The 144,179-nt window shown below is 41.4% G+C and overlaps 1 protein-coding gene across 1 annotated transcript; it reads right to left on the bottom strand.

The window, feature by feature from the left end:
• Nucleotides 1–13,060: 13,060 nt before the first annotated feature.
• Nucleotides 13,061–100,445, bottom strand: LOC126100687 (phenoloxidase 2-like). The gene is made up of 13 exons (XM_049911303.1): nt 100,332–100,445; nt 57,329–57,481; nt 55,458–55,653; nt 46,859–47,082; nt 39,356–39,558; nt 38,864–39,014; nt 36,939–37,040; nt 18,182–18,346; nt 17,685–17,813; nt 15,380–15,568; nt 15,169–15,304; nt 14,071–14,297; nt 13,061–13,315 (listed from the first exon to the last, which is right to left on the bottom strand). Exons 1-13 carry the CDS (start codon nt 100,392–100,394, stop codon nt 13,061–13,063), a joined length of 2,193 nt encoding a protein of 730 aa, XP_049767260.1. The 5' UTR covers nt 100,395–100,445.
• Nucleotides 100,446–144,179: the final 43,734 nt, after the last annotated feature.

Here is a 144,179-nt window from a genome sequence, read left to right on the forward strand (position 1 = left end):
ATACTATGCCTGTCTGAGCATCACATTGTTACTGATATGGATAAGGTAAATGTAAGTGGATATAAGCTCTCTGCACATGTAATGAGAGAAAATATGGAGAAAGGAGGAGTTGCCATATATGTCAAAAGTTATCATTGTGCAAAAAGTATAGAAACAAAAAAGTTTTGTGTAGAGAAACATTTAGAAGCATGTGCCTGTGAGCTTAAATTAAATAAAGGCACATTTATAATTGTAACTGTATATAGGTCCCCACCAGGAAATTTTCATCTATTTCTGAAAAATTTGGACTCCTTGTTGTGCTATCTGTCAGACAGGGGGAAGCAAATTATTATTTGTGGGGACTTCAATGTAGATTCTCTGAAAGAGGGTAATAGGAAAAATGACCTTGAAGTATTACTCGGTTCTTTCAATTTGACACCCGTTATTGATTTTCCTACTCGGGTGGTAAAGGATAGCAGCTCACTGATAGATAACTTCTTTATAGACCAAGATAAGTTTAACCAGATAAGTGCTCAGCCTGTTGAGAATGGTCTTTCTGATCATGGTGCACAGCTAGTTACAATATATGACATAGCTCCATTCAGCAATACTAAACAGTCCTCCAAAGTAGTACGTTCAGTCAACGATTTAACAATTGCAAATTTCAGGGAAAGCCTACAGCAGTTAGACTGGGATGAGGTGTACCGTGAACCTGATGCCAATTTAAAATATTATTTATTTCATGACATTTTTGTAAATGCATTTGAAAACTGCTTCCCCAAGAAAATAGTTAAATATACTCATAAGAAACCTTGTAACAAACCATGGCTTACTAAGGGTATAAAAATATCTTGTAACCGGAAAAGGGAAATGTATCTGACAGCAAGAAAGAGTAGTGACCCAGAAACTATCAAAAATTATAAAAACTACTGTGTTATATTAAGAAAAGTTATTAAAAAATCCAGGAGTATGTGTATCATGTCTGAAATCAGCAACTCTGATAATAAAATTAAAAGAATTTGGAATATTATTAAAAGAGAAACAGGTCAACCAAGAGCAGAGGAAGACAGTATTACCATCAAATTGAATGAAAACTTTACAAACAAAAAGTCAGAAGTTGAAAATATTTTTAATAACCATTTTCTAAATGTTGTGGATATAGTAGGATCCAAGTGTTCATTAGAAGATGCTAGGCTGTTAATGGAAGAGGCCATACCTATGCAATTTGATACAATTGAAATCTCACCCACTTCTCCCTCTGAAATTAGGAAAATAATAAACTTGCTTAAAAGCAAAAACTCACATGGAATTGATGGCATTTCCAGCAAAATACTAAAAGCTTGTTCTCAACAGATAAGTAAGATTCTCAGCCACCTGTGTAATAGCTCTCTGGAACAGGGCATTTTCCCTGATAGACTGAAATATGCTATTGTTATACCTTTGCATAAAAAGGGGGATAGATCTGATGTCAACAATTACCGTCCAATCTCCCTTCTAACAGCTTTATCCAAAATTTTTGAGAAAGTAATGTATTCAAGAGTAGCTTCACATATCTGTAAAAATGAAGTACTAACAAAATGTCAGTTTGGTTTCCAGAAAGGTTTTTCAACAGAAAATGCCATATATGTTTCACCAGTCAAATTTTGAATGATCTGAATAACCGAACACCACCCATTGGGGTAGTTCTCATAACATGCAAAGATCAGCACATTCTTCAAACTGGGGAACTATCAAGAATGGGGTTCCACAAGGGTCAGTCTTGGGTCCTTTGTTGTTCTTATTATATATTAATGCCTTGCCATTCTATATTCATGAAGAGGCAAAGTTAGTTCTCTTTGCTGATGATACAAGTATAGTAATCACACCTGACAAACAAGAATTAACTGATGAAATTGTTAATACTGTCTTTCAGAAAATTACTAAGTGGTTCATTGTAAACGGACTCTCACTGAATTTTGATAAGACACAGTACATACAGTTCCGTACAGGGAATGGTATGATGCCATTAATAAATATAGACCTTAATCAGAAGCATATAGCTAAGGTAGAATATTCCAAATTTTTAGGTGTGTCCATTGATGAAAGATTGAATTGGAAGAAACACATTGATGATCTGCTGAAACGTTTGAGTTCAGCTACTTATGCAATAAGGGTCATTGCAAATTTTGGTGATAAACATCTTAGTAAATTAGCTTACTACGCCTATTTTCACTCATTGCTTGCATATGGCATCATATTTTGGGGGAATTCATCACTGAGGAATAAAGTATTTATTGCACAAAAGCGTGTAATCAGAATAATAGCTGGAGTCCACCCAAGATCATCCTGCAGACATTTATTTAAGGATCTAGGGATATTCACAGTAGCTTCTCAGTATATATACTCTCTTATGAAATTTGTTATTAACAACCAAATCCAATTCAAAAGTAATAGCAGTGTGCGTAACCACAATACTAGGAGAAAGGATGATCTTCATTATTCAAGATTAAATCTAACTTTGGCACAGAAAGGGGTGAATTATACTGGCACTAAAATCTTTGGTCACTTACCAAGTAGTATCAAAAGTCTGACAGATAACCAACAAGTATTTAAGAAGAAATTAAAAGAATTTCTGAATGACAACTCCTTCTACTCCATAGAGGAATTTTTAGATATAAATTAAGAAAAAAAAGATAAAAAAATATTTAAAAAATAAAATAAAAATAAAAATAAAAATAAAAAATAAAAAATAAATAAAAACAAAAAACACAAAAAAATAAAGTTGTTATATTAACTTAAGTATGTTGTTAAATTAACCTAATTATGTCATGTATTAGAAAATTCGACTCGTTCCACATCATTACGAAATATCGTATTCATGATCCATGGAACTAGTATTAATCTAATCTAATCTAATCTAGAGGTCTGGCACTTAGTCAGCTACTGTGACTGGAAGGCTGTTTGACAGCAGGAAATTAGAAACCCACTCTATGCAAACTCTTGAAACACATTTCTTCATGATACCAACCTAACTTTTTAGAGTGAAACTGCAATAAGTGTTTCAGGATACAGGCATGAGCTGCGGCAGCAGGAATGAGAATGTTATCATGCCATCATTCTCTAATAGTGCTTTTGATGTTCTTAAACATGCATGTCTACTAACAAGTAAGTTTCTGTGAGGTTGACGTGGAAAAATTCCCAACATGCAGAAGTAGCTAGTGCAAATTAGTGGAAACAATTTATTGCATCTTTCTGCGAGTACTTGTTGAACTTACAAAGTTGCTGGAAGTTGTGTGTTTTCAATACCAGTATGAAAATGTTAAGTGTCGAAAAGGACTGGTGCAAAGACAGATGGGCCAAAACAATTGTACCACTGGAACCCCCTAAACATGCTCAGTTGGCCACCACAGCCAAGTGTGAAATTAATTTATTGATTATTTTGTTTCACCAGGAGGAAACATAAAATGGCAGTACATTTATCTCTAAATTTTAGGAGATTTTTAAAAAATATTAACTTAAATATAAATGAAATGCATTTGTGATAAAAACTGTTGGCAAAAGTTTAACAGTAATTATAAAGGCATTTCTTGGTGGTATATCTTACTTCATTTTTATATCCTATTTTTCAGATATTTGATTGCACAATGGACAATATCTGTTCAAAACTAGCATATGACCTTCTCAGGAAGTTCTGAGTGAAGTCTTTAATTGTGTACTAACTAAACATAACACTTCCTTAGCCTTGTTTCACAAACTTTATTATTACTGTATGACCTATGTTTTGGCTTACAAGCCCATTTTCTAGTACATAACTGAAGCCAAAGTTGAGAACAGGCCAAGATAACTTTTTCAATTTATTGATTCTTGACAAACTATAAAAGCTATCTCTGTTGACAATCTTGCCAAAATTACATATGGATTTGCAAGATGTAATAAAAACGCATTTATGATAACTATGACAAAACCCATATTATAGTAGAGCTATAAACAGGAAAGGAATTTTTTGTTATCTGATTGAAGGCACCAAGGTTTTATGTAGGGGTTACAGTATTGTTTAGAATGGGTGAATAGCCAAGTAGAATTTGTTCATTCAGTAATGTGGGGATACATGTATACATTTCTTAATTTCTACAATATGAAACTGAGCTTTGCACCCTTTCCCTCTATGTGTAAGACTTCTGTATCTATTATGTATAATTGTGGTTGTCATTTACACAGCATTCAGCTAAGGATGTTTCTGGCTTCTTTAATCTCCAATTTCTCTGGTGTTCTCCGAGCCTAGTGCAGACTGACCTCCCAGTCTGTCCAACATAGCTGACACTCTCAGCAGATGATCTTCAAAACCCCACTTCTTATTATGTCTGGTTGTTTATCTCTTGAATTGAAGAGACACCTACCTACTGTCTGTTGAACATAGACAAGCACATAGAAACCCTCTGCTTTTAAAATGTTGCTTATCCTACTTGGAGGTTTACCTACAAAACATAAACTGCACCGTCTCCTTTTCGATCTATTTGTATTGTTGATTGGGTACAGTAGGGGATCTGGACTGCTTCATCAGTTTTTTTATTGAGAATTTATCCTATAGTGTTGGAATCAGTTTCATTATTTGTGGTTATTGGTTTCATAGTATTGAGTTATTGGTTATAGTCTTCTTGGTACATGAGATTAGAAAGCAGGTGAAATGCTGCACATTTGTTGAGAAGAAGCTGGGGTGAATATGTCGGTAAAGGAGTCTTTTTCAGTAAATTTTAACTTTAAGATTGTTACTTTCCATCGATAAACATATTTCTAGGACATTATTGCCATGACTCCCAAATCCGTACCGACCTTTATGCTAGTTTGTCACTGATGTATGTTTTCCATGACCTAATGGACTTATCTAATGAAATATTTCTACATACAGATAATGTCATTGACATATGTACCAACAAACAATGTGTTATGCCAATGGTTCACCCTTATGAACATCAGTCTTCCACTTCTCAATGAACAATTCTGCGAGTGAGGGGGGATAAGGATGAACCCTTTGCCAGACCATCTGCTTGTTTATAATATCTCCCTTGAGAGCAGGAATAATTCTCATTAAACAGAAGTCATCTGCTCTTCTGGATTAATGTTGTGTAAATCCAATTATTTTGGCACTATCTGTAATTATAATCTTTCACAGGAATACTGAGAGCAAACTGTGCAAATCAAAAGAGACTAATTTTGCATTTGTCAGTATCTTACCATCTAGTTTTAACTTCTTAACTAAATCTCAACTGTTCTTAATGCAATATTTTGCTGGGAAGTTCAGTTTTTTCCCATTCAATAGTGTTTCTTGATAACTAATCTCTGTAACCATTTCTTCACCCATACATCTATTTGTTTCTAATGGTGACTCCTCTCTTTTTAACCATGACACACTAAACTTCCACTTGCCTATCTCACAACACAACTAATGGAAACACTTCTGTAAGTACTTGCAGCAAGTTCCTGAAATTGACTTGCAGAGGTAAACCTTTGAAACTTCTTCTAATGTAAGCACCTCACAAGTGCTTGTAGAAACTACTTTCTAGTGGACACATGCCTTTGTGCTATTCGATCCACCCAGCATTTCATCAGCATGTAACTTGCATTAATCCATATCCTGTTGATTATCACAATGTCTCAAATTCTCCTCACTAAATGTACATACTGTAATCTCCAGACACTATATCAGGTTTCTCTATGGTTAACACCCAAGACAAAAAGCTTTTAGTTAGGAAAACCAAGCTCATAACAGCCCACCTTGTACTGATAAGAGGGTCACTCCAAAAGAAATGCACACTTTTTTTAAAATCCATCTGTTATTCTACAAGTTTGAAAGTTTTACAGTGTGTAGATACAACCTTTAGGAACAATATTTTCATTTCCCCACATAATTTCCATACCTCTCAACTGCCTTACGCCATCTTGGAACCAGTGCCTGTATACCCGCACAGTAAAATTCTGGACCAATCTGTTGGAGCCACTGTTTGACAGTGTGCACAAGGGAGTCATCATCTCCAAACCTTGTTCCACAAAGAGTCTTTCAGTTTCCCAAAGAGATGATAGTCACATGGAGCCAGGTCAGGACTGTAAGGCGGGTGTTTCTGTGTTGTCCATCCATCAATGTTGTCACATATGCATCAGAATTAATTGGCATGATGTCCACAAGCAAGAGTCCTTTGGAATCAAAAAACACCGTAGCCATAACTTTTCCAACAGAAGGTGTGGTTTTGAATTTTTTTGTTGGGTGAATTTGCATGATGCCACTCCATTGATTGCCTCTTCGTCTCTGGTGAAAAATGATGGAGCCTTGTTTTATCACCTGTCACAATTCTTCCAAGAAATTCATCTCCACCATTCTCGTACTGTTCCAAAAGTTCGCTGCATACCATTTTTCTTGTTTCTTTGTAAGTCACTGTCAACATCCTGGGAGCCCACCTGGCACAAACATTTTTTAACGCCAACACTTCCAGTATTCTGCAAACACTCCCTTCCCCTATCCCAACGTAACGTAACAATTTGTTCACTGTGATGCGACTGTCTGCAGTCACCAGTTCTTTAACTCTCTGCAGTACGAGGTCTGTCGCTGCGAGGACAATCCTCAATATTGCCATACCCACTTTCAACATGTAACCTACTTGCCCACCGACTAACTGTACTGCTATCAACAGCAGAATCTCCGTACACCTTTTTCAATCTCTTGTGGATGTTTCCCACTGTCTCGTTTTCACAGCACAGGAATTCCATGACAGCACATTTCTTCTGATGAACGTCAAGTGTAGCAGCCATCTTGAAGACATGCTGTGATGGTGCCATTCACGGGAACAGGTTGAACTAAGTTTGAAAACAAGCAGGAAGGATGTATCTACACACTGTAAAACTTTCACACATGCAGAAATCAAACTGTATTTTTAGAAAAATAGTATGTATTTCTTTTGGAGTGACCCTAGCCTGTGTGTATTGTACCCCGTCAGAATGGAAGTGTTGATTGCCCACACCACCATTCTTATAACATCTGCACTTCAGTTCAAAATGCTCACACACTGAGCACACTCCTTTCCATCCTTATCCACAGATTAGAATTAGCCTTCCAGCCCTCTGTAACCAGAAAACACGTTCCCAGGTGGAGAAACTTGTTATTTAACCAACAATCAAAATTGGAGACACTGTTCTAGTGCTGTAATATGCTAGCTACCTCCCTGTTTTGATGAACTTTTCTTCAGAGGGAACTTAAATGCACAATCGGATTTACCCTGTTTTGGTTCATCTGATGTCATGCAGTAATCGATCGCACACCACTGCAAAAGAGTTCCTGTTTTTCAGTAATCACAAATTTACACTTATTATTATGCAGACTTAATAACAGTGATTTAAATAAAAGAATGTAACTGGAGATGTTCACAAGAAATAAGTGAACAACCCCATAAATAACTTTTCATGAATTGCTCATTCATTAAAAATGCAACTGTACTAGTGACTAGTAAATTTTAGCAAACAGGCAAATTCACAAAGCAGGTTCAAAAGTATCTCCAGCAGTATATAATTAAGGGTTCACTCTTATTTTATGTTAACCAACTTCCATACAAAACTTTAAAGCCTGTCAAGTTCACCCTTGTAGAAAAGTCCAAGATTTGCAAAATGTACAAAGATCCAAAACTTGACTCTTATGTGGCCTCTTGCCACCCAAAAAATCAATCACTCAGTTTACTACTTGCATCCTGAAAACAGCTGCTCACCATTAAAAGGCCCAGCACAAAGTTCCAATGGTGCTCCTCAAGTCTCAGCACAAAAGTTCCTATTTTCTCTGAGTCTAACCTAAAACTCATCTCCTGTCTTCATGTCCAAGACCTGTTTCCTATTGGCTTGCCGCCGCCGCCGCCGTGTTGTGAAAGACTTCTCCTCAGAGTCAGTGAGTCACCTGCTGCTGGGTGCCGAACAGTTTGTCGCCAATACAGCTAGAGTATTTTTTGAAACTTTTGCTTCCCATGCCAAGTGATTTCCTGTGAGGTCTGAAAATGAGTGTCATGACTAGGGTATCAGGTGGTGACATCAGAAGATGTACCCAGGGTGTCAGTAACCACTGGTGACAAGCCACTATTGGGGGAGGGACTTTTGCCCATCTCCTGGAATGAGGCAGTGTGCAGATTGCACACCATGCTGTACCCACATGAAATCTTTAGATTGGTGCCCTTGCATGAACTAAAAAAACATTCCATGTGGACCACCTAAAAAACTCAAGCTTCCAATTGCAAGTGGCAGGATTTTCTCCACACAAACTTTATAATCAAGGAGGAGGAGGAGATTAGTGTTTAACGTCCGTCGACAATGAGGTCATTAGAGATGGAGCGCAAGCTCAGGTTAGGGAAGGAAATTGGCTGTGCCCTTTCAAAGGAACCATCCCAGCATTTGCCTGAAAGGATGTAGGGAAATCACGGAAAACCTAAATTATGATGGCCGGAGACAGAACGTGGGCCACGACAAGGCTAGTCATAGAACATTTTGTTTGGCCTGGAGTGCAGCATGACTGCTGCACTTGAATTCACGCATGTGTCCATGCCAGCGTGGTGAAGTTGGTAGACACATGCAGTCTCCACTAGCCAAGTTTAATATCCCAAGGAGTCATCTTCAGCATGTCCACATTAACGTGGTCGGGCCACTCCCCACTTCCGAGGGGTACAAATACATATTACCTACCATCGACAACGTAACTCGTTGGGTTGAGGTGGTCCCTCATTGACATAACAGCAGAGACCATCACTCGCTCTTTCATACCCACATGGGTAGCGAGGTTTGGCTGCCCTCTTTCCCTCGCTGCTGATCAGGGATGCCAGTTCGAATCCGTATTTTTTCTTGACTGTGTGACTCGTGTGGTGTAGCCAAATTCCACACCACAGCTCATCACCCTCAGGTGAACATGCTGGTCAAACAGTTGCACCGAACTCTCAAAGCCGCACTCGTGTGCCATGGTGGGTCATGGTCCGAGGTCCTACCTAGAGTCTTACGCAGCATCTGCTCTGCCCATAAACAAGATCTTACTGCACCGCTGATGGAGATCCTTTATGGAGAGCTGCTCCTCCTCCTTCCAGCAGAGTTCATGGAGGACACACCACTGGCTGCCACACCATCGATCTTCTGGCCCTTATGGAATGGATACGTGTGCACATCTCTCACCTGTGCAGCCCCCTGACTCGCCCTCATTCCACACCGCCGGTGTTCGTCCACAAGGACCTCGCATCATGTGAATTCCTTATGCGGCACGATGACTCCATGGGGGTGGCCTTGCAACCACCTTATTCGGTCCTGCACGTCTTGCATCACAGATTAATTGGGAACGTATTCGTTAAGTGGATGACCTCAAATAGTTTTAGTTAACTGCTTAAAACCGGTGTGGTCCCTCTGACCTGCTTTCCAACACATCCAATCTGCCTGCCATCACTAGTGCTCTGCCTCCTGATGCTGCAGACACAGAGATGTTCAGCCGCCTACGCAGCTGTTTGATACACGAGACTGGCAGTACGGTTTCAGACATGCCCACATCTCAAGCTGGATGCACTCGAACTGCCACACTGGCACACTGGCACAATGATTATGAGGTTGAGTGAAGAAGCTTCCCTCCACTGTGGTTTGCACAGCCCTCTGTGGCACCTCTGGTGGAAAGTGCCATATCTTTGGACTCTAGTATCTTTGTACTACGTTTGTTCTATTCTCTCGGCATGCAACATTCAGACTGCCATGTTTTCGCTTATTTCAGTGCTATATTAACATATAAACAACATCTAAAATGTGTTATTACCACCCTATGATACGTGATACCCACATATCCAAGGGCAAGAAGAACACTTGCTTACCCTTTAAGGCACCTATTTAGTGGTCTTCTGTCAATTTAAGAACTTGCCCTAGCTGCCATGGCATGAACATTTCCCGAATGTCTAAATACAGCTACTTTGTCATGAATCATCCTATCTGCCCTTGTTTCCTTGTCTAATCTGAAGCAACAAACAATAGCTTTGAATCTTTTTAGGTGCATAGATGCAATGAAAATAGGCCTGTCATATTTCTCATTCCACTGTTCCCTTAAGTCCTCCCAACCTGATCTCGAAGCTCCGGAAGATATTAAAAATTTATTTCATTCCATACCACAGGTGTACTAACAGTATACCTTATCTTCATTCTGCTTTTACACTGCCAAACACTTCTGTTTCCCCAACCACAACAGATATTTCTGGGTAATTAAGTTTCGAACTAGGGGTGCCACTTTAGGAACAGGTTTATCCCAGATAAGATGTAGTTTGGTACTTAGTTGGAGGCTCTTTATACCCAAGTGTTTCATTTTTTCCTGTGAAATCTGTCATGTCATTACTTATTACCATGAATGACATCTTCCTTAGCCGCCTCTTCCATTACCACTGCTTTCCCTCTGTTCGCAACCTGAGTTCAATTATTTGTTGTCATTCAGTCAAAAATACTTTCATTGACATTGGCAGTATCCCACATATGAAGATTCTTAGCCTCTTTGCACTGCACAACTTTTCCATCAAACATAACTAATCCCGTATAGTTGGGGGTCTTTGGAGACCCCAAGTGCTCACTTTCATTCATTCTTAAGATATAAATGCAAGCTACAGTTTATGTTATTTCTGCTTATTGGTCTTTATCATAGCTGGGAAAGATGTCAGGGGCAGAATATTGCAGGATAATTAAGTAAGGAAGCACAGAAAAGGCAAGGGGGTATCAAGTTTTAAGACCCATGTGTCCAGCAGAGAGTTAAAGTCTCAAGTGCTTCATGAGGCACGTTTTACAAGTGCTTCAGCATCTCTCTACGTTTGCTCATATCCCATCCCTATATCTTAAGTTGCCATTAAAAAATATAGATTGTCCCCCTTACCTTGTACCAATCACTTCTTAACATTGCAAATGTTAAATTTCTTCTACGGACTGAATTCTGTGGCATTTAATATTTATCTACTAACTGCAAAGATTCTTATGGCCATACCATGTTCCTTCAGAGTTTTGTCAGGTTGGAAGCCCAACAAATTTAGTTTTTTTAAAGATCTGCAAAATTACAAAATGCTTCCTTTTAAGTAAAGTGTCTTAGTTTCAGGAATTTCCTCTTTCTCCTCCTCCTGTCTATGCCCACTAGTTGACTTCCACATAAGGTTTTGCAAGTGGATATTGCAGGGCTTAGGACGGTGTAAATGTCACTTTCCAACCAGATACTTCTTTCTTCTTTCACCTATCACTTAATATATGTTACATCCTTTATCGTTATCAGAAGATTTTTTAATATATATACATATATATACATATATATACATATATATACATATATATACATATATATACATATATATACATATATATACATATATATACATATATATACATATATATACATATATATACATATATATACATATATATACATATATATACATATATATACATATATATACATATATATACATATATATACATATATATACATATATATACATATATATACATATATATACATATATATACATATATATACATATATATACATATATATACATATATATACATATATATACATATATATACATATATATACATATATATACATATATATACATATATATACATATATATACATATATATAGTGAAAGCCATTGGTTTGCCATTACGTATGTGAATACGATTAGTACTAGCACCAAACCTTGCAGGAGACTCCTTTTGAGTGGAATTTTACTCTTTAGTTCCTTAATGTTTTTTACTGAATGCTGTAGCATGTGCAACCTATCAGGTCTAGAACTAGATTTTTTTTACAGCTTTAACAATGGAAAGCAATGTTACAAAATACTAATTTGTACTAAAACTTTGTGTGTAAATGTTGCTTATGCATTCTGACTAGATTACTGTTAATACAATGCTGCATACTGTTAAGGGAATCATTTTTCACAGACTACTCAGTGGGGTAATTTGTATTTTTTGTTGTTTCATGACTTCATTTACAACACCATGCATTACTTGTATAAAATCTTTTACAGAAGTGAATATGAGAAATATTTCTTCCAGTCATAAATTGCCACATAATGGCTCCAGTCAGTGAAATTGCAATAAAAATTTAATCGGATTTTAATACTCTTAGAAACTCCATTATAGCCCGAGTCACTTTTCAGCAATTTAACAATTGTTACGATTTCAGATTGTGTGCATGAAACTGAAGTATTAAATCTGTGTGTGCAAGTTGTGTTCATTTCAGTAAATGCAGATTTATCAGTGCGAGTTGAATGAACTTGTTCATCAAGTAATCTAGTAGCCAATTTGAGTATTTCATCCTGGTATTGCTTCATTAAATGGAAAACAGGTTGTTTCCAATTTCCCAAACTGGGTCATGTTCTGTGTCGTGCCATTTTGTAAATGATCTATGATGTTCATGTGAACTGTGAACTGATTTAACATCTACAGGGATTTCTATTGTTTAAATCCACATATGAACTATGACAGCTAACCTCATAGCCACATTTCAGTGGTCCATCTTTTAGATTAGATATGTCAATTTGCATACCTATTGGGTGAGGGTAGCACATTAACCTTTCTAGATGCTTTACCATATTCACGAGAATATGGAAATTTTTCTCTAGACACTCGTTAGCAGTTTTCATCCCTTGCTATTACTGATTTAATTTGTTGTGCCTGAAGACATAACCTGCAAATTCAGTAATAAATATTTGCCACTATATTTCACAAAAAGTAACCACCAAACTTCAGTTCATTTAAGGTCAAAAGTTCTCCACTGTTGTCATGCTTGCAGTGCCACTGTGCGTTTTGTACCTTATCCCCATCTTAACTTTATTTCCTGTCGCTTAGGTTAGAATTTAATGACCAGTAAAGAATTTGTGTCACTTTTCCTGCGAAAAAAAATCCTTTTAATTTTGTTGGAAGGGTGTTCATTATTAGCAACTTAATAAAAATAACAGCATAGCAATGTTGAAATTTTGTTTATTAAAATTATACAAACAGAAGTTTTTATCAAAAATTATTGTACGAGTATATAAGGCATCTGCAGTACGTCATGAATAAAATACTAATAATAAATAATAAAGCTCATAGTTGGCTCAGATTAGGAGGCAGCACAGGAACATTTCCAGGCCCAGGGCCTACAGTGGTTTCATAATGCCTTATTTTCACATCAATTAAGCCCATGTTTGGTGTCATGAACTCACGTAAAGTATTTACACCATCTCGTGGCACGCGGTCAAAGGGGTAGCCCATGCTGCGACGATCTGGGTAGAGACGCTTGTGCAATCCACAGTAACTATGAGCTGCACGACAATTTTGTTCCGGAGGCGGTTGTTCAACCTGGAAGCAGTGTCACAATTTGAACTGTATGTCCCACATGTAAGGTAGTGGTAAGTATATCCAAGATTTGTGTTAATGTAAGTAGTGCCTCACTATATCCACAGAACAATGTAGCAGCTAAAAACCATGACATTTTGTACGAAGCCATATTAAACACTTTCTAGAGCCCTTAATGCTACAGCAGACTATTTTGGTGACCTGGGTGAAAAATTTTGTGTGAGTATTACCTGTAATTAAAGTAATATATCAGTCTGCAATGTATGAACACGTTTTATGCAGCTGATACTGTTTATAATTTTAATAACCTCTAAGTGGTCCAGTACATGCATTATGAAAATTAACCACGATAGGATATTTTATGGTACTTCATGGACAAATTTGTTGAAAACCAAGCATGTACTTCATTATGAGCACTTCAAATACTCATGAGAACATCCTTAAAAGAATCTGAAGTGATAGTCACTTTAATCACAAACTGCAGTAAGTATGACGTGGATACTTTTTTCATATTACATGAGAAGAAACTAAGTCCATTCAGTGGCCAGCATATCCGAGATGTAGGCACCACACGGTTTCATCTTTCAGATAAGATGTCCATCAAATAATTATGGGGAATTACTAACCTTGAAGTACTGGTATTGTTTGACAAACTATTGTCAATGAATTTTCCACCTCATGCATAATTTACAAGAAATCTTTTATAGCAATTTTTGCTGGAAATGGGCAATTCAAACAGCTGGCAGAAGAAAACTCACCTTGTCGATACTGCCGTCAGATACCATGACAAAGAACTCAGCAGGTAGGCCCCCTTGGCGCCCCTTTGGTGTCAACATGTGTTGTGGCCATCCACAGCCACAATAAGTGTATTCCGCCACCTGTTGAGACTCTCCTACTCCAGTCAAATTGCGGAATGTTCTCTCAAATGGTATTGTTACTGATGATTCATCTGAACGGCGCTCTATGATGTTGCTACCACTCTTTACTGGAAAAAGAGAATTTACCACTGGATTTATTTGAGAAAACCTTTAGAATTGGATTTATAGATAAGGTGTAATGGAGTATTGTATACTGGAAGTAGACAATATATTATAGATTTCATTATTACATGGTGGGGAATGCGATACTGGCTTCTTTTAGTAGATGGAATTTGAAGTAAAATATCTTTAATTGTACATAAACGTAACAAATTATGGGTTATTTCCTTTGATATTGTTGAACACCTGTTAAATTGCCAAACTAGCAGAATAATTTTTGTTAAGGTGTTTCACAGCGTATCTTTATTGGAACTTCAAGAAATGATGTTTGTTACACAGCTTGTGCTTCCACAATAGATTTTCACATTCACACTAAAATCCAATCTGCAGTCACTTGGAAGTGTACCTTCATCATGTAACACTATGTTAACTTAATACCTGAAGAAGGTAGCAGGGTTAGGAAAGCATAAGCTAAAAACCAAAGTAAGATTTTAATAGTATAGCTGAAACATACTCTTTGCAGTTTTGATTTATAAACCGTAATAGCTGTGTACAGACAAAAGGTCTATTTTTGTATTTTTTTTTCTTCATTCATTCTGTAAAACTATTTTATCATGTATTTTCAATGCATGAATCAAGTGCAACTAAGTGAAGTATTTGCTGATGTAACCAATCCAGTTTTTACTCACAGACTGGGCAACCCACTGGGTGTAACTATCAAAATTTGTTTTAGAGGAATTTTGTGACAAGGGAATTGCCTCTTGATATCTTTTATTAGGATGATCAAGTATTTTCATCTAGCATCTTTGTCATAATGATGACACTTTGAAAAAGTCTTAATATAAATTATACGTGCTGCTTATAAGAGTAAATACTTACACTGCACAGAGAACTTGTCAATTTCAATGAAGAGGGATCTCTGGTCTCTTAACAACATTGGAAGACCTCTTTCATCGTACTTTGGTGCCATGAAAATTCTCACAGTTCCTGCTCTTTGAGGTCCTTTATTTTCAACCTACAAGTATCAATTATGTTAGTTTGTTTTCATTGAATAGCAAATTGTAAAGTTTAGTAGATGATTGATACATACTTTTATCTTAGTGACAAATGGTGCATGCTGCAAATGTGTGAAACGAACGAACACTGGACCTCGTGGTGCAAAGTCAAGTCCCCGTGAAAGATCTATATCATTTTGCTGCCAGTATGTGACAAATTCATTCTTTGGAGCTTTCTCTGATATGACTTCAACACCAGTGACATGAACATAATTGAAGCTTAGCTGAAAAAAATAATTCAATAAAGTAATTTAATAGTTTCACTGCAACATGTTTCCAATAAAGTTGCAAACTACAGACCTTACTCTCTATACCTTCAGACAAAATGTTTTACACACACACACACACACACACACACACACACACACACACACACACACACACACACACACACACACACGACAGGTCTAGAAAGACATTAAGCCCCACTTTATCTCTTACTTTCCGTATTGGTGTTTTTTTTTCTCTTTTATATGTTTGATACCTATAGCAGCAGACATCCCAGATTCTTTGTTTTCATGTATATGTTTCTCAGCTTCTGTTTGGCACCTCAATTTACCATCACTGAAACCACTAAGTTATTTGTGCTAACTAACTAAATAAATACAAATGTTAACATAGTGTTATTGATAAGTCTTCAAGTGAAACTAAACCAGTTTCTGGCATTCCCCAAGGTAGTTTTATAGTTTGACAGCACAGCAAGAAAAATTGTACCGATTTTAAGGATTTTCATGTTGACATTTGTGACCATTAGGGAAGGCCTTTGGGGTTTTATGAAATCTTTCAGATTCATTAATACAATGTCATGACATGTCGGTGAAGTCTGGAACTGGCCAATGTGAGTAACTGACCATTCTACTATCAAGTGACATTTGTATGCAATGAGGAAGGTATAAAAAATGTGGTGTATGTGTACCAATGAAAAACTAAAAACTCTGTGGATGGACATGTGCATCTCTGCTTGCTGCTCCTCAGTCGGCTAAATGACAGCAGCTGCAGCAGCAACCATTCCTGCCTTTATTACTGACAATGAGAAATTGTGTCTTTACACTAACATAAAAGAAGGAAAGAAATGACTGAGCCTAAATAGAACAGCAACTTCCTGTACATAAACCCGTGTGCACCCATGAAAGATAATGTTATGCATCTGGTGGAACAGCGATAGTGTCTTGTACTATAAATTGCTTTCCTGACATTTAACTACTACTGCCCACATTTATTGTTAACAATCTTTTTCTTCCAAATGCTATCAAAAAATAGTGATCAGTAGGACTGCATGAAGTGATCCTACCCCACAGTAACTCCCACCAACATTCTGCTACACTGACATGACATTGTACAGCAGACTGTATACAAAGTCATTCCACAGCCCCCTTATTTACCACATCTTTTGCCCTCACATTTTCACTGTTTTGTTCTCTATTGAACAAAGTCCAAGGAAATTCCTTTCCAGATGCAAATGTGCTCCAAACATGGCTGAAATGTTTCACCACAAAATCACACAATTTGTACCGTCATGGAATAAAAGTTCTCAGTATTGGTAGACCATTGTGAACAGTAAAGGAGACACTATTACTAATGACTGAAGTCATATGTATATCTGTTTTTATTAAGTTTATGGACAAATGCTATGAACTCGTGCACCGACCCAATACACAACATCTTTCCTGAGCATATCTGTCTGATTTTAACCTTCATATATTTCAATTGCAAATGCATTTGGTATTTTACCAATTACACAGTGACAGTAATTGTTTCTAACCAGTTCCTGATTGACATAAGAGCACCCTGTTCATAGTTGGACGTTATAGGACTCTTGAATAGATAGAGGATAATTTTTCTATTAGCGATTACTTTATGGAATTAACGTTTCTTGAGCAAAACTGCAGTTGGAGCATTAACATTTAACTGTGCACCTTGTTAAGTTTTTGTGCCTGCGACACCAAACTGTAGTTAATATAAGTTTTCTCTGACAGAGCGTCTTCATTAGGTACATGTATTTGTTCTTTTTAACCAATATGGCAGATTTTGATCTGCATCCCTTTTTAAAATACCCTCCTTAAAAATCATCTTTGTTGTAAATGTTATACTCCATGATCTCCATTTGGTAATCCTATGTATTTTGTGCATTAGCATTGCTTGTTAAGTCAACAATTTAGGGTCTCTGTTTGGTTTACTGTTCAAATTTTTTTCTTTTAAAAAATGAGAAAAACATAATTGTGGGAGTCAGAACATTATTAGATCACTTATTTGAACTGATGATTTACATTGGTCAAGACCTGTAAAAACAGTTTGTTTGTTTGTTTGTTATGTATTTCAGGCAATCAAATTATACCATACCTGCTGGACAGTGTACCTAGGAAGAACCTTCTTGTGCTCTTGGAAGATGCCATCTATGAAAGCATGCCACCTGTAGAATATAGGATCCCTCATTGTTGTCGCTGGATCAGCAATGACCCCAAATGTTTCCTGTCATGGAAAAATTACTAGTGAGAAGTGAATAAAATGACACACCCTACAGGAATTACCCTTAATGGAAATTAAATTTTTAAAGAGAATCTCACTAATTTGCTTCAGTTTATCCCCTACTGGTGAAATTCTTTTCTTGTTTGACACTGACAATATTATTAAGTGTGTACATTAGCTTCCAATTTATAATATTGTATGCATGACACTGCAAAGCTTATATTTTGTAAGATATTTTAGCCAGTTTTTTCTGATCAATATGCATTCCAGTCTATGCCACAAAATATGTTTTTTATACATACAGTTCAATTTACTTTGCATGCAGAAGAATTTACAATATAAGGTTGTTAATAAGCAGAATTTGCACTTACTAGATGTCTGGCATCAGGATCATGGCAGAATCCCATCATAACATGGCCAAGGTTGTGTAGATCACCGTACAGATTGGGGTTGATAGACAGTATGCTTGCATCTACGATGTTACCAAGAATATCTATACCATCAGTTTCTGTCAGTTCAACAATTTGCTTTTTTTCCTAAGAAAAGGGAAAGTAAAACATTACTATGAATTGAACCAATAAATCGGCATGTAAAAAATGCACGATGAAGGGATATTTAAACCCTCAGGAAAGGAACAGCCTTCCTAAAACAAGGAAACAAAAAATTTAAATGAAAAAAAGTGTGGTGTAGTGAAAACAGTGGAACAGAGGTGAAAAGTAGTCACAAAAACAGTCATATTGATATTGTTAAGCATGATTTGCAAACCAAAAAAGGTGTTATTTATGATGAAAGGAATGTAATATCGAACTCAGAATATGTCAAGACTACAAATAAATTTATGTGGACTGCAGTAAAGCCCAAAAACAGAACACTAAACTATCAAGAAAATAGAAAACCAAAATGAAGCACTAGAAACAGTGCACTAGTTACATCAAATAAGTTTGCAGCACCAGATTCATCCAGCAAAACAACGAATAGTGTAAGCTAAATTAAATATAATGAGCAAATAAACAATTTTTTCAGCCTTCAGTTGCAAGGTAATTTTACTCGTTTACCTAGGTTTCGATTCCAGTAATGGAATCTTCTTCAGAACCTATAAATTAAACCACATACGGACATATATTACTCACTAAAATGCATTATCAGTCTAATGATTGAATAATGAAGAAATTGTGATACTTACAAAAAATGAAATTATTTTGTGAGCCAAACACTGGCCATGTCACAGATTAAAAATTAAAACATTAAAGACACAATCATAAGATTATGTCAGTCAAAATTAAAACCATTAGGGCAAACGTAGACGAAGCTGCTCCGGCCATAAATCAGGACCACACGTAAGCGGCTCGAAAACTAGGCGTCGTGAGCAGTTACGCGGCGAGGCTCAGCCGCGGCCAAGCGCATGCGCAAGCGCAAGCGCAGGGGCGAGAAACAAACTGTCTCAAAATTACTTAGAGCAAATATACATATAAACAAATATGACTGAAAGCTGTCCTACAATTGGACAAACCTATCTATTGGTATAGCAACATTAAACAATTTCGAGCCGCTTACGTGTGGTCCTGATTTATGGCCGGCGCAGCTTCGTCTACGTTCGCCCTAATGGTTTTAATTTTGACTGACGTAATCTTATGATTATGCGTCTTTAATGTTTTAATTTTTAATCTGTGACATGGCCAGTGTTTGGCTCACAAAATAATTTCATTTTTTGTAAGTATCACAATTTCTTCATTATTCAATCATTAGACTGATAATGCTTTTTAGTGAGTAATATATGTCCGTATGTGGTTTAATTTATAGGTTCTGAAGAAGATTCCATTACTGGAATCGAAACCTAGGTAAACGAGTAAAATTACCTTGCAACTGAAGGCTGAAAAAATTGTTTATTTGCTGTACATTTCACAGTTGCTGACACGCTGCAATATGTTAAAGATTTGTAAATATAATGAATCCTCCGATAAAGGTCGTAACAGGAAAATTCTAACACCTTGAGGCACAAAAAAAAAATTTACTGTATGCCGACAGCCACAGAAAAAGCCTGTCAGCTCCCCTTCATGAAGCTGTACACAATGAATATTCTGTAATTGCTTAAGTTAAACCAGGAGCTACATTACATGCTGTAGCCAAGAATTTATCAGAAAGAAAAAAAAACACGTTTTTGTCATTGGTGGCACCAGTGGTGTTTACAAAAACAAGAGCAAGTAAGCACTCTTGGTTTATAGGATGTTATTGCCAAAACTGTACAACACAGATGTTAACCTACAAACCTACCAGTGCGACTGTCTCCTGCAGTGGTCTTGTGTTACTACAGAAGTTAAGTGCTATAATTTAGAACTGTAGAAACTATGTAAAAACTAAATCATGTGCACTTGCTAAACATGAACATACCTGGCACAGACTTAGACAGAAATGGAAAGCTAAGGTTAGTGAACCAGATAACCGAACTCTGTAAGGAGCTGCATAAAACCATGGACCCCGTCATTTTAGATTATAATCAACAAGTTTTTTTAGGCTCAATTTCAAGCAACACGAGTTTGCTGAACTAAACCCCTTGGATTGGAGAGAATCCTGGTCACATGCCAAAGAAACTGACTTTGAAGACAGTAAATTGTCATTACAGTGCAGTGTTAAAGACTCTTGCGATAATTCAACTGATTCAGAACACCAATTCACAGTGTCTTAAGGTATCAGTACCATTTATGATAATTCATCGAAATGTGCAGTATCTCAGAAATAAAAATCTGCAGTACTAATCTGTGGATAAGAATTCACCACACCTCTTAGTATGAGGGTCACTCCAAAAGAAATCTCACTATTTTTGTAAAAATACAGTTTTCGTTCTGTGTGTGTGAAAGTTTTACAGTGTGTAGATACATCCTTCCCACTTGTTTTGAAACTTAGTTCAACCTGTTCCCGTGAGTGGCACCGTCATAGCATGTCTTCAAGATGGCTGCTACACTTCACGTTTGTCAAAAGCAACGTGCTGTCCAAGAATTCCTGTGCTGCCAATGAGACAGTGGGAAACATCCACAAGAGGTTGAAAAGGTGTATGGAGATGCTGCTGTTGATCGCAGTACAGTTAGTCAGTGGGCAAGCAGGGTACGTGATGAAAGTTGGCATGGCAATATTGATGATTTTCCTCGCAGTGGCAGGCCTCGTACTGCACACATTCCAGTACATTAGTACTGTAGAGAGTTAATGAATTGGTGACTGCTGACAGACGCATCACAATGGACGAATTGTCACGCTCCGTTGGGATAGGGGAAGGAAGTGTTTGCAGAATACTGAAAGTGTCAGCATTAAGAAAGGTAAGTGTCAGGTGGGTTCCCAGGATGTGGACAGTGGCTCACAAAGAAACAAGAAAAACAGTATGCAGCGAACTTTTGGAACAGTACGAGAATGGTGGAGATGAATTTCTTGGAAGAATTGTGACAGGTGATGAAACAAGGCTCCATCATTTTTCACAAGAGACTAAGAGGCAGTCAATGGAGTGGCATCATGTGAATTCATCCAAGAAAAAAATTCAAAACCACACCTTCTGCTGGGAAAGTTATGGCTACGCTGTTTTTCAATTCCAAAGGACTCTTGCTTGTCGACATCATGCCAAGTGGAACCGTCAAATACTGATGCACATGTGATGACACTGAAGAAACGTCAAGCTCTACTGAGTCGTGTTCAACCAGATTGGCAAAAGCAGGATGTTTTGCTGTTGCACGACAATGCATGGCCACATGTCAGTCAAGAAATCATGGAAGTCATCACAAAACTCCGATGGACAACAGCGAAACACCCTCCTTAAAGTCCTGACCTGGCTCCATGTGACTCATGTCTGTGGAAAACAGAGACTATTTGTGGAACAAGGTTTGAAGCTAATTCCCTTGTGCCCACTACAAAACAGTGGCTCCAACAGGTTGGTCCAGAATTTTACCATGGAGGTATACAGGCGGTGGTTCCAAGATGGCGTAAGGCAGTTGAGAGGGATGGAAATTATGTGGAGAAATGAAAATGTTGTTCTTGAAGGATGTAGCTATACAAAAAACTTTTGAACATGTAGAATAAAAGATGGATTAAAAAATAGTGTGCATTTCTTTTGGAGTGACCCTCGTAATTACAGAACATTGACTAAAGGACAGTGAAATTGAGTATTACGAACTAAATGGTTGTGTGTTAGCAGATAGTTACTGTAGGCTACAACACAAAGGGGGTAGAGTGATAATATTTGTAAAGGAACATCTTCCATTTAAGAAGATCTGATTTGTTAAACAATACTGCAAAGAAGGGACAACTCAAATGGCTGGTGTTATGGTCCACATAAATACTCGTTCAAGTATGTTAGCTAAGTATAAACTAATTGGTATGTACTGCCCACCAAATACAAGTGTGTTTTACTATCTTTATAGACTCAACAGGGCAATTAGACAAACAGGCCCCACTGACCTTAGCATAGTTGGAGACAAATATTGATGCAAACTCCTGTAGTATGACCTACTTTAAAATTACATATATTAAACTCACAAATATACTGAACTCTGACACTAAAGTAACAGGGTCAAGCTCCAGCAAGATAAATTATGTAACAGTCAACAAAAATGTAAAAGACAGTATTAACTTTCAGAGTATTGATTTTCATTACTCAGATCAGTATTATCAGGTGTCAGTTGTTGTTAGTACAATAGACCTTAAATATTCTAAGGTAATTAGGAAGTGGATCGTGAATAGCACTAACTTCAGTGCCTTCAAAACTAAGTTAGCAAAGAAGAAATGGGATGCTATTTACCAAATTAAAGGGTCAGAAAACAAATGGGAAGAGTTTTGTAGGACCATTTGGTCTCATCATTCTTTAGGGCGGAAAAAAAAAAAAAAAAAAAAAAAAAACACGACCTGATGTCATACGTGCCTAAGTCAAAACTATAGAACATGAACACAGAAGAGTTAAACTATGTCTATCCCAATGGACACAATAGGAAACTGCTAAAAACAGGCACGTGAAGAAAGGGCTTATAGAACACAATACAGAATAGGAGGTCCAAAATTAAATATTAAATGGCCTTCAACATATTGCTTCGGCAGATAAAAAGTAAGACTGGGTCAACAGCCCACCTGTCATTCGCTAAAATGGGTGATAAATCAGAAGGCAAATCCAAGCTGGAACGTGTATCGTTAAAAGAGCATATTCCAGCAGGAAGTGGCAAACAATTAAAATTTGGGCACGATGTGAACAAAGTTGAGGGGTAGCCCTACTTAGCGAATGACAATGGCTAAAAAGGCAGTGCCCAATACACATTGGTGATGCCAAATGGACACCACCTCCTGACAGACAGCAACACAGGTATTGTCAGAGGGAATATAGGTACTTGAGGGCCGAGGTACAAAGACTGCAACCTTGGCAGCAGCATCAGCAGCCTCATTTCCTGGCACACCGACATGACCAGGGACTCTGAAACATTACAATGGTTCCACCAAAGGTGAGCAGCTGACAGTTTTTCTGGACTTGCTGCATTAAGGGATGAGCAGTGTACAGCGCACATGGACTTTGTAAGGTACTGAGTGAGTGAGTAGAGGACACAAATGGAAAGCTGTATTCCGGATGTACTCCGTGGCCTGATACAAGGTGAAGATCTCGGCTGTAAATTCAGAGCAGTGTGCCAGAAGCTGTTATCGAAAGAGACAGGTGCCAATGACTAAGGCACACCCAACCCCACAGTCAGTCCAAGAGCCATCAGTATGTACAAAGGTAGTATCACAAAAGTTTCATGTGAAGGTCATGAAACTTAAGGTGATAAACTGAGGTTGGAGCAGTTTCCCTAGGAAGCGTATGAAGGCCAAGGTCAACAGGAAGCCAAGGTGAAGGGTTCACAACCACTGGGAAAGTTACAGGTTGTGTGAAGTTAAGCCACTGTAGCAAATGGCGAAAGTGGACTCCAGGATGTAACAGAAGAGGGACAAGCACCATACTGACGACCAAAGGAATTGTCGAAGGAGGCGGCATAGGAGAGGTGACCAAGCATAGCAGACAAATGGCATGCATACCTGCTGAGGAGAAATTCACAGCAGTAGGACAGTAGCAGTTCAGCAGCTTCAGCATACAGACTAAACCAGGCTAGTGTAGAAGGCACCTGTGGCCGAACGGATGACATGATGGTGGATAGTGTTGAGGGAGCGTAAGAGGGATTGGCGAGCAGACACATGAACAAATCCCCCCATCATCTAGTTTCGAATGGCAAGGGACCGGTGCAAACTGAGGAGGGTAGTTCCCTCGGCACCCCACGAAGTACCAGTGATGATACGTAGGAGGTTGAGGGACTGTGTATATCGGGCTGCCACGTCAAACACATGGGAAAATCAAGAGCTTCCTATCAAGCATGAGCCCCAGAAATTATGCAGTTTCAACAAATGGAATGGCAACAGGCCCAAGGTGTACAGATGGTGGGAGAAACCATTTGCGCCACCAGAAAGCTACAGCCATTGTCAATGCTCCAGGAGTAAAGGTGATCAAGCCAGACCAAAGACGCCGCTCAGTGAGACAGGTCTGGGGAGAACTGCAATAGATGGCAAAATCATCAACAAAAAGATCTGGAGATGTCTGGTGGAAGTCAGGTCATGAATGGAGGGGGGGGGGGGGTGGGGTCTGTATGGCGATACCAAGGATGACGATGCTCAGGACAGAACTCTGAGGCACACCATTTCCCTGGATAAAGGTATCCAACAAGGCAAAACCCACATGAACCTTGAAAACTGTCTTGTAAAAATGCCTGAAGAAAACGGCAGGCACCCACGGAAGCCCCACGTGTAAAGAGTATGGAGGATACTAGTTCTCCAGCGAATGTCATAGGCCTTCTCCAAATTAAAAAAATGGCCACATTCTGTGATTTCTGCAGAAAACCATTGACGACATGGATGGACAAATTAATGAGATCGTCAACTGCAGAACACTGCACTCTAAATCCACACTGTGCATTCATTAGTAGATGTCTAGGCTCTAGCCACCATGCCAACCAGTCATAGATCATGTGTTCCATCACCTTGCAAATGCAGCTGGTAAGAGAGAAGGGGCTGAAGCAAGAAGAAAAGTTTGTCCTTACCGGGCTTAGGTATGGGTATGATAATGGCTTCATGCCAGCATCCATGAAATGTGCCCTCTGCCTAGATGCGGTTGTACATGTTAAGCAGAAAATGCTTGCCCGCAAGAGAAAGGTGCTGCAACATCTGAATGTGGATGGCGTCTGGCCCTGTGGTGGAAGATCTGGATGAACAAAGCAGGATCTAGCTTCGTCATAGTAAAGGTGACACTGTAGCACAGGTGATTTGAAAGACAGAAGGGTATCACCCGAGAGGCCTCCACTCATTTCTGATGGGGGAAGGCAGGGTGATAGTGCTAAGAACTCAAAACTTCTGCAAAATGGCGGCCCAAGGTGTTTGAGATTGCAATAGAATCCACGATGATAGTGACTGTCAGGCCAGAAATTGGGGAATGGATCTTTGTGCCAGAGGGCCATCTGAGGTTTGCCCACACAACAGAGGAAGGTGTTGAACTGTTGAAACAGCTAATTAATGAAATCTAGCTGGCTCTTGCTATCCTGAAGAACACTGACACTTTGCACTAATCTATTTATAATGAATGCAGTTTGCCAGTGTAGGGTGGCAATTAAAAATGCAGACAGCACATCTACATGTGTGAATTGCATCGTGGCATGCCTCAGTCCACCAAGGGAGTGGGTCACAACGTGGTTGAGAGGAAGTGCAGGGGATGGAACATTCTGTAGCAGTAAGGATAACTTGAGATATTCTACCTTGTCATCACAGCTGGGGAAATCTTGTTCTTCGAAGGTCACCAGGGAGGAGTAAAGCTGCCAGTCAGGCCCACAAAGCTGCCATTTAGGTGTGCACGCAGGTGGGGTAGGTGTCAGCAAATTGATAGCACACTGAAAATGATCGCTCGAGTAGGTTTCAGGAAGAACGGACCACTCAAGACAATGGGCAAGCTGGAAAGTGCAGGGGAATAGGTGTGCGAGGAGTCGGAAAGGAAAGTGGGTGCTCCAGTATTAAGGCAGAAGAGGTTAAGCTAGTTAAGAAAGTCACGTAAGAGGGTCCTGGGAGAGCCCCAAAGGGGATTATGTGCATTAACGTCACCAAGTAACAAAAATTGGGGAGGTAGCTGCCCAGTAAGTTTTAAGAAGTATGCCCTGGCAACAGCAAATGATGTAGGGACATAAATGGTACAGAGGGTAAAAGAGTCAGGCAGGGCAGGAAAAGGTGAATTGCAACAGCTTGAAGACGAGTAGTCAGCGAGATGGGCTGACAGTGTCATCCTGTATGAACAGCATGACACCCCCATATGAGGCAATGGGGACTTCACGGGGGAGATCAAGACCAATCAGTAAAAAATGTGAAAGCTCAAAGCAGTCTTAAGGACGCAATTTTGTTTCTTGAAGGCAGACTGCTACACTAAAAGCAGCCATAAATCATCCTTGTGGGACTGAAGGCCACAAATATTCCATTGGAGGAGAGTCACAATGAAGAGACGTGGGACTGTCACCTCAGCGGCTATTGGGGAAGAGGTGCTGCTACAGGGCACAGAAGCAGGATGATTCTGCTCCATGGGGTCCACAGAAGCATCAGCTTGCTTGTGTGGTCAGTCTGGAACCCACCGCTGAGAAACTGATGCTGGTGCGCACTGGCGATACGGAGACTGGCCGGGCTAAGGTATTATGTGCAGACACCATCGAAGAGGATCTTCAAGGTGGCAAAGGAGAAGACTGTTTGCCTTTGGAGGATTTCTTTGAGTGTTTCTAGTTACATGAACACTCAGGTATTATTTGAGAGAGAGAGAGGGGGGGCGGTGGGGGGGAGGGGGGTGTTATGCTATCTTGACAATAGGCAATTTCACAACCTCAGAGCTGAATTGGAAGTTGTGTGTCTGCGTGGCTGTGTTCTTCATGGAGCAAGGGGGGTAACAAGAACAGAACTTTAGGTACCTGATGGGAGAACACAGTTTGTGACTAGCCAGTAACTTGCAAGCAACTGGATAAGGCACCTTTTCCTTTATGCAGATCTCCAACAGCCTGCTCATGAAGAAACGCTGGACACTCTTGAGGGGTGGCGGCATGGCCGCCATTGCAGTTAGTACAGCTGGGAGGAGGTGGTGGACGATCACCCTCTTGCACATTCCTATTGCAGAAGACATTTGGTTGGGTGTCAAGTCATTCTAGTGTGGATGAAACAATGACACTGGTAGCAGCACATCGGATTCAGAATGTGTGGTTGGACGATGATTTCATAGCCTGCTTTGAGATTGGATGGAAGCAACACTTTATTAAAGGTGAGAGAGAGTGCAGGTGGGCACTAAGGAAGACTCTACACTTTTCATTACATGATGAATGGCAATGACACCCTGCTCAGGAAGTTAAGATTGTGTTTCAGCCTCAGACAGTTGAGCAGCCTGGTGTAAATTACACCACAGGAGGAATTCAAAGTTCTGCAGGCCCAGACAAGGTAACAATGGAGAGGCGAGACAGCAAGCAATTGTCAAGCTTGAGAATCAGAAGTGGTCACCAGAAGCAAAGTGCCATTCTGTGAACGGGAGCAGTGTTTCACAGGGCCATAAATTGCATTACACCTTTCTGAAAAATAAACAGATTTACCGGGACAAAGAACTGACCGTTTTCAGTACGTGATACCAAAAGGAACTGTGGTGCAGCAGGAAATGTCTCTTAATCATTAGCCTCATTGCATTAACGTTTTGTAGAAGGGGAGTGGGAAGCTGACTGATGCATCATGAGGACATTTGCAATGATTGCTAGTGTCTCCGATGACGCGCTCCTCCCAACTGGGGCCCCTCTTCGCAAGGGGGGGCACCAGCCTTAGGTGATTGTTCACACCCCCAAACACCTGACATAAGGACCAATCGGCAATTTGAGTAGATTGCAGTTCAGGCAATCACCCTTCCATGGACCCGGCCTGTGCCAGGGTGTATGTGCAAACCCTACCTGCCAACCTGGGCTGGGAATTACATCTTACCCAGTAACCTGTTACATGTCAGACACATGGGCACAGAGGGAGGAAGAAGAATGAAGAGGATCCTTTTACGCTGAAGCAGAGACTAAAGAGACAGGAAATAAAGAAAGGAAAAGTGAGTCACAAACAAAGTCGCAACTGTTTGCACATCAGCTCAGAATGTGAAACATTCCCAAAAATACCCTAGACATGTTCCCGAAGTCCGCTGCTCGTGGTCTCGCGGCAGCGTTCTTACTTCCTGAGCACGGGGTCCTGGGTTTGATTAATGGCGGGGTGAGATTTTTCCTGCCTCGAGATGACGGTGTTGTGTCGTTGTCGTCGTTCCCAAGGGAGGGGAAAAGAATAGGAGGACAGAGATGCAGCACGGAAGGGAAAACAGATGCTGCAATGACTGGTACCCCATAGTAGCCTAGCATGAGCCCACCAACGAGTGGTGAGCCCCCTGGGGTATTATAGGACAGTGCTGAAGCACTTTGACTGCTGCTGCCCTCTCAAAGAAATAATTGGGGTATGAACCAACTATTGTCTTTAGAGAGTAATACTAGGCTGAAACTTACCCCTAGGCTGATTAAGGCAGAATATATATTATCTTGACTGTGTATATAAGGAGACAAAGCTACATATATGAAAGGAAAAGTCATATCAAGCCAGAAATACTTAAGACAGACCTTTTACACTTGAGGAAATGGGTGAACAGTGATACAATAGAGCATTCAGGCAATGTAAGTAAGGCATCCTACATACTAATCAATAAAAATTGTAATGCCACCAGCAAGGGACAGAGTGAACCAGTTAGCATTAGACGAGAGGGCCAGCTAGTAGAAGATCCAAATGAAGTATGTAATTTGTTCATTAAGCATTTTATCTCTTCTTTTGACCAACCAGCCCTTATTATAGATCTACAGGCTGGCACACCAAATGATGTCACAGAAAGTATAGAACTAACTTATGGAGGTGTATCAACAGGAAATATGTAACAATAAAAAAGCTGAAGACCAAGCATTCATTTGGATGGGATGGTACCTCAAGTGTGGTGTTAAAGAGATGTGCCAATGAAATAACTAAACCCCTTACGTATCTTATCAGTTGTAGTATTAATGAGAACATATACCCAAATGCCTTAAAAATAAGTGTAATTCAGCCAATCCATATGAAGGTAATAAAGAAGTAGTTTCAAATAATAGACTGGTATCACTAATCCTTACCTTCAGTAAAATATTCGCAACAGTTATCCTATCATAATTCAACATTTTTCTCAAGATACAAAATGCTTACCCAATCGCAGCATGGGTTTAGCAAAGACTTTAGCATGGCCACTGCTGTTACCAGTTTTTTCCATGAAGTATATTGCAATATAGAACAGGGTATGCAGACAGCCAGAATATTCCTTGACCTGAGCAAAGCTTTTGATTCAGTAAACCATTAACTCTTAAAACTGTGGGCGTACAATATCAGTGATCCACCAATGAAACTTGTATCCACTTATCTGGTGAATTGGAAACAGTGTGCCGAACTTACACATCAAGTTAACACCTCCACCATAACTTTTGAATCCACAAGTGAAACGGTGACACGGAGTCATTCAAGGCTCAATTCTTGGACCTTTCCTCTTTTTAGCATAAATTAATGACATTGTACACCCCATTAACTTGCACATTGTAAATGCTGATGACACCTCAGTTTTATTTCATGGTAAAGATTGTGAGGAACTGAAATTTTGAGAATATTGGAATTAAGTTCATATCTTCTTGTACAAGGATTAAAGGTCAATGTAAATAAATCCCAGACGGCAATATTTACAACTGGCAGCTCACTCCACTCGTGCTTAAATGAGATATGGGGCATAGTGGCAGAGGAAGCAAATGAGTGCTAATTTCTAGGGGTCCACCTGGACTCAAACCTCCGGTGGATTAGCCACACTAATGCTGTATGTAAAAAGTTAGAAATGGGCTGTATCTTAGCCAACTATCCAAAATGGTGCCCACCCACACACTTAAAACTGAATTATGGGACAATCTATCCCTATCTTAGCTACTGTATAGAAATATGGGGTTGTGCTGCAGACATTCACCTTAATAGAGTACTGTTGCTACAAGAAAGAGGGTTAAGGATTATACATGGACTGGACTATAAGAGTCTTGCTGTGATGTTTTCAAACACAAGTACTTCACCATATACTCTTATCTTTATAATTTAATTACTTTGCCTCCCAGAAAACTGCAGTAACCAAATGTAGTCACATACCTGACCACAACACCAGGTCCACAGAAAATTACTACGGACAAACAATAACACTAAAAAATGACGGACCAAAGCCCATATACTAATGGACCGATATGGTATAATGAACTGCCAGAGCCCATGAAGAAACAGTAATAAAAAAGCAACTTAAATCCAAAACTAAAATAATTCTTAATTGAAAAGTGTATTCATTCAGCAAATTTTAGATGTTTAAGAGCTGTAAAACAATGTATAAAAATAATTGGCTGTATTAGTATGTGTAAGATTTATTTCGACAAGCATCAATTTACTGTTTAACTACATGACAAGAATGTAATATCTATGTTTACAGCATGTTAATCTTTTTGTTACTGAAACAAAAAGTAACATTTTCCACCAAGTTCTATTTTAGTATCTACACTGGCATGCACTACACTGCACTATCAGTGCAGGCACTTCATGAGGCCAAATGGCTCTGCAATGACAGAAATCAAAATCCACAAGAGGGAACTAATACTAATTATGCAAGTCAATCTGTGAGTGGCAAAACACCATGCACTTTCAGGGACATGGACAGCGATAGCTTGTGCACAGCCAGCATGGGCAGCTGTGGACCAACCACTAGGCACAAACACATTATGTTCAAGGTGATGTCTGCGACAGTTTAACTCAGCATAAGCACTGGCCTGCTCTGCTCATGAATATCCCCAGGTAAACTTCTCGATGAGCCTGTCTGGCCACACTACACATCACATGCACCTTCCATGACGTGTTTCTGTATTATTCCACTGTGTTGCTCAAGCCAGCTCATCTGCATTCATCCGCTGGTAGGCACATCAAAGTCCTTACCCCGTTAAGGCCATGTAGGGCTGAAAGTTACCCGTTCCTGGTCACAACCTCCAGCACAGGACTGAAGAACATGGCAGCAGTTTGGCCACCGAAGAAGTAAATGCAAACATTACATGTTTCAGTGGAAAGGCAAAAGGGCACAGATGCTGAGGAAATGGGGGTCCACTGATGTGCATGCACAGAAGAAGGAGGGGAGGGGAGGGGGCAGTTGCATGAACAGGCTGGTTCGAAACTTAGCTGCTTTGAAAAGCAGCAGTATGGGCCAACTTATTCAAAGACATATCAACACATGTAAATAAACACTAAAACTCCCACTTGTAATATTGGTACAGGGAAACTTTATTGTTATTACTGTTCTATTTGATGAAAAGACCTGCAAAACATGTTAGCAACAAAACCCAACTTTTAATTTATAAGTTATTTCAATTTTTGAAGTCAGCATTGTTGCTAGGTGGTTTTTCCATGTTGTTATGTTAACCATATTACTTCAGCTTCTTTATTCTAAAATGATTAACATTTTATAAATCTAAGTTCTGTAACTACTTTTGGAAAACAACTCAATTTATAGTTTTTAATTAATGCTTTAATCAGTGTTATAACTTATACTTCCATTATTGTAACCCATATTATGCCACTGGCAACAGAACTGGCATCCCACTGTTTTCCCAGGTTTTATCAAGCTCTGTTTAACATTTGTGATTATGTTTTCAAGAATAACTTTTGTTTCAGCTAGATCATTTCACTTGACATTTATTAACCACTAATTGCCTGGCAATATGTCAGATACAGGATTCCAATTCTCACGTGGAGCAAACTGCAGTGCATAGAGATTGAATCTTCAGTGTCAAGAATCAAAGCTAAGTACTAATTTTCATTGCCTAACAACATGGTAGACAACATTCCATTAGAATACTGACAGCCTTGGGAGAGCCAGTCCTGACAAAACTCTTCCATCTGGTGAGCAAAATTTATGAGACAGGTGAAATACCCTCAGACTTCAAGAAGAATATAAGAATTCCAATCCCAAAGAAAGCAGTTTTTGACAGATGTGAAAATTACTGAAGTATCAGTTTAATAAACCACAGCTGCAGAATACTAACACAAATTCTTTACAGACAAATGGGAAACTGGTAGAAGCTGACCTCAGGGAAGACCAGTTTGGATTCCATAGAAATGTTGGAACACTTGAGGCAATACTGACCCTATGACTTATTTTTGAAGATAAATTGAGGAAAGGAAAATGTAAGTTTCTAGCTTTTTCAGATTTAGAGAAATGCTTTTGACAAGGCTGACTGGAATACTCTTTCAAATTCTGAAGGTGGCAGGGGTAAAACACAGGGAGCAAAAGGCTATTTACAAGTTGTACAGAAACCAGATGGCAGTTAGAGTAGAGGGACATGAAATGGAAGCAGTGGTTGGGAAGGGAGTGAGAGTTGTAGGCTCTCCCCGATGTTATTCAATCTGTATAATGAGCAAGCAGTAAAGGAAACTAAAGAAAAATGTGAGTAGGTATTCAAATCCATGGAGAAGAAATAAAAACTAAGGTTCGCTGATGACAATGTAATTCTGTCAGAGACAGCAAAGGACTCTGAAGAGCAGTTTAACAGAATGGACAGTGCCTTGAAAGGAGGATATAAGGTGAACATCAACAAAAGCAAAACGAGGATAATGGAATTTAGTTGAATTAACTCTAGTGATGCTGAGGGAATTAGATTAGGAAATGAGACGCTTCTAGTAGTAAATGAGTCTTGTTTGGGAAGCAAAATAACTGATGATCTTCGTAGTAGAGAGGATATAAAATGGAGACTGGCAATGGCAAGGAAAGTGTTTCTGAAGAAGAGAAATTTGTTAACAACGAGTATAGATTTGTGTCAGGAAGTCCTTCTGGAAGTATTTGTAGTGAGTGTAGCCATGTATGGAAGTGAAACATGGACAATAAATAGTTTGGACAAGAAGAGAATAGAAGCTTTCAAAATGTGGTGCTACAGAAAAACACTGAAGATTAGCTGGACAGATCACATAACTAATGAGGAGGTATTGAATAGGATTGGGGAGGAGGAGAAGTTTGTGGCACAACTTGACTAGAAGAAGGGATCCGTTGGCAGGACATGTTCAGAGGCATCAAGGTATCACCAATTTAGTATTGGAGGGCAGTGTGGAGGGTAAAAAAAATCAGAGGGGTAACAAGAGATGAATACACTAAGCAGATTCAGAAGGATGTAGGCTGCAGTAGGTACTGGGAGACTAAGCAGCTTGCACAGGATAGAGTGGCATGGAGAGCTGCATCAAACCAGCCTGAAGATGACAACGACAAAATGGTTGTGTTATAGACTACTTCAGCAGCGTAGGTGCAAACCTCACTGGGGCTTCAAGTCTGCAGGTGACAGCAAGGGGCACAGAAACTGTGAGGTATGCTGCTTTAAGTTTAACTAGCACCCGGAACAACAGTGTTCTGTCATCCAGGACCAGAAGACTATGGCAGTGACATTCCAACAGCGCATGGGCATAACTGATTTGCACGATCGCTAAGCTGCTCCGTAGTGTCATCCACAAATTGCCAACCTTTGCAGCCCACACTAACACCTGGAAGTCATCCCTACCACCAGCTCAGTGACCAGACCCCATGGCATCCTCAGGAGGGGTACTCCATGTGCCATGGTAGTGTGTGGCATCTAACTGAGTACAACAAACCTAGGAGAACACAGCTTTCACCCATGTAAATGTTATACCAGACTGCACACACTGACCAGCATCACCTGGTACGTAGACAACTGAACAATGTGCCATGATGGGAAGAGACAGACACTGGCCACTTCATTTGTGTCTAATGTACACAAGAAGTACTCCACCTCCATTTAAGAAGCTGCAGGAAGTGGGGCAGTTTTCTTTCTCCCTGTTTTATGTAACACATCAAGTTCCATGTCCGACATGATTTTGAATGTGAAAAATCTTCAAACGCCAATGACGAGTTGCCTACTGTTATTGGACAAGGCTCCAGAGAAGATACAACAATGCCAAGGACAGCCATCAATGGCAGTTGATGTGAAGGACAGCTTTATTACATACAAGAAATTTAAAAATGCATTTATCATCAACAACTACATGCTGCCCAAAACAGATCCACAAAATCAACATGCACTTTGCCAAAGGATGCTCCTAGGACCAGCTAAGGAGGAAACTAATAGCTCCACAGTCTGCTTCTGTGCACAAGCCCACATCTGACAGTATGTTTTGACCTACTGCAGATCAGTAGACCTGAAGTAGCACAATACCTTCACATAAGCCATTCCCCAGAGCACCCAACAACTGCAGTGCATGCAACAACTGGGAGATGACTCGACAGCATTGCTCCTATGTGGCAAGCATGATCTCCTTGACATTGTTTAGTCCATCATGGGCAGGGAGGGGAGAGGGTGATCCATAGCAGGAGAGATGCAGTCTGGCCAACACATTTGGACAATTCTCCAGAAACGTGGTTCAGCAACTGCAGTGGTTGTAACACCTCATACTGTGAACAGAAAATCTGACTGCGTTTGCAGAAAGTCTTCAGCATGAACACAAGAGCCTCCTTCAAGTCGAACTCTGCCTGGGGCCCCACACGAAGCCATGAGAATGCTGAGCAGTGGAGTCTTTATGATGTAGCAAAAATTACTGAGAGAGGAACCACCTCTGCAGTTTGTGGTTAGTCCTGTTGGACAGCTTTGAATGAGAGTCAAAGACACCAGTGGCTTTGTCAGGGATTAGGGGAACATCATCCACAGGCAAGACGAGGGGATTTTTGAACTCTCAAACAAATAGCTAGCACTTCATTTTCCTCTTCTGAGTAATTACACTGCATGGCAGAAAATGTCTGATGCATAGGCGATGGGCTGTTTGGTGCCCTACAGGTTTCTGTCAGACAGAATTGCATCTGTGCCATAATGGAACGTCACAGGCTAGGGGTAAAGTTTCACTGTGTAAAAGTAGTGAGACAGGGAGCGGAGCATGAACACTGCTTGAGGGACTGAAAATCCCATTGATCAATCTGCAGACCAGATGAACGTGAAGCCCATCTAGCAATACCAATTTAGAGGATGTTAGATGTGCATAGCCGGGAGGGGGGGGGGGGGGGGGGCTAACTGTGGATAATACAGAACATGGAGATCCTTCAAGTTCTTGGGCACTGGCATGTTTATTTAGGTTTTGTGTGGGCATCCATTGTAAAAAGGCCATCTTTACTATGAAAATGTACAAGAAGCACACCTTTAAGGAGAGAAAACTGTTTTTCAGCTGCAATGAAGGGAATGCTGCTCTTTTAGGGCTGGTTAAGATGTCAAGGTACCCAATGCAACAGATAATATCTGTAATAATCTGCTCCAAATTCTGTCAATTTTCGGTGCAGACAAAGTTCTGAAAGGCTAGCAATTTAAGTAGTGAAGCCCAAAGGGGATATTTATTAGTAAGAGTCATTGTGACAATTCAACAGCAACTTTGAATAGACATGGCAGAAGTCACTGCATGAAATTTACTAATTTCCCAACAACTCTAGTCACACCACCACCTGCGGAATTGGATAGAAATCCAGGACGTTGTGCATTGACCATCTGTTTAAAATTGCTGCAGTCACATGGTACTGTCTTTAGACATCACCAAAGGGTGAGGCCCACTGACTAGATAATAGCAGTAATTAAGGCTTAACCCTGCCGAATTTCTACTTTTACCTTGTCACACATGGCAAAGTGAATGGGGGAGGGCAACAATATTTAGTAAGTGTTGACAGCTGAAGAGCATAATGCCTAAATTTTCAGCCTGTCCAAAAGTACTCTCAAACAGGAGGCCTTGTGAATGGATAGGGAGTCCAAATGGTGTATTTAGTGACAACACATTTTTCACAAAGACAACCGTCTGAGCCAAGAACAGTTTTTGGCAACAGCGAATTTACTACTAACAATTTGAGCAGCCATTCCACTTTCTTATAATGTGCACAGATGGAGAATTGCCCCTGTGAATGAACACACCATTTATTGTATGTCCCCAACCTGACAACAGCTGTAGCAATTCTGAGCACTGAGCCTGTACATTCCTCAAGTAATGAGGAATATCATCTCTCCCATATCTACTTTAAACTCAATGGGCCACCGCTTCATAAACTTAAGTGAAACATGTTGGGGGTGATCTGCTCCGAGCGGGAAGGACATCCCCACTGTCCAGTGAAACTGCAGGGGCATCTGGTGACTTACTCTCAGCTTGCCAGTTGCCATTAACGGTGGCCACATAGTCTATCGGATGCGCGCGCAGTGCTTGGTACCCTGAATACTGGGGACTGGGATGGTGCTGATAACCAAGCTGGCCCCCTGTATGTCATATCAGGGCCAGATCTGGGGCTTTTGCTGGCCATTGGAGCATCGTAATAGACACACATGGCATTTGTCAATAAGAATTGTGCAGTTGATAAATGGCACCAAGATACTGTCACACAGGAGGGAACATGAAGATGCAGTACGTCTAACGTACCAGGATGCCATCAGCACCACTACCAGCAGCTCCGACCTGATCTCCAACTCAATGGCTCCCAATGTCTGGACACTGGGAACATCAGTTGTGCACCCCTCCAAAACTAGCGAACTATTTAACATTTGCGCAGGCCACTGCTTGACACACTAGGGACTATTGTGCACAGTGTAGAGCTAATTACTCGACATAGTGTAACACCATCATCAGTATTGCATGCTTCGTGATCATGGCACCACTGCAAACAATTTGTGTTGTGTGGACATTGAGTGAAAGTTTATGTCCTAATTTTTTATAGATTGTACATTCTTAGTATGATTCCATGTTATACATCAGCTGTTAATACTGCTACATGCAGACTTTCCAATTTCTAATGTCACCGTAATAAATGACAAGCAAAGGCTTAAACTTATGTGAATTTACCAGGTCAGAGAGAGAGAGAGAGAGAGAGAGAGAGAGAGAGAGAGAGAGAGAGAGAGAGAGAGAGAGAGAGAGAGAGAGAGAAAATTTGTACATTCTTCATCACATATCCATTAACTATTAGCAAATACTCACGTTTATAACAGATCCACTATGGATAGCTTCAAAGATGCGGTCCCTCCAGCGCTCTAAATCCTGGATATCAAACTTAATTTGATCTAGTTCTCTGTTTATGTCCTGCAAGAATTAGACATCTCATTAATGAAAGCACAATTACCCACTCTGCATCATTGGAAACATTGCAGAATAACTGCAGAAAGCATATGTTCCACCATGTCTAGGACTCTTTATTAGTAATTGTGTTCAATCCTATTTTTTTCATTTAACACCTTATAAATAATTTATTCCTTTTAAAGCCTTTTTCATAAATTTCCTTGCTTTGGTGTAGTTCTGCAGCAGCTAGGACAAATACACTGTAGCTCAAAGATACATCTTTAGCTGTGTATTACATTTATTAGTAAAATAAATATTTCTTGTTTCTTCCTTGCACTCTGAAGTGACACCAGTAAGTTTTTTATACCTTGTTACTTTGTCCCTACAGTCTTTGCAGAATTTTTTTATTGATTTTATATGCACATGTGATTACAGCCTATTACTATTCCACATGCAGCTAGAAGTAAAGCGTGGAGTATCGCTGCACACAGATTATGTGGGCGATTTATTTGCTACATAAAACTGTAGAGGAAACTTTAATGTTCCAGAGAGGTCATTAAAGAAGATTGTTAGGCCTTATCTCTAATAATGCCAACCACATGTGATTAGAGAACACTGAATGAAAAATGATGCGCACTGCATGCATCAAACATCCATGTTATTATTGTCGGCTTTTTTCCAACCCAAACAAGTGCAAAGGAGTGTACAATACAGCAGTGAAAACAAGTCTGTACTACCAGTCCCAGGAAACAGTGATTGAAGTACACAGTCCAATTATCTTCCACTCACAAGAATACTGGACACCTATTTTTTGTGTAGTTTTATTTTAATTCAATGGGAAATTAGGTTAAATGGAAAGACAAGACATTGGAACTATCAACACAACCATTTTTAATTACTTCCTTTACTGACTTGAGTAGTTTTTAGCAGGAGAATGCACCTTTCAAGGTATGTCTTCACATGGCTTCAGTTGTCCATGTCTGGTTTGATAAGTAAATTATTTTTCTTCCCTGCCAAAAATTTTCAAGTTTTAGTTTGTTAGATAATGAGTCTTGTGCACATGACCACATTTCCTAGAAATTAAGTTAAAACTTATACCTATTAATTGGCCCACCAGGTCCCCAGATTTCTGTCTGTATTGTCACTTGGAAAGTATATCACTAAGTGTACTGAAGCTGGCAGCTCTACATCTGAACACTAATTGGAGAAGTACAATAGCATTGGCCTCGACCCACAGCCACAATTGCACGTCGAGTAGTCCCTTGTTCAGCATGTCAGAGGAATACGATGTTGTGAATAGGTTTCCCGATTTGAAGTTATGAAATATTGGTCTGCCCTACCCTCAAAGCAGGAAGATGAGGTCTCACATGCCATTGAGTATCATGTCTTAAGTTATGATTGTGCACCTCCATTTCTATTTGTCCAATTAGATCACCATCTGTGGCACAATGATTAGAATGGTACACTTTGGTGTGTTGCTGCAGTTATGAAAGCTGCCAGTTGACAAAGCAAATTGATAGATTACCCACAGTAAATAGATTCTGCTTAGTTAGTAAACTTAGTTTAAATGAGCATGCATGTGCAAGTGTTTATTGTCAAATGATTTATTAGTTTTTAAGTGTAAGGTATTACTAATATGGATGTATCAGCATATGCTTAAATATTAATGACTATTCCTTGTGTTATTAACCTTGTTTATTAAAGAGCTTGATTGGAACCACTCTTCAAAAACACTGACTCATTCCATATTCTAGTAACTCTGATGCTACTGGGATCAACAGACATAGCAGTAAAACAAAAATCCATCAGCACAGGTATGCTACTATTGCTGTATTAGGCAATCTTACCCGGAGAGTCGTAAATGAATTCCTTGGGGGCCAAACTCTGCTGGAAACGATATTATCAAGTTTTGGAAAGTAGCCTTCCTCCACTGGTTCATGCCAATTCAGTAAGCGTTTTACACGAGCAAGCTTGTTGCTCAGCCGCTCGAAATTGTACCTGGAAGATGAAATTTAACTTTTTTGTTTAACTTTCTCAGGCTGTTTTAACTCATTTTAATGAGAAAAATGTAAGTCGGTATCATTGTTATCACTAGTTTCTCCAGAACCACTTGCTTTCTCTGTAAACATAAGAAATAGTTTAACCAAGTGTGTCTCTTCTCCATATACTTTGATATGTTCCGACATCACAAGGGATATTCTTAGTACCAAAATCTAACTAAACAAAGGAAGGGCGTAAATTTATTATCTTGATTCACAAAATGAAATGAAGGTACAATGAAGTCAATTGTGAAGCTTTTCTTGATACATCACTAACAAGTTCAGTTAAGAAATACAAACCTTGCTATGATCTGTTGATGAAAATAATAGAACAGTTCACCTCGACGATCTTTCTTGACAATTTCCATCAGGCCAGAGAATGGGTAGTAAAGATGCCATTGCCAGTGCAGCAAATTTATGCCTATATCCTCCCGAAAGTATGCAACACGGTGCTCTGGCTCCAGATCAGAAGCAGTGTAATCCAGTGGAATTATGATTGGAAGCTAGAAGTAGGACAGAATTAAAAATCTACATATAGTAATGAATTTACATGGCAACATTACTGGAACCTCATAATCACATTTGGAGCAACGCAAGAAATGAGTAGGTGGTATCAAACAAGGCACAATACAGCTAACAATACGTGGGAACTCAGCTGATTAATGTATTCCATAAACAAGGAAGCCACCATAACCAATACTTTCCCAATGTGGGTGCTCTCCAGTAACAATTATTTCATTGTAATTGACTTTACTACATTTGTCAGCTTTTCAACATTACATAAGAAAATGCATTTGGCAGTTTTTTAAATAATGCACTTTGCTGAAGACCAAGGAACTGGACCACTTACACTGTTTACACTTTAAGAATGAGTCTATGTACAGTCCTCTGGTATGTTTATAATGAACTGTGTTAAAGTGCTACCAAAATTGCAAGCTAACATGCTAAAGACGTTCGGGCTCACATGCAGTTCCTTTTTGTCAAAATGTTTTGGCTGAAACTTGTCTAGGAGTTTAACCACACGTCACATTACACACCCTAAATTAGACACTTGTGACCCTTTGGTTAAATTGTGTGGCTGATGGCATGTTTGCGGAATGCAAAGTTAATGTAATATATTACAACAGTAATAATAATAATATGAGGAACTATGACCCATAAGTGATGTAGGCCACAAAGTTGCAATTTGGTTAGAATAATGTTTATTCTGAATGCAAACTAATTGTGAAAGTGGTCATATTTAGAATTATTATTGCCCTCTAGCACATGTCCATTTGACACAGTTTGATCATTCACCATCTCATCGAGAATTACAAGTTCTATACTCCATCTCAAGATTTACATGAAAAGTTAGAGTTCACACCAGGTGTGCAGTTGCTCACCTCTTGGAGACTAAGTCCCGTGGTATCACACAAAGTGAACTTCGCTAAGTCCTTTCACTTCCTAGTTACCTAAAGAAATGTCTGCTTTTGCATGTATTCGAACTGTTCCCTTTGGTGTCTAGACCAGAACTGTCCACTTTCGTGTTTGCTCCAGCACCATCCACTTTGCTGCCTCCAGCCACACTGTTCCTCTGCGTGTCCCTGCCTGCATTTCCTGCACATCTAATATCCTCACTCATCAACTAATTAGGGCAGTTCCCTTTACTGAAGCTGTCCATCCAATTGGCTACAGCTTATTCTAATTATTTTACATTTTAACGTATTTAAATAATCAAAGCTTCACCACTTTCACATTCCAAATAAAGTAACAATAATATGCATTACATAATAAACATTAAATTCTTTTACATAAGATCAATACAATTTCTTTCTCAACTTCGAATGTCACAGCCAGTAGTCTTGCACCAATGTGCTTTCTGATAAAGAACAAAAGTTACTTATGCACTAAACTTTTCAACAAATATTCTGTTACCTAATGATCTGATGCTTAACTGAAAGTAGTGATAATTTAAATTTACTATATCTTTTAGACAAAGTTACAGAGTTGATATTTACAATATTTTTCATGTTAATGACACGCTTCTATATGAAATGTCTGTAGTTAAGATCGACCAAAGCCTTCAGATTTTAGCATTCACGTCTTTTAGAAAACCTGTTAATTTCATTGTAACAGTAAATCCTAAACTATTTTAGATATGATCAATATTCAAGTTTTATTGGGATCACAATGAAAATTTATGGAGGATGGTAGAATAAAATAAGTGTGGCTTAATTCCCTGAATTACTACAGAATTGAATAGTTTTCACGAATTTTTTCCTTTATGGCAGATCTCAGGTCTGCAATATTGAACACTGCTATGCTAGCCTGGGTTTCCCTGTGATGTAGGGTCTGTCTCACTCGCACACTACAGCACTTGGGCTGATTAGCCTGGCCCCATTCATCACAGTAACTGCCTGTTGACTTTCCTCATCTCGTGGTGAATCTGCGCTCTTTGTGGCAGAGGTTCCTGGACGACAGGAAAGCTGCCTCTTTCGGCCATATATTTAAACTAGAGAGAAATACTTAACTCACAATACGCTTTCAAAGTTTTCTAGGAATAGCAAGCAGGATAAATTTTGATGTTTGTTTCACTTAGCATACGTTAACTTTATTTTGTATACATGGAGAACTGATCAGGAACATTTGTGGCAGAGTAAAGTCTCTGCTCGATTCATTAGGCAGGGATGCAAAGTTAATGTGGAATTAACTTCTTATCTTATGATAGTCATTTACTAAAATTGAGTGACAGCCTCATACAAACATTTACTGTTTAATGTAGTGAGTGAAATACAATAATTTCTAAATCACTGAGAAAGGATCCGGTTATGATAGTAGTAAGCTGTTTAGGGTGCACAATGTAGTTCTACATCTGTTGTGTGATAAACCTATTATCATGAGCCTCTGGATATATAAATCATTAACCAAATAACAGATATTGAATGAGATTTAGTTTTAATCAAGTCTTATCACTTCCCAATACCTTTTTTTGAAGACTAAAGATTTAAATAAAATTTCTTCACACAGAGTTATGACAACTGATTTTGCAAACATAAGAAATTAAGGTATTACAGTAATTTCATTTACAAATTATGTAATATAATACAATTTTTAGTCATATCTATTTTATACATTTATTACTTTACAGCTGATATACTGTTCCATTATCACAATCAGTGTCTTACAATTCAACGACTTCATATTAGAACGTGTTCTATTAGAAAAGATTACACCAAATTTTTAACGTCATTCCACTTACATTTTCTTAGTGCCTTTGGTAATTTGTCAAACCAAACCACTGAATCAGGTGCTTGGATTTGTCAGTTTCAATTTTCTTTTTCATTAATTTCACGAAAAGATTCTCTGTGAAAAAGCCATGTGCAAGTTTTGTTGTTCTTTTCTGTAAGGATTTTTTTTTAATGCAGTCATCAGCTGCACAGCCCCCAATTCATTCCCAAAGTTAAATCTTCCTGTAGTATATTACTTTTAAGGTATCACTGGGCACTATCATTGCTAGCTGGCTAAGGAGATAACACACTACTGCCTTTTCCACATACAATAATATGGTTTGTTCACGAATTTTCCATCAACGTTACCACCTATTAATTTACAGCTGCCAATTTCTGTTGAGAAGTTACACACATTGACATTCGTGTGTTGAGAACTGTTCATTTTAAATTTCAGTAATTGAGATTTACTGACATTCACATTGAAGTATTTTGGCAAGTTTGTTACAGCTCTAGTAATGAAAGATCCTTACTCACTACAGTTCCAACCATTGAATAAAATTTAATTTGATTGATGAAGAATCTACTCATGTGACTGCAGAAGGAAACACATAAAAGTTAGGGAAATTTTTAAGCTTTTGTAATCAGTGGCAGTTTCTGCAGTGTGTTGAAGGGGAAGGAAGAGGGATCAAGGGAAATTGCTGGCAAGTTTTGGGAAATGGGAGAGTTATAGGAAAGTCTCACAGAACCCCAGGTCAGCGAGACCTACCAGATGTGATGAACAGGAATGACTCAATCTTCTCATCCCGCCCAGCAAGTCTCCCCTGACCCAATGGTCTGGGCAACTTTTCCATAACTGTTTCTTAAAACTTTCTAATCTTTTTCTTTTATCTCTTTTTCCTTTCAACCTTGTTAGAAGGAGCAACTGGCTCCTGACATTCACACATTTCCATAAATTGTGTGTTTTCTCCTGCACCACTTTAATTACTTTTTATCCAGCCAATTCTATTTTCAAAACTTCATTATTGTCATTAACATATTTATCCACAAGACAAGAGAACTCATTTCCATATTTGATTATGTGGGGGTTAAAGGGTTGTGTTAAGTCATTCATGAAAGCAGTGTACGAAGGATGGAGTCACAAGGTTCATCTTTTATTATAGATTTACTGGTAAATTGGAAGTTTAACGATGGATGCTTATGATTATCATCATTATTCAGACACCTACACATTGTGTAATTGTCCACTGAACATCATGAGAGGCTGACTTGCTAGAACAAAAGAAGGCAATGAGTATTATTGTCAGCAGAAACACACTAACATCAGAATGGGTCAGTCATGTGAGCTTAGTGACTTCGAACATAAGGCTAGCCATTTGGTGTCACCCAAATAACAAATTTAACAGGGATATTTCAGCCCTTCTAAAACTGCCTAAGTCACCTGGTGATTATGAGATTGTGAAGTGTAAATTTGAAGGAACAACCATAGCTAAACCAAGACCAAGCAGGCCTCATGTACAGGGACAGCTGACATCTAGCATTGCTAAGGGTTGTAAAAATTTCATGAAATAAACAGAAGAATCATTCAAGGTCTAGATTGCTACTGCAGTTAACGAGATTGCAAGTACAAAGTTAAAAGGAATGTGGTACAACGGTCAAGCAATGCAATGCATTACTTTAGGTGCTGGAAAGAGTGACACCTGTGGGCAGTGAATGACCAGAATTTTGTCATTTCAAGCAATGAATACCCTGTGACAACGCAGTGGAAGTACTGAGGGTGTGGTGGTGGTTTTCATGGTCACCTTGTGTTTGAGAAATGAAGGGTATGAACACATTTTACAACCCTGCATACTATGTACAGTAAAGGAATAGCTGCATTAATTCTGTTTCTTCTAATATTTTGGCTATTTATATCTTTAGAGTGAGCTGGAAGATTGACACTCCAGTAACCACTCCATGTTTCTATACTTAAGACTACCATTGTGCATTCATGCAGATACCCAAGCACCAATGACTGATCAAGGAAGTATGATATGCATGAATTCTAGCCATGGCTGCACAGTACCTGGGATGTTTATATATCACTGCAAGCTGTACTGTGGAAATGCCTTTGTACATTTGCAGAAAGTGCTGGATTCCTTGACTTATCCGAACTGAAGCCACTATCACTATTAATTCAATTCTTCATTAAGCAAATTTTAATTTTCCCCATCACCACTGAAGGCAAAAAAGAAAGTGGGTGCTAAAATGTTGATTTATACAACATACAATGACCAGCGTAAATACACTGCTCTGCCACAATAGCTGAAAAGCCAGGTGTACCTACAGTGTTCTGTAGACCTTTCACAGACTCAGTTTCTCGGCCTGATGTATGAAAGGCCACATCTGCAGAGAATCTCTTAAACCCAAGCCTTCCAGAGCATCAAAACATTTGATGCAAACCAGGAGTGCTTCTGTCTTCAGTGGAGGATGAAATACCACTTGGTCCATCCATGCTTCCTGAGAATCTGTCGTATTTCTGATGATAGGCGTCCCACATACTGCAGGAAAGCCACAGATTTAACTCTTTCTGTTCACCTTTCATTTTATCCATAATGCCATATGTATCTGCTGTGGAAAATAGCAATTGGCTCAGAAAATTTAAGTGCAGAAGTTCATCCTGAAGACTGCTCTCATCAGCAATGATGTGCACTCTGAACCAAATTTGTGAGAACACTCTTCCTCTGGGAAGGGTGGTGGCAGCTATTTGCACTGAATGACATACAGCCAAAATTTTACAAGCAACAGATATTATATGGTCACAATTGCAAAATTTAATGGAGCAGTCATTACACCATGAAAACTAGAAAATGCATGATAAAGGGATAGTGTAGACACCATGATTGACTGCATCAGCATGATGTGTACACTGCCAAAGCAGCATCTGTAAGGTGTTATGTTCATCTCCTTGGGACTTACGTAGTACTTTAGTTAGCTTCCATGATTCTTTACTTATCAGAGTATTCTATATCTATTTAGTTCCTGTAGTTAGCAATTTCAGTTTTAAAAGTGATCATTGCCTGATTGCATTTCTCCTTAAAAATGTGCAGAGTATAAAGCAGGTTTATCTCTCACAATCTGCCTGAACTTATTCCAACTTGGCAGGTGTTTCTACTTCTCATTATTTCCATTTTGGCAGTATCTTTTTTACTTCACAGCAGGACAGCAATGATCAGTGACTCCACAGAGTTGGCTAGAACTCACTGAATTTGTAATACATCAATGAGTTTCAAGTTTACTATACTATCTAAATCTATTTCTAATGTAATCACCACATACAGTCAAGCCATTAGCACTGGTCTGGCCAACTATACTACTGAGTATCCATAAACATTACTACATCACCATTTTGATGACAACCCTATCGCTTTATGCTTCGCTGAGCTCATTAATGTGGAGCCCAACACCTCATTGTGACTGATTATTGGTCCTGTGCTCAAGAAATTAACTGCCATGTTTTTACTAGGCTAATAAAATTTCCAGATCACCTTTATGGTATTGCTTGCAATAATTATTTGCTAGTAAGTAACCTAATTTATAGAATATTGATGCTCTGGATTTTAGTCCCTCTTGAGTTATTGCTATCACATGGTATGTGTTCCTTTTTGTATATGTTGCTCTAACTATTCAACAGGCCCATAACCTTTAAGGATGTTATTCATTCTCGGTGATTTATCATTATGAATCACTTATTTAATTTTTTAAAATATCTTGTGTAACATAGTTACGATAAATGATGTTAGCTTTTCTTGTATTCCCTTTTTTGTAGATATGAAGACTGTTGCACAATACAAGTTGTCTTGTTAATTGTAACTGCAGTTTCAAATAAAATGCTCAATTTCTTTGGCATTTTTTCAGGATCTATCTTGATTGTAATTATCTTAGGTCAGTATTATATACTGGGATAATATTCAAATTTAGAATAACAATAAATGAAAAATATTTTGTATTTGCATTAAGAGAAAGTTCAAATTGAAGGCCAACTGATTTTACCAGTTCAATCTGTTGATTCTGTTTTACTTTGTTGCATATCAGAATGCTGAGAAATTTTCTTTAAAGTAATTTGTTAACCAACACGTTTGTAACAATGTAGATGCCTGGATGAAACAGCACACACAAAGCGAAGGCTATCACCAGATCTGACTCATGTGGTGCATAGAAACTCACTTTTGTTTATGTGCATATCATGCAAGTATTGCAGGAAGTGGGATTTTTAAGATTTGTATTTAAGTTTTTTTTTTTCAATGATTTTGAAGCTCTTCAACCAAGGAAATAAATGATAGTGATGTTCATATACATTTTTACCTGAAAACTGTTACTTTTGATTTGTCATTTATAGAATACAGAAGAGAAAACCAGACACCAATTTTTCCAATACCTTATTTCATTTCCCCTACTTTATTTTTATTCTTTTAACTCAGTATTTTAACTTGGTACTGTTTGGGTTGTGGAGCCAAGCAAGTTGTTTTGTGTACTTTACAAACAGGTCATGTGTTACATTGTCAGTGAATGATAGTTACATAAGATGGTGACAATACTAATTTACTTATTTTCTTACCCTGTTCTCACTGCTGACAACATTTGCTTCCTGACGAGCTTGTGAAAAAACTGAACCATCCATATACTTGTCTGGAAACACTTCCGTTAGAGGTGGCAGAGGAAGTTCATGTGTATCTGAACGATGAAGCATTGCAATTGACAATGCGTAAGTGTACATGTATGGATTTATACGATCACGACAATAGACTGACAAGGAAAGAAAATCTTCATATGTCCGCATTCCTGAAATGAAAAAGTTAACAAATTAATATAACTACTGAAACACACTGCATTAAATTACAGTTATGTTTCTAATCTAGATTTAGATTTCTCAGGACATTTCACTTTGGAACAGCACATCAAAATGCATTATTTAAATCTTTAAGTGCTTCAGAAAACTATTTTTGGTTGATGCTCTTCATGAAGCCAAATTTAAGCTGACTATTTTTGTATGTCTTATTATTTCACAACAATAAACCCACAATATGTACTCTTCACATGTTAAATTCCCCATTTTGTCTCCTATGGCTATTATAAATATCTGACACATCAACCTTTAAAAATGCACTGTACCTGGTTGAGGCAATAGATGTTTGACTATTTCTCAGTTATTGACGAAGTAATTTGTTAATATGATTTACATCTCTGGCAGAGCATGTTTTTTTTGCATTTGTGGACCCGTGAAACAAAGTTATGAAATAGCTAGACTGCTACTCACGTATACAGGAGATGGACACAGAATTTACAATTTGTTTACTTTTCATTGTGCCTGTCTGCAACTGAACACCTATATGGCTGGTAGCAATCTATCATTCAATTGCTTTCAACAGCTTTAAAGTTAACTATCACAGAATATCATGCAACATTTAAAAATTGTTTTCTGTGTGGATATTGCGGAATCTTGCTAATTTTATCAAAATGAGCTGTAAGCCTGCATCACAAGTGGACCATTGATTATAAATCTTCATCACTATTTTATGACTCCCATTCCTCTCATGCACCACTGCCTTGGCTTTCTCACAGTATGTACCAAACTGAAGAACAACTTGTGAACATAGTTTTCTGTGACTAGTACTGGGAAATTCTCTCACTGTACCTAATATCTAATGTATCTTTTCCTCATTAGTAGAGAACCCAGGGTTAAGAAATTAGCAGGTTTATTTACTTGAGCAAAATCTATGACAATATCAAATGGTGCAATATGTTTGAAATTCCCACAAAAAAAAAAAATGGTATAAGCTATAGGGGGGAGAGGGGGAATGATATATATAATTACACAACATGTACAAAAGCAAACTGAGGAACAACAGTGGAAGACCAAGAATGAAGTGCTGTCAGGGATTCAGGTGTAAGCCAGGGATTCATTTTTGTGTCCTTGCTGTTGAATCACTGAAGTAAAGGAAAGGTTCAAGAGTGGAATTAAAGCTTGAGGGGAAAGGGTATCAATGGTAGGATTCACTGTAGACTTTGGTATCTTCTATGAATGAAGAATTATAGGATGTGCTCAATGGAATGAACAGTTTTATGAGCACAGAATATGTAGTGAGAGTAAATCTAGGAGACTAAAGTAACAAGAAGTAGCAGAAATGTGAACAGCAAGAAACTTAACATCTAGATTGGTTTGGGGGGGGGGGGGGGGGGGGAGATAAGATGTGGTGCTACAAACAAATGTTGAAAAACAGACAGGATGCGGAATGAGGTGGTCCTGCTCAGAATCTGAGAGGAAAGGAATATCTCGAGAATACTGATAAGAGACAGGATGATATGAAATCTGTTTAGACATCAGGGGATAACTTACATGGTACTGTAGGAAGCGAGAGAGAGAGAGAGAGAGAGAGAGAGAGAGAGAGAGAGAGAGAGAGAGAGAGAGAGAGAGAGAGAGAGAGAGAGAGAGAGAGAGAGAGAGAGAGAGAGAGAGAGAGAGAGAGAGACACCCCACCACCACCACCACCACCACCACCACCACCACCACCACCACCACCACCACCACCACCACCACCTTTTCTCAGACGTTATGTGTGGTCAAAAATGGAGAGTGACGCGGACCTTGATCAAGCGTGACTTCCTTTTAACTGTACAGTGTATGTTATATTGCTTTTAGGAACTTTTGGGTAATTGAAACATGTATCAATAATTACGGATTTCTGTAGTTGTATATATAAGGTTGGATGTAGCTATATTGCATTGATGTACTGGTGGATACTGTGTGGTATGACTCCTGTAGTTGATAGTATAATTGGTATAATGTCAACTTTATCCTGATGCCACATGTCCTTGACTTCCTCAGCCAGTTTTATGTATTTTTCAATTTTTTTCTTCCTGTTTTCTTTTGTTTATTTGTTGTATTGGGTATGGATATTTCGATTAGTTGTGTTAATTTCTTCTTTTTATTGGTAAGTATGATATCAGGTTTGTTATGTGGTGGTGTTTTATCTGTTATAATGGTTCTGTTCCAGTATAATTTGTATTCATCATTCTCCAGTACATTTTGAGGTGCATACTGGTATGTGGGAACGTGTTGTTTTGTAACTTTATGTTGTAAGGCAAGCTGTTGATGTATTATTTTTGCTACATTGTCATGTCTTCTGGGGTATTCTGTATTTGCTAGTATGGTATATCCGCTTGTGAGGTGATCTACTGTTTCTATTTGTTGTTTGCAAAGTCTGCATTTATCCGTTGTGGTATTGGGATCTTTAATAATATGCTTGTTGTAATATCTGGTGTTTATTGTTTGATCCTGTATTGCAATCATGAATCCTTCCGTCTCACTGTATATATTGCCTTTTCTTAGCCATGTGTGATGCGTCTTGATCAATGTGTGGCTGTGTTAGATGATACGGGTGCTTGCCATGTAGTGTTTTCTTTTTCCAATTTACTTTCTCCATATCTGTTGATGTTATGTGATATAAAGGGTTGAAGTGGTTATGAAATTGCAGTGGTGTAGCCAATGTATTTATACCAGTGATTGCTTTGTGTATTTTGCTAGTTTCTGCTCATTCTAGAAAGAATTTTCTTAAATTGTCTACCTGTCCATAATGTAGGTTTTTGATGTCGATAAATCCCTTCCTCCTTCCTTCTGCTTAATGTGAATCTTTCTGTTGCTGAATGTATGATGTATTCTATATTTGTGGCATTTTGATCGTGTAATTGTATTGAGTGCTTCTAGGTCTGTTACTCCATTTCACTACTCCAAATGAGTAGGTCAATATTGGCATAGCGTAAGTATTTATAGCTTTTGTCTTTTTTCTTGCTGTCAATTCTGTTTTCAGTATTTGTTAGTCTTTGTCTATAGTTTTCTTTTAGTTCTTCTTTAATATTTTTACTATCTATTCCTATTTTGTGTCTGTATCCTAGATATTTATAGGCATCTTTTTTCCATTGCTTCTATGCAGTCACTGGTTATCCAATATGTAATCTTTTTTAGCATAGTCAAGGGAAAACACGCTATTTTTCTTACATTTGTCTGTTCCAAAAGCCATATTTATATCATTACTGAATACTTCTGTTATCTTTAGTAATTGGTTGAGTTGTTGATTTGTTGCTACCAGTAGTTTTAAATCGTCCATGTACAGCAAATGTGTGATTGTGTGGATATGTCCCAGTAATATTGTATCCATAATTTGTATTATTTAGCATGTTGGATAGTGGGTTCAGAGAAAAGCAGAACCAGAAAGGACTTAATGAGTCTCCTTGGTATATTCCACGCTTAATCTGTATTGGGTGCGATTTGATATTATTTGAATTTGTTCGGATATTAAGTATGGTTTTCCAATTTTTCATTACTATGTTTAGGAACTGTATCAATTTAGGATCTACTTTGTATATTTCCAATATTTGTAGTAACCATGAGTGGGGTACACTATCAAAAGCTTTTCAGTAATCAATGTATGCATAATATAGCGACCTGTGTTTAGTTTTAGCTTGATATGTCACCTCTGCATCTATTATCAGTTGCTCTTTACATCCTCGTGCTCCTTTGCAGCAACCTTTTTTTCTTCATTTATAATTTTGTTCTGTGTTGTATTTGTCATTAATTTCTATGTAATAACTGAAGTTAATATTTTGTATATTGTTGGTAGGCATGTTATGGGGCAATATTTTGCTGGGTCTGCTTGATCTTGAGGTTTCAGATAAGTTATTCCTTGTGTAAGTGTATCAGGGCCTGTGTATGGATCTGCAATGTAACTGTGGGATAGTAGGCCCACCCAGAAAATAACTGGAGTAACTTTTTCACAACGAGTACTGTGGGTGGCACCACTCTGAAAACAAGAAGTAGGGTGAGAAACTGCTCCAGACAGTTGTGGAGCTGGGTCAAGAGACCCCACTCATGGAGAGTAATGAGTATGTGGTGATGCTGTGTGGTGTCTCAATCACTACCCAAATTGAAGACAGTCACAGTATGTTCACAGTGGGCAAAAGCTGATGGAATAGCAGACTCCAGGCTGATCAAATGGTCAGTAATAGAGTGGCCTTGGCAAAAACCACCCACAGATGAAGTGGAAAGACCCCGAGACTCACTGTATCAACACAGCCATTGTCTCACACACGTTCGAGCAACTTTAAGAGAATATTAGTGAGCTAATTGAATGACAGCTGTCAATCTCAAGGGGAGTTAACCAGTTTCAGTACTAGACTATCACATCCTCTCACTATTGAGATGAGAACTTGCCTTCAGTGCAGATATGGTTGAAAATGTCAAGTATGTGACGTTGGTAATCCATTGCCAAGTGTTTTAACATGGTCCTGGAGTCTTTTCAGGGCACAGGGCTGGGGCACTGAGGAATTCCAACTCACTGAATGAAGAACTAAGGTTCCGTGTGACATGTATTAAATTAAACTGTAAATGAATTCTCTCTACCTACTGTTTGAGGACACTAAACACAGGCTGATAATTCTCACATGGAAAGGCCCAAGTATGCAGAAAATGAAAATATTTGCCAACAGCATCTGGATGTAGATATCACCAGTAACAGAGATACCATGTACATTTTCAGGACACTGGTGCCCATAGAGCATCTTATGGCTATCAGCCACTGACTGGCTGGCATTCAGTTGCAGGTCAGCCTAGTCTTTAAGAGGAAGCATCCCAAAGGACACCTTCTTGGTAAGGGATATTGGAGGATGGCATTACTTCTCCTGCTGGGGTTGGGGACTGACATCCCTTATGGATAGGGAGTAACTCCCAAAGAGGGTGTGGGGGAAGCAGCACCAACATCACTCCACTACCAGGCCAGTGGGTGTGGTGGTTATTTTAGGTAGGGGCACCCAACATCATGGTGATCAGTGTCCTGTTGAGAAGGCATAGGTTCAGATGAAGGCTGTCCCAACATGCAGAGTATGTTTATAATATATTAAAGTCTACCTCCCTTCCCCACGAATTTAGAGATGAGGTCTGACAATTCACAGGATGTCACCACTCTTCTAACACTGGAATCAATATCAGCGGGACTGAGGGCAGCCATCGTATCAGAATGTAAGACACACAATCAAAATATGGTGAACTGAAAGTGGTACACCACAAACCTCAGAGTGGTGGATCCTCCCACCAAAATAGGAAGCCTTGTGGTAAAGGGTTATATCCAAAGCACAGCCTGGTAAGCAGAACCTCCTTCCAGTGGCAAGAATGACATGAAGCCCACCATGCCTGTGTGGTCAATTTGAACAACTGCAGTTTGTTCTGTCACCTTCAACCATTCAGTCTTTTAATGCATGACACACCTTTCAGAAAATGAGAAGACTGCACGCAAAAGGATGGGACATTAATTGCCAACTCCATCTTGACATGCTACATTGGCCGTTCTGTTGGCCATATTTTCCAATGTCGCTACCTGATCAGTACCCCACACAAGATCAAGCTCTTACCACTTTGTTGGAGCCACTGTAGGGTGCTTAGATGCATTGAATCAACTGGTCTACTGGATACATTTGGTGAAGCACTTTTAGTGCATAGGAGTGAACACAAAAGTACCTTGTACTACGATGTCTGAATCACCTGTAATGCCATGTAACCCTACATCATAATTTGCAAATTATTACAGAAGATTTACTTTGTTAACACTGTCAGGGAAAACAGTGGATCAATTGAGGACATTCACTTGCTCAGATCCATCAGTGTAGACAGTGATGGAATTGTGGTACATACTTAAAATACAAGGAAAAGCTGTAAAAATCTAATCACAAGTTGAAGTTTTCTCATAACGCATTGTAATCCACCCCCTCCTTCCTACTTGCAGCTATTGTCCACAATAAGCGTAGTCTTCTTAGAAAAATTTAATAGGAGGGAAGATTACAGTAAACTTTGTAGTTTACTAAGCTTTGTGTCTAGGGGTGTATTTCTTGAAGATGAAGATGTCACATTTTAGATCCTCATGGTTGAATTTATCTAAAATTTGAAGACTGTTGCTGCATAATTTTTGTTGTTACAATCACTCCAGGCCTCTAAAGACACTAAGGTGGCAATGCTTTCCATCCCTGCCTGCATATTCAGATGTCTGATACAGAGCCTTGACTGCCAGCGGCACATATCCGAAGTGGCTTGTTCATATTGGGCCATTCCCTTAAGAGATATTCAGAATTTGGTTGGACTACAGCACTAAATGCCTATGATTGAGGTGATGCTGAGATTGTCAGTGCCTGTTAAGCCAAAAGGATATGTAGCCAAATCTAGAGTGCAATTTGCACTGGGCTGGTCCAGAAGGACCCAGGCAATATTCCAATGACCTCATGGTGGACAGCATCTAACATTTTCAGATAGGAAGTAAGGACTGATCCAGATATGATGCTACCCTAATCTAAACATGATCGAACAAGTACCCTAGGTGGGATCTGTCAGCTCTCCGTGCTTTTCCTGTAAGTAATTTCAAAATATTTAATGAAGGGATTGGATTTTGTTCATGTGTCTTTCAGGTATGGAAGCCAAGTCAGATAAACTGAAAAGTGGACCGTTCCCTGAAAACTAAAATGTTGTTCAAAAATAGCCCGTCAATTTTACAGCAACCAATATGCCCTCTGAATCATCATCCGCCTTCACGGTCTTCTTCCAACCACTATCTGAGTTTGGAGACAGATCCCCACTGGGAAGTGGCCACTAGAATGTGTATCTGTAGCCACTTCCCACTGAACTCAGTTTGCAATAGCTGTAAAGTGAAAACGAAGTTCAGTGGCTGAGAAAGACCTTATAGCTGTGGGAAAGTGTCCTCTGACAAGACTTCAAAAGAAACATTCTCAGAATGGACAAGTTACTCTATAATTTGACCTCTGAAGTAAGTGCTAGCTGATCCCTGAATGTCAAGTTTTCACAGATGAGCAGCACCTGTGACTGACTGGGGAGGCCATTTTAAGCAGAAATGAGCTACTTTCATATTTTTTAAAATTGACTGCCACTTCCCCAAACCTAACCTCAAGGTCTTTAATGAAGAATTGGTCTGCAATCAAAAAGGAACGATAAAGTAATCTCTTTCCCTCTTGGAAAGAATCAAGTATTTTAGTATTTCTGGCATTGCCTGAGCCCTATGATCACCCTCATGGCATAGCCAGGCAATCAAATATTTTGTCATCTTGCCTCTCAGCATTGTAGTATATCTTTGCTTCAGAAGAGACTATTGGGGACTATGTGGCCACCAGTAGCAGAAACTAAGTCCCTTCATGTGCAAATCTTCTGCCACAGTACCAGGCATTCCGAATGGGCTGCTCCTGCAGACACCACCCAGCTGTAGTGATAGTTACCTGGCCAATAAACAATTGCCATGAGTACCTGTGCCCCAGTCACAACGGGCACATACTCTTTGGCTTGGATGAGGGGTTTCCAGCTCTGGCACCAGCAGTGCAATCCCTGCATGGTCAGAGTGCTACACCACCATGCATGTACTTTCACAAGTCCCTACCCCCCTCCCCCCACCCCATCTACCCACAAATGAATGACTACCATCCTGAATTTTGGCCATAGTATCATTGCAGGATACAATATAGCAGTGAGAGAAGGGAACAAAGGTGGAGTATACACTGCACTGGGTGACCTTCCCTGAATGCCTCCTTTTCTGTATCATTCAAAGGAGCAGCAGTCTCAAGAGACCATAGATCTATGAATATGTTGAAGGCCAGAAAATAAGAAAATAAGTGTCCAGAACACAAACAAGTTCAAAGCATAACTGTCACTAGGAGGACCATCCCATGGGAATAGGAGAAAGACTTTCAGCACGTAAAGGTAAGTAGTGCTGCAAAGGGCTTGGGTCCCATGGTGACACAGCATGTACCGTCAAAGAGATTTAAGTGCTTTATATTTTGCTTATTTTCAGTGAGATTGCTCTTTATGAAAATTTAATAGTTATCCTTTGATGGTATGAGGGACTGGACCAGTAATTGCACAACAGATAATTTGCATGTGTTCTGTTTATGATATTAAATATTATTTTTATCTGAGTTATTACAACCAAATTGAAGCCTGTAGAGAAATTCACATTATTTGTAAATGAGCAATTGAATTTTGTTAAAATATTGGCATCACTGACTTATCAATAGTCAATTCTCCATTCCCCACTTCATTAACTTTGAATCCACCAATCATTTGATGCTTCAGGAATATAACTATGCAGTCACCAACCTTCAGTAGTTTCACTTACCAAGAAATGTTTCCACTAGTCTTGAAGCCATTTTCCTGTGATGTGGCAGGAAAGGAGAGAAGTTCTCTCTACGACTAAGAGTCATTGGATATGAAAGATCTGGCAAGGTGATTGGCTTAACATCAATTTCCATTCTATTTTGAACTCCACCCCATCTGTCTGTAATTTCTGAAACTATTGACTGGTAACGAGGTGTCTGGAAAGAAGGACAAATTTTAGAAAATTCTGCATAGAAATTTTTATTTGCATTTTTTGATGGTAAGTTCTTAAGGAAATAACATTTTTGAAAAATATGGCATTCTTAAAAACAGCCCCAATACAATTTATAAATAGTAACATGTTAACTTTTTTCAGGAAAGTTACGTATTGCTGCTCATTTGCATTGAGCATCTTCCCAACCTTTCTGTAAGTTCGATAACTATTTCACCAAGTTAAACTGACTTGTCTCTACAAATACCATTCATGAATAAATTTTATGAACTTTTTGATGCTGTTTGAGAAACATTTATGCTGAGGTAAAAAGGTTTACCACTTATTTCACTTATTCTGTAAATTTCAAGGAAGGAATTTCAGAAACGTTCAATGTGTGAGCTAGTACAACAATATTAACATCCAGGCATGTTATTTGCCTTGGAATGACCACCTTAATCCCACAACTCTTCTCCTGTAGCTGGTATTCAACACCAAATTAAGATTAGAAACATTTTAACTTGCCAGACAAATTATGTGGCAAAACAACACACTTCCAGTTCACTGATGTATTGACAACTCTTGTCAATATAAAATGAGCAGAGCATGTACTTTAAATATTCTATTTAATCTGATGAAAAGTTCATGTGCTTCCAGTCAGTATGTTAATGGGGCTACCTGGCTGGAAATTTTAGTTTTCATCTATCTATATTCACATGAATACTTTATCCCTTATCAGAAAATGCGTGAAAATTATGTGCAACCTTTCCCCCCATATGAAAACCATGGGTGTTCAATTACCATTCACTGTACCTTACTGTTATTTACAGCTTGTTATCTCTCATCTATGCTTACTCTTCCTTACCTTGTCTTCCATTGTGCTGCCTTGCCTACTGTTTATTCTGTATCAGTTTTTCCTCCTCCAGTCTGCTTATTTCACACGAATTGCTAGTCGGTTTTAGCTAAAATTAAACAATGGAAAATCTAAGACGGAATGCGACAATACTATGAAAAGGAATTTTGCTTCTCACCATACAGCAGAGACACTATGCTGTGCCACAGATCGGTACAACAGGAACACCTTCACAATGTAAGATTTTGGCCATCAAGGCCTTTGTCGAAAATAGATCACACACACGCAGTCTCCGGCAGCTGAAGCCACACTGCAAGCAACAGCAGCAGTGCATGATAGGAGTGGCAACTGGGTGGAGGTAATGAGGAGGCTGGGGCAGGGAGTAGAGAAGAATAGCAAGGCAGGGGTGGGGGCTGAGAAGTGCTTCTGCAACAAGAATGAGGTGAGGAGAGGATAGGGCAGCTAGGAGCAGTCAGGAGGTTGGATGGTGGTCCGGGGAGAGGTGGGGGGGGGGGGGGGGTGCAGAAAGGAGACAAGTAAAGACTGGGTGTGTTGGTAGAATGAGGGCTGTGCTGGAATGGGAACAGGGAATGAGTGAGAAAAGTTACTAACAAAGGTTGAGGCGAGGAGTGTTATGGGGATGTACAGTTAAAAAAAATTAGTATTTTGCCGTCAACCATTCCCTGTGCTTTGTCAAGTCTCGTTCCACTTCTAACTGCAGTTTGTCAGTACTGCGTGCTAAAGATATCTAACTGATAATTTATTGTCATACCAGTAAATTACATGTAATTACAGATTTGTTGCTTTTGATAAGAAATTTATCACTTACCAAGTACTCAGTTGGAAGTTTGAACACTATTTTATTCTCTTCTCCTTTTGGTAAAAATAGTGGTTCTGCAACTCTGTCGAACAGGTAAAGTACATTTCTATGGTTGTTGAAGGCAATCGATCTTGAAGCTGCTGTGATATTCAGCCGTTGCGCCTGAAAATTTGATCAATGACCAGCATTAATAGAATCATGAATTTAATGTCCAATTTTACATTATATAACTATGTCATTACATTAATAGTACACTACACTTTACCTAACATCTTTGCAGTCTTATCTCTATATAACCAAAAAGAAGAACTCTTACCCCGTATCTACAGGAGACAACAAAGCCAAAGGTTACTTCTCCTGGCTGTTTGAGTACACTCACAGTATGCACACTGGCCAGAATATTAGTAAATATTGTAGGTATGTTCCAGTTGAGGTTGCTAACCTTTATATGAATCTAGAAGTTTGGTAACTATCAGTGAAGGGATGTCTCCAGACAAGGCTAGAGACCCAGAATACAATGGTCAGATGTAAGAACTTAGTCTGCTTTGTGGAGAAATTCTTCGAAACAATTCAGTGCACGAAGTATCCAGTGCTGTCCATTCAAGTACTGCAGACCATATTCAATTTCTATACACTCCTATACGCAATTTTGGATAGGTAAAGATCATTCACTTTTCCAGTCTTCACTAAGCAAGCCTTAATTTGCGAATGGTTCTCACTGTAGAAATCGATGTCTCTCAGCCCCAAATCAGAACTGTTTGTACATGTTTCTGAAAATGTTTCTTTACAATTAGCAATCCCAGGCCATATTTACTGTATTTTCCTAACCAACTAGTTCAGAAACTCCAACTAGTTCAGAAACTTAATTGAAAATGTGTTATTTCTTTTCAGTATTCCACTTGACACTTTCACATAGCAATTTTGAATTTTTCTCTACAACTTATCAGACCTTGGCAACTTTCCATCTTAATCATTTACCACATGGCAGAAGAAAAATGTTGAGAAGACTTCTTAAGACATTGTTCAAGAAAGCCGGATCCAGGTTCTAGTTTGAGTTTCACTCTCAGCCTTGACACAGACCACACACATTAATACTGAGCTTGTGAAGGTAAGTAGTTAATTCTATAATAGCTTAATTAAGCATGGAAAGAAGCTAGAGGGTTTCATATTATCTATTGGAGGTTTCACTCATATCAAAGAATTTCCTGAAGGAGAAAAAATACACAGAACATAAGTGCCAGTTTTCATGTACTTCAGTCTTAGTTTTACATACAAATTTAAGACATTTGCTTCAGTATGAATTGAAGTTACGTTGTTTTGATTACACATACATTTAGTAGTTCCATATCTACTTGAGGAATTAAAGGCTTTAAGGTCTTATTTCCTTTCAAATAGCGTAAAGTATATATTGCACATACACTATCTTAGGCCTAATTTTTGAGGTACACCAGATTTGATTTTTAACATTAGTTTAAGTACATTACATAACTACATTAATAGTATAACAGTATATTAGTGTTCCACATAACTTTAGTGACTTGTGATCTGTAATAGAAATATTACTGTTATTACCTACATAAATTTTGTAAAAATATTGTAAACAGCCACAAGCAAGAAGTGCTTGAGCTGCCATAGGGAAGTTAGTTCTGGGGTTCTGTGCAGCTGTTGTGACAGATGGCTGCAATGGGAGGAACGTAGTGGCATGGGAATTGGGGAAGTAAATGGTATTGCATAGGATGTCCAAGAGATAGGAAAAATATCTGAACAGGAAGATAAGATTAGAGCCCTTAAGGCTGAACTAGATAGTGTTAGGGAGGAACTGACAAGTTTAAGAGGGGGGAGGGAGGGAGGGGGGAGGGTGAAGACAGGTGGGAAGTGGTAGCAAGGAACAGGGACCACAAAGAATGGTATCTGACAGTTTCACCATCGGCACAATCAATACATTTGCCTTACTATCTCAGTCAACTAAGAAAGTGGCACAAGTAGATTTAAGTGTACTCAGCACTCAGACTTTCATTAGGAAACCAACTGTCTCAAATGAAGGAAAATGTAGGAGAAAAGTTCTATTATGTAGTAACCATGGAAGAAGAGTGGGCCAGATCTTTAAGGAAAAATTAGGTGACAGGTACTTTATCACTAGTTTTTTCAAGCCCAGTGCATGTCTTAGCCAAATGATAGAGGATGTAGTATCATTGTGCAATCATTTTATAAAGCAGAATCTGTTGTTGGGTGGGGTGGGAAACAGTATAGGGATCAGGGATACAATATTTAGTGTGACCTGGTAAAAATAGCATCTGCAAACAAACACAAATGTTGGTTTGGTTCTCGCTTTCATGTGGTATCCATGTGGTATGATCGACCCCCAATTGAACAGCTCTCTCAAGAGAGATCTTTAACTAAATAATTGTACTTTTGTAATTGTAGAAGTATATAGGTTCCCATTCAATCTGTATATTGAGCAAGCAGTAAAGGAAAGAAAAGTTCGGAGTAGGCATTAAAAGCAATGACAGGAGGATATAAGATGAACATCAACACAAGCAAAACGAGGATAATGGAATGTAGTCGAATTAAGTCTGATGATGCTTAGGGAATTAGATTACGAAATGAGACAAAGTAGTAAAGGAGTATTGCTATAAAGGAGTATTGCTACTTGCGGAGCAAAATAACTGATTATGGTTGAAGTAGAGAGGATATAAAATGTAGACTGGCAATGGCAAGGAAAGTGTTTCTGAAGACGAGAAATTTGTTAACATTGGGTACAGATTTAAATGTCAGGAAGTCGTTTCTAAAAGTATATGTATGGAGTGTAGCCATGTATGGAAGTGAAACATGGACGATAAATAGTTTGGACAAGAAGAGAATAGAAGTTTCGAAATGTGGTGCTACAGGAAAATGCTGAAGATTAGATGGATAGATCACATAACTAATGAGGAGGTATTGAATAGAATTGGGGAGAAGAGGGGTTTGTGGCAGAACTTGACCAGAAGAAGGGCCTGGTTGGTAGGACATATTCTGAGGCATCAAGGGATCACAAATTTAGTACTGGAGGGCAGCATGGAGGGTAAAAATCGTAGAGAGAGACTAATAGATGAATACACTAAACAGATTCAGAAGGATGTAGCCTGCAGTAGGTACTGGGAGATGAAGCTTGCACAGGATAGTCACATGCAGACCTGCATGAAACCAGTCTTGACAACGACATAGGTTCCTGTCTGTCAGAGAGGGAAGCAAATTAATATTTTGAGGATTTCAACTTAGATTTTCAGAAAGATATTGATATGAAGTTTGACCTTCAAGTATTATTTGGTTCTTTCAATTGGACGTCAGTTATTGCTTTTCCTTTTTGGGTAGTACATAAAAGCAGCACACTGACGTTTTTTTTATAGACCAAGAGAACTTTAATCAAACAAAAACATTTCCTGTTAAGAGTGGTCTGTTCAATCATGATGCACATCTAGTTACAGTATATGATGTAGCTTCATACAGTAATGGAGAACAGTCTTCCAAAATAGTGCATTCAATTAATGATTTAACAATCTAAAATTTTAGGGTAAGCTTCCAAGAGAGACTGGTATGAGGTGTTCAGGGAACCTTACACTAATTTGAAATTAAACCTATTTCATGAAACCTATTCCATGAAACCTTTGCGAGTATATTTGGAAACAAATACAATTTTAAGAAACCATCTAAAAATCCATGGCTCACTAAAGGGACAAAATTGTCTCGTAAACAGTAAAGCTAGGAGGCACAATGATCCAGAAACAGTGAAACAAAGATTGTTTTTGTGGTCTTCAGTCCTGAGACTGGTTTGATGCAGCTCTCTATGCTACCCTATCCTGTGCAAGCTCCTTCATCTCCCGGTACGAACTGCTACCTGCATCCTTCTGAATCTGCTTGGTGTATTCATCTCTGTCTCCCTCTACAATTTTTACCCTCCACGCTGCCCTCCAGTACTAAACTGGTGATCCCTTGATGCCTCAGAACATGTCCTACCAACCAATCCCTTCTTCTAGTCAAGTTGGGCCACAAACTTCTCTTCTCCCCAATCCTATTCCACACCTCATTAGTTATGTGATCTACCCATCTAATCTTCAGCGTTCTTCTGTAGCACCACATTTTGGAAGCTTCTATTCTCTTCTTGTCTGAACTATTTATTGTCCATGTTTCACTTCCATACATGGCTACACTCCATACATATACTTTCAGAAACGACTTCCTAACACTTAAATCAATACTCGATGTTAACAAATTTCTCTTCTTCAGAAATGCTTTCCTCGCATTGCCAGTCTACATTTTATATCCTCTCTACTTTGACCATCATCAGTTATTTTGCTCCCCAAATAGCACAACTCCTTTACTACTTTAAGTGTCTCGTTTCCTAATCTAATTCCCTCAGCATCACCCAATTGCATTCAACTACATTCCATTACCCTCGTTTTGCTTTTGTTGATGTTCATCTTATATCCTCCTTTCAAGATACTATCCATTCCGTTCAACTGACCTTCCAAGTTCTTTGCTGTCTGACAGAATTACAATGTCATTGGCAAACCTCAAAGTTTTTATTTCTTCTCCACAGATTTTAATACCTACTCCGAATTTTTCTTGTTTCCTTTACTTCTTGCTCAATATACAGATTGAATGACATTGGGGATAGGCTACAACCCTGTCTCACTCCCTTCCCAACCACTGCTTCCATTTCATGCCCCTCGACTCTTAAAACTGCCATCTGGTTTCCATAAAATTGTAAATAGCCTTTCACTCCCTGTATGTTACCCCTGCCACCTTTAAAATTTGAAAAAGTATTCCAGTCAACATTGTCAAAAGCTTTCCCTAAGTATACAAATGCTAGAAACGTGTTTGCCTTTCCTTAACCTTTCTTCTAAGGTAATTCTTAAGGTCAGTATTGCCTCACGTGTTTCAATATTTCTACAGAATCCAAACTGATCTTCCCCAAGGTCGGCTTCTACCAGTTTCTCCATTCGTCTAAAGAATTCATGCTAGTATTTTGCACCTGTGACTTATTAAACTGATGGTTCGGTAATTTTCACATCTGTCCACACCTGCTTTCTTTGGGATTGGAATTCTTGTATTCTTCTTGAAGTCTGAGGGTATTTTGCCTGTCTCATATATCTTGCTCACCAGATGGTAGAGGTTTGTCAGGACTGGCTCTCCCAAGGCCGTCAATAGTTCTATTAGAATGTTGTCTACTCCCAGGGCCTTGTTTCGACAGGTCTTTCAGTGCTCTGTCAAACTCTTCACACAGTATCGTATCTCCCATTTCATCTTCATCTATATCTTCTTCCATTTCCATAATATTGTCCTCAAGTACATCGCCCTTGTATAGACCCTCTATATACTCCTTCCACCTTTCTGCTTTCCCTTCTTTGCTTAGAACTGGGTTTCTATCTGAGCTCTTTATGTTCATACAAGTGGTTCTCGTATCTCCAAAGGTCTCTCTAATTTTCTTGTAGGCAGTATCTGCCTTACCCCCAGTGAGCTAAGCTTCTACATCCTTTCATTTGTCCTCTAGCCATCCCTGCGTAGCCTTTAATAAGCACAAAAATTAGTGCACTGTATTAAGGGAAGTTATGAAAGAGTCCAGAAGTATGTGCATTATGTCTGAGACTAGCACATCTGATAAAAGTTTGGAATATTGTTAAAGGGGAACAGGGCAACAAGACAGGAAGAATGTATTTCTATCAAGCTCATCGAAAAGTTATTTAACAGTATGTCAGAAGTAGAAAACACTTCAAAACGTTTTAGAGAAAATAGGATCCAGCTATTCATTAGAAAATTCAAGGATGTATGTGGAAGGGTAAATACCAATGCATAAAAAAAAAGGGGGTGGGGAGATAGGGCAGTAGTTGATAGCATCTGACTTATCTCACTTCTGACAGCTTTATTGAAAAGTCTTTACAAGTAATGTATTGGAGAGTAGCATCACGTATTTGTAAAAATAGAGTACAAACAGAATGTCAGTTTGGTTTCCAGAACGACTTTGCAACAGAGAATGCTATATATGCTTTCACTGATTGAATATTAAATGCATTGAATAACTGAATATCACCCTTTGGGATATTTTATGACCTCTCAAAGGCTTTTGATTGAGTGAATCATGAAATTCTTCTAGTTAAGCTTAACTGGAAGAATGTGGAAGGTTGAAATTAACAGTATAGATAGTTTGCAAAAATCAGAGTCCCCCCAGCTGGGGAGATATCGAGAATGGTGTCCCACAGGGATCAGTCTTCAATCCCTTATTGTTCTTTATGTATATTGATGACTTGCCACTTTAGATTAATTAAGATGCAAAACTTTTTTGTTGATTCAAGTATAGTAATCCCACCCATCAAACCATAATCAGCAGAGGATATTGTAAATAATGGCCTTTTCAGAAAATTAAGTAGTTCCCTTCAAATGGACTAAATTTTGAGAAAACAGTATATAAAATTCTGTACAGTAAATGGTGTAACACCACTGACTAATATAGATTAAGAACAGACATCGGTTGCTAAGACAGAATATTCCAAATTTCTGGGTATGTGCATTGATGAGAAACTGAATTGGAGGAAACGTCTATACAACGAAACAGTTAGGTTCAGTTACTTTGTTATTAGAGTTATTGCAAATTTTAGTGATAAACGTATCAGTGAATTAGCCTACTATGCCTATTTTCATCCACTGCTTCCATATGGCAGCATATTTTCGGGTAATTTGTCACTAAGAGAAAATGAATTCATTTCACTCAAGTGTGTAATTAGAATAATAGCTGTAGCCCACTGAAGATTACCTTACAGAAATTTATTTAAAGAACTCAGGATATTCACAGTACCTCTGCAATACATATATTGACTTATGAAATTTGTTATTAATAACCTATCCCCATTCGAAAGTAACAGTGAAGTACGTAGCTACAACACTAGAAGAAGGGATGATCTTTACTATTCTGGGTTAAATCCGACTGGCATAGAAAGAGGTGAATTACGCTGTCACAAAAATTTGTGTCATTTGACAAATAACATTAAAAGTCTGCCAGCCAGCCAACCAACATTTAAAAACAAATTAAAAGAATTTCTGAATGACAACTCCTACTCAGTAGATGGCTTTTTAGATGTGAAGTGTTAACTGAAAAATTGTTTTGTTTAAAGAAAACTCATGTTACAGTGACATTTTTCACATAATTATGATGCGTCATATTCATGGTCTATGGAACAAGTATGTATGTATGTATGTAGTTTGAATTTCACAAACTGACATGCACACCACTGAATCAAAATTTTCTATTCACTATGTTTCTGTAAGTGAATAAGGAAATGAGATCAGGAGGCAATGAATTTTTTCCTCCATTGTTTCCTTGCCTGGAGGAGAGGACAAGTATGTAAGAAGTAGAATTTTATAACATTCTCAGTATCCAGATTTACATGTACTTTGATTGGGCAAGAGTAATGTATCTGGCTGATACACTGATACACTGCTACACTGCTGAAAGCAGTGTAACCAGTTGCAATGAAATGAACCAAATAGGCCACCACCTTTAGAAAAACTGAATTTCACTGAGTGATTCTAAGTTCTATGCCAGCAATACCTAGTATTTCTTTCATGATGGAAATTGCAAAGAAACAATCAGGTCAAGTTAGCTAAATTACTCAGTTCAGAATTATTCAGCAACAGAATATACTTCCTGGCAGATTGAATCTATTTGCCATAATGCAACTCAAACCCAGGACCTGTGCTTTTTGTGGGCAAATTCTGTACTGACTAAGCTATTGAAGCACAACTGATGACCCACCCCTACAGCTTTGCTTCCACAAATACCTTCTAACAAGGTATGCTGGAGAATGAAGTATGGAAAATAGGAGAGGTATGGGTAGAAATGAAATTGCACAGACATGTCAGAAACAGTGCACAATCATCTAATTTGTTAGAAAGGCATAAGTTCCAGTGATGAAGCCTGACAGTATTAATCTGTTTGTGTGTTTCAAAATCATTTTTTGAAATTGTCAAGTTATGCTACTCAGTGTAGAAACTAGTTTTAGGAAACAACCCCATGACAAATAGTAAAGATGAAATAAGGTAGTATGTCTGTTCCCGAGCCAGGTAAGTCTTCCATATACCTTTTTTTCCATTTTAGATTAGATGCACTCTTCATTTCAATGGATCCATTATGAGGAGATCCTCCCAGATACAGAATATGTCAAAAAAAAGGACACTAACATTTATGAAGAAAAACATATCTTAACACACCTTCCAAAGCTATTTTCAAATAATGGAATACACTCATCATAGAATAAATTCAATTTAATGTTAGCACTTTGTTCATTATAAATTTCAACTAAGGTTATCTTTTCTAAGCTTTTCTTAAGAAGATTTGTCCTGGCACATTAAGTATTCTAATCAACTCCCATTGAGAGGAATCCATACTGAAAGGCACTATGATATGTTAACTGTGCATCATAATCAGAGATAGCATTTGTTACTGGGTGAACAATTATTTTCTTGCTTTCAGCTACACCAAAGACCATTACCACTGAGGGTCCTCCTGTCTATCCAAACATGTCTGAAAATTGATTACTAAGATCAAATTGTAGGGTCCAAGAGAGACTTGACGATTAGAAAATCTCTAGTGAATGTCACCACAGACCATTTTCTGCTTGCTGCTTTCTGACAAATAGCAAGGCACCTAGATCCCTCAAAAAGTTCAAATTTTCCCAATGAGAATCTGTGTACAGTTATAACTGCAAGTGAATTATTTTTCAGTGTTAATTCTGAAGCATACACCTCTGTGTGCCAATCACTACTATGTTTTTGAAATTGTGCTCTTTCTTAATATACATTAACAAACAACTGCTGCTTTCCCTTTTTCTCAGTTCCATCTCTGTTCCCACCCACTAAATCCACCTCATCCAGTCACATCTGCTGTCCCCTTCTTTACACTTATCCTCCCTTAAACCTGCTACCCACAGTAATAGACATATTTATTAATGATTAGTTATTCTCTACATTGACCCTTGTGACTTCTTGCCAATTTTAGTGAGTTTTCGCCTTCCACTATCATCATCTTCCTAAGATTTCATCTTGTTTCTTCCCTTGTGCATCCATTTTGCCCTTTTCATATTTTTCACATGTATTGAGGGTAGTTGTGTAATCTTTCGGACGTAATTCCACTTTCTTGCATAATTTTTCAGATTTTCTTGCACCACCATGGATCCTTGCTCCTTCCATCTGCATCAATACAGAAAAGTTTCCTTATCCCTAGCCAGATCCCAGTCCCAAATACGGTTCCTGCATTTTTACTTGACTCACGAAATCCCCCCTAATGGCCTTACCATCAAATTACCCATCTCTGGTTGCCACCCCTCCTTCCACAATGACCACCTGTTCAGATTCTGCCAATCCTTAGCCCTCACCAACATAGTCCTGCAAAACCATATCAACCAAGCCCAATCCTCCTTGCAGTATCTTCTCTCCATCTGCAAAATTCTTCTGCTGTGCAATCCCAAATTCCTGGAACTCTTAACACACATTGAAACTCTTGCCCTGCAGGAACTTGAGCAACATGCACACCACCACCTCAAAAAGCTTTCCATCCTGCTCACTTCCTATTCCCACCTTGGAGTACCACTGTCTACTTCTACAACAACCTCCAAAACCTCTTCACACCCCCTCATAGCTGACAACCCCTCTCTTACAGACCTACTACACTTACCCCACCCTCCAAAACTCACTCCCACCAACACACAGAACCCAGAACCTAAACAGACCTGCAACACAGTTATGAAACTTTCCTCCAGAAGCCTTAGTCCCACAGAAATATCAATCCTTTCCGAAGGTTTCATGTTTTACCCCACTCCCAAATTCAACCATGCAGGACTAGTTGAAGACCTTCCCTCCTCCTCCCGGTCCCTACAGTGGAAACAGTTTCGCCACCAACCTGGCAATCAGACCAATCAGACTCAACCAAAGACCAATGTTGAAACTTGCCTAACTCTGTTCACTCTTCTATCCAACCGTGATCCACCCCCACTGCCTCCAAACTACCCCCTGTTAACTTTTCAGAATTTCTTAACCTCTAACCTTGCCTCACCATCATTCCCCTAATCCCTCAACATGCAAACTAACCTTACACCCACAGAAAGAACTGCGGTCCACCATCTAAAACTGATCACGACCTTACAATCCTACTTGCAGACAAAGGCGCCACCACCGTTGTTTTGAACTGCAATGATTATGTGGCAGAAGGACTCCATCAGCTGTCAGATACTTCCACTTACAAACCATGCCACAGTGATCCCATTCCAGTAATCCAGCAGGATCTCTAGTCACTAAAGTCCATAAACCCAACCACCCAGGGTGCCCCATTGTGGCCAGTTACTGTGCCCCCACTGAAAGAATCTCTCATAGACCAACACCTTCAGCCTATTACCTGGAACCTATCCTCCTATATAAAAGATAACCATTTCCTTGACTGACACACTGCAGTTCCTGTCCCTTTACCACATTGTGCCCTTCTTGTCACTATTGATGCCACCTCCCTGTACACTAACATTCCTAATGCCCAAAGCCTTACTGCTATATAACACTACCTTTCCAACCAAACCAACAATCTCCTTCCTAGTCTCCATGACCAACTATATGCTCACCAACAATTACTTCTCCTTTGAAGGCATTACCTACAAACAAATCCACAGTACGGTTATGGGCACCTGCATGGCACCATCCTATGCTGATCTATTCATGGGCCATCTAGAGGAATCCTTCCGAGAAACCCAGAATCCTAAATCCCTCACCAGGTTCAGATTCACTGATGAAATCTTTGCTATCTAGATTTAAATTGAGGACACTTCATTCACATTCCTCCAGGACCTTAACTTCTCCCCTATTTGCTTCACCTGGTCCTACTCAACCCAACAAGCCACCTTTCTGGATGTTTACCTCCACCTCAGAGATGGCTACATCAGTACTTCCATCCATATCAAACCTACTAACCACTAGCAATACCTCCACTTCGACAGCTGCCACCCATTCCGTACCAAGAGGTCCCTTCCGTACAACCTAGTCAACCAGTTGGTTGGTTGGTTGTTTGAGGTTTAAGGGACCAAACAGCAAGGTCATCAGTCCCTTATTTCAAATAGGCTACATTCTGCTAATGGGACATCTCAGTAAAGTCAGAAAAATAAAACGGAAAAGGTAAAAATGTAAAAGGGCAGTCATGTTGTCATTGGTAAAAAACAAAATGAGCAGGGGGGGGGGGTCGGCAAGAGAACGAACCCAACAATATGCTGAAGCAGCACAGGCAAGACCACCTGTGACGTAAAAGGTACAACTGCTAGAATGTAGAAAGTACGTATGGGAATAGAAAGACTAACCAAGCCTTAAAAAAAGGGGTAAAAACAGAGTAAAAGGGGAAGAAAAGAGGATTTCTGTCAGGGAGGGGAATCGGGAATCTCCGAACACTGCTTACAGTGGGAGACACCCAAACACTCACTGCCCTGCCCCAACACCAGAGAGATTAAAAAGCTTAAAACTGAGAATAAAAACCACTTTCCCGGAGGAAACCGAGAACCAGAGAGAAAATCCAAGAATCGTCAGCCAACATCAAAGGTAAAGTGCGGGGGAGTCTGTACTTAAAATGCAGAGCCAAAAGAAGGGGCATTCAACCAAAATGTGGGCTGACTGGAAGGCTCCACAACCACATAGTGGGGGTGGCTCATCACGCAAAAGAATACCATGGGTCAGCCTGGTATGGCCAATGCGGAGACGACACAGTGTGGTAGAGTCCTTTCGGGAGAGGCGAAAGGAAGAACTCCACGGGCCTGGTGTCACCTTAATTGCACGAAGTTTATTAGACAGAGGAGTAGCCTCCCAAGAATTGGCCCATGACTTTGCGAATTGGGATTTGATGTGAAGCCGTAAATCCACTGCAGGAGGGGTTACAGAAAATGGGGGGTAAGTAACTGCTCCCCCAGCCAAACAATTAGCGAGCTCATTACCCGGGATACCCACATGGCCAGGGACCCAAAGGAAGTCAATGGAACAAGCAGCACAGTGAATATCAGCGAGATGGTCATGGAAGGCAGAGACCAAGAAATGGCGCGAAAAACACCGGTCAATAGCAAGAAGGCCACTCATCGAGTCCGTACATAACAAAACGCGGTTGTGTTGGGACTGTTTAATAAAGGTAAGGGCCCGGGAAATTGCCATCAATTCCATAGTAAACACCCCACATGTAGGTGGCAGCAGATGACTTTCCGTTCCAACAGAGGACGTGAAGGCATACCCACCATGATCAGCAGATTTAGAGCCATCAGTGTAAAAAACAGCAGCATCCCGAAACTCCCATAAAATTTAGCGGAAAAAGGAACAGAACACCACTGGGGGGATGGTATCTTTTGGAACTCGGTGGAGATCCATCCGAATTTGAGACCGAGGAACTAACCAAGGAGGGGTAGAGGGGAGGGAGCAAGGAAGACAGGATAAAGAAGGAAGCTGAAAATCACGGCAAAGAGACGCAAGACAGCCCAACCGGTAAACCCGCCCGAGGGCGGGAGTCAGGTGGGTGACGTCCATGGTCTGGGAACAGGATAGAATAGGAAGGATGAGTGGGAGAGGAACGGATAGTGCGTGCGTAAGACACCAGAACCTGGGACCGCTGAACAGAAATGGGGGGGATCCCAGCTTCAACCAGGAGACTATCAACATGGCTAGTAGAGAAGGCACCGGTGGCCGAACGGATACCACGATGGTGGACTGGATCCAGCATGTGCAGTGTGGAAGGAGCAGCTGAACCATAAACTTGACAACCATAGTCCAAGTGAGACAGAACTAGAGCACGATAAAGATGGAGGAGGAGGGAATGGTCCGCACCCCAAGAGGAGTGGGCAAGGAAGCGAAGGACATTGAGTTTACGGAAACATTCTACCTTCAGGAGTCTGATATGGGGCAGCCAAGTGAGCTTGTTGTCGAAAAGAAGACCCAAGAAACCAAACTGTGGGACCACAGGCAATCTTTTTGCAGCAAGAGAGCTCTGTATCAGGGTGGATAGTAGTACGGTGACAGAAGGGGACCACTCGCGATTTTAAAGAAGAGAATTGAAACCCGTGTGAGAGGGTCCATGCAGAGGCACGCCGTATAGCTACCTGGAGCTGCCGTTCTGCAGATGCCATCGAGGAGGAACTAACCCAAATGCAGAAATCATCCACATACAGGGCAGGGGTGACCAAGGGACTGACAGATGCCACTAGTCCATCGATAGCAATGAGGAAAAGAAGGACACTCAAGACAGAACCCTGTGGGATGCCCGTCTTCTGGGTCCGTGGAGAACTAAAAGCAGTACCAACTCTGACTCTGAATGACTGATGGATCAGGAACTGGCGGATAAAAAAATCTGGAGTAGGCCCCGAAGACCCCACTGATGAAGGGTAAGTAAGATGTGATGGCATCAGGCCATGTCATAGGCCTTGTGAAAGTCAAAAAACACTGCAACCAAATGGCGGCACTGGGAAAAAGCCTGCCGGACTGTGGACTCCAAGCAGAGAAAATTATCGATTGGAGACCGTCCCTCTCAAAAGCCGCACTGGTAAGGGGACAATAGATCCCGAGATTTGAGGACCCAATTGAGCCGACAAGCTACCATCCGTTCAAGTAACTTACAAACAACATTGGTCAAACTAATTGGCCGATAGCTGTCAACAGATAGTGGGTTCTTACTAGGCTTAAGGACAGGAACCACAATGCTATTCCACCACTGAGAAGGGAAGTCACCCTGGAGCCAGATACGGTTAAATACCCGAAGATGTTGCCGTTATGGAGCACTGAGATGTTTAAGCAGTTGGTTATGAATGGATTCTGGGCCAGGGGCCGTATCATGAGAAGATAGAGCAGAAAGAAATTCCCATTCAGTAAAAGGTTTGTTGTAAGATTCTGACTCACAAGGGGTGGAACATAAGGTGGAAGCTTCAGCCCGCTGTTTTTGAAGAAGGAAAGCAGCTGGATAGGAGGCTGACACTGATGCCACTGCAAAATGGGTCGCAAGATGTTCTGCAAGAACTAATGGATCCATACAAATGCCATCTGGGAGGTGAAGGCCTGGGAGGGTGGACTGCCGATGGCAACCTTGGAGAGAGCGAAGTGTAGCCCATACCCGTGACAGAGGGACAGTAGAACCAAGGGAAGAAACAAATCATTCCCAACATATCCACTTGCTCTGTTTGATTAAATAACGGGCTTTAGCGTGAAGGCGTTTAAAGGTAGTAAGGCTGGCTACAGATGGGTGCCTCTTAACGTGTTGCAAAGCTTGACGGCAATCACGGATGGCAACGGCAATAGCCGTACTCAATCACGGGACTTGCCGGCGACGAAATGGTTCAGATGAGCGCGGGACATCAAGGCTAGCAGCGCGAACAATCGCGTCAGACACGTCACCTAGGACGTCATCAATACAACCCGACAAAGAGGGAGAAAACGTGACCTGTGCAGTGTATAGAGGCCAATCGGCATGTTGGAAAGACCAACGAGGCAACCTGTCCATCGGAGAGTGGGAAGGGAGCGTGATAATCAACGGGAAATGGTCACTATCACAAAGGTCGTCTTGTGGCGACCCGTGTAATGAAGGGAGGAGAGAGGGAGAAGAAACAAAGATCAATGGCAGAAAAGGTACCATGACCAGCACTGAAATGAGTAGGGGAGCCATCTTTAAGAAGGCACAGGTCGTGGTCTGCAATAAATTTGTCTACAAGAAGACCTCGTCTAGATGGAAAGGCACTGCCCACAAAGGATGATGAGCATTAAAATCCCCGAGGAGGAAGGGAGGAGGGAGTTGCTGAAGAAGGGCAGTTAAGGTAGCAGGTGTAAGAGTCCTGTCAGGAGGGAGATTAAGATTGCAAACTGTGAATGCAGAGTCAAAGTGGACCCTAACAGCAACTGCTTCCAATGTAGTTTGAAGAGGAATCCACGTGCTAGCAATGTCTGTATGGACCAATGTACAAACGCCACCAGAAGCCCGCAGTGGTCCGACTTGATTTCGACAGAAAACACGGAAACCACGGAGGGTCGGTGAGTGAGCATCAGTAAAATGAGATTCCTGGAGAACCACACAAGCTGCAGAGTAGGACGAAAGAAGGGATTTCAATTCCAGAAGGTGGCGATAGTATCCATTACAATTCCATTGGAGAACCACAGAACGCTGGTTTAAATGGGGGCTGAACACTTTAAATCCAGTCATACCGCCGGGTCCCCACCCGTCACCGACAAGGAGGGGGGGGACATCCATGAATGACAGGTCAGAATGCGGTTATGAAGTCGGGGAAGGGACCTCCGGTGACACCAGAGGCTCTTTGTCCCAGGACTTATGTTTCTTCTTCCGTTAAGGCTGAGATCGAGGAGGGCTGTGTGGCATGAAGGAGCCAGCTGCAGCAAGATCAGGAACAGAAAGAGACCGGGCGACCTGGGGGCCGACAGACCGCGGCTCTCGCGGTCGTCACGTGGCAGCAGACCTTTGGCCTGGAAGGTGCCGGGAAGAGGCATTCCGGGAGAGGCGCCCTTGACTGGCAGACGCCGAAGGAGTGGGACACTTCTCCGGCTGGGGAGGGGGAGCAGCGCCCATAGGATAAGGTGTGGGAGCCGCAGGGGAGGGGGGGGAGGAGAGGGATCTGGGATGGTGGTAAGGAAGGGGGAGGAAGGGGTGAAGATGTAACCAAGGCGTAACTACATGTCATGGACACAGGGTGAAGTCTTGCATATTTCTTACAGGCCTCTGTGTAGGTTAAACGATCGAGGGACTTATACTCCTGTATTTTTTTTCCTTCTTATATACTGGGCAATCTGGTGAACGTGGAGAATGACTACCATGACAATTTACACAGACAGGAGGGGGAACACAGGGACTCCCCTCATGGAGTGGATGTCCACAGTCACCACAGAGAGGGGCCTGTGAACAGTGGGAAGACATGTGTCCAAAATGCAAGCACTTAAAACACCTCATAGGAGGTGGGATGTACGGCTTCACATCACAACGATAGACCATAATCTTAACTTTCTCAGGGAAGGTATCCCCTTCAAAGGCCAGGACAATACGATTGTCTTCAGGACCCTTCTGAACACGCCAAACAAAGTGAACACCCCGCCGTCCGAGATTGTCCCGAAGTTCATCAGTTTGAAGGATGAGGTCCCTGTGAAAAATCACACCTTGTACCATATTTAGAGACTGGTGGGGGGTAATGGACACAGGTATTGTGCCAAGATGGGTACAGGCACGAAGGACCACAGATTGGGCAGCTGAAGCACTTTTTATCAGCAACAAACCCGACTGCATCTTGCTCAAGGAGTCCACTTCACCAAACTTTTCTTCAATGTGTTCCACAATGAATAAAGGTTTGGTATTGGTGAAAGTATCTATCAGTCCTGGTGCAAACTAGATAACGGGGGAAAGGTTTTGCCCCAGCCGACGGGCCTGACCCTCTTCCCAGGGGGTAGCCATGGAAGGGAAGGCCGAAGGGGCAAGAGAAGCAGCGCTTGAGGAATCAGTTCCATGCAGAGAGACAGCCGCAGAAGAACGGCCAGAGTTCTGGACCCATATGTGTTTCATTTGCATAGCGTCCGTCCTGATACCACCCACTCCAATCAGGGGCTCTCCTCACGGGTGCCACTCAGCCACAGCAAGCGCCATCTGGCACGGCGGTCATTGCCGGGAGTTCCGATGCTCCAGGATGACAAGCAACCACTCCAAGGCATGCATGAGGAGGTCACAGCTCAGGTATCAGAAGTGTGATCTCTGTGTCTTCAGGGGGCTCAACCAAAAGGGTACATAGCAACCCCACCACACAGGCTGGCTACCGTACTGGCTATGTACCCTAGTATCAGACAACGACGTGAAAGAAAAGGTGGAATGGACTAGGAGGGTGCACATCGGAGACACTAGGTAAGGTGCTCTTCCCCAAATGGCTCACACTAGGGAGGAGAAATTTTGTAATGGAGGTCGAACCCCAGAGGGGGACCAAGGAATGCCAAAAGGAGGAGATGATTATGCAACAAAGCTGAACTGGAAAACCAACAGAACCAGGAGGATAGCAGGGGCCAACATAAGCAAGGACACCAAGAGAGGGAGAGGACAGGGCGAGGGGAAAGAAGCATGGAGGGGAAAGGAGGGGAAGGGAAAGGAAATGCAGCCCTGGAGAGAAAGAAGGCTGCAATGGCTCGGGGCCCCGTGCTCGCCACGCACGTATCCACAAAAGTGGACCCCCTGAGGGGCCTAGCCAACCAGGGTCATAGTATCTGCAGTGTTGAGCAGTCCCTCTCAAAGTACCAAGGGTCTCACTGAAGCCTCCACTGACCATAATTATCCTCCAACCCTTGTACAAAAACAGATCTCCCATGCCTTATCTTTCCGGACATCCACCACCTACCCAAGTCCCACAGTCCACCCACAGAGGAAGATTCCCCCCATAACTCAGTACCATCCAGGACTGGAGCAACTGAATTACATTCTCCACCAGGGTTTTGATTACCTCTCGTGAGAAATGTCCTTCCCACTATCCTTCCCACCCCTCCTACTGTGGTATTCCGCTGTCCACCGAACCTACACAATATACTTGTCTATTCTTACACAACCCCTGCTCCCAGTCCCTTACCTCATGGCTCATACCCCTGTAATAGACCTAGATGCAAGACCTGTCCCATACATTCTACCACCACCTACTCCAGTCCGGTCACTAACACCACCTAACCAGTAAAAGGCAGGGTTAACTGTGAAACCAGTCATGTGATTTACAAGCTAAGCTGCAACCACTGTGCTGCATTCTATGTAGATGTGACAACCAACAAGCTGTCTGTACGAATGGCCACCGACTAACTGAGCAAAACAAGTGGATTACCCTGTATTTGAACACCTGCCGAACATGATAGCCCTCATCTCAATAACTGCTTCACAGCCTGGGCCATATGGATCCTTCCCACTAACACCAGCTTTTCTGAATTGCACAGGTGGGAACTTTCCCTGCACTACATCCTACGTTTTCCTAACCCTCCTGGCCTCAACCTTCGTTCATTACTGTCTTCACCCGTTCAGCCCCCTCCCTATTCCCATTCCAGCACTACACAGCCATCATTTCACCACCACACCCAGTCTATTTCTTTTTATTTCTCTCCTTTCCACTACTTAACCCCCCACCCCCCTCCGCACCTTCTCTCCTGCCCTCCGCCTAAACTGCAACACTTCACTGTTTACTACTCGCACCACACTGTCCCTCCCCCTCCCGCCCCAGCTTCCTCCCCTCACCCCCACCCAGTCACCACTCCCATCATGCACTGGTACTGCATGTGGTTTCAGCTCTCTAAGACTGCAGACACGTGTAAGAATTGTGTTTCCGTGTGACAAAGACCTTTATGGACAGCTCTACCAGTCTCCTTCAGTGTATCACATACTGTTATTTTTTATCTTATTATCTTTATCTTGTCACATTAGCTTGAAGTTCGTATTATTACATTTAACATTTTGCAGTATGCCTGGTAATGGGCTATTGTATCAACGTAAGATGTGAGTGACAGGTACAGTTTACTTTTCATTTGAAGATACCTTTATAACTAATAATACATGGCATCTATGTAGACTTTGGTCTAATCCAGGTTAGTTGTGGCAGCAAACAGTGTCCATGTCAGGTAAGAACTTATTAAAAGTTTTTTATTTTGGGCATGTACATTTATCAGCACTTGAGCTGGAAAAACAATGTCACATACATATCAAAAAACACAATTCAGCATGTTTTGCACTGAGAATAATTTCTAGAGTTTGCAGAGTGTAAAAGATTAATGTATATGGCTGATTTTGATTCTATTATATGCTATGGAGTAACATTCTGGGGTGTCGCTTGAGAGATGTGTAAATTACAGAAAAGGGCCATTACAATTGTTACACACAGCTCCCCACAAACACACTGCAAGCCCTTGTTCATGCAGCTCAACATACTTACAGTACCATCTTTGTACATATTAAAAAGCATACTGCATACAGGAACACACTTTAGTAGTTTACGTGTAAATTCAGATCATGACAACACATGTATGTGTAAGAATCTGCATGTAGAAAGAACAAAAACTCAAACATGTGAGCCACTATGGAGTAAAGCTTTATAATGCTCTGCCACTCTGCATCAAGGGAGTAGAAGAGGGAGGAAAATTTAAGTCAGGTTGTTCTCATTGTCAGTTCTATGTCTTGTTTATACTCTTAACTCTAAATTATGTTTAATGTGTGTTTTCCAAAATGTACTAAATATATATAAAGCCATCACATACAGTGCATGTTAAAAGAGCATGTAAAAGAACACCACATTAATTCGATGTTTTAATTTTCAACATAATGTTAATTTTGTGTGTTTGAAAGAAATTTTTAATATTCTGCTGTGCTTATTCTGGACAGTATTATGACAAATATCATGTGAATGATGGTTGGTTGGTTTGTGGGATTAAAGGGACCAGACTGCTATGGTCATCGGTCCCTTTTTCCAAAACTTCAGACACCCACACAGAATAAAAAACAAACAATGGAAAAGATGACAGACACAGGACAAGACTTACAGACCACACAAAAGGAATTAAAATCACACAGGGTGTGACAGAGGTTGGTCGACCATAGAGACAAAAAAGAAAAAGCCAACCACCAAGAAACCCACCAAAAACTCAGACTAAAGTCATACGCCAAAGGCCAGAATCAATACAAAAAGGGGAAAAACAGACTAAGCGATAAAAGCCCCCTGACCAAATAAAACGCAAAACTAAGCCTGCCATAGGAGTGTCGTCTTTTAAAAGGGCAGGGAGCGTATCAGGCAGTGCAAACTTTTGCCTGAGCACAGTTAAAAGGGGACAGGCTAACAAAATGTTGACCACCGTCAAAGCCAACCCACAGTGACAGAGGTTGGTCCTCATGGCACAGTAAATGGCTGTGTGTCAAGCAGGTGTGTGGCCAATGCGGAGTCGACGAAGGACTACTGAGTCCCTGCGAGTGTCTCACATGGATGACCGCCACACATCCGTCGTCTCCTTGATAGGATGCAGTTTGGTGTGGTCAGGTTGTGTCATTCAGCATCCCAAAGTTCGAAAACTTTGCGGTGTAAGATTGCTCGCAAATCAGTCTCTGGGAGCCCAATGTCCAGAGATTGTTTACTGGTGACCTGTTTGGCCAAGCAGTCAACATGTTCATTGCCGGGTATCCAAACATGGCCTGGGGTCCACACAAAAACCACAGAGCGGCCGCAACAGGCGAGAGTATGGAGGGACTCCTGGATAGCCATCACCAGACGAGAGTGAGGGAAACACTGGTCGACAGCTCGTAAACCACTCAGAGAGTCACTACAGATAACTAAGGACTCACCTGAGCAGGAGCGGATATACTCTAGGGCACAAGAGGTGTGACCAGCTCAGCATTGAAAACGCTGCAGCCAGCTGGCAATAAATATTGTTCGCAATGGTCCCCTAGAGTCAGAGCAAAACCGACACGACGAGCAACTGTCAAACCGTCAGTGTAAACAACGCCAGAGCCCTGATATGTGGCAAGGATAGAAAGAAAACAGTGGCGGAAGGCCTCCAGAGGGACTGAGTCCTTCGGGCTCAGTGCCAATTCGAGCTGAAGGCAAGGGCGGGGCACGCACCACGGGGGTGTACGCAGAGGGGCCTGGAAAGGAGGTGGAAGAGGGAAAACCTCAAGCCCTGAGAGAAGCTCTCTGACGCAGACCGCGATCTTACAGCCCGACTGGGACCGATGTTCTGGGAGATGGACGACTGACCGAGGGAACACGAGACGATAATTAGGATGCCCAGGCAAGCTACAAACATGTGCAGCATAAGCGGCCAGTAAACATTGGCGCCGTAACTGCAGTGGAGGGACACCTGCCTCCATAAGTAAGCTGTTCTCAGGGCTGGTCCGGAACGCACCAGTGGCACGTCGTATCCCACTGTGAAGGATTGGGTCCAGCACCCTCAACACAGAAGGGGATGCTGAACTATAAGCCAGTCTCCCATAATCCAGACGGGACTGGATTAATGCCTGGTAGAGCTGTAAGAGGGTAGATCAGTCGGTGTCCCCGCTGGTGTGACTTAAGCATCACAGAGCATTAAGATGCCGCCAGCACATCTGTTTAAGCTGCCGAATGTGGAAGCCAAGTCAACCGTGCATCAAAAACCACACCCAAAAACCGATATGTCTCTGCCACACACCGTCAGGTGGCTTGCGGATTATGGATGTAGATGTAGAAGAAGTTCGCCGGCAAGGTAAAGCCGCAGCTCAGGGTGAACTATACCTTGCGGATAGCACTCTGCACCTGACGTTCAGCAGCTGCAATGCCAATGGAGCTACAGTAGAGGCAGAAGCTGTTAGCATACAAGGACACCGAGACAGATGTTCCCACCACCGCAGCGAGTCCATTAATTGCAATTAAAAACAGGCAGACACTTAGGACAGATCCCTATGGTACCCCGTTCTCCTGAACTCGGGAGGAACTATGGGAGGCCGCGACTTGCACACGGAAAGCACGATGCGACAGAAAATTTCATAGAAAAATTGGCAATGGACCCTGAAGACCCCAACCATTAAGTGTAGAGAGGATTTGATGGCGCCATGTTGTATCGTACGCCTTCTGCATGTCAAAAAAAAGACAGCAACGAGGTGCTGACGGCGGGCAAAGGCCGTACGGATGGCTGACTCCTGCTCACCAGATTGTCGGCGGCAGAGCGGCCTTTATGGAACCCACCCTGAGACGGAGCCAGAAGGCCCCGAGACTAGTACCCAACTCAACTGCCGGCTCACCATGCGTTTGATCAACTTGCAAAGAACGGTGAGGCTAATGGGGCGGTAGCTGTCCACCTCCAATGGGTTCTTACCAGGTTTCAAAACAGGGATAACAATGCTTTCCCGCCATTGCGACGGAAACTCACCTTCGACCCAGATACGGTTGTGAAGGTCGAGGAGGCGTCGCTGGCAGTCCACTGAAAGGTGTTTGAGCATCTGACAGTGGATGCTATCTGGCCCGGGAGCTGTATCAGGGCAAGTGGCTAGGGCACTGTGGAGTTCCCACTCACTGAATGGAACATTGTAGGATTCAGGATGGCGGGAGCGAAATGAAAGTCTCCGACATTCCACCCGCTCTTTAATGCGGCAGAAGGCTTGAGGGTAATTTGCAGAAGCGGAACTCTGAGCAAAATGCTCTGCCAAGCAGTTTGCAACTATGTCGGAGTCAGTACAAACTTGTCCATTCAGTGAGAGCGCAGGGACTGACAGGGGTCCAATAGCAACAGAGGCGCCTAATCTTCGCCCAAACCTGTGATTGAGAGATATGGAGCCCAATGGTGGAGACATACCATTCCCAGTACTCCCGCTTGCATTGGCGAATAAGGCAGCGGGCTCGCACACGCAGCCGATTAAAGGCAATGAGGTGTTCTATTGATGGATGTCGCTTGTGACACTGGAGCAACTGCCAGCGATCTTTGATCGCCTCAGCAATCTCAGGCGAACACCAAGGCACAGTCCTCTGCTGAGGGGACCCAGAAGAACGGGGAATGGCAGATTCTGCAGCAGTAACGATGCTGGTGGTGACCGAGTGAACCACCACATAAATGGCTTCATTAGAAAGAGGCGCAATAGCGGCCATGGAGGAGAACAAGTCCCAGTCAGCCTTATTCATAGCCCATCTGCAAGGGCGCCCAGAAGAGTGACGCTGTGGCAGTGACAAAGATCGGAAACTGGTCACTACCACACAGGCCGTCATACATTCTCTGTTGGACAGACGGTAAGAGGCTAGGGTTGCAGATCGAAAGGTCAATGGCTGAGTACGTGCCATATGCCACACTGAGATGTGTGAAGGCACCATTATTTAAAATGGAAAGGTCGAGCTGTCTCAATACATGCTCAACAGTGGCGGCTCGACCTGTTGCCACTGACCCACCCGACAGAGGGCTATGGGCGTTGAAGTCGCCCAGTGACAGGAAAGGTGGCAGCAATTGGGCTATCAGTGCAGCCAGGACATGCTGTGGGACATCAGCATCTGGTGGAAGATAAAGACTGCAGATAGTAACAGCCTGTGGTGTCCACACCCAAACAGCGACATCTTCTAAAGGTGTTTGTAGAGGGACAGACTCACTGTGAAGGGAGTCAAGGACATAGATGAAGACGCCACCACATACCCTTTCATAAGCTGCCCGGTTCTTATAATAACCCCACTAGCCACGGAGGGCAGGGGTTCACATTGCCAGAAGCCAAGTTTCTTGTAGAGCAATACAGAGGAAAGGATGAAGGCTGAGAAGTTGTCAGAGCTCAGCTAGATGGTGGAAGAAACTGCTGCAGTTCCACTGGAGGATGGTATTGTCCATGGCTGAGAAAGGCATGAAGGGACAGGGGAAGCAGTTTACGCCACAGGGTCACTTGCTGCCACCAATTCAGTACCCATGCGAGTGACATCCATTGCGTCTGAGGGACCGGCTAGATCCAGGTCTTCAGCAGACACCAGAATCTCGACCCCATCCTCAGATGCTGAGCTTGTAGGAAGCGGGGAGACGGGTGCCACTGCAATGCCAGGATTCTTGGGAACCTTCAGTGGTTCTGCCTGGGAGGGCTTCCCTGGGTCAGTCTCAGGGACGGACGACAACCGTGAGGCCCTACGACCAGTGACCGGTCGTTGTTTCAGCCACTTGCAGGTATCCGCTTTTCTGTGGATCTGAACTGGCAAAGGGAGGTCCCCAAGGGACCCCTTCCTGACAAGAAGAGCCGAAGAAGTCTTACAAGTCTTCCACTTCTCCAACTGGGAAGGGGGAACTGGGGGGAGATGTTGCTCCTGAAGTAGATGGAGCAGGAGCAACACACACACACACACACACACACACACACACACACACACACACACACACACACACACACACACACACACTGAAGATGCCTCTCAGTGAGACAGGTCCATGAAGAACGGAGAAAAAAAGAAAAAAAAAGAAAAAAGGAACTGCAGATGCCCGGTGGGAGAGAGGCTATGATAGGGTTAATGGAGATAGCAAAGAGGATGACACTCAGGATGTAACTCAGTCACACCATTTTCCTGGATAAAGGTGTCAGACAAGGCAGAACCCACAAGCACCCTGAGAACTATCTTTTAAAAATGCCTGAAGGAAACAGGGCAGGCAGCCACGGAAGCCCCACGTGTAGAGAGTACGGAGGATACCAGTTCTCCAGTTTTTTTTTGTGGTTTTAGGGCGCACAACTTCAATGGTCATTAGCGCCCTGACTACTCTAAGAATGCACCGCGAGGCACAAGTTGGCAACAACAACTAAAAGGGAAAACACGATAAAAGAGACTGACAGGCATAGGATTAAAAAACAGCATCATCAAATGTCCTTAGCGAGGTTTGTCAAATTGATAAAACAAAGAACACGAGCAGCTGCTCGTGGGTCATCCGCTAAAATGGCATCGAAAGTATTTGGCAGGTTAAGATCGAGGCGCAGTGTGTTAAGATCTGGACAGGACATTAAAATGTGTCTAACCGTCAGCAAGTGCCCACATGGGCAGAACGGCGCCGGCGCAGCCGTCAGCAGATGGCGATGGCTGAACCGGCAGTGTCCAATTCTTAACCGAGCTAAAACGACCTCCTCCCGCCGAGAAGGGCGTGAGGAGGACGTCCAAGCCATGGGAAGAGGTTTTAAGGCCCAAAGCTTGTTGTCGGTAAGTGCAGCCCAATCGGCATGCCACAGCGATAAAATGCGCCGACAAATGACCCTGCTAAAATCGGACGAAGGGACACAACAAGAAGCTGTCCGAGGCTGGAGGACCGCAGCCTTGGCCGCGGCATCTGCAGCTTCGTTCCCAGGGATACCGACATGGCCAGGAACCCACATAAAGCTAACCGGAGAACCGACGTCCACCAGCTGCTGAAGAGAGCGTTGGATCCGGTGTATGAAAGGGTGAACCGGGTACGGATCACTGAGGCTCTGGATGGCGCTCAGGGAATCTGAGCAAATGACATAAGCAGAATGTCGGTGGCGGCAGATGTAAAGAACAGCCTGGTAGAGGGCAAAGAGCTCAGCTGTGAAGACCGAACAATGGCCATGGAGCCGGTATTTGAAACTTTGTGCCCCGACAATAAAGGAACACCCGACCCCGTCATTGGTCTTAGAGCCATCTGTATAAATGAAAGTCATGTTGATGAACTTCGAACGAAGTTCCAAAAAACGGGAGTGGTAGACCGGACCGGGGGTGACCTCTTTTGGGAGCGAGCTGAGGTCAAGGTGAACGCGGACCTGAGCCTGGAGCCAAGGTGGCGTGCGGCTCTCGCCCACTCGAAAGGTTGCAGGGAGTGAAAAATTAAGGTGTTGAAGGAGGCGACGAAAGCGAACTCCAGGGGGTAGCAGGGCAGAGACATACAACCCGTATTGACGGTCAAGAGAGTCGTCAAAAAAGGAACGGTAAGACGGATGGTCGGGCATTGACAGTAGCCGACAGGCATACCGACAAAGCAGTATATCGCGCCGGTAGGTGAGTGGCAATTCGCCAGCGTCAGCATGAAGACTCTCTACGGGACTGGTATAAAATGCTCCGATCGCAAGTCGTAAACCCCGATGTTGTATGGAGTTGAGGCGGCGTAAGATGGATGGCCGTGCAGAGGAGTATACGAAGCTCCCATAATCCAGCTTGGAGCGGACGATCGACCGATATAGACTAAGTAGGACGGTTCGATCCGCTCCCCACGACATACCACTGAGAACACGGAGGACATTTAAAGAACGGGTACAACGGGCGGCCAAATATGACATGTGGAGACCAGCTAAGTTTCCTGTCAAAGGTAAGGCCTAAAAATTTGGTTGTCTCCACGATTGGGAGAGCAACGGGACCGAGTCGTAAGGACGGTGGGAGAAACTTTGTAGCGCCAGAAGTTAATACAGACCGTCTTCTCGGCAGAAAAACGGAAGCCATTGGCGACACTCCAGGAGTAAAGACGGTCAAGAGAACGCTGAAGACAGCGCTCCAGGACACGTGTACACTGCGCGCTGCAATAGATGGTAAAATCGTCCACGAAAAGGGAGCCTGATACATCAGCTGGGAGGCAATCCATTATTGGATTGATCGCGATGGCGAATAGAGCGACGCTCAAAACTGAGCCCTGTGGCACCCCATTCTCCTGGCGAAAGGTGTCTGACAGGACAGAACCCACACGTACCCTGAACTGTCGATCCATTAAAAAGGAACGAATAAAAAGAGGGAGGCGACCGCGAAGGCCCCATGTATGCATGGTGCGGAGAATGCCCGCCCTCCAACAGGTGTCGTAAGCCTTCTCCAAATCAAAGAACACAGCCGCGGTCGGGCGCTTCCGCAAGAAGTTATTCATAATGAAGGTCGACAAGGTAACCAGATGGTCAACAGCAGAGCGGCGCCTACGAAATCCACATTGTACATTGGTAAGTAGGCGTCGAGACTCGAGCAGCCAAACCAATCGAGAGTTAACCATTCGCTCCATCACTTTACAGACACAGCTGGTAAGCGAGATAGGTCGATAACTGGAAGGCAAGTGCTTGTCCTTCCCCGGCTTAGGAATCGGGACAACAATAGACTCGCGCCAGCATGCGGGAACATGTCCCTCAATCCAGATGCGATTGTATGTACGAAGAAGAAAACCTTTACCCGCAGGAGAAGGGTTCTTCAGCATCTGAATATGAATAGAATCTGGCCCTGGAGCGGAGGACCGTGATCGGCCAAGTGCGTTTTCGAGTTCCCGCATGGTGAATGGGGCATTATAACTTTCACAATTCAAGGAGCGGAAGTTAGGTGGCCGAGCCTCCTCTGCCTGTTTGCGGGGGAGGAAGGCAGGGTGGTAATGAGCGGAGCTCGAAACCTCTGCGAAAAAGCGGCCGAAGGCATTGAAGACAGCGTCAGGGGCCACAAGGACGTCATTCGCGACCTTCAAGCCAGAAACTGGTGAGTGGACTTTAGTGCCAGATAGCCGGCACAGGCTACCCCAGACAACAGAAGGAGTGAAACTGTTGAAGGTGCTTGTGAAAGCAGCCCAGCTGGCTTTCTTGCTTTCTTTGATAATACGACGACACTGAGCACGTAAGCGTTTATAATTGATACAATTCGCCACTGTAGGGTGGCGTTTAAATGTGCGTAAAGCACGTCGACGAGCACGTAAAGCGTCTCTACATGCTGCGGTCCACCAGGGGACCGGTACGCGACGTGGAGAAGGAGGGTGAGGGATGGAATATTCAGCAGCAGCGAGAATGACTTCCGTGAGGTGTGCGACCTGACGATCGCAGCTTGTGAAGGTTTGATCCTGAAAGGTCGCCCTGGAAGAGAAGAGCCCCCAGTCTGCCTTGGAGATGGTCCAACTAGAGAAGCACGGAGAGGGGGTATGCTGCAGGAGATGGATAACACACGGGAAGTGGTCGCTCGAATATGTATCAGAAAGTGCATACCACTCAAACCGGCGTGCAAGTTGGGGAGTACATATAGAGAGGTCTAAATGGGAATAGGTGTGAGATGTGTCCGAAAGAAAAGTAGGGGCGCCAGTATTGAGGCAGACAAGATTGAGCTGGTTGAAAAGGTCTGCTAACAAGGAGCCCCTCGGGCAGGATGCTGGAGAGCTCCAAAGGGGATGGTGGGCATTGAAGTCTCCAGTTAACAAAAATGGTGCAGGTAGCTGAGCAATAAATTGCATCATGTCTGCCCTGGTAACGGCAGATGACGGAGTGTAAACGGTACAAAAGGAAAACGTAAAAGTGGGGAGAGTAATGCGGATGGCAACTGCCTGCAGGCCGGTGTGCAACGTGATGGGATCGTAGTAAATATCATCCCGGACCAGCAACATAACCCCTCCATGAGCTGGGATACCTACCACAGGGGGTAGGTCAAAACGCACAGAGGTGTAGTGTGCCAAGGCAATTTGATCGCATGGGCGTAGCTTCGTTTCCTGGAGGGCTACGACGAGCGGACGGTGCAAGCGGAGCAGCAACTTCAAGTCCTCTCGGTTAGAGCGAATGCTGCGAATATTCCAGTGAATAAGTGCCATCGTAAGAAAAGGAAGATGATAGAAGGGGTCACCTCGAAGGCCGCTTAGGGCCTGGCTTCGAGCGAGCACTGCCGCCGCTATCAGTAGGCGGACAGTCATCGTCCATTGGGTCGATAGGGTCATCGGCCATCTCGGGAGGATGGCCGGGAGGGGGAGCTTCCTCCGCCGGTGAACGGCCAGATGTACGGCTACCAGCGGTGCGGCCAGGCGAAACGGATGACGGCCTGGGGCGGCAACCGCTGGGTGGCGCAGGAGAAGAAATGCGCCGTGGCGGAGAAGGAGAACTGTGCTTCCTATGCGCCTTTTTGGAAGGACGTTTGGTGGAAGTACCGGTCGAAGGCTGGGAGGTCGAGGGACGGAGGAAGTCTGCACGGGATGGTTCCTTCTTGAAGGCCCATGCATCTGACTTCGGGGTCTTCGTCTTAGCAGAAGCTGAAGAAGGGGCTCGTGTCTGTGGGGTGATGGGAGGAAGAGGAGACGTCGACCGCGCGATCTTAGCACTGGCCGAACGGACGACCGTGGTGCTGAAGGTCAGATCGCATGTCTGGGTTGCTACCTCCCAGGTAGTCCGAGGAGAGGCGAGGACAGTACTGTATTTCCCCGCTGGGAGCAGCGTGGGCTTCCTACTAGCCAATAGCTTGCGAGCAGCCGAGGTGGACACTTTCTCTTTGACCCGAATTTCTTGGATACAGCGTTCTTCCTTATAGACAGGACAGTCGCGGGAGGATGCGGCATGGTCACCCTGACAGTTCACACAACGAGGAGACGGAGGTGGACAGTCACCCTCATGGGCATCCCTGCCACAAGTGACACATTTAGCCGCATTGGAACAAGACTCGAGTGTGATTGAAACGCTGACACTTGTAGCAGCGCGTAGGTGTCGGGACATAGGGGCGAACAGAAATAACCTCGTAGCCCGCCCTGATGCGCGATGGCAGCTTAACACTATCGAAGGTCAAGAAAAGTGTCCGGGTTGGTACAAGGTCATTGTTGACCTTTTTCATGACCCTATGGACAGCCGTCACGCCCTGCTCAGCGAGGAAAGATTGAAGCTCCTCGTCAGTCAATCCGTCGAGGGAGCTAGTATAGACTACACCACGAGACGAATTCAAAGTTCGGTGGGCCTCAACCCGGACAGGGAACGTGTACAGGAGTGTGGCCCGAAGCAGTTTTTGTGCCTGAAAGGCACTCTCAGTTTCTAGTAATAAGGTGCCGTTACGCAACCTGGTACAAGATTTGACAGATCCGGCTATGGCATCTACGCCCTTCTGAATAACGAAAGGGTTGACAGAGGAAAAATCCTTTCCGTCCTCAGATCGAGAAACTACGAGGAACTGTGGGGCAGGCGGTAGTACTTTTGTCACTGTTGGCTGGTCACGTTTCCGTTTGTGGGTCGAAGTCGAGAGAGATGGAGTAGAATCCATTGCGGAGGAATCCCCATGATTGCCAGTGTCTCCGATGGCGCGCTCCTTCCTTGTGGGGACCCTCTCAGAGGGCACTCCCGCCTTAGGTGAATGTTTACACCTCAGGTCACACCTCCCGAGAAACAGACGGAGGGACCAATCGGCATGGTCAGCAGGTATCAGCTCAGGCAATCACCCCTCCCCAGGCCTGGCCTTTACCAGGGGGTACGCACGTGCCTTACATGTCTACTCAGGGCGGGGATTTAAGCGTTACCCCGTCACCGGCTACGCGTGCGAACGCGTGGGTCGGCCTTCAGGCACGCACAGGGAGGAAGGAAGAAGAGGAAAAAGAAGAGAGAGGGAGCAAGAGGACAGACTGTCTCAAACGCCGAGGCGGAGACCAGAGAAGGCAAGGAGAAGAAGGCAATGAGAAGGCAAGGAGAAGTCAAGGGAAAGAGTAAGGAAGACAGTGAGGTGGAGAAGAGCAAAGAAAGGAACCAACAAAAGGAAGGAAGAAACGAGAAGTGAAAAACCAAAAAGACCACAATAATAGGTCGAGGAACCATCCGTCTCCGGACGCAGGCGCGAACTACCCCTGTGAGGGGGATGGACTCCTTTTAGTCGCCTCTTACGACAGGCAGGAATACCTCAGGCCTATTCTAATCCCCGGACCCGCAGGGGGTCGCATTAAATGCTGTAGGGACATAAATGGTACAGAGGGAAAAGGTCAGATGTGGAAGGAAAAGTTTAATTGCAACAGCTTGAAGAGTTGTCAGGGAGATGGATGACATCCATAGTCATCCCCTTACAAGCAGCATGATGCCCCAAAGGGACAGAATGCCGACCTCAGGGGAAGGTCAAAACTAATTGGTAAGTAATGTGAAAGCTCAAAACAGCCGTGAGAGTGCAATTTTGTTTCCTAAAGGCAGAGTACAAGGGGATCCCGCAATGTTACAAGCAGCTGTAAATCCTCTGTGGGACTGAAGGCCAAAAACGTTCGGTTGGAAGACAGTTATGAGGAGGAAGAGATGTAGGGGTGTCTACTTGGTGGCCGCAAAGTGACAGCAATGTAGAGTTGCTACTACAGGGCATAGAAGCAGGAGGATCCTGCTCCATGGGGACCACAGAATTGGCATGCTTGTGCGGTCAGTCTGTGGAGACCAACACCGAAAAACAGTAGTTGGTGCGCACCAGCAATACAGAGGCCAGCTGGGTTAAGGTACCACGTGGTGACACCATCTAAGAGAACCTTCGAGTTGGCTAAGGAAAAGACTGTTTGCCTTTGATGGACTTCTTGGAGCCCTTCCGTGTAGAGGAAGACTAGGGTGTTGTTTGGATGGAGGTAGTAGTCAGAGGAGTATCTGTTCTTTCCAGCCTAACAGTTGTGTAGCTGGTGGCTTTGCCCCTTGAGGCCAGGGTTTGACAGCTTGTTGCACAGCTGGATGGGGGGATGGCGATGCTATCTTGTCACTTGGCAATTTCACAACCTCAGATCTGAACTGGGGTCTGCTGTCTGCATGGCCTTGTCCTTCATGGAGCAAGGGTAACAAGAACTGAACTATAGGTACAAGGCAGGAGAACACAGCGTTTGCGACTAGCCTGTCACTTTTGAGCGACTGAGTAAGGCACCTTTTCCTTTACCTGAATCTCTTTAGTAGCTCGCTCATCAAGATACACAGGACAATCCTGAGAGGAGGCAGCATGGCCATCATTGCAGTTGATGCAACGGGGAAGAGGTGGACAACCACCCTCATACATATCCCTACCACAGGTGACATGACACTAGCAGCAGTGCATCGGGTTTGGAATGTATGGCCAGACTGTGATAATTTCATAGCCTGCTTTGAGCTTTGACAGAAGCACCACTATCGAAGGTGAGAGACTTCAGGTGGGCGCCAAGGAGCAATCAACCTTTTTCGTTACACGGTGGACGGCAATGGCACCCTGCTCAGAGAGGTAAGATTGGATTTTAGCCCCCATTAGACCCTTGAGTAGCCTAGTGTAAATTACACCAAGTCTTCCGGGTCCAGATCTATCTGATTTGGTGAAGGCTGCCAGTCTTGCTCATGAGATGAAGACAGAGCTCACCATATGCAGCATCGTTGACAGAACCGACTGCGGACCTTTGGTGCAGAGCTGGGTGGAGGGCCTGAATCAGAGGCTCAGATGGTTTTGCAACTGTGTTGGCTGCAGATTTCTTGACTTGCGCCATAGGGTGGTGGGGTTTCGAGTTCCGCTGAATAGGTCAGGAGTTCACTACACTCAGCTGGCGGCTACACAGGTAACGGAGGCTGTGTGGAATGGACAGGGCAGTTTTTTAGGTTAGAAGGCCTCGGGGAAAGTACGGGGTGGGCTGCAATCTCAAAGGGTGCATGGCAGATACAGGACGTGCTTGGATCAAGGAACAGTCACAATTTTACTTGTAAATTGTTGTAGTTGTGCTGGGAAAGTCCCTGAGCTTCAGGCGCTATTAGAAAGCACAGAAGCTGAAATCTGTTATAGGTACAGAAAGCTGGCTAAAGCCTGAAATAAGTTCTGCAGAAATTTTTACGAAGTCTCAGACGGTGTTCAGGAAAGATAGATTAGGCAGAACTAGTGGTGGAGTGTTTGTGTGTGTCAGTAGTGGTTTATCTTTTAGTGAAGTCTAAGCAGATACTCCGTGCGAATCGGTATGGGTGGAGGTTATACTTAACAGACTAAGTTAATAATTGGCTGCTCCTACCGACCCCCAGACTCCGATGATATAGTTGCTGAACAGTTCAGAGAACATTTGAGTCTCGTAACAAATAAATACCCCACTCCTACGGCTATAGTTGGTGGGGACTTCAACCTTCCCCTCAATATGTTGGCAAAAATACTTGTTCAAAACCAGTGGTAGGCAGAAAACATCTTGCAAGATTGTCCTAAATGCTTTCTCCAAAAATTATTTCGAGCAGTTAGTCCATGAACCCACACGAAATGCAAATGGTTGCGAAAACACACTTGACCTCTTAGCCACAAACAATTCAGAGCTGATAGAGAGCATCATGACTGATACATGGATTAGTGATCACAAGGTCGTTGTAGCTAGGCTCAATACCATTTCTTCCAAATCCACCCGAAACAAACAAAATAATTTTATTTAAAAAAGCGGATAAAGTGTCAATAGAAGCCTTCCTAAGAGAATCTCCATTCCTTCCGAACTGACAATGCAAATGTAGACGATATGTGACAAATTCAAAGATATAGTAGCAAGAGCAATGGAGAGATTCATACCTCATAAATTGATAAGAGATGGAACTGATCCCCATAGTACACAAAACAGGTCCGAACGCTGTTGCAGAGGCAACATAAAAAGCATGCAAAATTCAAAAGAATGCGAAATCCCGAAGATTGGCTAAAATTTACAGACACGCCAAATTTGGCACGGACTTCAATGCAAGATTCCTTTATTAGGTTCCACAACGAAACATTGTCTCGAAATTTGGTAGAAAATCTGAAGAAATTCTGATCTTATGTAAAGTACACAAGCGGCAAGAGGCGGTCAATACCTTCGCTGCGCAGTGCCGATGGTACTGTTACCGAAGATAGTGCCGCTATAGCGGAGTTATTTAACGCAGTTTCCCGAAATTCCTTCACCAGGGAAGACGAACGGTATATTCCAGAATGAGACCAACAGCTGCTAGCTTGAGTTTCTTAGAAGTAGATACCTCAGGGGTTGCGAAGCAGCTCAAATCGCTTGATACGGGCAAGTCTTCAGGTCCAGTTTGTATACTGATTAGGTTCCTTTCACATTACGCTGATACAATAGCTCCCTACTTAGCGATCATATACAACCGCTCGCTCACCGATAGATCTGCACCTACAGATTGGAAAATTGCGCAGGTCACACCAGTGTTTAAGAAGGGTAGGAGGAGTAATCCATCGAACTACAGACCTATATCATTGACGTCTGTTTGCAGTAGGGTTTTGGAGCATATACTGTATTCAAACATTATCAATCACCTCGAAGGGAACGGTCTATTGATACGCAATCAGCATGGTTTCAGAAAACATTGTTCTTGTGCAACTCAGCTAGCTCTTTATTCGCACAAAGTAATGGCCGCTATCGACAGGGGATCTCAAGTTGATTCTGTATTTCTAGATTTCCGGAAAGCTTTTGACACCGTTCCTCACAAGCGACTTCTAATCAAGCTGCGGGTCTATACGGTATCGTCTTAGTTGTGTGACTGGATTCGTGATTTGTCAGTAAGATCGCAGTTCGTAGTAATAGATGGCAAATAATCGAGTAAAACTGAAGTGATATCAAGTGTTCCCAGGGAAGCGTCCTGGGACCTCTGCTGTTCCTATATAAATGACCTGGGTGACAATTTGAGCAGGTCTCTTAGGTTGTTCGCAGATGATGCTGTAATTTACCGTCTAGTAAGGTCATCCGAAGACCAGTATCAGTTGCAAAGCGATTTAGAAAAAGATTTCTGTATGGTGTGGCCGGTGGCAGTTGATGCTAAATAACGAAAAGTGTGAAGTGATCCACACGAGTTTCAAAAGAAATCCGTTGGAATTTGATTACTCGATAAATAGTACAATTATCAAGGCTGTCAATTCAACTGAGTACGTGGGTGTTAAAATTACAAACAAATTCAGTTGGAAAGACCACATAGATAATATTGTGGGGAAGGCAAGCCAAAGGTTAAGTTTCATTGGCAGGACACTTAGAAGATGCAACAAGTCCACTAAAGAGACAGCTTACACTACACTCGTTCGTCCTCTGTTAGAATATTGCTGCGCGGTGTGGGATCCTTACCAGGTGGGATTGACGGAGGACATCGAAAGGGTGCAAAAAACGGCAGCTGGTTTTGTATTATCACGTAATAGGGGAGAGAGTGGGAGATATGAAATGCGAGTTGGGACGGAAGTCATTAGGGCAAAGACGTTTTTCGTCGCAGCGAGATTTATGAAATCAGTCACCAACTTTCTCTTTCGAATGCGAAAATATTTCGTTGGCATCCACCTACTTAGGGATAAGTGATGATCATTATAAAATGAGAGAAATCAGATCTCAAACAAAGATCTGTGTATTCCTTTTTCCCCACACATCATTCGAGAGTGGAATGGTAGAGAAGTAGTATGAAAATGGTACGATGAACCCTCTGCCAGGCACTTTAGTGTGAATTGCAGAGTAACCATGTATATGTAGATGAAGGGAGGAATTCAAAGTTCTATGGGCCTTGACACAAACAGGGTAACCGTGGAGAAGCGAGTCATTGAGCAGTAATTGTGCCTGAGGGTAAGAAGCAGTCTCCAAAAGCAAAGTGCCATTTGTGGACAAGAGCAGAATTTCACAGGGACAGCAATTGCATCTGAATAATTAAAGGATTTACCATGGTGAAGGACTGACCGACTTCAGTACACGCGACACCGTGGTGCAGTGGGAAGTGCTTTTGATTTATTAGCCTCATTACGTTTACATTTTGTAGACAGTGGGAAGATGATTGACCGATCACCTGGGAATTTCCCCACAATTGCCAGTGGGTCTCAGTGTGCTCCTTGCAACTGGGAGCCCCTTTCACAAGGGGGTGCACCCACCTTAGGTGATTGTTCACACATCAGGTCACACCTCTAGATCAATCGGCAATTTGGGAAGGATACAGTTCAGGCAGTTACCCCTCCCTCGGCCTGGCTTGTAGCAGGGGTATATGTGAACACTGCTTGTGGACCCAGGGCTGGGAATTACGCGTTACCCAGTCATCTGTTACACGTTAGACACGTGGGGTGGCCTTCAGGAGCACACAGGGAGGAAGGAGAAAAACAGGATACTTAAATACTGAAGCGGAGGAACAACAGGAGAAGGGAAACAAAGGTAAAGGGAGCAAAAAACAAAGGTGAGACTGTTCGCACGTCAGCGATAGACTGCAGAACATTTCCAGTAATGCCCCAGACACATTCCCCAAAGGAGGGGAAAATAAAAGCCAGAGGATAGACTTTCAGCACAGAAGGGAAAAAATGCTGCAAAGGCTGGGGCCCTGTGGTAGCCAAGCACAAATCCGTTTAAGAGTGGCGAGCCACATGGGGGGCTAAGTATGTGAGGATTGTTGCATAGGGGGATGGTTGACTTCCGTTTAGTTGGAGAATTTTTTAAAAAGTGGTTTATCAGTAAAGGAGACTATACAGATTACTAGCGTAGCACATTCATGAGTACATCTGGAGTGTTTGGAATCCACATAAGTTTAAATTAATGGAAGACATCAAAGCAGTTCAGAGGCAGGCTGCCTGATTTGTTACTGGTAAGTCCTAACAACAAGCAAGTGTTACTGAGGTGCTTCGGGAATTCGAATTGTGATGCCAGGAGGGAAGGAGGTATTATTTTTGAGGAACACTACTGAAAAAATTTAGAGAACAAAGATTTGAAGCTGACTGCAGAACTGGTATTGCCACCAAGATACATCTCACATAGCCACAAAAATATGGTACCAGAAATTAACATTCATACTAAGGAATACAAAAAGTAACTTTTCCCTCCCTAACTGCAAGTAGACTAGGGAAGGAAACAAGTGGTGAGACAATTTACCCTCCACCACATGCTCTACAATGGCTTGTTTAGTATGTACATAGGTGTAGATGTAGACTGTGGAAGAGAATCTACAAAATCTGAGAAGGAAAATGCTAAGGCTCAATCTAGATATAAGGCATGGGACAGTGAAGTGAAATGGAATGGAAAGCAAGGATTTCTGGTTGTCCTAGTATATGGGAACAACAGCAGCAGCAGCAGAGAATGATTCAACGGGCATAGGATAGGAAGGTAGAGCAGAAAGGGAGTTACTGTGAACAGTGAAGTGATAGGATCATGCTCATCACAATCTACAGCGAACAAATACTCACAAAAATAGTTGAGACACATTCCAACATCAGAAGCAGATGATCAAGAGACAAAGCAAACTACTATACTGAATGAATAGTTCAGTGTGTGAAGAGATGAAAACTAATAGCCATAGAAGACTGGAATGCAGTGTAAGGGAGATGATAGAAGGCATTATGGGCAAATATTGAGTTACATGGTAAATATCAGTTAGTACTAGTGAATAATCTGTTCAAGAATCACAAGATGAGTTGGCATACTGGGTAACAGCGAAGACATATGGGAAGATTTCAGTTAGATAAAATTGTGATCAGGCAGAGATTCTGAAATCAGACACTGGATTGTAAGGCTAGCCAGGAGAAGATAAAGATTTAGATTAAAATTTAGTAGTGATGAAGAGTAGGGTGAAGTCAGACTATTCAGGAAGAATCGATGTGCAAAGAAGTGGTATATGGAAGTACTAAGGAATGAAGACTTAGACTAAGTTCACCAAGGCTAGACACTACGATAATGAATAGCTGATTAAGTAGTTCAGTTTAAGAGGAATGAGCACCTCTTAAACAGGGCAGCCACAGAAGTTTAAAAGAAAAACATGGGTAAAAGGAATGTAACTGAAGAAGCCATGGATAACAGAAGAAATACTTCAGATAACTAATGAAAGATTTACAAAAAATGTTAAAGGAAATTCAGGAATATAGAAATATATGTTACTTATGAATGAAATAAATAGGATGTGCAGTGAAGTTTAAGTGAAATGACTGCATGAAAATAAAACTAAAAAGAAATGATTGTCAGGACGACTCAGCAGGCAGAAGAGTCAAAATAATCTTCTGAAAAATTAAAACCAAGGGCAGCAACATCAGGAAAGAAATGGGAATTACACTGTTAAATGCAGAGGAAAGAGCAGATAGTGTGTATTGAAACAGGATGCAGTATTAGAGCTTTGGACGACTTAAAATGAAATAAGGCAGGAGCAATACGTAACATTCCATCAGAATTTCAAAACCGTTGGAAAAGTGGCAACAAAATGACAACTGCAGTTGGCATTATGAACCTACAAGCTGCAACACCATCAGATTTTTGGAAACATTTCATCCACCTAATTCCAATGATAGCAAGGTGAGATAAGAGTGAGACTTCTTACACTATCAGCGTAACAGCTCATGCATCGCGTTGCTCGGAAGATTAATATAGAGAAGAATGGAAAAGAAAATTTACTCTGTGAGATGATCTGTTTGGCTGTAGAAAGGGTAAAGGCACCCAAGAGGCTGTTTTAACTTTTGAGCTAACAATGGAAGCAAGACCGAGGAAAGAATCATGATGCATTCATAGGATTTGCTGTAAGATTTCAAAAATTCTGAGAAAAATCTGGGTAAGCTATAGGGAAAGTTGGGTAATAAGCAATGTGTACAATAACAATTAGACCAATAAGAATCGAAGAGCAAGAATGAACTGCTCAGATTACAGAGTAACACAGGGATTTAATCTCACTGCTACTGTTCAGTTACACAGGGAAGAGTCAGTGATTGAAATAAAACAAAGGTTCGAGAGTGGGGTTAAAATACAAGGTGAAAGGATATCACTAATAACGTTCACTGATGACATTGCTATCATCAGTGAAAGGTGATAAGAACTTTATGATGTGTTGAAAAGAAATAGAGTAACCAGCACAAAGTATGTATAGAGAGTTGATTTAAGGAAGATGTAAGTAATGAGAATTAGCCAAAATGAGGTCAGAGAGAAACTTGACATCAGAAGTAGTGATCATGAAGTAGACTAAGTTCAAAAATTCTGTTACGTAGGCAGCAAAGTAACCCATGATGTATGGAGCAAGGATGACACAAAAAGCTGACTAGCACTGACAAAAAGGGCATTCCTTGCCAAGAAGTCTGTTGGTATGAAATATAGGCATAAATTTTTGGTAGAAACTTGGGAGAATGTGTGTTTGGAGCATAGCATTACATGGCAGTGAAACATGGACTGTAAGAAAACTGGAACAGAAGAGAATCTGAGCATTTTTGGTATGTTGCTACAGACAAATACTGAAAGTTTGATCCTTAAGATGGAAAAAATGAGGTTCACCAGAGTTGGTGAGGAAAGGATTACATGGAGAACACTGACAAGAAGGAAGAGAATGATAGGATGTGTTAAGGCACCAGGGAATAACCTCCTTGGTACTAGAGGGAGTTGTACAGGTTAATTGTGAAGGAAGACTGACTGGAACACATTCATCAAGTAATAAAGGACCTAAGCTGAAACAGTTACTCTGAGGTGGTTTGCACAGGACTGCAATATGTGGCTGGCCTTATCATACCAGTCAGAAGACTGGTGACTCAAAAACATTGAAGTTCACAGTAAGAATTAAGTGTACTGAAATTAAGGATGGGACATGTGAATTTATTTGCACTCCAGTGCAATGTATATGATGTAAATTAGCCATCACTTAATGAAATACAGAAAAATTGCTAAATTTGCGTTCAGTACTGTTTTAAACTTTCGCAAGTATCTTACATAGCAGTCCTCATTTCTCTCAGATGCTCAGTACTGTTTACATACTTTGATCTGTTTTATGAGGCAGCTTACAAAGCTGCCAGTGTTAAATTAGAAGGCTTGAACTGCACCCTTACACAAGAAAAATTACTAAGGAAAGAAGAATTAAGGAAACTGCTCAGATTCAGAAGCTGATGACACATATCCATAAACAAGAATGGGCTAAGCTGTGACCGAGTCTTGTGCACCCAGAGATAAGGAGGATTGGTAAAAGAATTTATAAAACACCAATTAGCCTACCTACTTTTAATGCTTGCAATTTATGCACAAATTATGATAAGTAGCAGAGAGGAGTAAGTGGCACAACTGCACATTTATGCATGTAAACTAAGATTAACAAAGAAATATGGTCTCTCTCTATGTATTGTTCAGCTTTATTTCCATCCATTTTTGTTAATACTGTAACACGGTCACATTAAAATTCACAGTTCCATAAATCATGTTTCCCTATGGCATTCTTTTGTCAGGTGTGAATCAAACTATTACCATGTTTAATATTTTTTACATAAAATAATATACAACTGGAAATTACGAAATCTTACTGCTATAAAATGAGCATCATGAAAGATTTAAATTTTCTACTTCTACTACATCTTTCAACTTTATTAAAATAATAAACAGCTTCGAGTGTGTATACAATAATGTAAACCTATATGCAATATATTTGGAGATCACCCACTATGTATATTGGGCTTTCCATAAAATATCCTAAAGTTAGATTTTACTGACAACATCTTTGATTTAATTTGGCTTTTTTATGCGAGTGCAACTGTGACATCTGTAAACTGTGCAACAATTTCCTACATTCCCCTCTTTTCCTCCCTTCTTCACGCTCAACAAATTAAATGTCGCTATTTTTCTTGTGTATCCCTGACTAGATTTCAGTACCGTAATACATTCCGCAGACGGCACAATGCTGTTCACGAAACTTAACGTTAACGCCCCAGACACGATTAACCGAGTCAGCTCATTTGGTAGGTCGCTTGTGTTCAACCGAAAATTTAAGATATTTTGGCGCAAAACCACCGTTTTCGAGAGTAACCAATAACGCTGATGATGCACAATGAACTTAACATTGGCGGAGTCTATCGAATTCAAAATTGAGCATTCTTCTTGAACATGAGAGCCACAGACTACATACAAAACGAGGAAAGTAATTTTACAACTGCCGCTTATTTACCCGCAAGGTAAACGCTGCTAAGCGAAACCGCCCCTGGCGTACCGGCAACAAAAAGAAAGCGTCTGGCTAGACATCAGAGAACCTGTGTGATTCCCAAAAGCATTATGCATTTCAATTTTTTTCCACTTTCGAAACTGGTAGGAATAGGAGAGTCAATTTAGTAAGTAAATATAAAATATGCAAATTTCTCAAATAATTTTTATTAGTAAATAAATAAAAATTTAATTCTGATCGCTTTGCAATGACTTTCATTGTTTCATGTCCATTTTCCCCTCTAACAAATCTGTGTCTTAGAACATTCGAAGCAAATATATTCGCGGCACCGAGTTTTGCTGGAAGCTTTTTTTCCTTCAATTATGCTGTGAAACAATGCATCCGCGCCGTTGTGCAATTTCCGCTTGGTTTCCAGAAGCAAATTTCAATTTTGTAGCTTCGAAATACAGTTTTTAACTTTGAGATAGAAATAAGCATCACAAGGCAGGCTCACAGGCATACAGTTTGGCGGTATTACTTTTTATGCTCAAGTCGGTTGACCATATATAAACATGCTGTTATATATGACATTATTAGCTTGTCCACCGCTGGAATCCCGTATCAGATATAACTTATTAACTTATCTTTTTTCTAACCTTCAAGTCACGTATTTTAAACTTAAGTTTAAATTTTCAGGCGTACGAAGGAAGTGTCGTGAACACTGAACTATACTGACGGTTAAACGATTGACCATTATATTCCGAGGACGAATTTAATCAGTTTCTTATATGCACAGGAAAATGTTAACCAACAGTTTTCCAGATGATGTGGTTAAATATTGCGCCATGTGCAAATGCGTTATTTTATGTGTACTACAAACTGCGACAACGGTTTGTTTCTCTTCCTTACGTGCGTAAAATGATAGTCTTCGTAACAACCTTATTCGGACCGTTTTTCCCTATAATGAGACAGTATTTTAATTCCTTACCAATCCAAGTCTTGTCTAATTTGCCTACCTTATTCCTACTGCTTTCAACGCGGAAAAAATGACAATGAAAACTACAGAACGCACCTGAGAAATCCAGGTTCTCTGCTCCCCAGCCAGATGCATTGGTCGCTATGACAAGAGGCTCTTTTCTCTACCTGCGGTTACTTTATGTCCACACAAAAAGCGGTAGATAGTTACTTCCATCAATTTTCTGGAAAATATGCGTTTGCTGATCCCACAAATGATGAACGCCCAGTTACCCAAAGATCTCTTCGACTGAGTCGATTGCGCGTCATAAATTTAGGATTGGTTTTCTCAAAAATACCTTCGCGTCTTTAGATTGTAGTGAAGCGGTATGCCAAATGTGAGCCTTCCCCTTGTAAGTGTAGAACCGTTTGATTTGGTTATTAACAAGTCTCCGTTTTGAGTTAGTTACGAGCCTTTTATGTATCAATGCGGGCGAATATGAATTTGAACGGTCACAGTTTTAGTGAATGAGTAAAGGAAGTGCTTCCATTAACTGGAATTATACTATGAAGCCAAAGCTTGTCAAAGAAATTGCTTGCAATACAGCCTACTTCTAAGGTTTGCACTACAATATCGGCTAAACGAACTGTCTTATTAGATTAAATCCAGCACACTGTTTCAACCATGGTAAGTTTAAGCACGGGTACTACGTCCGCAGTGGCAGAAACAGAATCCCATGATGAATACGAAAACCTATAACAAGAACGGATTTTCACACCCGAATCTACGAATATCCTCCTTGCGGGGCCGTGAAGATATGCTCCCTTAGATGCAAAATTTTACAGTAGTGTTGCTGCATTTCATCCATGGATGTAATGAAAACAGAAGACAGTTTTCTCAATGCGGCTGCTTACCGAGTTCGTATTTACATAGTAATGAGTGGAAGCCGCTGCACAATCTTGATTAGGGTTGGAACATTTTCCACTGCGTCGTTCAGATTAACGTAGAACCACTTTCTGCATTAACATCAGGTACACTCACATATTTCAGTTCTCAGACGAAGTGTTAATTTTAGTTCTCGCATAACGGCAACGTCTGGACTCTCCCCGCCTTACGGTCCGCTGGGTATGACGCACTTGCAACCTCTGCGCCAACAGGTTTCACGAGCCCCGTTTGATTTAGTGTTCAGTCTCATTACTTCGTATCAGAAATCCGTGATTTTCTTTGTTACGGTACTAAGGAAGAAGTTTTTCAAATCTGAAACTTAAGGTTTTCCTGTTACACAGTTTTACAATAAGAAGCCGATGCATAGCTCATACTAATTTCAATGGAATAAACTTTATCCTCCTAACAAATGATACCGAGTGCCGCTGCAATTAAGACATTACGTTTGAACGCCAGACAACAATCTGCTCGAAGTACACACAATATGAAGGGGCCCGTACAAATAGCTATTTCTTCACGCGTTTAACGTTGTATTTATTCATACATTCAAATGAAATTTACAGTTATAAGGAGACATGCATAGGCAAAAGTTGAAGATTTTTACTGGATCAGAACTAAAAAAAAAAAAAAAAAAACTTACTTCTGTGTAAGTTGATAAAGATGAACGCTGGGATGGTTCCATCGATTAGACCATGGCCAACTTCCTAACGTATCATCGCCTAATCCTTCTAATCCTTTCCTATTTTGTTTAGGTTTTGTATATGTAACGGTATTATTCCCGTAATACATCTAAATTATCAGTCTGTTGTAGTGAATGTTTTAAGAATAAATAAATAAATAAATAAATAAAAAGTAACTACTCCTGCTACTGATCTTCCTGTTCACTACCTTCCACCAGAAGAAATTTTACTTTTTTTTTTTTTTTACAGCATGAACAAACACTTTGGATAGCCGATTTACAATATTTACTCGAGAACTGGCCACGTTTTACTTCATCTCAAACGACTGCACAGCACTGAACATTACTGAAGAAAAGCAGAAACTTTAAAAGTACGACAGGGATCGGAAGTGGTCACATTACATGCGGAGTACAATTCACACATTCTGTTCCCACAAAACAAACACACAACAGCTCTCGTGTATATACGTACCGGGACGTGTTGAACAGACAGCAGCACCAGTATCGGCCACCACCACACAAACAACGATTCCATGGTGCAAATACTCTGCCGCAGTCCCTACCGCGCCGTTTATATATGAGCAGACTTTCCGGCGTCTCCAAAGCTCATTTGCGCGAAAGCAGTCCTAAGATTGTCTTTGAATCCACGCAGCGCTTACCCAACGCTCTCGGGAAACGAGTGTTTCATATACATTCGCACTGTACACGTCACTGCGATATCCGCTGCAGGGGGTATTTTCCGTTACACGATACCATTGCGTTCGTACCGGTTCGTCCAGTGACAGCGGCTCTTCTTGACGCCCCAATATCTCTCAGTGGAAACCGGATACTGAAATCTGCACCTGTCTCGACTCGGTGTGAAATGTTACTGTGATATTCTCATGTGGGTTAAAACAATGGCACGAGAACTCGTATTGCATCTTCATGCTTTTCAGATTTCTCCCACATATCGTTCAAGTTTTTTTTTTTTCATTCAACAGACAGATCATTGTTTTAATAAATATCGATGTAACTTATTTTTGGAAGTGTTAAATACAGTAGAGTTATCTATTTTGAGCACGTGTTTCCCCTCGTGTAATGCCTATCGTCGAAGTTTAAACGCAACTGTCATCGCCGTACAGTAATGCAGCATGCATACACAGTTTCTGATCTACTGAACGCTAAGGTCATGTTTCCAATAACTTAGTAACTCACTAACTGAAGTACAGCTAAATACGCCAGTAAAATGTTTGCAGAATCCTATAAACTGGGTGACTATTTTGATGTAGTACAATGCTTCATTTATGTCAGGTGTTGTATACAATCAATTATTAGTTTTAACACACATGACATTATACAGGGTGTTCCAGAAGTGAAGATCAATATACAGGGATATGAGAGGAATGATCATTCGAAACAAAAAAGTTAAGTAAACAAGGGCTATAAAACTCATACCTTGAGCTATGAGCAATTTTTGATCTCTGATATTGTGAAACAAATCTCTTCTACTGCAAGCCCTTACGTTCCGTATTTTGAGAAGTGGTAGTATGGACCAAAACAAGAAAAAGACGTACAGTAGAGATGTGCTCTAAAATGCATACCTTAAGTACTACGAGCACTTGTTCATCTTCGCGACATTTTGAAACACAACTCTTCTAATGAACGAATGCTCGTAACTTTTAAGGTATGTATTTTAGAGGACATGTTTACTGGACATTTTTTTCTTGATTTGGTCCACACTACTACTTCCCAAAATACGGAAAGCAAAGAGCTTGCAGTAGAAGAGATTTGCTTCAAAGTTTCTAAGATGAAGACTTGCTCATAGCTTGTAGGGTACGCGTTTTAGAGCCCATGTTTATCTGACTTCTTTGTTTCGAATGATCATTCCTGTCATTTCCTTGAATATTGACCATCACTTCTGAAACATCCGGTATATACCATATTATCTTGCATCAGACTGCATATTGTATAGTACAACAATTATTATTTTAAATAGCACAGCGTAATAAACGGAAGTCGGCCGTTAAAGGTCTCTTGCATTCTTACCCTGTATAGCATCATTTACTAACCTCAATTTTAAATTTATTCATAGATACTCTGCGGAAATATGTTAAAAACATTATGCTAAGATGTTCATAACTAGAAAAAGACCAAAGAGAAAACTTTAGAGAGGCTTCCGAGCAATGATATACCGTGTAGATTAATAGTGAATGCTGTTCACAATCATTTCAGGACATAAACAACACAAACAATACCTTTTATCGCTAACACAAACCGATGTACATTAATAAGATAATAATAATGGGTACTGCTACAGCAACCATACGCAATTTGTGACAACTGCTGTTTACTGCTATTATTCCTGGGCCGTTCCACAGACCTGACCACTCTCCAGCGACTGCGGAACACGGTGTATGTGTGACTAAATTAGTTCTTATCAGAGAACGGAAGACTGAAAACTAACGAAATGACACACTAGTTAAGTCACTAGATTCGCAATCGGGAGTAGGGGCATCAAATCCATATCTTGCTTTCCAGATTTAGATGCTCCGTCTTTTCTCTCACTCATTTTACATTCATTAATGCCGGAGAGGTTCCGTTGACAATGCCGTGGTCGAATTAATGCCCCATTCCTGTCGTATCCAGTTTCCTTGTCTCTTATGACGTAAACTGAAGACGTGGCATGTAGTCACACAGGAGATAGGCGCCCATTTTATGAAATTTAAAATGTTGGACATTGTTGATATGGACACTGGATAAATATTTAAAAGTCACTAGACTAGGGCATCCAAACCATTTTCGGAGAAAACGGGAACACAATGAGCCAGAATCCAATGCCTCCTCCCCCCACCAAAAGTACGCAAGTTCCTTAAATTATTAATATTAATATTTTGTTAAAACATTTCGTTAACCTTATGACAGCCTATTTACTATCAATGAAAAAGATAAACACAATTTTTCTCTATTTATTTCTGTAATATCTGTTTAATGGATGATGTTTAATATACACTATTAAAAACGTATTATGATTTTTCAAAATATGAAAGCTATGAAATTTTTAATATAAGAAAATTAACATAAGCTTTAAGTATCACTGAGGGCTGGTAGACGGCATTGACTGCTCTTGGAGAAAAAAAGTATCTTTCATTGTTTCAAGACTTCTTGATAATTTTGGAAATGGATTATAAACATTCTCGACCGCTAAAACAATTATTTCAATGGTGATCCGTTTAGGTCAGTATTTGACCATCCTCAGACCCCCATACGATGATGATACGCGGTGGCGGTGAACGGAGCAGACTAGAGTGACTCCACGAACGTCAATGTTGCCATCGAAATAAATGTTTTGCGATCGAGACTGTTTACAGTCCATTTTTAAAGTACTTTTAGTCAGAACTCTGTTTCTTCACGACAGATGTTCTCAAAAATGACTTCTTGATCATGTCTTTATTCTTTTAGACACAGTGAAAAATACTATACACTCGATTTTTTCAGTTGTACGGGATCTGTTGGATTGCTTCAAGAGAGTCCCCCTCCAGTCTGTTCCTTGCATGAGTCTACTGGATATCCATGAACGAAAAGTTCTTTCTACGTTGGTATTACGGACTGACGTTGCAAACAAATACGGTGCAATTACTACCATCTCAGAGTATTGCTGAAGACGCCCACAAAAAACTGACTCACTTTTCATGACACTGCAGTGGTGCTTCGTCTACATCATTGTACTTGTAAATATTTTCAACGAAATTTTGTTATTATCTATAACTGACCAAAGAGGGTGGGGTCATCGATTTCAAATTTTTCCCTTCAAATAAGAAACTATCTCTTTAAGATTTTCCCATTTTGGCGCTCCCTTCAATAACATCCAACCAAACACCGACAATAATGATAGATATTAGGTGGTCCACCTACTCAGATATTCCATGCGAGTATCATAAAATTCGCTAACTTCTTCTTTAAAGTCCTTTTCTGCTGAATGTGTTACTTCTGCTTTTTTAAGAACAGATTTAACATGTTGTTGTTGTTGTGGTCTTCAGTCCTGAGACTGGTTTGATGCAGCTCTCCATGCTACTCTATCCTGTGCAAGCTTCTTCGTCTCCCAATACGTACTGCACCCAACATTCTTCTGAATCTGCTTAGTGTATTCATCTCTTGGTCTCCCTCTACGATTTTTACCCTCCACGCTGCCCTCCAATACTAAATTGGTGATACCTTGATGCCTCAGAACATGTCCTACCAACCGATCCCTTCTTCTTGTCAAGTTGTGCCACAAACTCCTCCCCAATCCTATTCAATACTTCCTCATTAGTTACGTGATCTACCCATCTAATCTTCAGCATTCTTCTGTAGCACCACATTTCAGAGGCTTCTATTCTCTTCATGTCCAAACTATTTATCGTCCATGTTTCACTTCCATACATGGCTACATTCCATACAAATACTTTCAGAAACGACTTCATGACATTTAAATATATACTCGATGTTAACAAATTTCTCTTCTTCAGAAACGCTTTCCTTGCTATTGCCAGTCTACATTTTATATCATCTCTACTTCGACCATCGTCAGTTACCTTGTTCCCCAAATAGCAAAACTCATTTACTACTTTAAGTGACTCATTTCCTAATCTAATTCCCACAGCATCGCCCGACTTAATTCGACTACATTCCATTATCCTCGTTTTGCTTTTGTTGATGTTCATCTTATATCCTCCCTTCAAGACACTGTCCATTCCGTTCAACTGCTCTTCCAAGTCCTTTGCTGTCTCTGACAGAATTACAATGTCATCGGCGAAACTTAAAGTCTTTATATCTTCTCCATGGAATTTTTCTTTTGTTTCCTTTACTGTTTGCTCAATATACAGATTGAATAACATCGGGGAGAGGCTAGAACTCTGTCTCACTCCCTTCCCAACCACTGCTTCCCTTTCATGTCCCTCGACTCTTATAACTGCCATCTGGTTTCTGTACAAATTGTAAATAGCCTTTCGCTCCCTGTATTTTACCCCTGCCACCTTCAGAATTTGAAAGAGATTATTCCAGTCAACATTGTCAAAAGCTTTCTCCAAGTCTACAAATGCTAGAAACGTAGGTTTGCCTTTTCTTAATCTAGCTTCTAAGATAAGTAGTAGGGTCAGTATTGCCTCACGTGTTACCATATTTCTACGGAATCCAAACTGATCTTCCCCGAGGTCGGCTTCTACCAGTTTTTCCATTCGTCTGTACAGAATTCGCGTTAGTATTTTGCAGCCGTGACTTATTAAACTGACAGTTCGGTAATTTTCACATCTGTCAACACCTGCTTTCTTTGGGATTGGAATTATTATATTCTTCTTGAAGTCTGAGGGTATTTCGCCTGTCTCATACATCTTGCTCACCAGATGGTAGAGTTTTGTCAGGACTGGCTCTCCCAAGGCTGTCAGTAGTTCTAATGGAATGTTGTCTACTCCCGGGGCCTTGTTTCGACTTAGGTCTTTCAGTGCTCTATCAAATTCTCCACGCAGTATCATATCTCCCATTTCATCTTCATCTACCTCCTCTTCCATTTCCATAATATTGTCCTCAAGAACATCGCCCTTGTATAGTCCCTCTATATACTCCTTCCACCTTTCTGCTTTCCCTTCTTTGCTTAGAACTGGGTTTCCATCTGAGCCCTTGATATTCATACAAGTGGATCTCTTTTCTCCAAAGGTCTCTTTAATTTTCGTGTAGGCAGTATCTATCTTACCCCTAGTGAGGTAAGCCTCTACATCCTTCCATTTGTCCTCTAGCCATGCCTGCTTAGCCATTTTGCACTTCCTATCGATCTCATTTTTGAGACGCTTGTATTCCTTTTTGCCTGCTTCATTTAATGCATTTTTATATTTTCTCCTTTCATCAATTAAATTCAGTATTTATTCTGTCACCCAAGGATTTCTACCAGCCCTCGTCTTTTTACTTACTTGATCCTCTGCTGCCTTCACCACTTCATCCCTCAAAGCTACCCATTCTTCTTCTACTGTATTTCTTTCCCCCAATCTTGTCGATTGTTCCTTTATGCTCTTCCTGAAACTCTCTACAACCCTTGGTTCTTTCATTTTATCCAGGTCCCATCTCCAAATTCCCATTTTTTTGCAGTTTCTTCAGTTTTAATCTACAGTTCATAACCAATAGATTGCGGTCAGAGTCCACATCTGCCCCTGGAAATGTCTTACAATTTAAAACCTGGTTCCTAAATCTCTGTCTTACCATTATATAATTTATTTGATATCTTCTAGTGTCTCCAGGGTTCTTCCATGTATACAACCTTCTTTCATGATTCTTGAACCAAGTGTTAGCTATGATTAAGTTATGCTCTGCGCAAAATTCTACCAGGCGGCTTCCTCTTTCATTTCTTAGCCCCAATCCATATTCACCTACTATGTTTCCTTCTCTCCCTTTTCCTACTCTCGAATTCCAATCACCCATGACTATTAAATTTTCATCTCCCTTCACTACCGGAATAATTTCTTTTATCTCATCATACATTTCATCAATTTCTTCGTAATCTGCAGAGCTAGTTAGCATATAAACTTGTACTACTATTGTAGGCGTAGGCTTCGTGTCTATCTTGACCACAATAATGCGTTCACTATGTTGTTTGTAGTAGCTTACCCGAACTCCTATTTTTTTATTCATTATTAAACCTACTCCTGCATTACCCCTATTTGATTTTGTATTTATAACCCTGTATTCACCCGACCAAAAGTCTTGTACCTCCTGCCACCGCACTTCGCTAATTCTCACTATATCTAACTTCAATCTATCCATTTCCCTTTTTAAATTTTCTAATCTACCTGCCCGATTAAGGGATCTGACATTCCACGCTCCGATCCGTAGAACACCAGTTTTCTTTCTCCTGATAACGAAGTCCTCTTGAGTAGTCCCCGCCCGGAGATCCGAATGGGGGACTATTTTACCTCCGGAATATTTTACCCAAGAGGACGCCATCATCATTTATCCATACAGTAAAGCTGCAAGCCCTCGGGAAAAATTACAGCCGTAGTTTCCCCTTGCTTTCAGCCGTTCGCAGTACCAGCACAGCAAGGCCGTTTTGGTTAATGTTACAAGGCCGGATCAGTCAATCATCCAGACTGTTGCCCCTGCAACTGCTGAATAGGCTGCTGCCCCTCTTCAGGAACCATACGTTTGTCTGGCCTCTCAACGGATACCCCTCCGTTGTGGTTGCACCTACGGTACGGCTATCTGTGTCGCTGAGGCACGCAAGCCATCCCAACAAACGGCAAGTTCTATGGTTCATGGGGTGGAAATTTCATCAGATGTTTAACATTAAAAGGATTGAACTTCTGTTCTTTTCTCTTAGCAAAAGTTCGAGAGGCCGGCCGGAGTGGCCGAGAGGTTAAAGGCGCTACAGTCTGGAACCGCACGACCGCTACGGTCGCAGGTTCGAATCCTGCCTCGGGCATGGATGTGTGTGCTGTCCTTAGATTAGTTAGGTTTAAGTAGTTCTAAGTTCTAGAGGACTTATGACCAAAGCAGTTGAGTCCCATAGTGCTCAGAGCCATTTGATTTTTGAAAAGTTCGAGAGTATGTTTCGATACATCCTTTACCGCTATTACACTTTTCGTATTTCCCTCACATTTCCTTCATCCCATGCCACAAAGTGCTAAGCTTGCTGTGGATGAACCATAAGTAGGCTTCACTTAAAAGATTGCTGAAAAACTTAACCAATGTTTTGGGCGCTCTTTCTTCGTTTAGGAAAAAAATCTTTTAACGCACCAAACAGCCTGAGGACTTTTGAGCTACTGAAAAAAGTGATAACCAGTGAATTTTCGACCAAAACTCTTTAACCCTCTCTGTTCTAACTGTGTACGTAGAAATGTCCGAGAATACCTTTACAATTATAGTTTCAACATCACAGCTCAAAGTATTAGTAGAGGTCTGCATGCCATTGCGTAAAACATGTGAAGAACAGTCTATCCCTTAAATGATTTCATGCAGTGTTCTCTTTAATTTGGTAAATACACTATATTTGCCTTCTCTTTTTAAACCACCAAAGTTCGTGTTCGTATAGTCTTGACAAAATGGAAGACAGAATGCCACACATTCATTTTTTTTCGGGATCAAACATTTCGATAGTACTAATACAAAATATTGAAATTTCATCAGATGTTTCATTATCTAGGGAACTCACCTTTAAACGTTTGGACTGAATTCCTTCATTAATATCGATAAGTTTAACAATAAACGGAAATATTTTAGCGGCTTTATGATCGCTACGATCAGTGGATATCCCACATCTTGATGTACTCAGAGCTTTCCTTTAAGCTCTGTGGAGCAATAACTCTGCTTACTAAGGCTGATGCTTTAGTTCCTGCCCAACTAAACTTTTTTTTACAGTGAAAGAATCATCAAACGTAATGCTATTAACCTCCTCTGAATTTGCAGGCACGTTTCGGCACTGCGTTTTATAACTCACTGGCAACAATATGACTAATACGAGAAACCACCGGTACAGCTTGTCGGACACAGCTACTACACTATTCTCAAAATATCAGTGATTAGTCATGCGACAGTCGGACAGTTATCATAATTCTTCTCAATTTGCAAAGCCTTGAACTGTTACAGAACTGTATTGCTCTCCAGCGACAGTAGCTCTCAAATGTATTATTGTTTTAGTGTATCAACATTGACTCTGTAATTACTGTGGGACTACGGAGGTTAGAAAAATAAGGTAAAATGTTTTAACTGAAAGTGTCGTATTCCGTTTAGTTGTACGAAATCTCTAAAACCTTGTACAACTTCACAAAATATATTTAAAAACATAATTCCGGGACCTTCGGGGCGTCCCGAAACAATTTTTCGGCAACGGTATATTACCATGAAAAATTGGCACAATCCCGTTTTTCCTGGATGTTTGGTCACCCTACTATAATCTTTCCGCCTAGAATTTTTTAATATTTGTTGGAGTGAATATAAAAATCAAAGAGAGATATTGATGAGAAGATCGACGAAACACCTTGGAAAGATCATTTATCAGTTTTGTGCGTAGAATTAATGACGCTCATAAATCGGCATCGGACTTCCCTATCACGTAATTAAGTGAAGACAGTTTCGTTTTCTGGAAAGTGTCATGAGCACTTAAGGCTCTCACAATGGCGACGAATCCACTGCATCATCATATTAAGACGACCAGCAGCGAATATTTGCTGGAAAATATTAAAAATATTTGATAAGAACAAGGAGTAAATTAAATAATGCAGGTGAATAAAATAAATCTTCAGATTTATATAATTCAAGCTACTTAAACAGTCATAATAAGCCATCACCTTTTATTACATCCGTTCACTAGCAGGGCTACGACAGAAGAGTGTGAGTACAAGACAGTAATAAGACACTAGCATTTGTTATAAAACAATATCGTATCGTAAATAAGTCACAGAACATACAGGGTGTTTCAGAAGTGATGGTTAGTATTCAGGGGTGTGACAGGAATGATCATTCGAAAAAAAAGGCAGGCAAACACGGGGTCTAAAACGTTTACCGTAAGTGCTATGAGCAATTCTTTATCTACGATACTGTGAAACAAATCTCTTCTGCTGCAAGCTCTTTGCTTTCCATAGTTGGGGAAGTGGTAGTATGGACCAAAACGAGTAAAAAATGCACAGTGAATAAGTGGTCTAAAATGCGTACCCTAAAAGTTATGAGCACTTGTTCATTAGAAGAGTTGTGTTTCAAGCTAGCGAAGATGAACAAGTGCTCATAACTCTTAAGGTATGCATTTTAGAGCCCTTGTTTACTAGACACTTTTTTTCTTGTTTTGGTCCATACTACCACTTTCCAAAATATGGAAAGCATAGAGCTTGCAGTAGAAGAGATTTGTTTCACAGTATCGCAGATCAAGAATTGCCCATAGCTCTTAAGGGATGCGTTGCAGAGCCCATGTTTACTTCACTTTTTTGTTTCGAATTATCATTCCTGTCATATCCCTGAATTTTGACCATCACTTCTCAAACACCCTGTATATCAGAGATCAGTGAGCTGTGACTAATAAATTGTGGGATTACACAACCACCTTGAATGGCGTTGGAACAATTCTTCACAATGAATTTGATAATGTCGTTCAATAAGTCACTACATAAAGTCTATGCGTTCCTTTTTCCCCTTGAACTCACGCAAGACGAAATATATTGTATCATATGCACAAACCAACAAACTTACTGATTTCGTATAGAAAGGTAGAAATTGTTTTCTTTCTTTTGAGCGGATATTTTTTCATTTCTTTCTAAGCTTTACCACCGACCGGTGTAACGGTAGACCACATGCCCGGGGAAGTCAGATGAAAGAGGCGACAGAGGTTGGTGGAGAGGCGACAGAAGTTGGTGGACAGTTCCACTTGGGGGAACGGGATCCAGGAGATGAGTTTCTTGTCCGTACTGTTCCTGGATGTCACGACTCGGCCAAAAGTTATTTAGATAGCCGTCAAATAATCCACATAGGATCAAGAAACAATTGTACGACAGAATCTATGATGCTTTTGCACGACTCAAGACGGTTATGCCAAAATAAATGTTTTGAAATCCAAAGGGTTTCCAAAACCAAATGAAAATTTATTAATACTGTGATAAACCCAAGGAGATCTCAAGAGATTCTAAAATGTCCTAGAAGATCTGCTGGTTTTTTTTTTTTTTTGTCAACTTGTTGGGTATGTCGATTTAGAGACGGGATTCCTTCCAAAAGAAAGTGGTCATGAGTCAAGATGTGAAATTTAAGCCAGAAGCTGTTTGCAATTTCCGTACTGATCATATTAAATTTGACATTCATTGGCAGTCTGCTCGCGGAGGAAGTCAAATAATATAGACTCAGCAGAATTCCTGAAAGCTGAAGTCAGCTAATTTTATGATGAAGATAAATTGGAGAGCAGAAGACAATGAAGAATATTAGCATGATAGACAGTGGCCATTTCTTGACATCAGAAAAAGTTATTGCTGATGAACATAAAGATCCAAACTGTTTTGCTGACTTATTGCACTCAAATGAAAAGGAAAAATGGATACAAGCTATTAATGAAGAAATAGAAGACTAAAGAGAAAAAATACGTTGGTGTTTGTTGAATGCCTCTCTAATTCCAAAGTATTGACAATCTCTGGGTTCTACGTCGAAAAGCTGCATCTGATGGAAGCACTCTCTTCGAAGCCCGATTGGTTGCTAAAGAGTATATTCAGCAATCAGTAATTGATTGTGAAGATGTCTATAATCCTGCTGCAAGTTGTGGCACCATTCGAGTTTTTCTAGCTTTAGCTGCTTCAAAGAAGATGGTTTGAAACAATTTGATGAGAAGGCGGCCTTTTTGAACGGAATACTTCCAGAAGAAGTGTATAGGTGGAGCAACCAGAAGGCCGTGAAGATAATGCATATGTCTCTTGAAACGGAGTCTCTGTGGACCTACATGAGTACCACCCTGCTGGAACAAACGTTTTATTTCACTCATGAATAAGGCGAGGTTTCAAAACAGTGCTGCAGATCCTTGTTCGTTTTATCTTAAATATAATTAAAAAATCTTTATGTATAAATTCACGTTCATGGTGGTCTAACTGTTGGTAATGACAAAGAAGAAATTAAAGCTTTTCTGAACACTTTACAACGTGAATTTGATATAACAGAGAGGACTTGTAAATTTCCGTGGCATAAAAATATAGCAAAATGTCGATGGAACCATTACGGTAAATCAAGGAAAATACTCATAAACAAATATTGAAAAGGTTTCGAATAGTAGAATTCAACATGGTTTCAGCTCCCATTGGATATGAGGAAAATGATCAAGATGAAGCAGTTTCTTTCTCTGACCCCTGTCGCGAGGCAATTCGATGTCTTACGCATCTTGTTCAGACATAACTTTCGCAATGAATAAAGCTGCTCGAGCTGTGGAAAAACCAACCACAGAGGACTGGAATCGAGTGAGACGCATATTCCAGTATCAGAAATGTTCATTAATTCTGGTATTATTTATGAAGAGAAAATATTTGAGAATCTACGGTGGCTGATTTTACTGGGAACAAGCGGACAAGACATTCAAAAACCGGCATTGTGGAAAAATGCTCTGTTGGAGCAATATCATGGACAAGTCAGTTACAGAAGATGGGTCAACTGAAGCGGAAATTATTTCATCGAGATAAGGATCCAAAGAATTAATTTGGTTATGTCATTTATTAAGTGAATTAGTTGAAATGCAGGGACAACCTCCAACACTTAATATTGACGATACTAGGGCATTAAAATTGGCAAAAAAACTCTGAATATCATCGTCAGTCAAAGCGTATAAAGTCCAACACTTCTGTGTTCGTGAAAGATTTCTGAATGGTGTAACTACGCTCCTGGAAATTGAAATAAGAACACCGTGAATTCATCGTCCCAGGAAGGGGAAACTTTATTGACACATTCCTGGGGTCAGATACATCACATGATCACACTGACAGAACCACAGGCACATGGACACAGGCAACAGAGCATGTACAATGTCGGCACTAGTACAGTGTATATCCACCTTTCGCAGCAATGCAGGCTGCTATTCTCCCATGGAGACGATCGTAGAGATGCTGGATGTAGTCCTGTGGAACGGCTTGCCATGCCATTTCCACCTGGCGCCTCAGTTGGACCAGCGTTCGTGCTGGACGTGCAGACCGCGTGAGACGACGCTTCATCCAGTCCCAAACATGCTCAATGGGGGACAGATCCGGAGATCTTGCTGCCCAGGGTAGTTGACTTACACCTTCTAGAGCACGTGTGTATTTGCTTTTGTGTGATAAATATTAAAATGCTGCAGGCTTTGTTTAGTGCAATAAAATAAACTAGAAGCATTTAAACAACACTTCAGTAATTGTAAAAATAAATGTTACATTGCATAAATTAAAAATTTCAAATGATTTTTGCCTTAACTATCCGTTTAAACATGGGGGTCCCGGAGACCCCACCTCGTGGTATACGTTACAGAAAAGTCAGCTCGCGAGTTAAGGACTAGGCTGCAGTAGTTTATAGGTTAGTAAAAAGGTTAGAGGGCGGAGGTCACAAAATATTTAATATGTTTTCCATCAACATAATAACTGAATTTCTTGAATGCCCACATCACAACCAGATTTTCTAACTGTGTAGCATAATATCCACGCTTCCACTCCGAAAGCGTTCAACTAGAAAACTAATCATGTTAAGTTCAATCTTTCTCTCCTTTTTAGACATCTAAAATAGACGTGCACCGATTCCCCTAAAGCAGTGTTTTTCAACCTTTTTGAATACGCGACTCCTTTCCAAGTAAAAATATTATGGCGACCCCCAGAACGATATTAAAAACATGTCAGCGATTTTAAATGCAACGTATGTAATTTTCTTTCTATCGATACAATACTGAAAGTTTTACATCACCCCGGTTCCCAGAACTCCTGAAAATAGAGGTTGACTGTGAGTATTGTATCACAGACACAGTCCCTTTAACTGTTCAGAGATGTCACTAAACGCGCCCAAAGATGTAAACAACCATGCATGAGCAGTGCCTATTAGACGGAGGGGGCCCAACAGCCGAACAGTTCCAGTCATTCCACCAGGAAGGAGGTACACGGCTCGTGTTGTCTGTAGTTCAACCATGCCTAGACAGTCAGTACCGCGGTTCCATCGCGTCCGCATTGTTACTTTGTGCCAGAAAAGGCTCTCAACATGGGAAGTGTCCAGGCGTCTCGGAGTGAACCAAAGCGATGTTGTTCGGACATGGAGGAGATATAGAGAGACAGGAACTGTCGACGACATGCCTCGCTAAGGCCGCCCAAGGGCTCCTACTGCAATGGATGACCGCTACCTACGGATTATGCCTCCGAGGAACCCTGACAGCAACGTCACCATGTTGAAAAATGCTTTTCGCGCAGCCACAGGACGTCGTGCTACGACGCAAGCTGTATGCAGCAGGCTGCATGATGCGCAACTTCACTCCCGACGTCCATGGCGTGGTCCATCTTTGCAACCGCGACTCCTCGCAGCGCAGTACAGATGGACACAAAAACATGCCGAATGGACCGTTCAGGATTGGCATCTCGTTCTCTTCACTGATGAGTGTCGCATATGCCTTCAACCAGACAATCGTCGGAGACGTGTTTGGAGGCAACTCGGTCAAGGCGAACGCCTTAGACACAGTGTCCAGCTAGTGCAGCAAGGTGGAGGTTCTCTGATGTTTTGGGGTGGCATTATGTGGAGCTGACGTACGCCGCTTGTGGTCATGGAAGGCTTCGTAATGGCTGTACTATACGTGAATGCCATCCTCCGACCAATAGTGCAACCATATCGGCAGCATGTTGGCGAGGCATTCATCTTCATAGACGACAATTCGCGTCCCCATCGTGCACATCTTGTGAATGACTGTCTTCAGGATAACGACATCGCTCAGCTAGAGTGGCCAGCATGTTCTCCAGACAAAAACCCTATCGCAAGTGTCTGGGATAGATTGAAAAGGGCTGTTTATGGAGACATGACCCACCAATCACTCTGAGGTATCTACGCCGAATCGTCGTTGAGGAGTGGGACAATCTGGACCAACACTGATTTGATGAACTTGTGGATAGTATGCGACGACGAATACAGGAATGCATCAGTGCAAGAGGACGAGCTACTGAGTATTAGAGGTGCCGGTGTGTACAGCAATCTGGACGACCACATCTGAAGGTCTCGCTGTATGGTGGTACAACATGTAATGTGTGGTTTTCATGAGCAATAAAAAGGGAGGAAATGATGTTTATGTTGCTTTCTATTCCAATTTTCTGTACAGTTTCAGGAACTCTCGGAACCGAGGTGATGAAAAAACTTTTTTTGATATGCGTATATTCTTTGCCGGGTAGATGCGTGGTGTCGAGAAGGGGTCAGCGAGGGCATAGTCGCGTGATTTTCATCACTACAACCAGGTGACCGAGTACGCCAGCAAGTACGGACGTAATTATTGTCTTCGTGCTTCGCTCTGAACGAGCATGAAATGTACAAGTTTCTTAAAAGATATGTGCTGCCCTCCACGTCTGGTACAAGTAGTGGCGGAAGCGAACAAAATCGAAAAAATAGACTTTATGACGACAGTTATCTGTAAGTATGGTTTTACTGTCATGAACAATAAACCGCAATGTGTAATTTGCGGCGAAGTGTTGTCACATGAGAGTATGAAACCATCAATGCTTCTGCGTCACCTCTCAACTAAACATTCCAAGGAAGCTGATTAACCGTTGGAGCAGATGATCGTCATGAAACTTACGTTAACAGCCATGTTACAACTGCTTTCTCCAACGACCACGACCCCTGAGCAAGGCTTTGCGACCCCCCAGGGGGTCGCAGAACACAGGTTGAAAAACACTGCTCTAAAGGATGCGCCCGTGGCAACGCAAAAATCTCTATTCATATCAGGACGACATAGGATTTCAGAATTTCCTAAAGTATTCTTTATTGCACCCAAATCTGCTTCACAATTTCGCGACCATTGCCATGCGACATTATTTTTTAATAGTGCCAACAATGTTGGACTATTAAGCAACTGTCCAGAAACAAAACGACAAGAAACGAACAAATGCCAAGAAAAGGTTACAACTGCAGTTTTGTGTTCGCAACGGGAAAATTTACTGCACTTATCGTAGCAGCATCAGGTGTTACTCCTGCAGGAGTAAGACTTGACTCAAAAATTTAATTTCCTTATGACAGAACTTTGATTCCTGCAAGTTAACTGTGACTCCCACCTGTGAAAATTTACGTAATGTACAGTCCAGTTATTCAAGGCGTTCCTCCCATGTGACAGTTGCACTCAAATTGTCATCAACATATAGTCTTACTTTGTCTAAGAGATTTGTTCCGAGAACTGTACTTAGTGCCACAATAAATACACCAGAACTTAAGTCCAAACCGTAAAACACAACGTTAACAACTTTTGCCAGCATGGACAAAAGCTGTGTATTTCCTACACTCATTCGACAATAAGTCCTGCCAGTAGAAACAGCAATGATATGGGCTAGTCAAATAGCATACTGCACAAAACTTTTGTAATTGCTCTTCTAGGTTTTCTGCCTGCGTACAGACTGGTATTATTATTTTATTAATGGCATGCCATCTTTACTGCTGATAATGGACTACAGTATGATGAATGTGATGGTTGAATTACTTTCCTCTGATAGACAGCCTCTCGTTCCAGCCATGGCATGGAATATGATTTACGCCAAAATGTATCACATGGTGTCACGTCCCTGTGTACATATACGTGTTTATTACACCAGGTTTCTTCTCAAAAGCACCTAAGAATTTCAAAAATGTGTTTCTTAAATCTAACTGCTGTTGGGAATCCAGATAATATGATTCCATTGCCTTATCTTGTATATACGGTTTGTTATTGTCATTGTCACCTTAGTGGATTGAGAAACAACAGGTACACTCTCTGCCTTTAAAAATTTTACTTTAATTCCCTGGTAGTACTTACCATATTCCACTGGGATTTGTATTAAATCTACTTCAATATCCTTGCTCTCCATGCGTAAGTAGCACTTAACGAAAGAATAATCTAATTTTTCACCCTTCTCCCGACAAAACTGCATACCCAGCAAGCAGTCGACGATAACATACCTTGGAATCAGGGACAGCCATAAGATCACTCCGTTTCCGACAAAATGTATACTTGTTTCTGCCACTTGACAGTTTGCGACTTAGCTCCTAAAGCTTCAGCAATACAATTTTGTACAGGGTGGATCGGCACTATGTCTGCTTTTTAAACAGGTTTTGTGTTAAAACATTAACAGAGGCATCTGTGTCTTAAGCTGCTTTTGTAGGAATTTTTCCCACTGTGACAAGTATTGAGGCTTGTACTAAAACTTGTGTATGTTTAGTGTTCAGAGATTGCCCTTTAATCAATTCATCTCTGATATCAATACCGTCATTACACCTTCAGAGATTGACGTGATTGCCCCCACCCTGTAATAAATCGTCGTCGGGGGGCTTAATAACAGCGAAAGGAATTTGTCACAACTTGGTTATGGTTGTCCGGTTGTGGTTTATGATTCACATCAGGGATATTTAAGGACAAGACGTAATTCTGCCAGCTAGTGTCAGGAGAACCATGGGACATCTGATTATTTTATATGTGAGTAATTTTTATTCTTACTTGGTTGTGGTTCGCATTTCGCAAACGCCAGCACCGTTGCGTTTATTTCTGTAGAATAGTCCACCTGCACTTCCTTAGTGACGTGGTATCGATTTCTGTACTTTCTTCTGCTTACGTTTCTGGTAGCGCGTACACTGGTCAACAAGCCGCGCGTCACACACAGGTCACGTGGGAGATGACGTCACCTGAGCAGCGCGGCAGCTATTAGGTGGGCTACACTGTGTTCATTATAGGAATAAGAATGATGTAAACATTACACCACACATTCTCCCGTGTTTGCTGGAATCTCGATGGATTTCGTTCCAAGTGGAGCGGAAGCGAAGCTGTCTCGAGTTTGGTCGAGTATGATAATAAGGAGGTGTGTTACTTAGAGCCAGTTGCCAGTAATCTCTGAACTCCTCCCATATCCGAATCCGAGAAATACATTTCAGTACTGGAAGTGCAACCCGCTACAATGATAACGAGTCAATCAACAACAGAATCCACGAACCTGTCCAAGCGCCAGATCAGTTCTGTTGGGCTCGTATTTCATTGATATGGTAGCAACTGTAAAAATGCTGTGCTCGATGATGTGAAAATTATTGCTTTCCCTGTTTTCACGACAAATGGTTCAAATGGGTGAAATGGCTCTGAGCACTATGGTACTTAACATCTGAGGTCATCAGTCCTCTAGAACTTAGAATTACTTAAACCTAACTAAACTAAGGATATCACACACACCCAAGCCCGAGGCAGGATTAGAACCTGCGACCGTAGCGGTCGCGCGGTTCCAGACTGAAGCGTCTAAACCGCTCGGCCACCATGGCCGGCGTTTTCACGGCACTAATCGCTCGTGTGACAACACATTTGTGCTAAAAACAATGGACATAGTCCAAATAAAGAGGATCTGGTTTAATGTTTTTGTCCTAAAATTTGATTTGTTGTGCTTTCTTAATTTGAAAAACCTTTGCTAACAATATTATATAAAATATCGATAACGAAGAATTCATATTTGCACTGAAAACTGTAATTTTATATGCAATTAGAAACATGAAGGCGTGCATTTTTATTAAAATTATGATTAGAAAGGCTTTAATTAGCATATATTTGATGAATTTACGTTTAAAATATGTAGATTTCCACACTGAACGAAAAAAAGAAACATCAAAGAGACACTGGAACTATCGAAACGCGGATTGTACAGGATTACCATTCAACAACGCAACCGATTTATTTTTTTTTTTCAGCTATACATCTCGCTTAAGGTCGCCCCTTAACTTTAGCAAATATAGTTCCTCAAAAAACTTCGAAGCTGATTATTTCTGTAAATTTGTGAAAAAAATTAAGAACAATCTATTTCTTGCCATTTTTTATGATGTTCCACGCGCATGTTTCATTACAGAGAAGGAAGCAGCTTCGGCCATTTTCACGCTAAGTATTAACAGCGCGACAGTCAGAGCACAACACTACGGACTGAGACAGTAGACGATTTTTGAAATAAACCCAGATAGCACAGTAAGCCGGTTTCAAACTTGTTTCCAGCTGTAAAGTTCAAGTATATAAGCTTGATCAAAGCTGGAATATTCAAGCCTGTTAGCTGGATTCTAGCTTGAAATAAACATCAAAGTTGGCAGAGTTCAAGCTATATTTCAAGCTTGACTTATCAAGCTTGGCTCCAGCTGTATCTACACACTTGGAATACAGCCTGGTATTTACAGCTTGTTTTAAGCTATATAAATATTAATCTGAATTTATTGAACCTAATTAATTACGTTACGTAATATTTAACATTTGTAACATTAACGTACCGAACTGTTTTCTAGTATAAAACAAACTTGTCAACGAACCTCAACCATTAACGCGCGTCACAAAGGTAAAATGGCCGTAAACGTAACTTTACGTTACGTAATATTTAACGTTTGTAACATTAACGTACCGAACTGTTTTCTAGTATAAAACAAACTTGTCAACAAACCACAACTATTAACGCGCGTCACAAAGGTAAAATGGCCGTAAACACAGCAAGGCTCAGAAAAGTAAATAAAATAAGATAAAACAGAACTGGAGACAGCCACACTCAAACCAAACTCCGCGCCGTCATGACGTCACACACAACACCCTTACGTCACGGCTTATAAACGCTTGTGGCGCTTCCCGTGGACGTCTATGGAAGCTATGCTGCGCGCGCATCTGCTGTACAGCCTTCCAGGGAAATTACAGTTTATTTCAAGCTTGGGAAAATTATTTTAATTCGAGCTAAATTTTTACAGCTTGATGTAAACTGTGTAACAGGTTGATTTTCCAATCTTGAATTTTCAACTGAACCTAAACTCAATACCCACCTTGAAACAAGCTGTGTAACAGGTTGATTTTTCAATCTTGAATTTTCAACTGAACGGAAACTCAATATCCACCTTGAAATAAGCTTGAGTGCTAGCTGGGAAAACTACACAGCTAAAGTAAGACTAGGAAAAACGTTGATGGCTGGTAATACAATCAATATCTTAAAGCTTCATTTGCTGTAATGTAGTAATAAGTGGAGACAGGAAAAATTCGTTTAAACGATAACGCGACGAATAACACGAATTTGGTGGTTTTTAAAGAAATAACGCGAATCCAGCTGTTTTTAAGGAGGTAACGCGAATTCGGCGGTTTTTAAGGAAGTAACGCAAAATCGGAGCTTTTCTACAAAATTTCTCTGTGTGCTCGTAAGAAGTGTCGAAAATCTAATGACGTTTGATGTTGAAATGTTCTATGTTCAACGGTCGCACTACTTTTTGCAGTCGTGACGTAACTAGTGGCCTTTCGACTATCGACTTTTGCGATGGCATACGAACGACCACTGAGTGAATTTCGATTATTTATTTCTTTTGCAGTGTATGTGCCGCAGTATGCCGTTTAAAAGCAATGGCGCAATGAAAATCTATCACAAACACAGCACCAATGTTTATTAAATGCGGTTAATAACGCAGCAGCGATATAAGGCTCGAAGAAATGTGATCATTGAGAGGAGACAGCAGCCGAATGAGTAAGCCATGACGTCACGGATAGTTTCGTGGTTTACGATACGATTGGACGTAAGTTTGTGTTCCCCTGCATGCTAATACATATTTTTTTCCATCGTAGCATTGTCGACACTGTTTCGGTCTTTTGTTGTGAATGTAATGCAAGTATTTGGAAGGAGGGTGAGCGCGAACACTGCCAACACCGTCATCGATCATTGAGCTTACAATTCTTCAACTTTTCACAGTAAAAGTAAAGGAAAAAATCCGAAAGTGTAATACAAATATGTTCTGCAATAAATGGTGCACTTACGTCTGATTAGAGATCTAAGAATGAAATAAATATTTGGGTGTTTATTTCCAAATATGTGATGAGTTCCGAATGGTTGGTGAGGCAGGTATTTTACAGGACAGCGTTAATTTCTACGACGGAAACGAGCAGCTAAAAACTTCACCTTTTTTGATTTCCAGCACGCTGGATTAATAACAGGACAGCGACTTGTGTTAATCAGTTTTATGTAGAAAACAGCCAAAGTTGCAAAATTCAATTACTTTTGTTTAATTGATGATCGGTTTCACGTATCGGAACCCTTTGTCAAATCATCCAAACAAAGAAAAAGGTGTAATCCATAATAGTACGCAAACCACGTTAATATTGTACATAATTGTGTTCAAGCCATTAGTCAAGTTTAGAGAGACCATTCATTGGCAGGACAACTGTTTTACGTATGCTCGCTGCCAACCCTAAATGTGTATTTTTCTGTGAGTATTAACTATGGAAAATTTTAATTAATATCGATATGATTGTTTTCAAATTTCGTTGAAATAAGGTTCGTTTAAGCAGTTGCCAGACAGCTTGCCGCGCATGTGCAGAACTGAAATCGCATATAAGCAGCGCCTACTCCTCCTTCTGGCTACATGGAGTGTGGCTGTTTGGTGTGTAAACAGTGAGAGAAAGCAGCCAGCATCCACCCGGAAAAAAAATTTCTGACGCTGCAAAGCTGCCAGATCCGTGGATGCGCATAGCTGTCTGAGCTAAAGTGGAGGTACACTTCACTTGACTCGCGTTTGTTTGTGGCGCGTTTTTGAATCGTTTCGAAGCTATTGCAGTTCCCGCGTTCGGATATTTCACGTTTACACTTCGTTGCTAATAGTAAGGTAAGCATATCAGATGTTTTGCCTGTTTTCACCCACTTTGTGTAGATCTGTGTAAGAACAGCTGAAAATGCAGTACATAAATGAGTCTTACTACCAGTCGTATATGTGTGTCAAAAAAAGATACTACGTGAAAAGAAAGTATTTTTGTATTAAAAGACTGTGTTACTGATGGAAAATGGAATTTAAAACTCAAACCGTGTACTGAAACATAAAATAAACTTTGTTTCCAAGCAACGTCTGAGTGAACATAAAAAAATTAAGAAAATGAAATTTTGTCTTATTTTTAACCCAAGTTAGATACCTTTTGTAACTTAGTAATACTTAAAAAATAACCTTCAAGCCTTCTTGGTGATATTCATACAGAAAAATCTCTTGGGGATGAAGCCAAGACATTTTATTTATTAAGAATAGCATTATAAAGGCAATCATTTTTCTTTACATCAAAAGATTTTCTTCTAAGTTTCATTATTGTTATTCCCTAAGAAATTTCAGCCATTTAACATAAATATTTAAGTCGATGAGAAAAATTGTCGAGTGCCAAAAATTGATTGCGGACCTGAAAAAAGGGAAGTTCTGCATATTTTTTAATCTACTGTATACATCATTGATAAATTATTTTTTTTCCAGTATTTAAAATACATGTATCACTCCACACCATTCTGGCCAAGCACAGCAACAGTATACAAATGTTAAAGATTTAAATGATAGTCTCTGTTGCAGATACCTTATTGATGACACGTTTCACGCTCCTAGCGGATCTTCAGATCATTCTTGAGCAGCGGAGACTGGCTTCTGTGGTCTCCACGGCTCAAGAACGATACGAAGAACGGGAAACATGTCATCAATAAAATATCTGCATCACACTGTTATTTTCATTTTTACCTTTGGTGTTTGTTTTTAAATAATTATTTGTGTCAAAAATGTTTGTTAAAATAATTTTTCTCTACACTTGTATCATGTTTGGCTCAACCTATCTTAGGAATAGTTCCATTTTCAACATAGCATGGAAAAATGGTTAAATATGACAAAAATAGATAACTGATAATAGAAAAAGCTTGCCAGAAAATAACACCGACAAATAACACCGAAAAGTGCAAAAAATAACACCGATTTCGGCCATACAATAACACCGGTTTTGCCTGTCCCTAGTAATAAGATATCTAATACATAAGTAGTGCAAGCTGTCACCTGTTTCAATCATAAATATATGCCTGAGTATTGCTAAGAGTTATTATTTTTACATAAAGAAAAGTATTATCTCCTCAATAACCTTCAAACTGCGTGCTTTACCCTTAATTTTTATATACGAATTAGTGAATTTACTCATGGCACTTTCGTTGCCTAATGTCTGTGTTCAGTTTCAGAACTCAAATTAATAGTTAAATTAACTAATTTCATAAGATTGAATCTTAAATTGCTTGTATACAAATGGAACACCACAATAAAATTAAAACAGTGAATAGCAGAAGGAATATGAATCAGAACAGTGGCATCTTTAAGTTTAGAAAATAATGACAAGTTTTATTAACACTTTTGCAACAACGACTTTCTGGAGAACCAGCTGATAAATCGTACACAAAAATGACAAACAGAAATCAGTTAAGGAATGTTGTTTGATAAGCATAGCATACATTGGGGTGGATTGGTTGTTGGTTGTTTTGGGGGAGGGGACCAAACAGCGAGGTCATCGATCTCATCGGATTAGGGAAGGACGGGGAAGGAAGTCGGCCGTGCCCTTTCAAAGGAACCATCCCGGCATTTGCCTGGAGCTATTTAGGGAAATCACGGAAAACCTAAATCAGGATGGCCGGACGCGGGATTGAACCGTCGTCCTTCCGAATGCGAGTCCAGTGTGCTAACCACTGCGCCACCTCGCTCCGTCATTGGGGTGCAAGTTTACCAATTTTCCCCTGAATTAATCCCTTATAGCAACTAAATCTGACTTTGTTTACATGAATCTCCTGTGGCGCCCAACTCTATACAAATGGAATCAACTACGACCAAGTACACCACAACCTATGGTTCACCTGAGAACAAAAAGTTGTGAATATCATTTAACAACCATACGCCAGTTGCAGCAATACTTCACCCTTTCGCCTTGATTCGGGAGGCAGCAGAAAACGTCGCTTGTGAGCTAGGAGCGGTGCGCTGCGGCAGCTGTATGTTGCTGATACGTCCACGAAAACATGCAAACTGCGCGGTCTGGCGTTCTTATTGTCAGAACGCGGGAAACTTCCTCATCAGAGCCCTGAAATCCCGGCAGATTTCAGCGTGAGCCGTACCCGTTCGCTGGTCTGGCCAAACCAATTTGACTCACAGGCACGACGATGCATGTTGGAATTGTCAAGCGCACACGGCCGACTCAGGACGAATAAGTACACCCTCGTGACTCACAATATGTCCGAGATGACAAGCAGTTCACTGTCGGTACAGTTGTAAACTGCCGCAGGCTCATAGTCCACCACAAGATAAAAATCGCAAATCTCACTCACTAGGGTAAATCAGAAGCTCTCCACCAGCGGAGGACCAGAAGACGAACAAGGCAAAGCATCAAAACCGCTTTCCACCAAGCCTCGGGATGGGAGCCGAATTAGCAAAATCGAAACCGCCCCCACATTGCACAAACCAATCGCACTATCCTCTGCTCATTGAATCTCTCCTCTTGACTGTTCTGTTGGCCTGGTAGCCAATCCAGACACAGCACTAGGGAGCAAGCCTCTACTTTGAATATCCTGAGAGCAGCCATTCAGCGACTCTAAATCTCTCTTGTCTGAAAAAAAGAAGATTTTAGACTAGGGAGGCGTTCTCACGGCAACCATAGCCATGATTTGGCAAAAAACATCTACCTAGATGGAACCGTAGTCCCTCATTTACGGAGATATCTGATCTTTCCAGGCCAACCGTTTCCAGTTTTTGAAAAAAGGCCGTTATGCTCCCCAGACAGTCACACCCATGGTAAATATATGTTTTGTCCGCTTGCTAAAAGAACCTGGCGAATTCCTGGCTTCAGGAGAGTTAACAGTCTTGTCTACACTAAACACATGTGCCAGCTGCTGTCTCCGTACCGTCCCAGCTTCTAACATGAGATGCACAGAGTTTTATGACCTTCCCACAATTTGCACAATAGCTCAGTTTGCTGCAGTCCTTCTTAAATGGTTTCCTTCAGTAACTTTCTGCCATCCGGACACCTTCATGATGGACTGCCACCTGGCCCAGGTAAAATTATTGCAAACCGGCGCCTTTCTGTCCAACACTAAGCGGAAAGTGGAGAAGGCGTTGGCCAGAAGCCCCTTTGCAGGTAAGATCCATTGAGAGCTGCTTCCCAGAATCACTCTCATAGCCATGTCGCTGCAGTCAGCATTTATGGCCTCCAACCGATGTCTCTCCCTGTAGTCCATCACCTCCACTACAACCCCTCGGGTACAACTTCTGTACGTTCTCTACAGATTACACATGCAGTTATAAGAACATTCTGGACACAATTTCCTGATGCCAAAAGTTATTAACAACACACAGCAAATGTAGTATTGGAGAAACCGAAATCATGACTTAAAATACGAATATTAATCTAACTGACAATGTCGTTGGTTGGTTGGTTGGTTTGGGGAAGGAGACCAGACAGCGTGGTCATCGGTCTCATCGGATTAGGGAAGGATTGGGAAGGAACGCGGCCGTGCCCTTTCAGAGGAACCATCCCGGCATTTGCCTGGAGTGATTTAGGGAAATCACGGAAAACCTAAATCAGGATGGCCGGACGCGGGTTGAACCGTCGTCCTCCCGAATGCGAGTCCAGTGTCTAACCACTGCGCCACCCCGCTCGGTTACTAGTAACTGACAATGGAAAAGTGAGAGAGTGGCTGCTGACCGATCATCACATTTGTCTTTGTTTACGTTAGGTTTATTCGTATTAATAAAAAGTAGAACAGTAATTCGGCTCTGCAACATGGTCCCGCGCTGAATTAAACTTTCTTCAGGTAGGATAAAAGAGATTGTGCAGTCATTATTTCATAATAGTACGAAAGCTTGCGACAGATTATTAGAATCTGTGTCGCTACCACTTGTTCACTGCAGTACGACTGACGTAATAATCATGTACTTTACCGACATTCGGTGGGGTACTTTGAACCATGTCCCCGACTGTAGACAGTTCCTGTGGTACGTTTTCAACTTGCACATTTTATCTGGTCACGCCATTCCAGTAAATCTTCACTTACTGTGGTCTCGATTTGACTTAATTCTGATTTTACAGGTTCGCTGTAACTGTTTCATTCAGACGTAGAGACTGTGACAGTTTCATCTACGACATACACTCTAGTTAGGAATTTATTTTGTCATTTACCTCTTCATCCTTTTGTGAAAGCCACTGTGAAACATTATCAGTCAATTTCTCTATGTTACCAGGTTGTTTTCTTATTCTACCCTCGTTTTCATAAATTTTTTTTAACAATAACGAGATCACTTGGTATTTCGGTGTTCATTTCAAAGTGAAATATACCCCCCCCCCCCCCAGAACATTTACTTCTTGGGTTGATGAATTATACTAGGTGAAAGATTACCTAAGTGAGCACCATCTTACACAATAAATTATATGTCATAACATCTGCTTCAATTCCAGAGCATGGTGCCAAATTAGGTTCTGAAACTCGTGCGTTTTCAACATCCATTTTAGCAAACGTGTACTGTTCAATGTTAAGCTCTACGTTATTATCTCCTGTTGGATCATTTTAGAAATCTTGCCTATATTCCTCATAACATTGATGTTAAATAAAAATTATTTTTGCGAAAATATCTGAAGAAACTTCTACAGGATAACGATACCCACTCAGGAATGTTGGTACAACAATGTAAAGCAGCACACGCCATTACTGATAAATCACTAGGAAATTAGCCATTTCGCGACTTACATTCACAGTACCAAAATTCAACGCAGAAAATATTGTTATTGAATGACTCGGACGAGAATTTCCTTAATACACATTGCACGCAGTATAAAAAGATAAAATTACGCGTTGCACATTGCCATTATCTTAAATAGTTACGCATTGACTTTCTGAAAATGTTTCCTGGATTTTATGAACGGGATTCTCGTGGTCTGACTGTGGTATTTTTTTCTTTTTATTGCTTATTTCTTTTTCCTTTTTAAATGTAAATCCCCCGTTGAGATGTGGTACATGCAACATAGAAAAACAAAAGATGTTAGATGATTATAAATCCTTCCGCAGCCTCGCCATTCATAATCGCTCTTTCCGTTCCGCAAGCTGTAATTATTTGAAATAGTTAATATAAAAATCAAAAGAGAGAAAAGGCGATTATAGTGATGAGATGAACGATGAAAACCGGCGAAGCCTATGTTGCGGTCCTATCTTTAACGCGACGATGTGTGTCTGTGGAAAGATGATTAATCACTTTTATGCGTTAGAATTAACTTTGCAATAAAATGACGCTCATAAATCGGTGTCGGACTTCGTTATCGTGTAATTAAATGAAGATAGATTCGTTTTCTGGAATATGCAGTGAGCACTTAAGGCTGTAACGCTGCTGGGTTGATCCGTAGTATTCCTATTAAGGTGACCAACAGCGAATATTTGCTGAAAAATGTTAAAAATTATTAGAGAGGACAAGGAGTAAATTAAATGAAACACGTGAATACAGTAAATTTTCAGATTTATATAATTCAAGCTAGTTAAACATCCGTTTTCTGAGACGGCTACGACAGACGAGAGCGAGTGCAAGACAGTAATGGGACACTAGCATTGGTATACAACAAACTTGGCTTTCATAGCACTTCGACAAAGATTTCTGTGGCAGCTATTAGACTGTGACGTTCTAGATTTGTGTCATTGGGTTGACCATTGAAGGCTCTCGCAAAATGGGTCATGCATGCTGCACATCAGGTAACATACGAGGATTTCTTGATTGTTTGGGGGGGGGGGGGGGGACGCACATGTCATCTCGGATGGTGAGCCATAGACAGATGCAGAAGACCGCATCTCGTGGTCGTGCGGTAGCGTTCTCGCTTCCCACGCCCGGGTTCCTGGGTTCGATTCCCGGCGGGGTCAGGGATTTTCTCTGCCTCGTGATGACTGGGTGTCGTGTGATGTCCTTAGGTTAGTTAGGTTTAAGTAGTTCTAAGTTCTAGGGGACTGATGACCATAGATGTTACGTCCCATAGTGCTCAGAGCCATTTGAACCATTTGAACAGATGCAGAAGTAAATTCAGGCATACACTAGCAAACCTTGTTGGGTTCCTTAGCGTTCATGTATATCACTGACAGGACAGAGAGTATTAATAGTAACCTCAGATGTTCTGCGGATACTGTTCTTGTCTACTGCGTGTAACAAAAAGGTACGGCCAAACTGTCAGGAAACATTCCTCACACTTAGAGGAATAAAATGTGTTACATGGAAATTAGTCTGCAAACCCTACGTTCCCACGTTAGAGCTCATTTTCTTCTTTTCTTCGTCATCATATTACGAGGGTAATCCCAAAAGTAAGGTCTCCTATTTTTTATAAGTACCTAGACCCGTATATTTCTACAATCGTTTACATCAGTTTACAGCTTGAACATTTAGCTATTTTTCGACATAATCACCATTTCTGTCGATGCATTTTTGTAGAGGCTGTGGCAGTTTTTGTATGCCCATGTCATACCAGCTCGCCGCCAAGGTGTTCAGAAAGTTATGAACCTCTTCTTTTACCTTATCATCGGAGATGAGTCGCTTTCCGGCCAAATGTTCTTTTAACCTAGACAACAGATGAAAGTAACTGGGCGCCAAGTCAGGACTATAGGGTGAGTGGGTGGGTGATTATGTTCCACTGCAACTGCTGTAGGAGAGCAACGGTTTGCCGGGCGATGCGTGGGCGAGCGTTGTCATAGAGAATGTGTACGCCCTTGCACAACATTCCTCTTCTCCGGTTCTGAATTGCCCCTTTGAGTTTTTTCAGAGTCTCACAGTACCTGTCAGCGTTAATTGTGGTCCCAGTGGGCACAAAGTCGACCAACAATACCCCTTTCCGGTCCCAAAAAACGGTTGTCATGACTTTACCGGCAGACTGTGTTTGAATTTCCGCGGCTTTGGCGAAGAAGGATGCCGCCACGGTGTGATTGTTGCTTGGTCTCAGGTGTACAGTGGTATGCCCAGGTTTCGTCACCCGTGACAATTGAGTCCAGAAAGTTGTCCTGTTCGGCTGAAAGGCGGTGAAGAAATGAGCGGGAAGCCTCAACTCGTTGCCGCATTTTGGTCCTCAGTCAGCATGCGTGGCACCCATTTTGCTCACACCTTCCGGTAGTTCGATGTTTCCGTTAAAATTCTGTGAGCGGTAATTCGGGCAACCTCAGGAACCAACGTGCAGAGATCATCCAGGGTGATCCGCCGACCTTCACGCATGCTTTGCTCAACCTTCAACACTGTCTCCTCAGAAACTGACGGTCTCCCGCTTCATTGTTCGTCGTGAATTTCGGTCCGACCAGCTGCAAACTACCTACAGCACTTACGAACATTTTTGACATTCATGCACGACTCACCATACACTTCTGTCAATTGGCGATGGATTTCAATCGGGGCGCAGTGCCCTTTGCGTTCAAAACCCGAATAACTGCGCGCATCTCGCACCAGGCGGTAACATCCAACGGGAGCTCCATTCACAAAGACTGCCAAACCATGACTGAGCGCCTCAGCGCGGCGTGCGCATGTTTACACACATCGGATGAAGCACTCTTCATAACATTGTGACCAACTACCACACAAACAGAGTTCTGTACTTAAAAAAAAATAGGAGACCTTTCTTTTGGGATTACCCTCGTAGCTATGGGAAACACAACTGACTTGATATATTGTCACGTAGAAGAAGGTGTACTTAGATGAATGACGAACACAAACTTCACTTAACGAAGGTTTATTCAGCAGTTACACATACAAGAGCGTTGAGCGAACTGTCTCTGGCCAGAACACATACAGTATATACAGGGTGTTTCAAAAATGACCGGTATATTTGAAACGGCAATACAAACTAAACGAGCAGCGATAGAAATACACCGTTTGTTGCAATATGCTTGGGACAACAGTACATTTTCAGGCAGACAAACTTTCGAAATTACAGTAGTTACAATTGTCAACAACAGATGGCGCTGCGGTCTCGGAAACTCTGTAGTACGATATTTTCCACATTTCCACCATGCGTAGCAATAATATGGCGTAGTCTCTGAATGAAATTACCCGAAACCTTTGACAACGTGTCTGGCGGATTGGCTTCACATGCAGATGAGATGTACTGCTTCAGCTGTTCAATTGTTTCTGAATTCTGGCGGTACACCTGGTCTTTCAAGTGTCCCCACAGAAAGAAGTCACAGGGGTTCATGTCTGGCGAATAGGGAGGCCAATCCACGCCGCCTCCTGTATGTTTCGGATAGCCCAAAGCAATCACACGATCATCGAAATATTCATTCAGGAAATTAAAGACGTCGGCCGTGCGATGTGGCCGGGCACCATCTTGCATAAACCACGAGGTGTTCGTAGTGTCGTCTAAGGCAGTTTGTACCGCCACAAATTCACGAAGAATGTCCAGATAGCGTGATGCAGTAATCGTTTCGGATCTGAAAAATGGGCCAATGATTCCTTTGGAAGAAATGGCGTCCCAGACCAGTACTTTTTGAGGATGCAGGGACGATGGGACTGCAACATGGGGCTTTTCGGTTCCCCATATGCGCCAGTTCTGTTTATTGACGAAGCCGTCCAGGTAAAAATAAGCTTCGTCAGTAAACCAAATGCTGCCCACATGCATATCGCCGTCATCAATCCTGTGCACTATATCGTTAGCGAATGTCTCTCGTGCAGCAATGGTAGCGGCGCTGAGGGGTTGCCGCGTTTGAATTTTGTACGGATAGAGGTGTAAACTCTGGCGCATGAGACGATACGTGGACGTTGGCGTCATTTGGACCGCAGCTGCAACACGGCGAACGAAAACCCGAGGCCGCTGTCGGATCACCTGCTGCACTAGCTGCACGTTGCCCTCTGTGGTTGCCGTACGCGGTCGCCCTACCTTTCCAGCACGTTCATCCGCCACGTTCCCAGTCCGTTGAGATTTTTCAAACAGATCCTTTATTGTATCGCTTTTCGGTCCTTTGGTTACATTAAACCTCCGTTGAAAACTTCGTCTTGTTGCAACAACACTGTGTTATAGGCGGTGGAATTCCAACACCAGAAAAATCCTCTGTTCTAAGGAATAAACCATGTTGTCCACAGCACACTTGCACGTTGTGAACAGCACACGCTTACAGCAGAAAGACGACGTACAGAATGGCGCACCCACAGACTGCGCTGTCTTCTATATCTTTCACATCACTTGCAGCGCCATCTGTTGTTGAAAATTGTAACTACTGTAATTTCGAAAGTTTGTCCTCCTGAAAATGTACTGTTGTCCCAAGCATATTGCAACAAACGGTGTATTTCTATCGCTGCTCGTTTAGTTTTTATTGCCGTTTCAAATATACCGGTCATTTTTTAAACACCCTGTATACAGCTACAGAACATTCCAGTACAAAGATTCTTGACATTTGTGAATACCTCTAGAATGTACTCCAACCGAATATAGAAATTGAAATGGTACAGTCCAGGTGAGTTTTGAACTTACGACCCTCCATTCAACACGTTAGTATCATAACCACTACACCACGGTACTACTCAACCTTTCCTGCAACATCGCTCCCTGCTTAAGCGAACAGCGTCTTGGTGTTACGTCGTCCTAGTCCGGGAACGAGTCATCGGTCCTGCATACTCCGGCTGCCGATGACTGATGTTCGTCCTGGCAGTGATCTTCTTCGAACTCCCCTTGCCGCTACGTTCTTCGTTGCCTTTCCGCTTGTTACCTGTCGCTGGAGCTTCGAATTTACCCTGGGTTATAGGACTTCATTCGAAGGACGTGGACCGTATCTCTGATCTTTAGTCGTCTTGTGTCGGGGTCGAAATCTTCAACTTCATAATTAACATCAGACAACTGTCTTACAACCTCATGCGGTCCAAAGTACCGCCTGAGGAGCTTCTCAGAGAGACCAATCTTCCGAACAGGAGTGAAGATACATACGAGGTCACCAGGCTGGCAGACAACAGGTCGGTGGCTCGCGTCATACCTTTGGCAGCGTGCGGCGTTGGGCTAAATGACGAGCTTCCTCAGCTCTGGTTAACACCTGACCGATGTAGTTGTCGTGCACGTCATCAGGATGTTAACAGAAACACAGTGTCCATCGTCGTAGTCGCCTCACGCCCATGGACAAGGAAAAATGGCGTAAATCCTGTGGTGTCTTGTTTGGCGGTGTTGTAGGCTAACGTCACAAATGGTAGCACCTCATCCCAGTTGCTCTGCTCAACATTGACGAACATTGATAGCATGCCGGCCAAGGCGTTCAGTAAGCCCGTTAGTCTGTGGATGGTTGGCAATCGACATGAGTAATGTCGCACCGACAGGTTATCTCTGTCACAAGATTCGACTGAAAAACTTTCTCTCGATCCGAAAATTAACTTCCTTGGGGCACCGTGTTTTAATATAATGTCTTCCACGATGAATTTGGCTACCTCGGTTGCTTCGGCTCTTTTCACAGCTTTTGTAATGGCATAGCGTGGCAGATAATCAGCGCAAACAATACTCCATCTATTGCCACTAGTAGACGTTGGAAATCACCCGAGGAGGTCAATCTCAACACGCTGGAAAGGCGTTCGGCTGGTGGAATTGGTATGAGTCGGCCAGGTGGTTTCTGAGGAACTGCCTTTCTCCTCTGCTCTCTACAGTGCGACACATAGTGACGGACACTCCAAAATAAACCTGGCCAGAAAAATCTCTTGCAGGTTCTATCGTAGGTCTTGATAAATCGTAAATGTCCGGCCTCAGGAGTGTAATGGAATTTCTGTAGAATATCTAAGCGCATGTGTTTAGGAATCACTGGTAGCCACCTCTTTCCAAACGGATCAAAGTTTTTCTTGCAAAGTAATCCATTAACTACCTTAAATTGTCCTTTCACATCCTCTGACCGATTTAAGGCATGCATAATTTGAGATATCTTGGCGTTCTTCTTCTAGTCAGCAGAGAGATCCTGGAGTGCAGCGAGACAGTCACTATCTTCATCAAAGTCTTGATGGTTGGTCTTGCAAGGGTTTCTTGAGAGATAGTCGGCATCTTGGTGTTTTCTTCCACTTTTGTACACTATGGTAATGTCTTACTCCTGAAGACATAGTGCCCATCTGGCGAGTCGTCCTCTTGGATCCTTAAGACGTGTCAACTAACAAAATGAATGATGGTCTGTAACAACTGTTAATGGCCTTCTATAGAGGTACTGTCGAAACTTGCACATGGCCCAGATCACAGAAAGACATTCTCGTTCTGTAGTTGAGTAGTTTCTCTTGGCTTTTGTAAGTGTGCTAGAAGCATTGGCTATAACCTTCTCTTTTCCATCCGAAATTTGCAACAGAACAGCACTGAGTCCATACCCATTGGCATCTGTGTGCAGTTATGTAGGTGCTCTCTAATCATACAGGCCAAGTACAGGGTCAGTGATCAAAACTTTTAGCAGCACATCGAAAGAATCTTGTTGAGCACCACCCCAGATAAATTAAGCATCAGCTTTTAACAACACTTGGAGTGGCCTGGCTTTGATACAAAAGACTTTGATAAAACGATGGTAGTAAGAACACAATCCGAGGAAGCTTCTCACATCTCTAACACTTTTAGGAATAGGAAATTCCGTTATAGATCTCACCTTTTCTGGGTTTGGCGGCACACCTTCGTTTGACGCAAGTTGTCCAAGTATTAAGATTTATTTTGCTCGAAAGAGACATTTTCTTGGATTATGTTTCAGTCCGCCTTGTTGAAGACACTTAAGAACAGCCCTATGTCTTTTTATATGTGCATCAAATGTCACTGAGAACACTATAGTGTCATCTAAATAACAAAGACACTTCGTCCACTTCAGGTGACGTAGAAGATTATCCATCATCCGTTCAAAAGTTACTGGTGCATTACACAAACCGAACGGCATTACCTTAAACTCATACAGGCCCTCAGGGTTGTTGAATGCACTATTCTCATGATCAGCCTCATCTACCTCGATTTGCCAGTATCCCGAGTACATGTCCATGGTTTAGAAAAACTTAGCCCCCTTCAGACAATCTAGTGTACCGTCAATTCGTGGAAGAGGGTAAACGTCCTTTTTAGTTATCTTATTAAGCTTCCTGTAATCAGCACAAAAGCGCCAACTGCCATCCTTCTTCCTGAAGAGGACCACTGGTGACGACCATGGGCTCTATGAAGACTGAATGGTCATTCATCATCATTTTCTCTACCTCGTCGCGAATTATTCGATGTTCCATTGCTGACACACAGTATACTCTCTGGCTTATTGGTTGATGGTCTCCAGTACTAATCCAGAGCTTCACCATCTATTTGTCTAATTTGCTCTTCACCTGTGTATTGAAGCATTCAGAAACTCTTGAAGAAAGGCAAGTAGCTTCTTCCGTTGTACCTTAGTGAGATCTGGGGACAGTCGAGCTATAAGATTTTGTCTCGTAGTGGTAGCGCTAATTTCGCCCATAGACTCGGCATGGGAGGTTTCTATGACGCTCAGCTGTTCTTCAATTAACGGCTCAGCGTTTGATACGAACATGCGTTTTGGAAGGATCTGCGGTTCTCGGCTACAGTTAAATATCCATAATTCACCGAATCCGTTCGTAAACAAGACGACAGAGGCTGAGATGACCAAGTTATTCTTCAGTGGTATGTTTCTCTTACATTCCACTACAAGATTCATAGGTTGATGCATGGCATGACACGTGACAGTTACTTTTCTAGCGTTGACTGCAGGAATGATCACTTCATCCAGCATCACACATAGTCTCCACACACTCAGATGCGCGTCTTCCTGTCCACAGTATCTCATCTTGTCTAGCATAATCTTCGAGTGACTACAATCTGTAATTACCTGAGAAGCTTTCAAAAGGTCCCATCCGAGAATGACGTCATGACTACACTCTTATAAGATGATGAATTCTAAGGGCTGTGTATGGCCACTTATACCCACACGAGTGGTACATCTTCCTGTAGGTTTTACATATTTCGCATTAGCCACCTTCAGCAGAGATGTTTTGCTGTCGACAAACACGGTTTTCTGCAACTGAAGACAGTACTTCTCCGAAATAACTGAATATGATGCTCCAGAGTCCACAAGAGCTTGGGCTGGTTGGCCATCCATGAGGATATCGACGTAGTTTCCTATAATTTTTGTAGTGATCGACGGCGGAGGATTTTTCTCTTCGGCGGCCTCACATCCAAGGAAGTTCGCATCCTTTAGTTTTCCATGCTGCGACGGCTCGGTGATTGGCTGGAGCTTATAAACGGTATTGGAGACCTTGATCGGCGTGTTGGGGAACATCCTCTCCAGCGGCTAGCTTGCGCCGATGGTGACCTATGTCGTCCTGCACCCACATCTTCTTGTTCGTCTTCGTCGTCCCGGAGTTGGCGTCGGCTAAGATCGGTCTGCTGTCTTCTGGTGCGGGCGTCATCAAATGTCCGCCGCCTTTCTCGACAATAGCGCACCACATGTCCCGATCGCCCGCAGTGGAAACATACTGGTTGGTTATCCTGGGTCCTCCAGACGTCCGTCTTCCTTGGTGTCCAAACAGGTTCCTCATGCGGCATTGTAGGAACTCCGCCTAGCTCTCGACTTTTTCGCCGTTTTAAAGGGAAATGAAGGACGAGAGATTGCGTTCAATGTCTGTTCCACTTCCTCCCTTTTGACCTCTTGAAGCGTCTCGGTTTTTTGCTCGCCGTGCAATCCAAGTGCTTACTGAACTTCCTCTGTCACTAACTGACGAAGAACACTTATTAAATCAGTTGCTTCCTCCATCACAGACCTCAGTACGACGTTTGGAAGCCGTTAAAACTTCTTGCGTGTAATTCTTTTTTGATGCATTGTCTCGATATACTTGCACCATTTTATGAAGTCGTCTGCTGTCGAAACCTCCTTCAGGAGTAGGGCTTGATTCATGTCCTCAGCAACACCCTTCATTAGATGTGCAACCTTATCTTCCTCCTTCATTCTAGGATCCACTATAAAACATATTGTAAGCATTAATCTGTTCATCCATTCTTTCAATTGTAACTCTGAATAAAATAAATGCCAAGCATATTCTAGATACCAGTCTACACAATCAACTGTACTCTCTTCAGACCTCTCACAGAGATGAATACCTGCTTAAATATATCATAAAACTTCATTATTCCTTCTTGAGCAAAGTCAAATCTACTTTCATCTCCTATTGCTACTAATTAATTAACAGTCTATGCATCTAGCAATACCAGAATACCATAAAAAAGAAAAATGTTTGCACTGTTCACTCTCTTCGCTGCTTATACTCATCACAGTTAAAAATGAAATAAAAGACAAACTTTGCTTTTGTCATTATGTTTTTTTCTGTCATTATACTGAGCTTTCCTGTTTGTGTGTTCACAAACAACCCACTTAACACTGCTAGTTTTATTATAATGTTCACATCTTACAGCAGCACCAACATCATTACACTGAATTTCACAATTAAGTGCTGGTCAGACGGTATCTGGAGCCTCTTCCAGACTGTTTCTCTACTGTACCATCTCAAATACTCCATGGGAAAAATGAGTACTAAAATCTTTCTGTGCAGGCTCTAATTTTCGATTTTATTACAATGGTCATTTCTCTCTAAGCAAGTGGGATTCAACAATATTTTGGCGCTCAGATTAGAAAGTTAGTGAGTGTGATATTGCCACAATAAAAATGCCTTTGTGTTAATGATTGCCATCCCAACTCACTCCTCTTTGGTAATAATGCTACATTAACTGCCCTTTTTTTTAAACTTTTTCATTGTCCTCTGTCAGTTCTACCTGGTATGGATCCCATATTAACCAGAAAACCCCCAGAAGATGATGGAAAAAGGTAGTGTTGGCAGTCTCTGTAGCAGATTTCTTGCACCTTATAATGGTTTTATCAATAAAATGCAGCCTATTTAGTTGAACCAACCACCTTTAAATTAGTGCAGTTAATCATGTAACTGGAATTTAATAACAAATTTTTAGTACTCATGTAGACGCCATCACACTTTTTATTGTTGAAGAGTTATCTGTCACTTTTTGCACTGTGTATATAGCGTAACTAAATCATTTTGTAATTCATTTTGATCTTATGATCAGTTTACAAGGTGATAAATAGTGGTATCATCTGCAAACTGTCTAAGAAGGCTGCTCAGTTCATCTCCTAAATAGTTTATATAGACTAGAAATAGTGAATGGCCTGTAATGCTTCCTTTGGGAAAGCCACATATAATTTGAGTTTCACTAGGTAATTTCTCATTAGTTACTACTAACTGTGACATATCTGACAGGAAATCACGAATCCAGTTACACATCTGAGATGAGGACCCCTGTTGATAACACTCACTGTTGTGTGTCAATAAAGAGCCAGTTATAACAAGAATGAAATTTATTCTGAACCTGTGCCATTTATGGTTCAATAGATTTAAATATTTCACAATGTTGGAATGCAGGAAATGTTCTAAAATACTAATACAAATCAATGTCAATGATATGAGTCTATAATTCAGTAGATTACTTCTATTTTCTTTCTCGTGTGTGGGTGTGACCTGTTTATTTTTCCAGTCTTCAACTACAGATCTTTTGTTGAAATAGTGGTCGTATATGACAGCTAAAATTGGAGCTATTTCATCAGCATGCTTTGAAGGGAAACTAAATGGTATATAATTTGGATCAGAAGATTTGAATTTATTAAGCGACTTGATTTTCTGCAGCGAGGGTACCTGCTTTGAAATTACTCATATTGGCAGCAGTCCCGGTTCAAATTCTGGAATATTTACTGCACCTTCTTTGTTGTAATAATTACAGAAAACCATGTTTAGTAACTCCAGTACTGCTGTTGTTGGTTACCATTCTTATCATGTAGCAGAGGTGTGGTTGTGTCTTGCCGCTGAGATATTTTACATGTGACCAGAACCCCTCTGGATTTTCTGCCAGATTTTGAGACAGAATTTTGTTGTGGAACTTACTAAAAGTGTCTCACACTGATACCCACATTAAGTTTCTAGAACCTGTGAATTGTGCACAGTCTGAGAAGTTTTGCATTCTTTTAAATGTGACATATTCTTAATAGCTTCTGCAACAGTATCATGTTTTGTGTACCATGGAGAATCAGCTCCATCCCTTATTAGTTTATTTGGAAAGAAGTTCACAACTGCCATCAACCCTGTTTCTTTGAATTTGAGCCACATTTAGTCAAGTCTCCAGCTGTCAGCTGATATGCATCTGCAGAGTGGCAGTTCAAGTGTTTATCTTTTTCTGTGGCTTTTTTCGTAACACATATATTAAATTTTGTGCATGTATCTCTGTTTAAGAGTTTTACTCTTGTATTTTTGTAAGTGTAAATCCATTCTGTCTGTAGCACAATAGTTGCTCACTGAACAGCCAGCTACGTAGCTCATTAATGCATCAGCATCCATTGGTGACAAATCGGGAGTGTAGCAAGTTGCATATCTAGTATTGTCTGCTTTTATAATTAACTTCTTCAGTTATTCTTACTAGGATGGCTAGGATGTGTGTGCATGCTGTGTGCAGATGCAGTAGGAGCTGGTTGTAGTTCACGAACAGCTAAATGTCCTTTTGGCAACGGGCAGTCACCTTCAGGCTGCTGCCTCAGGGTGTAACAGTGGCGGAGAGTCTAGCACATCCCCTGGGACACCTCAGGCGTCACTTATTTTGCTCATGGGCTCTGCTTCCAAGGCATCTCCTAGTGTATCCAATGTGGTGGATCTGCCCTCACCGCAGGATGAGTTACAGGTGATAACACATTCATGTCACTCGAAGTGGAGGATCAATGTGGAGACTGGGCACCTAGGGCTCACCCATTCATCTTGTGAGTGGTCAAGCGGACACTCCTTTAGCGGGGTCCGAGCAGGCACATGGTGGGAGGGGTTTACCAGCTAGTGGGAGCTCCAATGTTAGGTGCATTATGGAACTCCTTAGGCAAATAGTGAAGTAGAAAGAAAGCCAATGTGCTCTCAGTATGCCTGCCGTGGGGCCTCATCCAAGATGTAGAGGCGGACTTGCCTATGGCTATCAAGGGTGCAGGGTGCAGTTGTCTGCCTGTTATGGCTTGAGTCGGCACCAACAGTGTCTGTTACAGGAGTTTTGAGGTGATCCTCAGTTCGTACTGGTGGCTGATGGAGGTGGCAAAGACTGCCGGCCTTTCGAGTAGGGTGACAGCAGAGCTTGCAATTTGCAGCATTGTTCCCAGAGTTGATTGAGGTACTTTTGTTTGGAACCAAGTGGAGGGTCTCAAACAAAGGCTTCGTCAACTCTGTGATGGTCCTGGCTGCAGATATACAGACGTGTTATTGTGGGGGGATTTGTGGGAGTCCCCTTGATAGGTCAGGAGTGCACTACACAAAGGAAGCAGCTGCTAGGGTAGCAGAGTACTTGTGGATTGCACAAGAGGTTTTTTTCTAGCCCAGGCAGTATTTTGAGGTGCTCTGACGAACACTTGCCAGTCAGTATGCAGTAAGGGAAGTCAAACAGCATTCAGAATAAGGACACTTCGACTGTCACAATTTTATCAGTAAACTGTCGAAGCATTTGTAATAAAGATTGCAAATTCACAGCCCTACCGGAAAGTTCTCATGCTCAAATTATTTTTGTCACCATGAGTTGGCTGAAACTCAAAGTGAAAAGCTCTGAGATATTTTGCTAGTCATGGAATATTTATCAGAAAGACAGATTAGAGGCCACAGGAGAGGGAATGTTCATTGCAGTTCACAAAAATATTGTCTCAAAGTTGAGTGTGACAGGGAAGTCATTCAGTCATGTATAACAGGTGTAGGTGAAACCAAATTAATTGTTGGATGTTTCTACTGGCCACCCAATTCTCTGTGACATTTTTAGAGTCATTCAAAGAAAGTCTACAGTCAATAGCATATAATACCCAGATCATGCAGTACTGGTTGGAGGGGACTTTAATCTGCTGAGTATAGACTGGGATGTCCATAGATTCATTGTTCATTGCAGGTGCTACAGACAGACAGTCACGCAAAATACTTTTGGACACATTTTCTGAAAACTGTCTTGAGCAGCTAGTTCAGCAGCCCACTTGGAATGGAAATATCTTAGACCTTGCAGCTACAAATATGCCGGACCTTATTGACAATGTCAGTGTAGAAACTGGGATTAGCGATAATGATGTCATTATAGCAACTATGGTTTGAAAGTTAATGAATCAGTTATGAAGGCTAGGAGAGAGTTTCTGCTAGATATAGCAGATGAGCAGTTATTAACATCTCACTTAGACAGTGAATTGGCATCATTTGGTTCAGTAATATGGTTGTAAAGGAATCACGGACAAAGTTTAAGCAGATTTTAAATCTTGGTCTGGAGATAAAATTCTAGTTGTATGTAAAATTGCTAAGTGGGTCTGAGACTCATTGAGTTCCTTGTTGATCAGTCTTGTGTGGTACATGAAGATAGCAAAATGAAAGCTGTAGTTTCAAATTTCACATTCAAGAAATCGTTCAGACAGGAGAATTGTACAAACATACCATCATTTGATTCCTGTATGGAAGACATAAGAAGCATACCTGGCATAGAGAAACAACTGAAAGCAAATAAATCACTAGGTCTGGATGGAATACCTGTTCAATTTTATAAAATGTACTCTACAGCATTGGTCACTTAACTAGCTTGCATTTATCATTAATCTCTCGTCCAGCACAAAGCCGAAGTCACTGGAAAAAGGCGCAAGTGACTCAAGTATACAAGAAACATAAAAGAACGGACCCACAAAACTGCAGACCAATATTCCTGACTTCTGTTTGCTGCAGAATCCTTGAACATATTCTCAGTTCGAATATAATAAACTTTCTTGAGACTGAGAAGCTTATGTCCACGAATCAGTGTGGTTTTAGAAAGTATGTTCATGGAAACTCAGCTTGCCCTTTTCTCTCATATGTTGAGAACTGTGGATGAAGGGCAACAGGCAGATTCCATATTTCTTTATTTCTGGAAAGCATTTCACACAGTGCCCCACTGCAGGCTGATAATGAAGGTATGAGAATATCGAATAAGTTCACAGACATGTGAGTGGCTTGAAGACTTCCTAAATGATAGAACCCAGTATGTTGTCCTCAATAGCAAATGGTCATTAGGGACAAGTCTATCACCAGGAGAGCCCCAGGGAAGAGTGATAGGAAGAACGTAAAGTACCTAGCGACTGGAAGAAAGCGCAGGTCGTTCCCATTTTCAAGAAGGGTCATAAATCAGATGCGAATAATTATAGGCCTATTTCGCTTACGTCAATCTGTTGTAGAATAATGGAACATGTTTTGTGTTCTCGTATTATGACGTTCTTAGATAATACAAATCTCCTTCATCATAACCAACATGGATTCCGCAAACAGAGATCATGTGAAACTCAGCTCGCCCTATTTGCCCAAGAAATTCACAGTGCCGTAGACACTGGCGAGCAGATTGATGCCGTATTCCTGGACTTCAGGAAGGCATTTGATACGGTTCCGCACTTACGTTTAATGAAAAAAATACGAGCTTACGGAATATCGGACCAGGTTTGTGATTGGATTCAGGATTTCCTAGAAGAAAGAACTCAACATGTCATTCTTAACGGTTCAAAATCTGCAGATGTAGAGGTAATTTCGGGAGTACCGCAAGGAAGCGTGATAGGACCTTTATTGTTTACAATATACATAAATGACTTAGTTGACAACATCGGTAGCTCCGTGAGGCTATTTGCAGATGACACGGTTGTCTACAAGAAAGTAGCAACATCAGAAGACTCGTACGTACTCCAGGAAGACCTGCAGAGGATTAATGCATGGTGCGACAGCTGGCAGCTTTCCCTAAACGTAGATAAATGTAATATAATGCGCATACATAGGGGCAGAAATCCATTCCAGTACGATTATGCCATAGGTGGTAAATCATTGGAAGCGGTAACGACCGTAAAATACTTAGGAGTTACTATCCGGAGCGATCTGAAGTGGAATGATCACATAAAACAAATAGTGGGAAAAGCAGGCGCCAGGTTGAGATTCATAGGAAGAATTCTAAGAAAATGTGACTCATCGACGAAAGAAGTAGCTTACAAAACGCTTGTTCGTCCGATTCTAGAGTATTGCTCATCAGTATGGGACCCTTACCAGGTTGGATTAATAGAAGAGATAGACATGATCCAGCGAAAAGCAGCGCGATTCGTCATGGGGACATTTAGTCAGCGCGAGAGCGTTACGGAGATGCTGAACAAGCTCCAGTGGCGGACACTTCAAGAAAGGCGTTACGCAATACGGAGAGGTTTATTATCGAAATTACGAGAGAGCACATTCCGGGAAGAGATGGGCAACATATTACTACCGCCCACATATATCTCGCGTAATGATCACAACGAAAAGATCCGAGAAATTAGAGCAAATACGGAGACTTACAAGCAGTCGTTCTTCCCACGCACAATTCGTGAATGGAACAGGGAAGGGGGGATCAGATAGTGGTACAATAAGTACCCTCCGCCACACACCGTAAGGTGGCTCGCGGAGTATAGATGTAGATGTAGATGTAGACTGCTGTTGTTTTCTATATACATAAATGATATGGCTGACGGTGTGGGTAGAAATCTGCTAATGATGCCGTGGTGTATGATATGATGTAGAAGTCGAGTGACTGCAGGAAGATACAAGATGACTTAGACAAAATTTCCAGGTGGTGTGATGAATGGCAGCTAGCTCTAAATGTGGAAAAATGTAAGTTAATGCAGATGAGTAGGAAGATCAAACCAGTATGGATTAGATACAGCAACACTAGTGTCCTGATTGATACAGTAAATTTGTTTATATACCTGGGCATAACATTGCAAAGCGACATGAGGTGGAATGAACATGTGAGAACTGTGGTGGAGAAGGTGAATGGTCGACTTCAGTTAATAGGGAGAATTTTAGGAAAGAGTGGTTCACCTTTAAAGGAAATCACATATAGGATGCTGGTGCAACCTATTCTTTAGTGCTTCTCGACTGTTTGGGATCCGTACCAGGTTGGATTGGAGAAAGACATTGAAGCAATTCAGAGGCAGGGTACTAGATTTGTTACCGGTAGGTTCAAATCCCCCCCCCCTCCCCACGATCCATGGATCTTGCCATTGATGGGGAGGCTTGCGTGCCCCAGCGATACAGTTAGCCATACCATAGCTGCAACCACAACAGAGAGGAGGGAGGGGGGGTATCTGTTGAGAGACCAAACAAATGTGTGGTTCCTGAAGAGGGGCAGCAGCCTTTTCAGTACTTACAGAGGTAACAGTCTGAGTGATTGACTGATCTGAACTTGTAACATCATCCAAAATGGCCTTGCTGTGCTGGTACTGTGAACTGCTGGAAGCAAGGGAAAACTAGAGCCGTAATTACTCCCGAGGGCATGCAACTCTACTGTATGGTTAAATGATGATGGAATTCTCTCGGGTAAAATATTCTGGAGGTAAAATAGTCCCCCATTCGGATCTCCAGGTGGGGGCTACTCAGGAGGACGTTGTCATCAAGAGAAACAAAACTGGTATTCTAAGGATCGGAGCATGGAATGTCAGATACCTTAATCAGGTAGGTAAGTTAGAAAATTTAAAAAGAGAAGTGAATAGGTTAAAGTTAGATATAGGAGGAATTAGTGAAGTTCTGAGGCAGGAGGAACAGGACTTCTAGTCAGGTGAAAACAGGGTTATAAAAACAAAATCAAATATGGGTAATGCAGGAATAGGTTTAATAATGAGTAAAAACATAGGAACTCAGATAAGCTACTATGAACAGCATAATGAAAGCATTATTGTAGCCAAGATAGACACGAAGCCCACATCCACCACAGGAGTACAAGTTTATATGCCAACTACTCCAGAGATGAGGAAGAGATTGAGGAAATGCATGATGAGATAAAAACAATTATTCAGATAGTTAAGGGAGCAGAAAATTTAACAGTGAAGCGGGACTGGAATTCAGTAGTAGGTAAAAGAAGAGAAGGAAAAGTAGTGGGTGAATTTGGACTGGGTGAAAGGAATGAAAGAGGAAGCTGCCTGGTAGAATTTTGCACAGAGCATAATTTAACCATATCTAACACTTGGTTTAAGAATCATGAGAGTAGGTTGTATATGTGGAAGAGACCTGGAAACACCGGAAGGTTTCAGATTGATTATATAATAGTTAGACAGGGATTTAGGAATCGGATTTAAAATTTTAAGACATTTACAGGGGCAGATGTGGACTCTGACCACTGTTTATTGGTTATGAACTGCAGATTAAAACTGAAAAACTGCAAAAAGACAGAAAGTTAAAGAAATGCGACCAGGATAAACTGAAAGAACCAGAGGTTGTAGAAGGTTTCAGAGAGATCATTAGGGAATAATTGACAACAACAGGGGAAGGGAATACAATAGAAGATGAATGGGTAGCTTTGAGAGATGAAATAGTAAACGCAGCAGAGGATCAAGTAGATAAAAAGATGAGGGCTAGTTGAAATCCTTGGGTAACGTAAGAGATATCGAATTTAATTGATGAAAGGAGAAAATATAAAAATGAAATAAATGAAGCAGGTGAAAGGGAACATAAATGTCTAAAAAATGAGATTGATTGGAAGTGCAAAATGGCTAAGAGGGAAAAGCAAGAGGACAAATGTAAGGATGTAGAGGCATATTTCACTGGGGGATAGATAGATACTGCCTATAGGCAAATTAAAGAGACCTTTGGAGAAAACAGAACTGCCTGTATGAATATCAACAACTCAGATGGAAAACTAGTTCTCAGTAAAGAAGGGAAAGCAGAAAGGTGGAATGAGTATATAGAGGGTCTATACAAGGGAGATGCACTTGATGGCAATATTACAGAAATGAAAGAGAATGTGGAGGAAGATGAGAAGGGAGATATGATACTGTGTGAAGAATTTTACAAAACACTGGAAGACTTCAGTCAAAAAAAGGCCTTAGGAGTTGACAACATTCCGTTAGAACTACAAATA

Source organism: Schistocerca cancellata, chromosome 9 (assembly GCF_023864275.1).
Source record: "Schistocerca cancellata isolate TAMUIC-IGC-003103 chromosome 9, iqSchCanc2.1, whole genome shotgun sequence".
Classification (NCBI taxonomy): domain Eukaryota; kingdom Metazoa; phylum Arthropoda; class Insecta; order Orthoptera; family Acrididae; genus Schistocerca; species Schistocerca cancellata.

Excerpts from the sequence above, each read along its gene's own strand:
- LOC126100687 (XM_049911303.1), bottom strand. The coding sequence starts at position 100,394 with ATGGAATCGTTGTTTGTGTGGTGGTGGCCGATACTGGTGCTGCTGTCT. Across the intron at positions 57,482-100,331 it reads TGTCTGTTCAACACGTCCCG|GCGCAACGGCTGAATATCAC; the intron begins GTACGTATATAC and ends TCAAATTTTCAG. Across the intron at positions 37,041-38,863 it reads ATTCATTTACGACTCTCCGG|GACATAAACAGAGAACTAGA; the intron begins GTAAGATTGCCT and ends TAATTCTTGCAG.